Source organism: Eleutherodactylus coqui, chromosome 9 (genome assembly GCF_035609145.1).
Source record: "Eleutherodactylus coqui strain aEleCoq1 chromosome 9, aEleCoq1.hap1, whole genome shotgun sequence".
In the NCBI taxonomy this organism is placed as follows: Eukaryota; Metazoa; Chordata; class Amphibia; order Anura; family Eleutherodactylidae; genus Eleutherodactylus; species Eleutherodactylus coqui.
The window spans coordinates 126,699,580-126,843,758 of record NC_089845.1 but is presented as its reverse complement, the minus strand read 5'-3'; the positions used below and the strand labels follow the sequence as shown (position 1 = coordinate 126,843,758).

Genomic DNA, 144,179 nt, shown 5'->3' with positions numbered 1-144,179 from the left:
TGTTAGCCATTAAAAGGTATCATATCTACAAGATTACTTGGTTTTTCTTACTGAGAACAATCACACTTTGCTCTACTGGCTAACACGGTACCAAACTTTTATCGTTTGGATTTCCTGGTTGTTTCTGTCTGCTTGTAGTTCAGCTTGTTTGCTTCTTGCCTAGGTCCTAGTGCCTTCTTGTTCTCAGGGACAGTGTTAGGCAACTCGGGGCTACTCAGGGACAGTGGGGTCTGGTGTTCAGGGACAGAATCAGGAAAAATGTTAGGGAAAGATGTAAGGATGACTAGCATTGGGGATAGTATTTGTTTGGTGGTTAATTTGGTTCCACTCAGTTTACTTCAGTCTCTACTGCCAGTTTTAGCATATTCATCATCATCATCTTCATTCTTATCATCCGGTTACCATCACTCTCTGCTACTATCATCTGATAGTGAGTCCCTAGTATATTTTGTGCGTTTCTGTATTGATATGTGCTTCATACCAATATTTCTTGTGATATCCAGTTATTACACTATTTGGCTCTACAGTTGGTCCCAAGGCTAACTGAATACTGAGAGACATGGTTAGCATTCAGGAAATTGTTAAAGGTGAAGTCAAGTTCTGCCATTTAGCATCCAGCAATTTCATGACAGATATCTGTACATGCAGGCAGTGTATAATCCATGGCTTTAAAATACTAAATTGTGAATTCTAGTGGAAAGGCAGGTTGACTTGGAAGTCAACCATTTGGAATCTGCATACAAAATCTGTTTTTGGTTAAAAGTCACTAAGGTTTATAAAAATGACAGGTAGTATTCTGAGGTCCAAATAAAGGAGCAAGGCAATCACCTTCAGGAATAGTCAATAGAGGCAGAGGATTAACTTTTTGAACACTTTACTGTAATTGTGTATGGGACATAAATCGACTACACTGGGAAATTCTATAGTCTCTGTTATGTTATAGGGCTGTGGCCACCGACTTCCATCATCTCTTCCCACCAGTGGTCATGATCCTCGTTCTCCTATACTTGCCATCGGTGGCAGATGCCGCATCCTCCTCCGTCCCAGGCTGACTATCTCTGCCCCCATTTGATATGTGCATGACCCACCTCTTACAGATCCTGCATACCCTATGGGGAACTCATATACCCCACAGCACCTACACCAAGCTTTACAGTACCTGCCAATCCTGACAGGTCTTTGCCTATTTAGAGCCAACCCTCCAACTAGAGGATGCCTGAGCAATCAGTCTCTATTGTGTGCAAAGGTGTCTACTTTTCTGATAGTTATCCTGGTTTTGATTTATGCCTGTTCCACTCAGCTTTTCCTGTCTTCTCCACTGTTGACCTTGGCTTGTTTATTGACCACTTTACTCTGTATGCTGTCTGCCCTGGCCCTTTCGACTGTTTCTCCATTGTGCAAAAATGTTACCTATTCTCACCAAGTTGGCTCAGCTGCCTCTCAACGAAGACTATTTTGATGTTAACAGTCTGGGGTCCCTTACAGCAAAGACCATATCTCAATTGGTGGGACTAAACTGTGAAAAAGGTAAGTTAAAAAAGTGCAAAGATAAAGAAAGCAAATTTTTTTGTATGGGTTAAGGTTTCTTCACATTAAGCATCTATAACTAGAGATGAGCGAGCGTACTCGTCCGAGCTTGATACTCGTTCGAGTATTAGGGTGTTTGAGATGCTCGTTACTCGAAACGAGCACCACGCGATGTTCGAGTTACTTTCACTTTCATCTCTGAGATGTTAGCGCGCTTTTCTGGCCAATAGAAAGACAGGGAAAGCATTACAACTTCCCCCTGCGACGTTCAAGCCCTATACCACCCCCCTGCAGTGAGTGGCTGGCGAGATCAGGTGTCACCCGAGTATTAAAATCTGCCCGCCCGCGGCTCGCCACAGATGCATTCTGACATAGTTCAGGGAAAGTGCTGTTGATGCAGGAGCTGCTATAGGGAGAGCGTTAGGAGTGATTTTAGGCTTCAAGAACCCCAACGGTCCTTCTCAGGCCATAGAAATCGCAGATCGCACCTATCTGCGATTCCTGTTCTCTATATGCGCTCAATGGGGCCGGCGGCAGCAGCGCCGACCCCATTGAGAACATATAGAAGACACATCATTCTTCTCTGCCACAGCTGTAACAGCTGTGGCAGAGAAGAACGATGTTTGCCCATTGAATTCAATGGAGCCGGCAATACAGCAGGTTCCACTGAAAGCAATGGGCTGCCGGCGTGCGTGGGATGAATTGTCGGGAAAGGCTTAAATATATAAGCCCTTCCCTGCAATTCATCCAGAAATGTGTTAAAATAAAAATATACATATATATATATACTATTACTTACCTTGTCCCGGCAGACAGAGTTCAGCCGCGGCGGTCGGCAGTGGGTGTGAAGGGGGTGTGAGTCAGACTCAGCGCTGAGCCAATCAGGGGGCAGGTCTGACTCACACCCCCTTCACACCCACTGTAGGCCGGCCGCGCTGAACTCCGTCGTCCGGGACAAGGTAAGTATATACTGTATATACTGGCGTATAAGACGACTTTTGAACCCCGAAAAATCTGCTCTGAAGTCGGGGGTCGTCTGCCGGGGACCAGGAGGGAGCGACATCCTGCAGCAGTGCCGCAGAACGCCGGAGGAAGTGAGTAATGATTTTTATTTTTTGCTCCGCTGTATTCCCGGCGTATAAGGTGACAGTTGGGGGGTCGTCTTATACGCCCCGTCGCCTTATACGCCGGTATATACGGTATATTTTTTTTATTTTTACACATTTCTGGATGAATTGCAGGGAAGGGCTTCTATATTTAAGCCCTTCCCAACAATTCATCCCGCACACGCCGGCAGCCCATTGCTTTCAGTGGAACCTGCTGTATTGCCGGCTCCATTGAATTCAATGGGCTAACATCGTTCTTCTCTGCCACAGCTGTTACAGCTATGGCAGAGGAGAACGATCTTTACGCTAACAGTGCGGGGGGGGGGCACTCTTGCCGCTGTTGTGGCTTAATAGTGGGACCTGGGAACTTGAGATGCAGCCCAACATGTAGCCCCTCGCCTGCCCTATCCGTTGCTGTGTCGTTCCCATCACTTTCTTGAATTGCTCCGATTTTCACAAATGAAAATCTTAGCGAGCATCGGCGATATACAAAAATGCTCGGGTCGCCCATTGACTTCAATGGGGTTCGTTACTCGAAACAAACCCTCGAGCATCGCGAAAATTTCGTCCCGAGTAACGAGCACCCGAGCATTTTGGTGCTCGCTCATCTCTATCTATAACCTATGATAAAAAGGTGTGGGCAAGAGGAATCAGTGGACTAGACAGATCATGACACTACTTAATGCATGTGCTAAGATTGCCACGATCAGGAAAACGTAGACACTTCAGGTAAACCCCAAACTTTTAGCATGGTGGGACCCCAGGGGAGATGAGATTTCTAGACACTTAGCCAGTAAAAAACTGAATTTCATGACTTTAATATCAAAGCATGTATTCTCTTCTGAAAACAATTTTAAAGTTTATATTTAGAATATATTTAACCCCCTTTTGACATCTCATTGAGATAACTCCAATCCCAGCTGTTTAACAATTTAACCAGTGCTGACAGCGGCATTTAAATTGCTGGACGGAAAGAGGGGTCTCCCTTTGTTTCCTGATTACCCACCCCCAGCAACGACATTGCGGAGTGCAGTTTGGTTGTAATGGCAACCTGGAGCCTAACGAAGGCTTCCAGGCCTGCTATAGATTTCTTCCTACTAAGCCCTGACTTTTGGGCTTAATTAATTTCAATGGGATAATGTTACAGTACTGAGTATAAAAAGTATGGTATTCTGAGAGTAAGACTCACAGAGGAAGAGGAATACCGGGAATGACAAGTCTTTTTTTGGAAATATTCACTGAACGTATTCCTAAAACGTAACTTTTATTAAATAATATTTAAAACAACTCAGGGTGCCTCACTGACACGACGTGACATAGACAAACATACATATACAAAAACAGCTCTATATTGAGCTAATGATAAAAAATGTTAGGAGAGAAACCCCATATGAGTGAATAGCTCATATAACAGGAGGAAGGCACCGACACATAAAAATAGTATATGCTGGTGCCAACCAACAATAGTATGGGGCTACTGACCGGAACTGCGATGGAGCAATTCCTAGATATAACAAGTCCCAAAAGAGAAAATCTTGGACCCGTGCCAAAACTAAACTGGATTAGTTGATTCACGATCATAATTTAATTTGTATTTGGTTCTCGGTTCAACGCGTTTCTGTCAGAGAACTGACTTCATCAGGAACCTACTATCGTGGACAAGTTACACTAAGAATGGGTACAATAACCCTAACTGATATGAGAGAACGAAGCTGCCGTGACTTGGCGTCAGGCGGATGAAACGATACCACAAGGCCCGATGATGGAACAAAGCGGACCGTGCACCCCGCTCTCACACTCCTAGAGAGTGGACAGTTACCACAAAGACCAGTCGCCTGAAAGCACAGACAGTGCAGACAGACGGTGACCCAGAATAAGTGGTACGCAGCTAATGTAAAAGAACAAAGCTGCCGTAATTTGGCGTGAAAACCATGCAAAGATACCACAAGGCCTGATGACAGTACTATACGGGCCCTTGGATCGTGCACCCCTCATAAAAAATAGAAAATAGAGGGTGGGCAATAACCACCGTTAATGCTCGCCTTAAAGCGCCAAAAGTGCAAACAGATGGTCGCCCAAAAATAGTGGTTTGCCAGAGAGCCTTAAATAAAGCTGAGAAGTAGATACTTAAAACCAATCTATTCTGGATTAGCAAGATTCTATGCTGTTAATAGTAGGGCAACAAATAGAGTAGGAGCGAGAGAGCAATGCAGCAGCACCTCCAGTCTGGATGGTAGACTACTTCTCGGCTTTATTTAAGGCTCTCAAGTTCCTTTTCCCAGTCTTGAGGGCACTGCAATGCTTGAACTTTACAATAAACAACCACTATTAATAATATATCTAAACTATAGACCATCCTGATCACCTCCTTAAATGGGTCTCAGAGGTGGATATATCGGTACTGTTGTATCTTGCCTCCACCAGAACTGTGGATGGAGGCAAGGGGTTGTGCGGCTGGAGTAAAATGGTATGCCCTCAGCTGACTATTGGTCTCCAACTCCAAGGTAATTTCCACACCAACATCCCCACTGCTGTCAGGGTCCCTGCCGCTTGGATTTTATCTGCTCCCCACTTGGGACAACCACTCTTTCCCAGTAATCTCACATCCTCACTGCTGTCACTGCCGCTTGGAGTTATCGACTGTCCACTTCGGTGCTGTCCGCAGTGACTCTCACCAGCAGCCTGCCATCAGTGCTGCAATATGTCTGGCGCTTTTAGGCTCCCCATCGCATCACACCTTTTTGCTCAGCCGCTCTCTGGTCCCCTCTGTCATTCTCCATGCCAAACTCACATCAGTGCTCCCAGCATCTTGCAGTGCTGATGGCAGGACACCAGGGACTATCACAACAGACAGTGCAGGAGCAGAGAGGCAATAACTCCAAGTGGCACGGACAGTGACAGCAGTGGGGTGGTGAGATTACTGGGTGTGAGTGTGCTTGTCCGGAGCAGGACGCACATAAATCCAAGCAGCAGGGACAGTGACAACAGCCGGGAGGTAAAATGAGGGGGAGACGGGGCCGGGGGGAATCAGCTGGGAGTCGGGGACCAATAGCCAGCTGTGGGCGTTCCAAGTCACTCCAGCAACACAATCCCTTGTCTCTACCCACAGTTCCGGTGGAGACAAGATACAACAGTACTGGATATATTCTATGGATTTGTCATTGAAGTCTCAGATAGGAATGCCTCTCTTTGATCACAGCTCAATAGGAATCAATTGGTCAGTGGTGATGATCATCCGCACCAAATAACTGTCCCATTCATTTAAATGGGAGTCCATGCAGTATGGTTTGAATTTTTTCTGTGTGCAGATTTCAAATCTAACCATGAAATAAATAGAAGTGATGTGTCACTACTTGACATGGAAACCTTGTCCGGAATTGCACAAACAGTTTAGCCCATTGACAAGGACTAAAAACGCATGTGGGTCCACAGCAAACAGAATGGCAAATCCACGGCAGAAATACGTGGTCTAGCAGCAAATTTCTGCTGTGGATTTAGAAGCAGAATCTGCATGGAACACTCCGACGTGGAGTCCGCTTTGTGAACATACCCTTATATTTCATTTTGAAATTAAATTCACAAGTTACACAACACAATGCTTTTTGCAAAACTGGAATCGCCAAGCAAATTATTCTCATTGTTCTCTAGATATTCATTTTGATGAATGTAAAATCTTTATTCTCATTTATTGCTTATGTGTTTTGTCATTTGCGTTCTCTCCTTTCATGGTGAATGAGCAAGCTGAGTGGCATCAAAGCTCGCTGTATCTATATTTACATTCACCTGGGGAAATTAAAAGCCAGTGCTATCAACGACGGAAAGTGACTATTAATATTCTAGAAAAATGAAAGCCGACAGCTCAATTAAAATGACAGAACTATGCAATCAAGTTGCACTTTTAATTTAATATAAAAAGCCACTACTCAGCATAATGAGGTTTCATTGGAGCGGAAGACAGTGATTGTTGATATTGTTTAGTCTATTAAAATGGCATTTTCTTAAAGTGTAAGCTGTATTTCAAGCAAACCACTCAACAATAGGGAAATGATATTGTCCATTTACTGTCCTTGGCATTCAATGTTCATAGCTATAAAGGGAATGTATTAGCCCTATTTTTCTTTCAACAAATTAATAAGATCTACTGAAAAATATCCATCTTGTCTTTTTTCATTTTCTGACTGTAATTTTCTAAAATTATATGTCCTGAGCATAATTATGTGTATGCAATGAGGCTTAGAGAAAGTCAACCTAGCATAGTCAGGGCATGCTATACTTGCTAGAGATTACCATATTTTTTGAACCACAAAACGCCCAGAATTTACACAGGAGAAAATGGGAAAAATATTTCATGCTAAATAAAACTTCCCTGGTGGTCTAAAGTAGTGGAGGGGTTAATGTAACTTTGGTGGTCTAGGGTATTGTTCACTAGGTGATGTTTTTCCTACAATTTTTTACTTTACTTTTCTTTATCTTTATGCGGCTAAAAATGATCTCTTCAACTAATAGTCGGTTTCCTCAATAACTTGTACAGCACCAGTGGCCATAGCAACAGCCACTTTGCCCACTTGCCCCAAGTATGTCACAGTCTATACATTCCAACATACTAGCTATTTTCCTGAGCTACAAAAGGGGTCGGACTGTGCCAATTTACAGTTTTGCTTGTTTTGCTTTCTTTCCTATCTCTCTTCCTTCTCGCAGGTAGCATGTCATACTTTTTTTACTCCAATTCTCAAAATGAAGCCTCTTTCGCACGAGCATTGCGATTTTTGTCTGCCTGCATTGTGGCCAAAATTGCATGCACGAGTAAAAGCCAAGACCAAGTTTTCTCACTCGTTCACACGGCTGGGTGCGGCGCATATATACCGCAGCCCAGAATTCCTTTGGTCAGCATAAGTACTTTAAATGACTCAATAGAGCCAACTGACATAGTATAGCAGTGCTAGCTGCTGCTAAACTCCCTCCCCCTGCCTTTGCCGCCAGCCCCCATAGAAGCCTATGGGAGGCGTCAGTTGATCGCGGCCAAAAGATAGGGCAAGACCTATCTTTCCCATCCGTGTCAGAACATCCGCCGGCATATTTGGATGCCGTTGTCCTATCTTTGCCGGACGGATGTGTTTACGTGGCTGATAATCGGCCATATAAATGAATGCGTTGGAATCCAGTGCTTCACATGGTCACAATTGTTTAGCGTGGCTAAATTAGCTGTGTAAAAACGCTTGAGTGAATAAGGCCTGAGGATGTCATGACACCTGACTCCCTTCATTCCACCCTTGTTTCCAGCAAGAAAACCACCCTACAGCTATCTCTCCGCAGTGCCTCCAGCCATCATCCCTGCTTAAATGGATGAATAAAGTCATGCATTCCATCCAATTACTGCAGTACTCCGCCTCCCTCTCTTCCTCACTGCCCCTCTATGTGATTTTGGAGCAGACCATGCATGCTGGGACCGGCAGCTGCTTGTTAGCAGAGAGAATGGCTATAGAAGACAGAAACTTGCATCATTCACTCAAGAAATCTGGAACTGTACTAGCATTATAGTTGGCAAGACATTAGCGGAACTCCCATGGTACACGCTCTCCGCCTACCCAGGTCTAACAACTTTGGGGAAACCTAAATGGAGAGAGTAAAAATGGCTACTACAGGCGGTGTTCCCAAAAACGGAGCTGATAAATTTATTGTCAAGATGCTTGCAATAAAATATAAGTGTATTAAATTATAAAAACAAAAAACAGAACTATGCGTTTCAACTCCGGAATGAAGTCTTCCTCAGGCATCCCTGGGGAAATGGCTGTGAGTGCAGGAGGTACCTCTGGTATCCTTCCAGCCATGATTTGATGTGTATGTCCTTGATGATCACACAGGTGCTGTATAAGGGCTCTGCATGATCCTTAATGAGACCATCAGGGAGGTTTGGCATTGTTGGATCCCCTTACTGCGCTGTATAAGATACAGGGAATTTTTTGAAAGTTTTTTGCTTGCTTTTTACTTGCTAAAAAGTGTGTCTTAGATGCTGAAAAATATAATATTTTGAGAAAGTGATATAAATGCTAATATCTTATGGAAATGCGATAGTAACTGATGTTTATTGCACAAATGCTAAAGTTTATTATATGAAAATGCTGTAGAGATTGGTGTTTATTATTCAAAGTATTAGCGTTTAATTAGAGAAATGATATGGTTAGTGATGATTATTACATAGCTGCTGAGATATAGTGGGTATTGCAAATGTGCAATAACTCTCATAACTCCCAGATAGCACACCCGCTGCCTTGGGGTCATATGCGACTCCGATCTCTCCTTCACCCCCTACATCCAATCTCTTGACCGAACCTGTCAGCTGCACCTCAAGAACATCGCTAGAATACGCCTTTTTCTCACCATGGACATGCTAAAAACACTCACTGTTGCCCTCATCCACTCTCGGCTCATTTATTAAAATTCGCTGCTGATTGGCCTCCCCTGCACCAGACTCCACCCTCTCCAATCCATCCTGAATGCGGCAGCCAGGCTCATCTTCCTGTCCAGCCACTACTCAGATGCCTCTGCTATGTGCCGGTCACTGCACTGGCTGCCCGTTAAATACAGAATTCAATTTAAACTCACTACCCTCATCCACAAAGCTCTCCACAGCACCGCACCGCCCTACATTGCTTCCCTCATCTAAATTCACCACCCAGCCCATGCTCTCCGCTCTGCTAATGAAATCAGACTGAGTGCCCCTTTAATTTGAACCTCTCATTCCTGCCTCCAAGATTTCTCCAGAGCAGCACCAGTCCTCTGGAACGCGCTACCAAAAAACTTCCGGGGAATCACTGACACACTAAACTTCAGGCGTGCTCTAAAAACGCACCTCTTCAGGGAGGCATACCATATCCCCTAAATCAAACCCCTCGGTACTCCGCCTGATAACATGCTTCCTGTCCTACCGACTGCAGCACCTGCTAGCCGTAATCAACCGGCAGCTGCAGTAATCCCGATTCCACCACTATACGGCCTGACCATTGTCTATGTGTATAGCATCCCTCACTCTCCACCTCGCCATACCGCGCACATCTCCAGTCCCTTTACCTTCTGTATCAGCCCATTATTTGTAGTATATAAGCTCGTTGGAGCAGGACCCTAACCCCTACTGTTTTCATCAATTAATTACTTCATGTGACCCTTGTCTTGTGTTATTTTCCCTGTATTGTAAGCGCTGCGGAATATGTTGGCGCTATATAAATAAAGATTATTATTATTATTATGTGCATTATGCAATAGTATTTTGTAATAGTCTCTATTGTTTTCCTGTGTGCACATTTTGTGGGTGATCTTCTCCCCAGACATGGTGGATATTACAGGGTGCTCATCACCAGGTCTCCATGCTTGTTTTGATAGGTGCGTATAATGGACAAATGGTAGGACATGTTTTGCCTCATAGGGCAGTGACTGTTTAGGTATAAAAGGTGTGGTGTGCCACACATGTTGTTGTGTTAGCAGCAGGGGAGAAGTGCACAAGCAAGTATGCGTTCGAACAAGGTTGGGTTTGACCTGAGTCGTGCACCACGAGAGGAACAATGGAAGCCTGCTGAAAGATTGGGTGCTGCCTGAGTGTGCTGTGATAGAGTTACTTGAACCCATAGTTAAGCTGTAGCTGATGGGTGCAGTTTTAGTTTTTTCACCTATGTATTCACTCAGGAACATTAAATGAGAGGTGGAATTCAGAGTGATAAAGTAAACTCTCAGGATACACCTACGACCTCGCCAATTGTGGCCAGCTCTCCCCAGGGCTTCGAAGCAAAAGCTTTATATGAGAACATCAGCCAGCTATTTAAAAAGGAACTCCACCTAGCGGTATCTGAAGTTTCTAAGCAATTACAAGACCTATCCCAAAGGGTTGATGAGATCGAGACCAATACAGAAGAGGTCATTACAACCCTGGATGCAGATCAAGCCCATATAGATGATAACCATTTCAAAATAGAACTATTGGAATTAAAGCTGGAAGACTTAGAGAATTGGTCCAGGAGAGCCAACCTAAGAATTAGAGGTTTAGCCAAAAATTTCACTGACTAAAATAAGCAGCACTAAATATCTTTCAAGCCCTCCTTCGGCTGAACGAAACAAATCTATTTAGGATGGATCGCATACACAGAGCTCTAACTAAACCTCACAATACAAACTTACCCAGGGACATTATCCTTAAGCTACACTATCCGGAAGCTCGGGATCTGATACTTTTAGCTGCCAGAAATTTCTCCCCCATCCCAGGGACTGAACCAGGGGTTCAACTCTTTGCTGACCTAGCCCCATCTACTCTGGAAAGAAGACGCCAACTTCGCCCATCACCCTAGCGCTCCAAAGAGCACAAATCTGCTACAGATGGGGCTTTCCATTTATGCTCTAATTCTAAATTGAAGGCCGAGAGCATACCATTAGATCGCTAAGTGAAGGACAGGGGGCCTTGAGATCATCTAATATTGCGATTGATATACCTCTTGAACAAAGACCCTAGACTCCCCGATCTCAGAGGCCATCAAGAATCTGGGAGACACGAAGACAAAGAACCCGCCCTTCGGGGACCAGTGCGAGACGGCCTGTCTAAGACAAGATATGCTCATTCTACTTTGTCTAGGACTGAGTTTACATGTTATAGTCGGGCTGTATAGTGCCCTCATGTGTTAAAGAAATTTCTAAATATGTTTTGTTAAGGATCACGATCACCAACATGGACACCATGTTGTTTTTCTAACAAGTGCGATTTAAAATGACTTATTATATGGGTCAACTTTGCACACTATTTACCTATTGGTTTTCTACTCCCACAACTGCTTTATACTCACCCCTCCTAGTCAAATACGACCTTTTGAAAAGTCGGTGTTGGATTAGCCCATAAGAGTATATAATCTTTGCATCTCTCCATGTAGCTGGGGTTGGTGTTTCAAACCCATCTGGCGAAAAAGTTAGATTAGCACACATATATATTTCCCATGTGTAGAATTATAAGTCATAATGTAAGGGGATTTAACTCCCCGATCAAGCTTAGGAAGGCCTTCCTCGACTACGAAAAGCACAGACCTGACGTCATATGCATACAAGAGTCTCACTTCTCGAAAGATTCCCATCCAAAACATTTTAATGCTCGATACCAATCCCACTATCATTCCCTTTTTGCCACAATGAAGAGGGGAGTGTCGATTTTCGTTCGAAACTCCCTGCCATTTAACGTAACAAAGATCATAACAGACGAACAAGGCCGATACTTAAAGGGGTTGTCCCGCGCCGAAACGGTTTTTTTTTTTTTCAACAGCCCCCCCCGTTCGGCGCGAGACAACCCCGATGCAGGGGTTAAACAAGAAAACCGGACAGCGCTTACCTGAATCCCCGCGCTCTGGTGACTTCTTACTTACCTGCTGAAGATGGCCGCCGGGATCTTCTCCCTCGGTGGACCGCAGGGCTTCTGTGCGGTCCATTGCCGATTCCAGCCTCCTGATTGGCTGGAATCGGCACGTGACGGGGCGGAGCTACAAGGAGTCGCTCTCCGGCACGAGCGGCCCCATTGAGAAAAGAAGAAGACCCGGACTGCGCAAGCGCGTCTAATCTAGCGATTAGACGCTGAAAATTAGACGGCTCCATGGAAACGAGGACGCTAGCAACGGAACAGGTAAGTGAAAAATTTCTGATAACTTCTGTATGGCTCATAATTAATGCACAATGTACATTACAAAGTGCATTAATATGGCCATACAGAAGTGTATAGACCCACTTTGTTTCGTGGGACAACCCCTTTAATACTAATAGGAGACCTATATAATGAAAAACTGTGTATAGTCAATACGTATGCCCTCAACACATCAGCTATTGAATTCTTCCTGGCCATATGTGACAAACTATTACAACTAGAATATTTCAGGCTGGTCTTGTGTGAAGATTTTAATTTTACTATCGATTCCACTTTCACTACCTCCCTGACAAGAACCAAAACCCAAACTTTAGAATTGGATCAGAATTTCAGACGCTCACATTGGTCAACACCTGGTGAGAGTTCAAAACTCAGAATAAAGGATTTATGTATCATTCCCCAGTTCATAGGCACCACTCCAGGTTGGATTGGATTCTTTCCAATTCCATATAAATTCCTCTCCTATCCTTCTCGTGCCATATAATTTGTGCATGATCTGACCACGATGCAGTGCTGTCAGAATTCCTTTTTTCACCTCGTACCAGCATTCCATATAGTTGGAGACTTAACGAATCCCTTCTAACCAACCCAGAACTGGCTAACGCCATTTAACAGGAAATAGAAAAATATTTCCAGTTTAACAGCCCTGAAACTACCTCTACGGACATTCATTGGCTAGCACACAAAACAGTAATTCGGGGTACTCTGATATCCATGGCCTCCCGCATAAAGAAAGAAAGATCCTGGGCACAGCAAAACTTAGAACATAAAATTACTAAACTAGAACAAGCTTATGTGCAACATCCTTCGCTATATCTATTGAAGGCCATCAAAGATTCCAGACTGGAACTAAATGCCATACTAATCCATAAAACTGAAAAGGCACTAGCCTGGACACAAACCACGTACTACCAATACGCTAATAAGCCTGATCGCTTGCTAGCACGAAAACGTAGGGAGAGACAAACTCAATGCTATACATAAAATTCAAACCCGACCAGATAGTTTTACCTCTAATCCAGACAAAATATATTCCACCTTACACCAATATTATCAAAAGCTCTATACAGCACCCCAGCCAAATTTCAATGCCCAAATAAACTCCTTTCTTTCTCAACTTGATCTCCCTAGAACATCTGACTCCGCCCTTTCAGGCCCTAATCTGGATGTCATTTTAGAAGATGTTGAATGGGCGATTAAACATCTTAAGAAAGGTAAAGCCCCTGGACCAGATGGTTACACTAGCCTGTACTATAAGAAATTTGCCTCGATACTAATACTAATGCCACACCTGGTTGAATTATATAACCATATCCTTCAAAAAGGCCAAATTCACCCTGACTTCCTACAAGCCCTCATAACGACCATACTGAAGCCTAGAAGGGATCCTACAATCCTTTCTAACTATGGGCCCATATCCCTCCTAAATAGTGACCTCAAAATCCTCACGTTTATCATGGCCTCTAGACTCAATAAACTTCTCCCATCTTTGGTACACCAAGACCAAGTGGGATTCATCCCAGGCAGGCAGGCACCTGATAATATCCACAAAATAATAAATCTGAGCTTGAGAAGGTACAAAGACAGGCAACTAATTAAATAAATTGAACGGGTGCATTACAGTACCCCAAGAGGTTATCAAAATTGGGATTATTTAGTTTAGGGGGAAAAAAAGCTGTGAAAAACTATGAAGAAATATCTCATTGGACAATACAGAGAACTTTGCCAGGATCTATTTATACCCAGGACTGTGACTGTAACAAGGGGGCGCTCTCTACATCTAGAGGAGAGAAGGTTTCTACACCAACATAGAAGGGTGTTCTTTACTGTAAGAGCAGTGAGACTGTGGAACTCTCTGCCTGAGGACTTGGTGATGGCAATCTCACTAAAGGAGTACAAGAGGGGCCTGGATGCCTTTCTTGAGTTTAACAATATTACATGTTAGTTTCACTGATTACTTCAGAAGGGTCGGTGATCCAAGGATTATTTTGATTACCAGATTGGAGTCTGGATGGAATTTTTCCCCCTTAAAATGAGTAAAATTGTCTTCTACCTCATGTTTTTTTTTTGCCTTCTTTTGGATCAACATTAGGGGGTAATAGTCTGAACTAAATGGACATGCGTCCTTGTTCAGCCTTACATACTATGTTACTATGTAATTAATTAATATATCACACTATCAATCCTACGTGGTGAAAAGTTGAATAAAAAGCAATCACTAAACCATATATACCCCCAAATAGTATCAATAAAAACTTTAGATCACTTACAAAAAAACGAGCCCTCACACAGCTGCATCAATGAAAAAATAGAAAAGCTCTGGGGGACAACATTTGGTAAAAGAAAGCTAATTTTTTTTTTTTTTTTTAAAAAGGTACTACAGATAGTCCCCTACTTGGGAACATTCGACTTACGAATTTCGCAAGATACGAACTATCTGTCCTGCACAGTATGATGTCATGCTATGGCATGACATCATACTGTGCAGGGACCGGGCAGGCTTCTATCAAGCCTGATAGAAGCCTGTCTGGTCAGATCGCGGTTGCTAGGCAGCCGGGGGCCTTCTGAAAGGCCCTAGGGCTGTCTATGCAGAGCGCCTATCAAGCCGTGCGCTTGATGGGCACTCTGCATAGGCAGCCCTGGGGCCTTTCAGGAGGTCCCCGGCTGCCTAGCAACCACACAGCGTCCCGCGATCTCATCGTGGGACGCTATACGGGCCCCCTGAACGTCGGGTGCAGGCTGTTTCTTACAGCGGGCACCCGGCGGCAGCAGTTCTGACGAGCCGCGCCGCTCGTCAGAACTTTTAACACTCTAAATACCGCTGTCAGAGCGGTATTTAAAGTGTTAACAGTTCCGACGAGCGGCGCGGCTCGTCGGAACTGCTGCCGCCGGGTGCCCGCTGTAAGAACAGCCGGCACCCGACGTTCTATGTAGCGGGATCCACCCGCGATCCCGCTCCATACAAGCATTTGTTCGGCTTGCGAACAAATCGACTTGCGAACAGGTTCCTGGAACGGAACCTGTTTGCAAGTAGGGGACTAACTGTACTACATAATTAAACTATATACTAAATATATACTTGATATCACCATAATCGTACTGACTGATAGAATTAAAATTGCATTTCATTTTTGCAGCACTGAACAACGTAATTAAAAAAATACCACTATTTGTTGTTTTTTTTAGAAATTTTTTAGTTTTACAATACATGATATGGTACTTTAAATAGTACCATGGAAAAATACAGTTTGTACTGCAAAAAAAGCTGCCATGTAGCTTCGTCACCATAAAAATAGTTATGATTTTTTTGAAAGTGGAAAGGAAAAAGTGAACATGGAAAAAAAAGGGCTACAGCGGGAAGGAGTTAAAATATAATTGAACTTTTTCTAACCGCTTACAACTTTTTTAACTGTAGTCCGATTAAATTTTTTTTTTTTAGGTTTTCATTGGTGTGTAAAGCATTTACAATCTTACCAGAGTGGCTGTCCACATCATCTATCATATCATTTACTCCGACAAGGTTATATATTATGAAGTGATGTAATTATTACATATAACAGAAATTTCCGGAAACAATTCATCATGCCCTACAGCTTCAAAGACGTCTTCTGTCCTAAACAAGCGCTTTGCAAATAGTATTTAGAGTGTCTTAATAATTTATCACCCGATGACATTTACCGAGCGATGATGTAGAAGTGACTTGAAGATGCCAAAAAGATTCTGATGAAATAAAATCACAGACTCAATGACTCCGAGCTTTATAAAGCGATATATGAAGTTCTATTACAGATATTATCTGTATCTTCATCCATTTTTCTACGCTCTCCAGCAAATGGATATCGTGTAAGCTTCTAAAATAACAGATCAATCACGCAGAATGAGTTGTCAGTTTTAAATTAATCAAACAATCCTCCGCTGCTCCGGGCGGTTTTCTCATCTATGGAGACAATGGGAATTGATGATGATTCTGCCAACATGGTAATAGCCATTTTGTCACAAATCCAACAACTGTCTCCAATAAATACGTCAATCATTAATGATCAACGCTGTAACTGTTTCCCATTTCTGGATTTAGTCTGAGATATGTTTGAAGTAAGGAACTAAATCATATAAGTGGCATGCAATTTTCCACACCGCTCTTGAAGGAACATGTCATCGAAAGTCATTTGAAAGGAAGAAACTGGAGATGTAGAACGCTGCTCAGGAAAGTATGACATTCATCCTTATGGGCGCACAAAATGTAATTACCCAAAAACCCTAAAGAGATGTTCCAGGATGCTCAGTTGGTTTGGTACTTAGCGGTGCGATTATTTTTTGGAATTTTCATCTCCGCTTTTCAAAAGCCATAACTTTTTTATTTTTCCGTTGACCTAGCCGTATGAGGGCTCGTTAATTGCGGGGAGAGTTGTAGTTTTTCTTAGTACTATTTTGGGGCACATATAATGTATTGTAGAACTTTATTAATTTGGGAGAGAAAGGGAAAGTGATGGAACATATCAATTCTGCCACAGTTTTTTTTAAACGACGCTCACTATGTGGTATTAATGACATAATTACTTTTTTTCTGTAGGTCAGTATGATTATGACAGTAGTAAAATTGTATATTTTTTAGGCTTTTTCACTTTTGCACAATAGAACACCCTTTTTCTGGAAAATATTTTTTGGGGAATTGCTGTCAACCCCACCCCCCCTTTTTGCTGTCAACCCCCCCCCCCTCCCGCTGTGTAAGGGCTTGATTTTTGCGTAACGAGCTGTAGTTGTTATTGGTGTCATTTTGGGGTACATTTGACTTTTTTGAGCAATTTTTTTTCTGCATTTGAGTGGCGAAATGAAAAAAAAGCAATCTATCTCAGTTTTTATGTTGCCTGCCTCTGTTAGCTCCATACGTACAGCAATCAACATTGACTGCAGCATGTAAAGCCTTAACAGTGGGGATCAGTGTTCTCTCCAGTCATCCAGTGTTATCTCAAGTGATTGCCCCCAGCCTAGCTGTATGCTGTGGCCTGGGATGGTCAAGAATTATGGAAACACCCGAGCGCGCTAAGCTCTTCTATAGAAACAGTATAGCACATCAAGCTACATTGCTTTTGCAGCTCCTGAGTTATGGAAACAGCATAGCTCACTGTGCTACTCAGTTTCCATAACTCCCACTGATTACTATTGGAGTTACGGAAACAGCATAGCAAAGCCCATTCCATTTATTAACTTAGTTGCCTATCTTTAGATTCGCTTAAAGGGGTTGTCCCGCGGCAGCAAGTGGGTCTATACACTTCTGTATGGCCATATTAATGCACTTTGTAATGTACATTGTGCATTAATTATGAGCCATACAGAAGTTATCAAAAGTTATTCACTTACCTGTTCTGTTGCTGGCGTCCTCGTCTCCATGGTTGCCGTCTAATTTTCGCCGTCTAATGGCCAAATTAGACGCGCATGCGCAGTCCGGGTCTTCTGCTTTTCTCAATGGGGCTCTGTGTAGCTCCGCCCCATCACGTGCCGATTCCAGCCAATCAGGAGGCTGGAATCGGCAATGGACCGCACAGAAGCCCTGCGGTCCACCGAGGGAGAAGATGCCGGCGGCCATCTTCACCGGGTAAGTAAGAAGTCACCGGAGCGCGGGGATTCAGGTAAGCGCTGTCCGGTGTTCTTTTTTAACCCCTGCATCGCGCCGAACGGGGGGGGGGTTGAAAAAAAAAAAAAAACGTTTCGGCGCGGGACAACCCCTTTAAGCTCTGATATTTCCCTCTTGAGTACCGGAGCCCAAAACTGTTCACAATATTCCATGTGTGGTCTAACCATTGACTTGTAAAGAGGAAGAAAAATGTTCTCGTCATGTGTCCCTAGACCTTGTCATGTGCCCCTATGTCTTATCATGATGTTATTTTCCTTGTCAGCAGCTGCCTGACACTGGTTGCTCCAGTTGAATTTACAGTTAATTAAAATCCCCAAGTCCTTTACCATGTCTGTGTTACCCAGTATTATTATGCAACGGTGACATATCTTTTCCTTGCCATGTGCATAATCTTACATTTATCAATCTTAAATTAATTTGCCACTTTTCTTTGCCCAAATCCCTAATTTATCCAGATCCAACCGCACTCTGTCCTTTCTTGTGTTAATTTCTTTTCATAGTTTTGTATCATCTTCAAATATTGATATTTTACTGTACAATTCTTCCACAATGTCATTAATAAATATGTTAAAAAGAATAGGCCCCAGTACCGCCCCCTATGGTACCCCACTAGTAACGGGTACCCAATTAGAGTATGTACCATTAATAACCACCCTCTGCTTCCTAACAGTGAGCCAGTTACTTACCCACTTACACACGTTCTCACCCAGACCAAGCATTCTCATTTTATATACCAACCTTTTATGTGGCACAGTATCAAACGCTTTGAAAAAGTTCAGGTACACAAGATCTAGTGACTCTCCACGGTCCAGCCTAGAACTTGCCTCCTCATTATATAGCTATTTCCATTGAGGTCCTACAAGATAGCATCTCTTAGAAACCCTTCAAACATTTTATGCACAATAGAAGTAAGACTTACTGGCCTGTAGTTTGCAGGTTCCCTTTTTGACCACTTTTGAATATCGACGCCACATTAGCTATGCACCAATCCAGTGCAATAGATCCCCTAACTATAGAGTCTTTACATATAAGAAACAAACACAATTAATAAATACAAATAAGAAGAAATTCCACCTGATTTCAAGTCACCCACTTAAAACAACCACACTTTACATCAAGCACACGTCACCACACTCCAACATTCGCTCTGTTGTTTGGTTTAAATAGCTATCAGCAGCAGTAACTCCTGCAAGGAATCCTCTGTTTGGAGTATCTAATGTCATTAGGGGCAAAGAAGGCCCCACTAAGTATTTACATATGTAAAGAAATACTACTTTTGACTTTTGCTCAGATGTCCATTTATTTTGTAGGACATTGTATGCAGGAGATTTGGAACACTATCAAAAAAATGATGTTTTGATTGTTCTAAAGATATATTATAGTATGAACAGATGCACATTTCTTATTGTGGATTTGATTACAATATTGTTTTTATTATTCATTACAGGATAATTACAAATAGAATGGTTCATAAAGAGGAAGCTGTCCTCATCACTGGCATGCAACAGCTTCACCTGCCAGGATATATATTAGAGGACAGATGGATAATACTTCTTCTGTAATTCACCAAACTATATTTATTTGTCATGATGTGATCCACGGGGGCTCTTAAATCTATTTTCGGCAGCAGCTTCTCTGTCTCCAGGCTGAAACTCTGAGTTATTATTTCATTGTGAAGATCTGACAGACATTGGAAGATAAAAAGTTGTCCTGTCCTGACGTCCAGCAGATTGGACGAATAACTCAATGAGTTGGAACATCAAAATATATGTTTGATGGCAAAGACTACCTGAGTGCTGGTAATTTATGTCTGGGGGGTAAGTTTTGTAAGTGTCTTGTTTATGGCAAATGCTAATAAATCTCACATCAAGCAAAAAAGAGTATGCTGTGATTACGTTCTATACTTGAATTCGGACCAGCAGCCCTTCACTAGCATCTCATCTTCTCTCCAAAGTGCTTTTACCACAGCTTTAGAAAATTTTGGAAAGTTCTTTTCACTGTTGTGTTATGATATGAAGTCCAGATGAAGCAATGATAAATTAATTGGGCGTGTTACTGATAAAACTGAGGTTTGGAGATGAGTAAGGCCCAATGTCCACAGGGAAAATAGAATTAGTAAATCCGGTGGGTCTCCCGCACGCATGATGCGCACCCATAGGGAATCATTGGACACCTGCAGGTGATTAAATACCTGCGGAAGTCATTTTTCCCTAGAGCGCAGGTCGCATGCGTGGGAAAACACCCGCAACATGCTCCATTTTGTGCGTTTTTTCTGTATGGATGTCTCATGCAGCTTCCATTGAAGCCAATGGAAGCTGTCTGGTCCGGCGACACACCAACAGCTGTTATTGGGCTGTGTCGCGGGAAAGCAGGAGTTAAATAAGCCAAGCACATCCGCTGAGCAGAAGAAACAAGATCCAGCCAAGACGGAGGGGAGACCTGCAGCATCCCGACAAGTAAGTATAATCTATTTCTTGGCCTCATGTCTGCGGGGCTGCAGGATTCTGCACGGGAAATCTGTGCAGGTACGAATTTCCCACTGGACATGAGTCCCAAGACCCAATGTCCATCTGCAGATATTATTTGCAGAATCCGCTTGGATTTAAGCTGCGGAAATCCGCACGGATCACCACCCATAGAAGTGAATGGGGCTTCCGCAGCTGATTTTAGATCTGCGGATTTGATTTTATTGTATTTATTTAGTATCCGCGCAGATTTAAAATCGCAGCATGCTCTATTTCATCGTAGATTGCGTGTGTATTTGGCTCCATTCATCTCTATGGGAGCTTAGGATCCGCAGCGATCCGCAAATACATTTAAATGCATTTGGAGACCTGCTGTGGATTTGAAGGTTAGAAGCAATTAGGGAGATAAGGAAAAGGCTTGGAGGTGGGGTTATGGATTTTTTTTGCGTGGATGATCCGCAGTACATCCGCATACATCCATGCGGAAAACCTGCCAATCCACGATCACCTGCAAGAATTTAAAAATCATTTTTAAGCATTTTATAGATGATCCGCAGTGCGTCCGCTGCGGATATCTACGTCTGCATCGACAGCAGATGCAGTGCGTGCCGTGGACATTAGGCCTTAGGATTTGAAGAGGTTGTCTGGGACTTTGAGCATTTTTTTATTGATGACCTATCCTCGGGCCCAAAGAGAGATGTCTTTTGAGTTACGTACCCATCCAATAAGGATAAGGCAGGTGGGCTCCCCTTGTTTGGATTAAATATGAGCTAAGACCCTTGCATTTTTATGCAGTTAGTATAAACAACAGTTGTGCAATATTATTCAGATATTAAATGTGTATGAGTGCTGAGGCATGTTTCTCTGTTATAAAAGTTAATGTGCTTGCGTTGCACCCCCAAGTTGCCATGACTGTGACATGACACTCACAAAAAATCCAAAGCTGCTTTGTGACAGCATGTCACCCACTCTCTGTCATGCACTCAATCCATTCTTTATGCTGTCACACAGCTGTTCATTTTTGCTAGAGCTATGTGACAGCATGTCAACCTCTCAGTCTCTGTCATGCATCCAATTCTTCTATCACGCTGCAACACAATTATTGAACCGCTCATCGAGAACAGCATTTTTTAGAACTTTATTGACCTTTTTAACTTACAGTATATCCCATAAAATTGTAACCTTTGCAGTTATTTAATGGAACGGTGAAACCTGCTGTATGATTTTTTTTACATTTTTTCTTTTAGTAAAGGTGGATATAATTACATTTCTTTATAATTAAGTCAAATATTCAATTCAATAAAAATGTATGTGATTTACAGCATTGAAGCACATATGAGACCTTTGTTGCATCATCCTCCAACTATAAAGTGTGAAAAAGTCAGCATGATCAAATGGCATATATACAGTAAATGTAATTTTAACCCTTCCCTCCAAAAAAATATGTAATTTATTATAGCACAGGATTGCCATTTTAAGATTACGGTATAATGCCATCCTGTATGATACCTGAATTTGCTAATACATGGAATTCAAAAGAGGCTAATATAATACATGTTCCCAAGAGAAACGGAAATCATACGAACTGAACTATGCAGTTTCCACACTTTGCACCTCAGTGATTTTAATCTAGTTACTTGTGAGATAGTGTAGGTTCTGATGGGTGTGTGGTGGTCTTGCCGTGGCCCGTCAGCTTATGCGTTGGTTTATATAGCACCCGCATTTATCAGTAGTTTTTGCATGCAGTTTGCTATAGATTCTGGGGAAGCCCAGGACGTCAACCTGTGTGACCCACTGTGGTGATACAGGGTGATCCACTGCTTTGCCAGTAGGGGTTGCAATCCTAAATGGTGTGGCAAACCTATCTGTGGCTGGCATCCTTGGTATCAGATGTGCAGACTATATTTGTTTGCAGTCACACCTCCCCCAATCTGAACTGGGTTGAGTTAAGTGACTGCACATTAATCTGCACAGAACAATTAGCTTCTCCATATTGAAGTCTAGTTCGCTGCATTCTACTAGGGTTTATGGCAATTGAGCCTGCCCAGCAGTCTATCAAGTGGTGCATTATTGGCTCTTTTTTCAGTGAGTAATGTATTTGTGTTTTTTCACTCACCTCAGGGATTTTAATCTAGTTAATAGTGAGATAGCATAGGTTCTGATGAACGCATGGTCACCTTGCTGTGGCCCATCAGCATATGTGTCTTGGCCAAAATGCAAACTCTTCCATATTGAAATCTGTCTCTCTGCATGAGGGTCTATGGTGCCTGGCAGTCTATCAGGCGGTGTATTATTGGCTCCTTTTTCAGTGAGTAATGTTTTTGTGTTTTTTCTTTCACCTCAGTGATTTTACACTTTACAAATGTGGATGAACTTATGGAGATGATCCATGCAGCAAAAATAATTGACTACTATTGACTTTGCTCAAAACACTTTGATTTTGATGCTTACTTCCATGAGAGATCTTGTAGGCAACTGAGGTCAAATGCAAATACAATATGATTTTTCAACCTGTTGCATCTCCAATATCCACAATGGACATTCCAGCTGTTCAACCAAAAAGAAAAATGGATGATGATAATCCTCCTCAAGTTGGAGCATCAAAAGATACAATTGCTGCTACACATGTAAAGTCAGCTGATGTAACAAGGCAAAACTTTACATATATATACTCATATTGAAATATGTGCACAAATCTCATTATCCAATTCCAAGAAGTACAGTGTAAAAGGTTAATCAAGGGATCTGTTGTGACGCACTGACCGCGGTCAGGCTAGTGGATCCCAGGTAATATCACATTGTCATTCCTGACCTATGTGACTGTGGCATCGGCACATGTGCTTTGTCAGTTGGCACTGGGTGCTGACATGAATACATCACTCCATAGTGTAGGGGTTGGTTCTCTGACAGGGAGGTGGCTTTCCCAGCCAACCAATCAGCCATTATGAAACTGTATTTATTCCAGCCCCTCCTATCCATGGGCGCCAGTTATTAACCTGCCAGTTGGTATCTTGAGTGGCGATGGTCTCCTGTCAGATAAGTCACTGTGGTTTTTCTAGTTTATCCTGAAGTTTTATATCATGACCTGGTTTTGCCTCAGTTATTGCTCTTTCTATCAATTTAACACTGGTTCTCTATTATCCTTCTAGGGTCAGACTAGGTGCTCCAGGTTCCTGATGCTTCTAGGCTCGGTCTGTCCCACCACTTTGATTAAGGTTATCGTTCCCATATTTTTATTATCATAATTGACCTGTTTTGTGTATCAAGCGTCACTGTTAAAAATATATATCTAAACTAGTCCCTCTAGTCCCTTGGGGACTATAGTAAACATCTGGGTCGGATATACAAGTGGAATTAAGGAGCAGTGCCGTAATTGTAATCTGCATGAACGTAACAAGGTTAATATGGATTTTTTTTATTGGTTTGCGGTGCTCTATAGTTGCAATAAGCCCTAATTTTTGGAAAAACAATTGGCTACTCAAGCAAAAAAAGTGGCATATCAAAATCTAATAGTGTGTGTTTGCTAATCCTAGACAAGACAGGAATTGGGTTTTCTACAAAATATACATGTGATGTTTCTCATCAAAAGGTATCCCAGAAAGACATTTCACCATTGACCAATGTCTTCAGAAAAAAATAAACATGAGGAGAATAAGAATTATTTTTTTTTACAACCAATGAAATGTCCAATGTATACCCACAGCAGCATTAATGTCGTTGTCCAACCAATAGAAGTTATATACTATCCACAAGATAGGAATAACTTGCAACTTGGTGGGGTCCAACCTCACAGACTTGCACTGGTCCTAAACGCAGGGGGCATAGAATGGTAGAATTGGACGGGACCTCCTGGATCATTGGGTCCAACCCTCTGCTAATGCAGGATTCACTAAATCATCCCAGACAGATGTCTGTCCAGCCTCTATTTGAAGACTTTGATTGAAGGAGAACTCACCATATCCTGTGGCAACCTGTTCTACTCAACTGGAAAAAAAGGGCTGCAAGTAAGTAACACTAGCACTCTAGAGAATATAGATAATCATCATATGCAAAAGTTTACTGAAATGAATACCAAAAGAAACCAAACTTATTAAAACCATTTAAAAAACACAAAAAGACATGTGACTACTGTAGCCGGGAAAGACCACACAAAAATAATACATCAATGGTATCTGCACATGTATCAAGATAGTAAATATAATAATTAAGCACTCATACATAAATAGTTGCTCAGAGTCCTGGATTCTGTTCAAAGAGAAGTATATTAGAATGATTTGTTAAGTAAACTTCTTACATGAACTACAAAGACTGCAAAACGGACTCCATCCACACAGACAGACATATACCAATGACTGGCAAACGATCAAAACACTTACCTGCATACCTGCACACATAGCCATATGCAATAACTACAGGGTGTACGAGGTATTCGTTCTTATTTTGGCCAAGATACTTAATCCCGCAAGCCCACTTCAAGAGTCCTCGTTGTCTTGTGGGTCCCTACTCTGATGAGACAACTAACCCCAGGAAACCTGCCTGCATGTAGTAGGGACAGCCCCACAATGGAACCTAAGGACCTAACTCACCCTTGATGGTAAATGATCCAAGCAGCACAGGGCAGTTCACATCAACACAGCATGGAACACATACACAACTGATCAGAACTGTGCATACCACCTGTCTGGTAACCAACTCAGACACACAGAACACATTACAGTTCACACCCAAAGAGCAACAAGCATGAATGCAAACATAAGGGGGAATGAAGAACACCAGCTCCCTCCAGCCAGAGGGCTGATATTTATATACACCCAGCCAGCTCAATCATGCCACGCCTATGGAAATATGCTCCTGGAAACCCATAGTACTACAGGTCCCAGAAAAACAACCTAACACAACTGCTAAGGAAGCACCACAAGAATGAAAAGTGAAGCAAGGGTTTCCCTAAAGAGAAGAGTGATGACCCTCACAGTCAAAAACTTTTTTCTAATATCTAATCTGTGTCTCCTCCCATTTATTTTCATCCAATTGCTTCTTGTCTTTCCTTGTGCAGATGAGAATAGGGCTGATCCCTCTGCAGTGTGACAACCCTTCAGATATTTGTAGACAGCTATTTAGTCTCCTCTCAGCCTTTTGCAAGCCAAACATTCCCATATCCTTTAACCATTCCTCATAAGAAATCGTTTTCAGACCTCTCACCGTCTTGGTAACTCTAATCTGAACTTGCTGAACTATGCAATTTTAAATTGTAGTGCCCAGAACTGGACACAGTATTCCAGATGAGGTCTGACCAAGGAAAAGAAGAGGGGGATAATGACCTCACGTGATCTTGACTGTATGCTTCTCTTAATATATCCCACAATTGTGTTTGCCTTTTTTACTGCTGCATTACATTGTTGACTCATGTTCAGTCTATGATCTATTAGTATACCCAAGTCTTTTTCACATGTGCTGCTGCTTAGCCCAATTCCTCCCATTCTGTATGTGCTTTCTTCATTTTTCTTGCCCAGATGTAGGACTTTGCATTTCTCCTTGTTAAATACCATTCTGTTAGTCGCTGCCCACTATGCAAGCTTTTCTAGATCTTTTTGAATACTCTCTCTCTCTCTACCCTAGTGTTAGCTATCCCTCCTAGCTTTGTGTCATCAGCAAATATGATCAGTTTCCCCTCAATGCCCTCCTCCTCATCATTTATAAAAATGTTGAACAACACTGGGCTCAGTACAGAGTCTTGTGGTAATCTACTTGAGACATTCTTACAATTGGATGTAAACTAATAGGCGATTAAACATGCACGCTGTCACTCTATTCATTTCAATGGACTGCAAGAGATAGCTGAGATCAACAAAGTTCCTGTGGATAAGGGAAAACTTCTATTGGTGAGACAAACTCTTTTATCTCCTTTGAAGTCCAAACAATTCCAAATGTCTCTAATACCCATAAGGAAAATGACCGAAGAAGAATAATGAACTATGATGACATTCGTGGTAACAATGGTTGTATGACTTAACACCAAAATCAATTTATAGGTATGTCAGGAAAAGCTTCCTAACAAGCATTAATACTACAATGACAGACACTAACGCAATATGAGAAACCGGTGATGATGACACTTTTCAACACAATGGCTGTGAAAATATAAGTGACAATGAAGAACTAGAGCATAGCAAGATCAAAGACATGTCTGAGACCGAAGCATTTAAAAAGAGGAAACGATGCCGCCAAAGAACCTGTTCGTCCAAGTTGACTCTTGTACGCTTTAGAAAAGTGGGTTCCATTTTGGACAAAGAATGTAATAATGGTCATCAATACATAATTTGGTGTAGTCAACCAAACTTACATAAAAAATCCTATCGGGAAGCATTCTACCTTCCTCATGTGTATTACTCATTGGAAATAGTTTCTTGAAAATCCCAAACTTTTTTTACCCTTGTGAGCATTGCAATAATTTTGAAGATCACCTATTATATATTTCAAAAATGTAGTTGTCCACCAATGCACCATCACTGCAACACAAAATTTAGCAACAAAATCTGTATGTTTGGCAGGCAATGGTCAGGCAGATAGCCCAGAGTTTCTGCAAAGTACTGTCCATACAAAGTATTGATGGAGGTAACATCCAACAAGATTGTGTCTTTCAGTGTGCAACAACCTCTACTATCTTTCACATCAGTGTGGTTGGAGAAAAAAGGGTTTCAGACAACCGCTGTAAAATGAAAAAGGTTTGGTACCGTGTTAGCCAGTAGAGCAAAATATGATTGTTCTCAGTAGGAGAAACAAAGTAATCTTGTAGATATGATACCTTTTAATGGCTAACAAAAATACATTATGTTATAGCGAGCTTTCGAAGCTACTCAGGATTCTTCCTCAGGCATAATGAAATAGATCCGAAGAGGCATGCATATACATACACACATACATGTGACAAGGCACAGACATGACATGATTAATTTGCACTTAAAAAATAATTTTTACCAGAACAGGATGAGTAGAGAAATAAACAAATACTTAAATAGTCCACTGATAAAGATGTGAAAGTTTTATGGTCTCCTAACTAGTATTAAGGGGGTCACCAGGGCAGAGTGTTATCTGTGCTATAGATTTCTCATACTTCCCAGTCACGCATGAATCCTCTTGAAGAATTTAGGCCTCTGTTGAAAGTGTCAAAAGTTGTTATAAGCTTGTACTACCAAATTCTTCTATGGCTTTGTGACTTAAATTGCCTTTTATTAAGGTGACTTTCATGTGTCTATGTTGTGTTCATGACTAAAAAAATGCTCTGTCACAAGTAATTTTGTCTTTCTTTCTTTAATTGTGTGGCAGTGACACCTCATCCTCGCTTTCAGTTTTTGATCTCTTTCTCCAACATTAAGGGCCCTAACAAGACATTTACTGCACATAATCAGGTACACAACATTGGACGTGGAACATGTGAATGTCCAAGGGATCTTATAGTCCTGCTGTGTGTTGGGGATCTGTATCTTGTCCGCAGTCAGTACATGTGAGCAGGTCTTACAGCTCCTTACCAGGAAAAAGTTCATTTTTTTGTGTCAGAGGGTAATGCACTCCTGATTATAAAGTTCCTCAAATTTGGAGGTTGTCTGTAACACAGAAGGGGAGGGTCGGTCCAGGAATATGGTTTTCAGACGGTCATTCTTGTGTAGGGTATGATGTAGGTTCTTTGTGGTTTGCCTTAGTACCTGTGAATTGCAGGTCACTACTAGAGGCACACAATCGTTTCTCTCCTTCTCCTTGTATTGGAGTAGTTAATTTCTGGGTATCCTGGTGGCTCTGGTGATTTGGTCATCAATTGTGGTGGGATGGTAGCCCTGATTTAAAAATGTCCTTTTAAGATGGTATAGATGTTCCTCTCTGTCTGTTGGGTTGGTGCAGATCCGGTTGTATCTGGTGGCTTGGCTGTAGACGATGGACTTTTTTTAATGGGTTTAGGATGGAAATTCTCCCATCAGAGGTATGTGGGCCGAACAATCGGTTTCCAGTATAGGGATGTCTGTATTGAGTTGTTTGAAATTTCTATGGTGGTTTCCAAAAAATTGATTTCTGTATATGAGTAGCTTAGTGTCAGGTTTATAGTGAGGTGGAATGCAATGAATCTCTCATGAAATTTTATTAGTTCTTCTTCGGTGTTGGTCCAGATGATTATGATGTCATCAATGTAGCGGAATAAGGCCAATGGTTTGCTAGGGCAGGAGGCCAGAAAGTTACTCTCCAGTTTTGTCATGAAAAGGTTGGCATATTGCAGTGCCATCTTACTGCCCATAGTGGTTCCGGTGAATTGCAGGAATATCTATTTGCTAAGGGAGAAATAATTGTGTGTGAGGATGAATCTCGTGGGTTGTAACACCGAGTCAGAGGCAACCCCATTGGCCTCAAGGTGTGCCTGGCAGGCAGTCAGTCCATCTTTGTGTAGAATGTCGGAATATAAGCATTCCACATCCATGGTGGCCAGGATGGCGCCATCGGAGAGGGGACCTACGATTGATAGTTTGTTCAGTAGGTCCGTGGTGTCCTGCAAGTAGCTGGTTGTGTTTCTCACTAGTCGTTTGAAGACACTTTCTACTCATCTTGAGATTTCTTCAGTGAGGGTTCACATGTAGAGTGTTCCAACCCTGGGGTTCTCTGGTATCAAGTCCAGAAGGTGGACTGGAGCCAGAAGGCATGTACTTTCCTTTAAGGGGAAGGATAGTAGCGCTCGCCTTCTAAGCAGGATTCCATGAGCGAGCAGAGACTGCCGAGAAGCTTGCACTATGTAGAAAGTGGTAGCGCCTAACCGTGCATCCCGGAACAGGTGAATGTGTGATGACGTAACCGTCTGAAATCTAAAGAGGAAAACCAATAACTGCTGAGAGACATCTACCAATTGTCTTCTTTTTTTGTCTTATCGAAGCACTGGAAGTTCTTCACAACAGCCCACTTAAAGAGGTTTTCCTGGCAAAAACTATTGATGACCTCTCCCCAGCATTTAACTATTGAAGAGCTATTTTGAGGATAGGTCATCAATACTTTTTTGCCTGGAAAACTTCTTTAACCCCTTCCCATGCCATGATGCACATGTAGGTAATGAGAGGGAAGGGGTTCTCATGAAATACTGTACAATGGGAGCCAGCTGCTGTGGCAGTGACGCTGCAAAGGTTGGGATCGCAGAGGATCCCTATCCCTTCCTTAACCACTTACATGCTACAATGTTGATCGCTGCATTCACGGAGATAACAGAGCGAGGGCGTTACTTCTGTGATGTCATTGGCCCTTCACCATGAAATCACAGTGTGCCAATTGTTTACCATAGAGACTACAGACCTAAGGCCACTCTAACACAGCCCGTTTTTTTACAGTGTTTAGTGTGACATTTCAATGGGGCTTCTCAGATGAGTGTTCACGCGTACTTTTTCTAACGCTGTGATTCTCGAATGCGGTTTGCTGAATTTTAGTGCGTTTCGGCAATTTTTAACTCACTCCATCACCCATTGCAATGATGGGGTGCGTTAAAAAACACTGCTGAACGCATTTGAAAAGGCTGCGTTTTACAGGTGGTCTGTGTGAGAGAGGGGCCTAACAGTGACCTGCTGTAAAAAAAAAAAATATTGCACGATTTTTCCGTGGGGCAGCAGTGCGATATTATTCTAAGGAAAAAGCATCGCTGACACTCAAAAATCGCAGGAACAAAGATTACAATATATAAAAGATTATACTGATTACAATTATAGTCCTCTGTATATTTATGCAAAAGTATTGATCTTCATAGTGGCCCCAGTAGAAAAAGTGATCCCCATAGTGACTTCAGAACTAATAATAATGACCCCCATAGTGGTCCCAGTAGTAATGGTGCCCCCCCCCCCCATAGTGGCTCCAGAAGTATACGTGTCCCCTGTATAGGCCCCATTAATAATAGCAATAGTGACCCCTCCCCCCCTATTGGCCTTTGGCCAGGCAGTATACCAACAGGCATTCCACCCCCCAGCTTGCAGCTCCGGGTTACCTCAATGTAACCTTTTGGCCCTCCTATCTTGTTGCTTGAAAAAAAAAGCCTTGTGACAGCTGAAATGTCGCTTTGATGTGAGTGAAAAAACACACACCTATATCTATCTATCTATCTATATATATAAAATATATATTTTGTATGCAAAAAATGTAAAATAAGAATTAAAGGGGTTGTCCAATTGTAAACGTTTGTTGATTATTGTTTGTATATTTATTCACAGAATAGCTCATCAATAGTAGATCAGCGGGGGTCCGCCACCCAGGACCGCTGCCGATCAGCTGTTTGTCGGGCTGATGATCTTGTGTACTGGCATGATTTCTCCAGGAAGCAGACAGCTCTGTTCTCACTACAGTGGTCAGACTTGGTATTGCAGGCTAAGTTCCTATTGAAGTTACCACCAGGCAAATAGCTGATCTGATTACTTCTATTACATGATAAAAGGATTATACCAAGATTTATAATTATTACCTAAGCAGGTGATAACTAGTTTCCATAGGATCCACCGATTACTAGAATGGGGGATCCAAGCAGCCCATTCATCTGCACTGCTAGGCATGATCTAATAGAGACAACCAAGTACAGTTAGTCCCCGACTTGCGAACAGGTTCCGTTCCAGGATCCTGTTCGCAAGTCGATTTGTTCGCAAGTCGAACAAATGGTTATATGGAGCGGGATCGCGGGTGGATCCCGCTCCATACAACGTCGGGTGCAGGCTGTTCTTACAGCGGACACCCGCTGGCAGCAGTTCTGACGAGCCGCGCCGCTCGTCAGAACTGTTAACACTTTAAATACTGCTCTGACAGCGGTATTTAAAGTGTTAACAGTTCTGACGAGCGGCGCGGCTCGTCGGAACTGCTGCTGCCGGGTGCCCGCTGTAAGAAACAGCCTGCACCCGACGTTTAGGGGGCCCATACAGCGTCCCACGATGGGATCGCGGGACTCTGTGTGGTTGCTAGGCAGCCGGGGACCTCCTGAAAGGCCCCAGGGCTGCCTATGCAGAGTGCCCATCAAGCGCACGGCTTGATAGGCGCTCTGCATAGACAGCCCTAGGGCCTTTTAGAAGGCCCCGGCTGCCCAGCAACCGCGATGTGACCGGACAGGCTTCTATCAGGCTTGATAGAAGCCTGCCCGGTCCCTGCACAGTATGTTGTAATGCCATAGCATTACATCATAATGTGCAGGACAGATAGTTCGTATCTTGCGAAATTCGTAAGTCGAATGTTCGCAAGTCGGGGACTATCTGTACAGTGCTTGGCTGTCTCGGTCCCATAGAGTGGGAGCGCTCATGCTCAACTTCCACCACTCCATTCAAGTTCCTTCACACTGCAGTTGAGCTGTGAGGAGGAACAGGGCACTTGGTACCCTGTTCTAGTGATCGGTCATTCCTGTTGATCCTAGTGATCCTGTGAACAGCAGAGGCTGATTCTTGACATTCCCCTCAGACCCCTTTCGTGGATAAATTATTTCCATTCACAGGATCCACTTTCACAGGATGTTTTTTCCCAATCACACCATTCTCTGTATACTCTCCACATCGCTGCATAAGACAACAAGGTTGGCAGTGTATGAAATTCTGGCCCTGACTAGTCTAGCACAGACGACCAGGCCTTGTTGGAAATCAATCAGATTGCTGGATTTTCCCATTCAATGTGGATTCACACTGAAGCCGATCCACATAAAACTTGTCACGTGATTTTATACTGCACGCTGGGGTCTCTAATAAAATGGCCATTTAGTGTATAGTATATACCACTCTTATAAAGAAACTGTAACATTTAATACAGGATTGTCCTGCAATCGCCTGTAGATGATGAATGCAGTACAATCCAGGGATTAATATTATCCCACTCTATTTACACCTTTTTTTGATAAATTAATCCCAAAACATCCATTTATCACTTGATAAATGTGGAGATTACAAAGCGTCTCCACCGGGAGATCTCATTTCTTTAATTTGTAGCAAATAAATAATTGCCCTTCATAGATTTTACATGAAAAGTGTTCCACCGCTGAATCAAAAATTGAAGTAATGATCGTTCCCATTTCTGCATTATTTAGAATGTGCTTCCAGGCAAATTACAGCCTCCTGCTCTCATACATTAAACAAGGACCTATCAGGGCTCGTGATTTACACTCTCTATTCATAATGATACTGCCATGAATATGCATTTTAGTTATGTGTAATTTATATATTTTTGGCCTTTTTTTCAAATAACTTTTTTGTATTCTTTGTGCCCTCTGTGGTTTCCAGATAGATGTGCAATTATTTCATGTTTCTAGTCTCTTTTTCATTTACAGAGAGTAGAGCCCCACTAAGTAACATAGAAAAGGTTCTCCCACAAGTAAATATTTCTGTTAGATCAGACAAAAGCTAATGATTTTTCATTTTGAATCATATAAAAAAATGTTCCTGTGAACAGATATTGCTGTTATAAGCTTGTTATGGCGCCCCCTGCTGTTCTTTTGATTCCCTTTCAGAGCGTCTTCCTAAAATGTCCAGTGCTGGTGAGATGAAGCAGCTTCCAGCGCAGTGATTCTAACCCGTTGGCCTGTACAACCAAGGCCACTTTGACCATTGGGAACCCAGGTAGCCACTGGTACCACTGCTAGAGGACCCTGGCGTCACTAGTGCTGCTGCTAAACGACCCTGGTAACACTAGTGCTACTGCTAGAGGACCTTGGCATCACTGGTGCAGCTGCTAAAGGAACCTGGTAACACTAGTGCTGCTGCTAGAGGACCTTGGCATCACTGGTGCAGCTGCTAGAGGACCCTGGTAACACTAGTGCTGCTGCTAGAGGACCCTGGTAACACTAGTGCTGCTGCTAGAGGACCCTGGCATCACTGGTGCCACAGCTAGAGGAACCTGGTAACACTGGTGCCGCTGCTAGAGGACCCTGGTAACCCAGGTCTCCTAGCAATGGCACCAATTTCAACTCTATCTGCGTATGCAGGGTGAGGTTACAGTTGAAAAGTATTGAGGCCATTAAAGTGGTATTTCGGTTATGCAAATTTGTTGTCAAATAAACAATTAATAAAAAGTTAATAAAAAGTAACTAAAATTTACAATGTGGTTCTGCTTTGGATTTTGTGTCTGTGGCTCTATAAACAATCGCCTTCTCCTGCTACTTCAGAAGTGTTTATTCCCAGGTTGCCCTGGAAACGTCCTGTAAGCATTCCAGTGTTACAGGTCAGGCATGCTCAGTAGGAACAACCAGTGACGTTTTTTTCAATAGCAAGGACGCACACAGAGAGGAAGTAGAGAGCAGGGAATTGTGAGGAATGTAGTTTCATAACCCGCTGTACATAAATATAGCGCAAACACCTTTTATTTCTGGAAGTTTTGAAAATTTGTTTCACACCCGAAATACCCCTTAAAAAAAAATAATAAAAAGCTGTACTCTCCACCAGTCCGGTCTTCACTCACTTCCCATCCAGCAGTCAGGTATGCATTAAAGTGTGTGACTGCTGTAGCCAATCACTGGTCCCAACAGCTGTTGCAGCCATGGATTGGCTGCAGTGGTCACATGCTGAGATGGGCGTATGACTGCTCTACCGGGAGGTGACCGGAGACAGCGGGAAGGCTTGCAGGCTGCTGTGCCTGGCTTAGGTGAGTATAAGTTTTTTTATTTGTGACAGAAAATGTTGGTGGTTGCAGCAACAGTGGATGGGGCGTGACATCAGTGAAGGGGGGCAACAGTTGTGGGGGACCCATTTTAATACCCATGCACTAGGTATTAAAATGACCCTGTGTACAATAGCAAGAATTATTCCACTAGCTGTACACAAGTGGGTCCAAGTGGAGGAACTGAGCTATTGAGCATGAGTGACAGCAAGCACTGGACACAAAGGGTGGGTTGTCCGAGGGGGAATTAAAAAGTACCAGAGAGCTTCGATAGGCATCCATTGGCAAAGTAGACGTAATATTTCAGTTTCCCAGAGTATTGAAGAGGCTGCGGCCGCTGTATAAGCTGTGATTCTGGATAATGACTCATGTGACAGCGGTGTAATTACATTAATGCATATATTTATGGCTCTGTAGATTGTTTCTCGGGAGCTTCTTGTTAGTTACAGATGCAGCAGTTGATGACAGCACAGAGAGAGGAAGAAAAGGACTCAGATAAATGACGGCATCCCGTACTTCAGCCTGGCGCTTCCCCCATTGTTCTACTTAAAGGGGTTTTGTGACCGGTAATATTTTTTTAAAGGCTCCCTGCAGTTCCGTACACCCCAGAAACTCTACTTCCATTTTTGTTGTCCGCTGTAAACAGAGCTGCCACTATTTCTTTTCCCACTCCAGCTGATTGAATCGTGCTGTCATGGTGCTGCGGGCTGTGCAGGTGTCGTTGGTAGAGATGAGCAAGCATACTCGCTAAGGACAATTACTTGATCGAGCATTGTCCTTAGCGGGTACCTGCCCGCTCGGAAGAAAAGGTTCGGCTGCCAGCGCGGGTGAGAGGTGAGTTGCGGGGAGGAGAGAGGGAGAGAGAGATCTCCCCTCCGTTCCTCCCCGCTCTCCCCTGCCACTCCCTGCCCACTGCTGGCAGCCGAATCTTTTCTTCCGAGCGGGCAGGTACTCGCTATGGGCAATGCTCGATCGAGTAATTGCCCTTAGCGAGTATGGTCGCTCACCTCTAGTTGTTGGGGATAGGGTCCATGTGCGGGTCCAGTGTGACGTCACGGCGTCAGTGTCGAACCATGGGTAGTGGTATTCAGCGCTGGACTCATCTCCCTTCTGTTGTGCGACTGATAGGCTACTTGAGCCGTCTATCGTCTCAGTCAGCTTATCAGCGGCTTTCTTAGGGTATTTATTCCAGCTCCTCTTTGCAGAGGATGCCAGTAAGACATTTTTCATACTGGTCTTTCTCAGTTGTGATGTGTTCTTGCCTTAGTACTTCTTTCAGTGTTTCTTTGGTGCTTCATTTTGTGTTTTTTGGACTTTAGATTGTGATTGTGTGTTGCCTTCTTTGTTTTGACTATTGCCACTCTCAAGCTCAGACCTCGGCTTGTTGATTTGTCTGTTCTGTCCTGCTTTGTCTTGATATATTTACACTCTTCCTCATTACACTAAGGGTTTGTATAGGGAAGCAATTCAGGTTTCAGACATGGGGTTGTCCTTTTCAGGGTGGGTGCTCTACTTTTATTGGCAGGTCCTGTCAGGACAGACTAGAGAAAGAACTTTAGCCTTTTCTTTGCATCTACCACTGTCTGTCGCATTATCCCATACATCTACATACTCCAAGACCCCCTGTGTTCTACAAGTCATTAACTTGTCCCTGTGTTCTGTTTCTGTTGGTGAGTTTCCTTGACAGGCCTGGACATACATAACATGCGCACCTAGGAATAGCTAGCATCTAGTGCCATCCCGTGTAGCTGATGTAAACTCAAAATGGGGCAGGGTTGGAACAATATCTCTGCAGTGCCACCTATTGGAAGGAAGCATTCATGTAAGTCAATGTCAGACTTTTTAAACAAGCCTTGTAACAATGACTGGGAATTGTTCCATCTACCCATTTGCATATTTCCTAGAGGAGCATGGATGGTTTTATAAGTCTCTTCACACCTTCTAGGGGCTCTCCCTAAGGAGCAACAATAACCTTTCTGACACACGTCTATAGGCATTTCACTAGCCAAGGCAGAAAAGCCTATAGATGTATCTGCAGCTGATTTCATGCTATGCGGCGCTCCCCCTCACCTCCTCTAAAGACCTCCCTCCTTCAGCGCTCCCCGGCTTCTGGTTGCCAGCGGCCTGTGGTGACCTCCCCTAACCAGCAGCACCGCACCTGACCAGGCCGCTGGAAACCTGACAGCGAGAAGGCTTCGAAGGAGGTGAAGGGGAGCGCCACATAGTATAAAATCAGCTGTGGATGCGCAGCTGATTTCCAGTCAAACTCCTCACCAATGGTGCAGAATTTGACTGTTTTTTGGATGTGGAAATGCTGTGGAATTTGTCATGGAAATTTCCATTGCAGACATTCCGCAGCATTTCCACCACATGTAAACATACCCTAAGGCCTCAGGGCGGGGCTCAGAAGGAAAAGAGAGCAGATTTTGTTGGAATAATCCTTAGGCCGCCTGCAGACGAGCGGGTCGGATCCGGCAGCGAGAATTCTCGCCGCGCGATCCGACCCGAGCGCCTGCAGGGACGAGCGCGTACTCACCCGCGCCTGGCGGCCCCGGCTCTTTCATGTGCCGGCTGCCGCGCAGCTGGCGCATGCGCAGACCGGAGCCGGCGGCGGGTGAGTGCGTGCCCCGCAGAAAATTAGGACATGCCGCGGTTTGTTTGCCGCGCGAGATTTCGCGCGGCCAAACCGCGGCCGTCTGCATAGGAGTGCGTATTTTAATGCACTCCTATGCAAACTTTCAGCGGCGGAAATCCCGCGGGAAATCCCGCGGCGGGATTTCCGCTCGTCTGCAGGCGGCCTTAGATGTCATGACGCATTTGCAGAGCCCCTGGCACGCAGCACAGTGGAATCCCCCCAAAGTGACCCAAATTTGGAAACTACACCTTTTCCCCAAAAATAAGATCCTGTCTTACATTAATTTTCCCCCAAGAGGCACTAGGACTTATTTTCGAGGATGTCTTCTTTTACTTACCTAGCTGGCTCGGTCCAGGTCCCCTAACACAGTTCCTGCAGTCCTTGGCCGCCCACACAGTATCACTTCTTAGGTAACAGGATTCATAAATCCCACCTCCACGAAGTGATGGCTGTGATCAGTTCTTCAAGCGCTGCATTGATTAATTCTTCGAGAGCCGTGGCTCAGCCAATCACAGCCATCACATTGTATAGGCAGGACTTATGAATTGGCTTAGCCGTGGCTCAGCCAATTCATAAATCCCGCCTCCACGATGTGATGGCTGTGATTGGTTCTTCGAGCACTGCTCAGCCAATCAATGCAGTGCTCAATGAACCAATGGGGTGGCTGCGATTGGTTCTTCGAGTGCTGCAGCTCAGCCAATCAATGCAGTGCTTGACGTACCAATTAAAGCCATTGCTTCCTGGAGGCAAAATGTATGATTTCTGTAACCAAAAAGTGATCTTGTGTGGGCGGCCGAAGACTGTGGGAAGAACCTGGACCGGGCCTGCTAAGTAATGTATTCCTATTTTTTTTTAAATGTAATGTAACTAGGGCTTATTTTCTGGGAAACACTGTATTTGCTGCATTTTCACATGACCTCATAGACTTTAAGTGGTGGATTTTGGTCTGTAAATATGGACAAAAATAGGACATGCTGCGTTTTTTTTAAATTCGAGTGGTCCATTGAAAAAAACGCTCATCTGAATACGCCAATGCAAATCAATGGTGTCGCATGCTGACTGTAAAAAATATGGTGGCAATACACCCCAGAAAATATGTTTGTGAGCGCGGGCTCTTAGGTTGGGCTTCTACACGAATGTAACCACACATGGCTGAAACCCCACCAACCTACGGTGGCCAATATACGGGGGGTATTTTTGTAAAAGGGCAATATTAAATGAAGTCTGTCACCTACAAGCTGACTATACTCTACAACGTACGCGGCTATGTGGAATCCACGGATATTTTTTTTCCAATGCGGTGTGGCTCCACTGCCTACAGATATCAGTCTTTAGATTTATCACACGCCATTTTTAAATGAGCTTTGGACCGTATGCGTCCCATTGTCCCTGCGCTTGCACCGCACTGAATAAGCAGGTGCACAAGCTGGGGGGTACTTCTTGGCTCGTACTGATGCCACATGCGATGACATATCCAGAGATGTCACTAAGCATGGAATCGGGCGGTTTTTCAAACAATGGGGAGGATGCCGATCGGGCAGTCTAAAGCTAATTTGCATATGGCACGGGATAAATCTCAAGGCTCAACCCCTAAACCCTACAGGACATAAGTTTACATACTAGCTGGGGAGCATTTAACGCGACAGGATGTAAACTTATGCACTGTGCATGGCATGGGGTCAGAAGTAAGCTGCCTTCCTCCCACAGCAGGAGCTGGCAGCAACAGCAGGGATCGATGATCACATCGATCCCCACTCTAAGCCCCTTAGGGCTCCCTCACACCCGTGATATTGCCACAAGAAAATCGCGACTTCTTTACCTCGATTTTTGAGCGTCAGTGCTGCTTTTTCTCACAAAAACATCACTGCCACGTGCGATTTTCTTGTGCATTTTTTCGCACGAACATTAATGGGGCTTTCTAACGTTAAAAACGCATCACTAAAAAACAAAACAAAAAAATGCAAGTTCCTGCTTTTCAATGTGATAAAAAGGAGGCTCCATAGGGAAACAGGGGAGGTAAAAAAAATAAATAAAAATCGCGCATCGCAGAAAGATAGGGCACGCCGCGATTCTTTTTTTCTCACAACATCGCATCAGTGAAAACATCGCAGATGTGAAGGAAATCATTGAGAATCATTGGTTTCATAATTCTGCGTTCCTACTCACTCTCGCATTGTGCGATTTTTCTTACCAGTGAGGAGGCGCCCTTGCATGCCACAATCAATGTACATGACTGGATGTAAAAGGATTCACAGAGGGAAGCCAATGGGTTGCCATGACATTCATATCCCACATACTAGTGTCCGCGCCTGCCATAGCTGTGGAGAGCGAGAATGGTACTGCATTGCATTATGAGAGTTTTTAGGCCTCATGTCCACGGGGAAAATCAGGCCCATTATGGATTCTCCATGGAGAATCCATAGCGGGTCCCTCCTGCCCCACGGACATGAGGGCTGAAAATCAGAATAAACTTACCCGCAGCGGACCGTGCAGGTCTTCTCTTCTTCACGGCCGGATCTTCTTTCTTCGCCTGGCGGATGTGATTGGCACGGCGGCTGCATGCCGCGCGCATGTGCCGGGCACATCCGCCAGGCCGAAGAAAGAAGATCCGGCCGCGAAGGAAGGAAGCTCTGCATCGCCCGGAGCAGGTGAGTTTAATTCAGGCTCCATATTTTTTTTTATTTACTTTTATTGACCATCCGCGGGTATTTATCTACCCGCGGGTGGTCAATGCATCCCTATGGGGTGCGGATCCGCATGCGGGTGATCCGCTGCAGATTTAAATTCTTCTTTTAAGGCCTCATGTCCACGGGGAAAATCAGATCCGCTGCGGATATGTAACACGGATTTCTGCTGCGGATGCAGTGCGGATGAGCTTAAATTCCTTTTGTTTTTTTTTTCACGGGGAGATCAATTGAGCTATGGGCTCCATGAGCTCCCGCACTTAGGCCTCCTTCCCACGAACGGATTTCCGCGGCAGAAATCCGTTGCGTTGCCCGCAGCTATTAGGTTCTATTGAACCTAATAGCTCAGTGCTCACGGTGCGAAATTCCACCGCGGAATTCCGCACCGTGAATTCACCCATCCTCACCTGCGGCATGCTCTATTTGCCGCGGGTGTACGCGCTGACGGCTTCCATTGCAGTCAATGGAAGCCGTCCATTCACGCTATCTTCCGCTGTAGCACAGCGGAAGATAGCGTGGAAACGCTTCCCCGCCCACCGCTGCCGCGCATATGACACGGCCAGCCGCGTCATGTGATGCGGTGGGCGTGTCACATGACGCGGCGGTGGGCGGGGAAGCGTCTTGCGGGAGCGAGGACGCCGGATCCGCACGTAAGTATGGGGTCTCCTGGGGGGCGCCGTGACGGGCTCCGCCACGGAATTTCGCAGCGGAGCCCGTCACAGCCGTATGCAGCCGGCCTTAAAGGAGATGTCCCGAGGCAGCAAGTGGGTCTATACACTTCTGCATGGCCATAATAATGCACTTTGTAATGTACATTGTGCATTAATTATGAGCCATACAGAAGTTATAAAAAGTTTTATACTTACCTGCTCCGTTGCTGGCGTCCTCGTCTCCATGGTGCCGACTAATTTTCGCCCTCCGATGGCCAAATTAGCCGCGCTTGCGCAGTCCGGGTCTTCTCCTCTTCTCTATGGGGCTCCGTGTAGCTCCGCCCCGTCACGTGCCGATTCCAGCCAATCAGGAGGCTGGAATCGGCAATGGACCGCACAGAAGCCCTGCGGTCCATGAAGACAGAGGATCCCGGCGGCCATCTTCAGCAGGTGAGTATGAAGACGCCGGACCGCCGGGATTCAGGTAAGCGCTGTGCGGGTGGGTTTTTTAACCCCTGCATCGGGGTTGTCTCGCGCCGAACGGGGGGGGGGGTTTAAAAAAAAAAAAAAACCCGTTTCGGCGCGGGACATCTCCTTTAAATGGGGCATGTTGCGTTTTTTTTCACGCGCATGAGATTTTTAAATCACTTTAAAATACCATCCAGGCTATTTCTCTACCCGCGGGTGGTCAGTGCATTCCAATGGGAACTTTTAGGTGCAGATCACGCACGCGGATGATCCACTGCAGATTTTAAATTCTATTTTCCCAGTGGACATGAGGCCTAAGGTTCAAGTTCTCTACAGGGACATTTAAAAACAAAAAAAAAACTTTTTGCGCACTTTCCCATTTGTATAAAAAAACTAGCCCGGACAGAGCTTCGTCCGTGGAAATATACAAAGTTATAGAATTTCAAATGCAACGACGTAAAAAAAAAATGTCCAAAAAAGTTTTTATTGTGCAAAAAACGTTAACTCTATCATGTCAGTCCTGCTGCACGATTAACGCTGCTAAAACAACGGCAGAAGTGCGGTTTTCTCTCCCTGCTCTTAAAAGAAAATGAACAGAAGTTTTGCAATATATTATAGGTACCCCAAAAAAACTCCCAATTGCCGCGTTTAAAACATGACGGCCGGGGGCGGAAACAGAAGAAGTTACGGCTTTTGAAAAGGGGGGATAAAGAGCCCCAAAAAATCTTCTCATCCTTATGGCCGAAATAGGCCGTGCCATTATACGACTGCTGGTGCCCCCCGGCGGTGAGGTTGAGGCCCGTGGGGTCTCTGCAGTGTGGACCCCCAGCCTCAGCTTCACCCTTTCTAATGGGTTTTGTATCCTCCCGCCCGCCTCACTTTCATACTAATCTCAGTTTGGAAACAAACAACGACGTCATTCCTGTAGTCCCGTGATTGGCTGCGAGGCCGGAGCTGGGCGGGGCTATGTGTGGCCGCGTATGGTTGCCATGGTGCTAGCAGCTTCCGGTGTGTAGTATGCCGCCTTCATACAGCGGGACGGGAGAGCCGGGTGAGCGCCGTGTTGTGTGTGCTGTTATGTGTGGGGCGGTCTCCCTGCAGGTTGTCCTGGGACTTGTAGTCCTCCAGCTGGTACAATATACTGTAGCCGCATGGCCGGTGCGCTTCCTTCATACGTAGGGTCATGTTCACATGGGGCGGACGGCTGCGGGTCCGCAGCTGAAAGTCTGTATGAAAGTTCCCACCTTTTGGTTCAGTCTTACTGACCCCCCTAAAGACGCCTGCACATGACATGCGCGGAATCCGCCCGCTGCTGGCGACCTGCGTACGTCACTTCTGCACTGTGGCTGTGCCGGCGGCGCGCATGTGCAGTACAGCTTTACCTGCGCCATCGCTAGATGATGACGCCGACCCCGTGACCCTCTGCAGCGCTCATTGCGGATGCGCTGCCTCCATTGACTTCAACGGAAGCCGTCGCTGCGTATCACGCTCTAACATAGAGCGTGCTCCAATTTTATTTTTCGCACGTAGCGGCTGCAAATAAAATCCGTGCGTGGAGAGAGGAACTCGCAATGCACATCTATGGGCACATTGCGCAGCGGATCGCCCGCATCGGGGAGAAGTCCAGGATCCACAACTCAATTTGCCCGATGCACGCAAAAAATGTACGCAATACCCCGAAAATGGAGCACATTGATTGCAGTAGGTTCGTTCACAGGCGCATCTCATGTGCGCAATTCGGTTCGAGAAGAAAGTACGCAGCACGCGCCGGAAAGAACTCGTCCTGAACTCAGTAAATTAATTGGCCGTTTCAGCGGTTGGGAGCGGCGGTGTGGGTTTCTTTTCTTTAAATTTGCAATTTTGCGCAATGTAACGAAAACTACAGTAAGATGACATAAATGCTTTGCTTGCATTTATACAACAGCCCGTGGCTAAAAATCCGGGACAAATACGCTCGCGCGACACAGGCCTGAAAGGTTTTGGGCCGATTTCACAAAAAATTGCGCAATTTTCCTGCAATGTGACAGCGCTACAAATCACATGTATGTGAAGCCCAGGCTTTCCAATGGGGTCCTTCACTTTAGCAATGTTTTGTAGCATGGTGCATTGCTAGATAAAACTTGCGGATTGCTGAATATTGCCGTTATTTGTGATGTTTTGTAGCCCGTGTTTCCCTACGGAGCCTTCCTTTGTGTTGCATCAAAAACAAAGTCCTGTAAAAGCCCTAAAATAACCCAAGGCTGCATTAAAATAAATAAGTACATCATCCAACAGCCGCCGTCCGCTCCGTCGCACTTCTCCTCGCAGCTCCCTGATGCTTGTTTGAAATCTTCTATCAGCACTTCCTGGATTGCATTGAATGGCTTTGATTGGCTGAGCCACGGCGCTTGAGAACCAATCACAGCCATCGCTTCCTGGAGGCGGGGATTTTGAACCTCCAATCCAGGAATTGCTGACAGAAGACTACAAACAAATGCCAAGGATCTGTGAGGAGAAGTGCGGCGGAGCAGATGGCGGCTGTTAACCCCTTTACTGGCACGCCCGGAAAATCTCCATGGCTTGCTGCTCTGACCATGCAGTTGAACTCTGGAAGATTTCTGTGGACAGCTCTAGTGCTGAAATGTGCAGAGTACTGAGCTGTTATCTGAAATCTTCCGGGGTTTTTACTGCATACTCAGCGCAGCAAGCCCAGGAGATTTCGCTGCCATAATACCAACTGTCAAAGTAGTACAGTACTTTCTAATACTTGTGGGATTAAATTGTATAGTTGACTCATTTAAAAAACCTGCCCTGTGAGGCGTGACCTGGTAATAACAAACCTGACACTGAAGGGGTTAGGCGGTGCATTGTGTTTTTTTTCTTTTTTTTTTTTTAATGCAGCTAAGGCTTATTTTCGGGGTAGGGCTTATATTTCAACCCCCCACCCAAAAAAAAAAAAAACAGAAAAAAAATTCCCAGTAAAAGAGCGCTACAAAGCGACACAAAATTGCGATTTCGCTGTGAGAAAACCCAGTGCTATAGCACAGAACACTGATGGGATATTGCCGCGATTTGAGGCCTTAAACTTACACATACATCTTTTTAGGGTGGTGGATTGGTGGACTACTGACAGCCAGGCTTCTGCTCCAACCGCCAGGAGTGGAGAAATCTCAGAGCCTGGCCGTTTAACCCTTTAGATCCATACCAACTGCATGCCAGGAGGAGGCTCCTCTTGTCAGCCGTCAGCACCCCGTAATGCGATTGCAAGATACCAATGGGTTTCCATGACAGCTGGAAGCCTGACAGAGGCCGTTACGTAACTCCGCCTATGAGGCCCCGTCTAATGGGCTGCTGGCATAGGTGTAGTAGAATGCACTACAGAAGTAATGCGGTGTACTATCCTACCGCTCAAACAATCACATCTTCATGTTCCCTTCAGGAACTAAAAAGTGGTGCTTACAAAAAGTTTAAGAGTTTAACTTAGGCCAGTTTCACACGGGCGATTCTGATTTTTGAAAACGAAAAAAAGCGCGCCAAAAATCGTGTCAGCGATGCCTTTCCTTGAGAATAATCTCGCAGCGCTGCCGCCGGCAGTAAAGTCGCGCAAGTCAATAGAGGTTACTAATGTTAAAATCACATTGCACGCATCAACGAGGAGGCTCCATAGGAACATGGAAGATAAAAAAAATCGCGCATCGCAGAAAGAGCACACCACAATATTTTTTCCCCCGCAGCATCACATGAGTAAAAACATTGCTAATGTGAAGGAAACCATTGAAAAGCACGGGCCTCACAAACAATAAAATCTAATTTAAAAAAAAGGCATATTTTTTCTCACAAAAACCTATTTAAATAGATAATATACAAAGAGGAATTGGAAAGGCGGCACAGAATGATATTACTGCCTTTGTAACGACCCAAACAATGAAAAGGTTTTGTTACTTATCATGTACGGCGAACGACGTAAGCGTAATTTTAAAGAGTAGCGCCAGAACTGCCATTTTTCTTTTGGTTGCCTGCGCCAAATAAACACAATAAAAAGCAATCCAAAAGCCACGCGTGCCTCAAACTGGTGCAGTACAAACTACAACTCTGCCCACAAGGAACAAGATGTCTCACAGCTCCGCTGCGGGAAATATGGAGATGTTCTGGGACTTGGAATGCGGACAGGCAATGTGTTTTTATAGTAGAAAAGGTGTAAAAATAAATAATAATAATAATAAAACCTCTACATAAAGCAGGTATGGCAGTAATAATCCTGCTGATCCAGATAACAGACTCCTGAACGCTGTAAAACAGAACCCCAAAACAATGGCAGAATTTCTGGTGGATATACAAAAAAAACAAGCCTCACACAGCCCACCAGGAAAAAAAGCTTCCTGTACAGTCTTCATAGCAGCAACAGCCGACCTTAGAATCACCGCTGAAGAGGGGCGCGGCAAGTATGGCAGCACTGCTAGTGAGATAGGGTGTAGTCTCTGTTCCCCTGAATTAGGTTATGGCACTAAACTCGCTTACAAGGCAAACAATAGCCTTGTGCCTCCCCGATATAAGGGGACTGTGTCCCTATTGTTTCCGGGGAGGTTGAGGGAGGTGGGAGAGAATACTCACCTCTCTGCAGGTTGGACACTTACCCTTTCGACAAGGACGAAGTGGACTCTATAATTCCAGCAGTGTACACCCCTGTACTCGCCTGCCTTTAGCGAGGAAGGGAGTGTTCTGATAAAAGGGGAACGCTATAACTGATTAGCTTGATACCTGCAGGAGGGGTATAGCTAGTAGGAGGAGCTAACACTTTTCTACTTAGTTTCCGCCACCTAGTGGCAGCAGCTATAGGCCCCCTGTCCACAGGCATGACTTCGCCGGCAGTTTACTGTGTTGCTATGGAAAGCGCCGGCCCCATGTCATTGCAATTCTCCGCTCGCGGCCGGCAATTCGCAGCATTCTGCAAATTGCCCTGATTCTCCGCGGTCAGCCGATCTATCAGATTAGGCTGACTGGCGAAAATTGGTCTGCAGCCCCTGCTCCCGCAGCTGAGCTCCGCCCTGGGATACCACACCGCCCATGGACAGGGGGCCATACCCACGGTCTTCAGCTGTATTCCACAGTGAATGAGACGAGAAAGAGATTTTACGGAAAGTACACAAATCTTGTTATACCGCAAAAAAATGGATCTCAGACAGCTTTGTCGATGGAAAAATAAGACTAAGGATTTTTTTTTTCAAAAGTGGGGAGAAACCAAAAATTGAATAGAAAAATAGAGCCGCATCCTTGAGGCTAAATGGGTTAATTTACTTGAGCGTTTTTTGTTTTTTACCCTCAGAAGCAGTAGTGCAAGATAGGAAAGTACCAGCACATCCTGTCACCTGTGGGATCCAAAACAATATTATTGTTCTCACCTGTAAATGCAATGTTCATTGGAGTGGGATGCGGTTTTTATTTTAACTATTGGAAGTACAGGCAATTTGTTTTTGTTTTTTTGCAATACAAGTCAATGGCAACAGGCTGCTATAGGGTCCGCTTCCTGTTTCAGGTCTGTGTTCAATTTTTTTTATTTTATATCTGATAAAAAAGGTAATTTTAATAAGATACAAAGGGTACGTTGTTCACATGGCAGAATCTAATTCAGATTTTTTTCTGCCTCTAAAAACCACGGCAGAAATCCACAGCTGATCTGCGCTGCTGCTATGCCTTCTATACATTACACATGAAGAATACGTCAGATTCTGCACCCTGTCTGTAGTACACAGAGAAATAACATGATCATGGAGGACAAGAGAAGCACTGAGCAGTGTAGATGTGAATTTAGTAGCTGTAAGACAATAAATCACTACTAGCTGCAACAGCAATGTCTCTCTTCCTCTCTCCATAGACCTCTATGGGCAATATGAGTTATCGGCCTCATCCACTTCCTGTTATCTCTGTTGGTAGAGACAGATTTCACTTGACAGCAGGCAGCGGACAGCAAATTATAAGAAAGGGAGACCCCTGATGGCCAGCAGCTTAGAGAGATTTTTAAGCACAAAAATATCATTTTAGGTAAATAAGGTGATTTGTACTTTTGCTAGTTATCACCTAAGCACAAGTTGTTTGAAAAGTTAGTGAACACTAAAAAAAAAAGAGTTTTCCACCATTTTTCCGTAGAGGCATCCTCTTCAGTGCCGGCGTGTGACACAGCATCCTATATTTATAAATGTTTGTTAATGAAATGCTTTGTGCGTAGGATCTGGTCATCGCTCTGAGTAAAGATGGCAGACGGCGATCATGAATTGAGCTTGATGGATAATCAGATCACCAGGTAAGAGCTCCTCGCCTGCATCTTAACGAAGATGTCACTTAGGGCTTACTCAGACGAGCGTATATCGGTCGGGTTTCACGCCCGGCTGATATACGCTGACCCTCTCTGCAAGGGGAGGAGGTGGAACAGGCTGGGAGCTAATGCACTGAGCTCCCGCCCCCTCTCTGCCCTCGCTCCACCCCTCGCCACTGTTTGCAATGTTAGGGGGCGGGGCGGGCCCTGTCCCAACCCTCCCATTGCAATCAGTGAAGAGGGGGCGGGAACTCAGTACACTAGCTCCCGTCCCGCCTCCTACCCTTGCAGAGAGGGGCAGGGTATATCAGCCGGGCGTGAAAACCCAACCGATATACGCCCGTCTGAATAAGCCCTCACGCAGTATTCACACGGGTGATTTCCTTTGTGGGTTCTGTCCGATTCTGAGATGGAAGGGAAAGACCCCCGTTGTTTCAATGAGTTAATTCACACAAGCGTGTTTTCTCTGTGGCCGCTAGTCCAAGTTATACAAATCGCAGCATGTCTGAATTTTGTGCAATTCTTCTACAAGAATCATCCCCCCCATTATTTTCTGTTGGGGTGTAAAAAAACCATCGCAATTGTATGCTATGCAATTTGAATGTGATGCCTTTTACCGCATGTTACTATGGCGACCGCCTGACAAAAAGAACAAGGACGCACAGAGCTGAGAAAATTGCACAGAAAACAGTCCGTTTTTCACTGACCAAACTCGCACTCGCCCGTGTGAATATAGCCTTAAGGCCCATTTACATGTAACGATTATCACTCAAAATTCGTTCAAATGACCAAATTTGAGGGATAGTCGTTACATGTAAACACAGGCATCATTCACTTTTCATTTGAACGATGATTTTAAGGTTAACTGGAGATAAAGCAGTTTGCATTTATCTCCAGTAGACTGCATGCTGTCTTCTCTGCGGGGAGCCAGCTAATTACATTGTATTCTGCAGGCAGCCTGGACAAGAACAGTGCAGCTGCTCACACAGCTGGGCATGTGACTAATCACATGGGCTCTGCAGACAACTCCTGGGGAAGCTCATTTACATGCAAATGAAGATGATAAAGTGTTAATGGCAATTACTGGCCATTAACACTTTATGCAAATAGATCACAAAATCTTTAAATCATTCAGTCTTTTAAAGATTATCTTTTGCGTGTAAATGAGCCTTTAGACTTGCAATGAAGTCTAGTAAATCTGATTAACCATTTACTGATGTTACTTTTCATTCTCTTAGTTTGCTGGACATCACTTTGAGTGCTCACCTCCTGTCAGTCAATCTGCACTGCAATCGGATCTCCAGGATTGAAGGACTCTCCTACCTCCACAGATTACAGCACTTGGACTTGTCGTCCAATCTTATCTCCAAAATTGAAGGCCTGGACTCTCTAATAAGTCTGCAGAGCTTGAATCTGTCCTGTAATAGGCTCACAGCAGTAGAAGGTTAGTGCTTATAGCAGCTCTGTAGGGCTGTGTAAGATCTCTTAATGGGTGTGCTCACACATCGCTGATTTCCTGCTGGTTTTGGTGCAGATCTGCTGCAGATTTTACTCTTTCAATAGCATTAAAATGATGAAATCTGCTGCAGATCTGCAGCAAATCAACAATGTGAACGCACTCTATAGGGGTATTCCCATCTGAGACTTTCGTGGCACATCCACAGGATAGCAAACATACACATGATGTAGCAGCTCACTATCAGCGCCGTGAAATGTGTCTATATTGAATAAATTAAAAGTAAACTACAATACTGCTAAATGTACTATGAATGATTAGGAGGTCCTAGCACACATTTTAATTAAATTGTGAGTGCCCATCTACTGCCGATAAGGTGACTTCATCAGATGGGACCCTAACATTCAGACTGGCCACTCCCTGGGCACAAGGCCTACAAATTAACTAGGGCATGTAGGATCCAGGATAACTAAAATGCCTTGGACAAACGGGAGGGTGGGTGGGGGGTGAAGTGCACATTCAATATGGAGGCAGCTACACCTGCAAGTGTTTAATGCAAAGGAAATTAGACGGTACATCCAAAATAAAATATATAGGTGCTTGTTACATTAAAAGGCCACTCTGGTGATTTTTTTTTCTTCATTCATTATGTAGCTATTCCCCCAGTTTATATACGTTGACTAGTGTTACCTCTGTTAGTTATTCCTTTCCAACTGAAACTCCTGGCCTCTTTATCCTCAGATATCATGTGATCTCGAATCTGACCAGCTCAGATCTACTTGGGGTTATGTTGTCTGAAACTAGTCAGTTTCTCAGTCTGTGTCATGCTATTACATGATCCCTACCACAGAAACTGCCTACTTGGCGATACAGACACTCCTGTCACAGTTACTGATTATGATCACACAGCTCCTGTCACACAGTTATAATAGAGGAGATCACAGCTCCTCCTCCTGATTGTATAGTTATGGTCTGAAGCTTATTTAGGTGAATATAGAAGGTAATGACCATTAAACTGCCCCTTCCCCCAGAAGACAGAAATATTACAGCCTCTAGCTAAATCTGATGCACCATGGGATTGATATGAAAATGAAAACAAAAATCTCACCATCAAGATGGTGCATGATAAGCAATAGACAGGGGTCTGCACTGCATGGAAGTGGCTGCACACAGAGGAGACCTCCAGAGTGTGACAGGCAATCAAGTGAGGGGAGCAGGGATGGAAAAATGTGTTTCCGCTGCAGTGGCCCTTTAATGTGGCTGAAGGCAAATAACAGACATATAAATGATGTAAAACTAATAGCTGCCTTTTAGCTTTCTTCATAAAAGGGTTGGTTACAACTAAGAAAAGGTGAACTAATTGGTATGGGTCTTTTAATTGTCCAGCCAAAGTTTGGTGAAGTTGCTGTTATTTTTTTGTCCATTGCATTGGGGGGAAGGTGGGGGGCAGGTAGCCTAGCACCACAGGTATTGCTAATGCCAATAGGAGATAGACACGAAGTGAAAAGGGGATTAGCTCCTCCTACTAGCTATACCCTTCCTGCAGGCACCAAGCTAGCCAGGTTTAGTTAAGTATCTATAGGAGGCAGACTTCTCCTTCCATTGTTCTTCAGTTTTCTTTCTGACTATGGGAATGCAGGGCTGGCATCAGACTCTACCGCTTACCCCACCAAGGAGGGCGAGCAGACTGGTGTTAACCACTCTGTTGCCGGCCGGACCTCAGATGACAAGGAGGCAGGTCAATTTTTGTTTGGTCTGACCCACCAGACATGGTGCCCCTCACGTTGGAGCACTCCCTACCTTTCCAAAGGCAAGCAAGCATTGGGCGCACAATACTGTACACCTGGACATATATCCTTTGGGGCAGATAGGTTAGTATTTCGCCGCCATAGTAAGTGTCCCTACATTTTTCCTCTCCTTCCATTCATCACTACTATCCCCACCCTAGTTTTGCATCTTTGCAGATCAACCTAACTTTTTCAGTTATGCAGCTGGACTCCATCGCCGTTTTCCTCTTTTCTCCGGACCTTTTTTTTCACCATTTGCGGCACTTCAAATTTCCGCTCAGGAGTGGGTTTCATGGCATTTGTGGTGGCCACAATTCTACTAGAGATACAGTCGGGGGACAGCCATAAATGACTGCAGCGCTTACCAGGCCTCAGGCCTGACTCTAGGCCCCAGCTTCGGCCTAATATCTGGAACTTCTGGGAGGGTGGTCATTGAGAGAGGCAGGCTTCCTGCCCTGCCCAACAATCTGAGCTTACTGTGGCCTTGGGTGGGCTTCCAGTTCTTAGATTCTCCTCGGTCATTCCCCTTCTTAGCTCCAGAACTTTGTCCTCTGATTGGTTGCTGCCCTCCTCTCTTCACAAAACCTGCCCTCAAATCCTGTTGTTTTCTCATCTCTGCATCCACTTTCTTGCCGCGGTGTGCTGGGACCTGACTCATCAGCATTCAAGCTCTGCTCCCACACCAGCTCAGGACTGGGTAAGCACTGCCTGGCTGCTTGCTCAAGTTTACTCAACCAAATTGGATTTGGTTTGAGATTTGAGGGTATACCTCTTCCAAACATCGCCTTTCAGGCACTCTAATCTTTTTTTGTGATTCCAGATAGCCCGTGACATGGTCTGACGGCTTCTCTGCACACCCTTCTTTAAATTCTATTGAGTGCACACTTTTGCATCTGCTGATGCCTCTCTCGGTCAAAGAATCTTGCAGATGGCCATAAACTCACCACATGTATCCGATTCTTCTCTTCCCTACCCCTGAGGAACTGCTCTGGAAAGTCCAATGGTTCTAGGCATTGTTCCCTAATGAAACGGGCAGGAAAATAAGATTTTTCTCAGCTTTCATTGGGGACATGGCATCCACCCGAAACATTGTTAAAAATTGTCTACCTTTTTCCCATGTTCACGTTCTTTGCTGGAGGATTCTCTTTGGTGTTGCACAGGGTTCTGAGTTCTGTTACATTGTTTAAGGTTTATGGTTTTCACTTTAACTGTTGTTTAACCTTTTTTCATCCTCCTGCTTGTATACAAACTGGCTAGCTTGGTGCCTGCAGGAGGGGTATAGCTGGTAGGAGGAGCTCACCCTTTTTCTGCTTAGTGTCCACCTCCTAGTGCCAGCAGCTATACCCCTGGTCCTAGGCTGTGTCTCCCAATGAACGAGATGAGAAAGAGATTTTACGGGGATGTACAAAAACCTAATTTATGCAGCGTTTTCCTTGTTTTTAGTTATTTGCTAATAAAATCCTATTCTGATTCTTACAATCTGCTTTCTTCAGGGCTGCAGAACTTGTTAAATCTGAAGAAAGTGAACTTCTCCTATAATCGTATACATGACCTGAGCGGTAAGTGGATGTATAACCCCTGTTTCCTCATTTCCACAGTTAGACAATGAATTGCTAGTGAAGAGGTTTTATTAATGACCAGACATTTAGAGTGAGACATCATAATGCAGCCGATGGCTTTCTTGTCTCAGTTTGTGTAATGGATTGTGACAGTAACATCTTTATGATAATATCACTTTGTACACAATGAAGAACCGCAGATTGTTTTTTAAATTGGTTAACATATTAACATTTTGATTTATCGGCCTATGAAATCCGAGGCCGTCTGAACAGGAGTGGATGGATAAAGTCATATTCTGTTGTGTCAGTTCTCAATGTGAGATTTAGTTCTTGGTACGGATCGCCTCCTGAAAAAGGGGCCTGCATTTCTAGTAAAAAGAATCTGTCATAAAGAAAGCTCCCTTTATAGGCAACTCCATTCTCCTGTGATCCAGTAGTATTCATGAGGACAAGTTGTTCTCCTGCGACAAGAGCCTCTTTAGTGGCTAATGCATTGCAGATGTTCGGTAAAGTAGTATACTCTGAATGGCCCCTTTATTAGAGATACCCATCTACTAGTGCGATGGACCTCTTTTAGAACTGCAGCAGTTCGTTGTGGCATCCATCCACAGACTTGGGGGCATTCCTAGAAAACATTCCCCACACTATTACTCCAGCTCCACCAGCCTGAGCTGTTCATACCTGACAGGAAGGGGTCATCAATTCATGCTGCTTGTCCTAAATTCTAAATCTCCCATTAGCATGGTGCAAAAGAAATTTGTCCAGGCACCATTTTTTTCACTACTCAGTCATCCAATTTTTGTACTCTTTTGCCTACTGGAGTCTTGCTGTCTTTTTCTCTTAAACAGCAATGTTGGTGGAACTGTCTGCTGTTAGAGTACCCCTTTAAGCTTAGATTTGGTTAAAAGGTTATATTGATCTGAGTTCTGTCATGTGTCCAAATTAATGGTGATCATTCGAGAAAGAACAAGAGGCATCAGCTGCGTGACATCACCACTGTGCTCTTTCTAAAGAGCTCAGCCCAGTTTTTATAGTGCGAGCAAACAGAGTGTAGTGACCTATCGTGGTGGACCACCTTCCTGAACACACCATCCTAGTATAGGGATGAGGACGTAATGCCCAAACATGGTCTCTAGGGAATGTCCCGATCTCCCACTTCCAAAAATGGCTCAGTCAAGTCCATGCTGCTTTAAAAATGTTTAAAGTTGCATTAACCCATGATTGATAAGTGTAACAATCATCTTAATACTTTCACATAGCTCATCCATGCTATGGAACATTAAGTTGTGCATTCGGGTGCAGTTTGTTTAACTCTGCACCGCTTGTTCATCAGATCAATGCTTGACATCCTCCTCTGACCCCTTTTTTTGTTGACAAGCTGTTTATGTCCACAGGATCCCCTTTTGCTGGAAGTGTTTCATGAATCACGCCATCCTCTGTATACTCTCCACACCACCGGGGTCACTGGTCTAATTTCCATACAGGGAAGCTGTGATAGTAAAAGTGCTGGTCTCTAACAAAGGAGTCATTTAGTGTCGTTTACAACTAACATAGATCCATTGCAAATTACTGACAATTTTAACATATTGTAATATACCAGGTTATGTCTGGGTCACAAAGCATGTCTCCAAAGTCATGAGTATAGAAGTAGTTCCAAGTCTTAAAGGGGTATTTCCATCTTTGCTGAGATGGAAATCCACTGCTATGGTTACCCGCCACACGACTGGTAACTACGAAAACAGCCGAGTGCTTCAACGCAGCGCTGTTTGCGTAGCTTCTATTGAGATGAATTGGAGCTATGGAAACAGCGTAGCACAGCACACTACGCTGTTTCCGTAGCTTTTACTTTAATAAGAGCTATGCAAACAGCACTGCAATGAAGCACTCAACTGTTTCCGACAGGTGGTCGCAAACAGAGGACCGGATTTTTCCATCTTGGCCATGAAAAGGTGAGATGTGGGCAGCCATTTTCTATAGAAATTAATAGTATTTCCCAGGGAAACCCCATTGAATGACATATCTTCAGGATAGACCATCAATAGTTGATCCGTTGTGGTCCACTGCTCAGGACTCTGGTTAATTAGCTGATTTGGCACTCGTCAGTGCCACAATACACAGGGTACGGAGCGGAAGCTGCTGCTCCTTCCCCTGTGTAGTGAACGGCACTTGTAACTGCAGGTGCAGCTCCCATTAATTTTAATGATAGTAATACCTGCAATTACATGCACTGACCACTACTCAGAGGTCAGAGCAGCAGCTTCCGCTCCGTACCCTGTGTATTGTCCTGAGTGGCTGATAATAATGTAACAGTTTTCCAATGTGCTTTCTATATCAAATCCTTACCATTTTCAAGATCTCTGCTTGCAATCATTGACTGGGGGCTATCATTATTTACATCCCGGAAATAAAAATATACCCTAGTCATGTGATGGACACACAGGTAGAAGACTGAGTACAGTTATAGTACCAGGATAGATTTTTATCCACAGGGAGAAAGCAATAAAGGTCTCCACTGAATGATGGCAAGCAGAAATCTTAATCAACCCTTTAGGGACCAAGGTTTTTTGGTCCTAAAGAACCAGACCCTTTTTAGGGATTTTACCCATTACCCTTTTTATAATTTTCCAATATCGTTTTCACTGACTTTTCTTCTGTCTTTCAGTTTTATTGGGGGTAAAAAGCTAAAAAATGGTTTTTTTTATCATTGTTTATTTTTAAAATTAGTATATTTACACTAAAATAAAGTATAAGACTTGGTTCCTCATTTTCTTTCAGAAATTTTGATACATAATTTGTAAAGTTTGGGATTACAGGGCACGTATGGCGACGGTTTTGGTTGGAATCGGCAGTGGGTCATTTTTTTTATATAGTTTTATTTTATTCTATAATTTCTTTTTCTACTTATTTTTGTAACTCTTTTTATTTTATCCTCCATAACGTTATAAAAGACCTCTGGGGTCGTCCACATTATATTTCTCTTTTTATTTCATACTTTTTCACTGTAGCTGGGACATCCATAGGAGCCCCGTTACACGGAAAAACATCCCCTTGTAGTGACCATGGTCACTAACAGAGCTGATCAGGGTCTTGTAGGACCCTACAGCTCTGCTCTAACAGGGAGCATTCGGTGGTCACATGATTGCCGGGTCACATAGTGGAAGTAATACTTCTACTTTCATTCTTTTTAGTACACAGCGCTCATTGAGAGCTACGTACCCGAGAAAGGAGAAGGCAGAAGCGGTTAAAAACCACTTCTTCCTTCCCCTCCGGTTCCTCAGCTCCTGCTTGATTGTAAGAGCAAAGACATTAATCTCACACCATTCTTCTGTTATCGGCCCGGGATTAAAACCCAGAACCAAACGCAATATATTTACTGCACTTTGTCTTCAAGGGGTTAAATATAAGAAATTGAAGCAAAATATATTTAAGAACTGCGTAATGTTTCCTTATACAAATGAGACATTTGTTGAACCTGAAGTATCCCTTAAAGATTACATTCATTTTTCCATGTCAGTATTACATATGAGGACCATGTATTTCTTGGGAACACAGGAGCTACTCCCAGTCCAGCAGAGCAAGGCATTACCAATAGCGGAGTGCCATTACACAGGTGTCGGTGCAGCCTCCGAGATTTAATGTAGTGCCAATGAATATGCAGAATGTAATCAACAGTATAATCAAAAGCATTTGGAGCATTTGTTAAAGGGCTTTTCCAGCTCTAAGACATTTAATGGCCTATCCTCAGGGTAGTATAAGGAGAAAAGTTGGGGAGGGCATAGAGATGAGAGCAGAGTACGAAATACAAGTTGTGGGAGTGGAGTGGCTTGGATAGGGAAGCCAATTATAGGTGTTACCGGCCTACTACTGCTGGTTGACGTTAGTATGACCTTTGGTCCAAGTATGGTGCAGTGAAAGCGGATATAAACACTATGGGTCTGGCGCAACCTGTCGGCCAGATAGTCACAGAAAGTGAAAAAATGTTGTAGTTGAATCGAAACTCTGCTCTTTTATAAAATAGTTATTCAAAGTGACACATTTTGAGGCAGAAACTTCATCAGACAGCTAGATACAATTTTATGGCTGTGACTCTTTTTCTCATACCAGTGCTCCAGATGGTGACCCAAATGGTCGCCAATGCAACCAACATTTTGCAAATGGCGACAACATTTTTCAGTTTTGTTGTCTTTTGCCACCAGCACTGACTAAAGAAGAGTCACACTCACAGACTGAGCACCGTCTCCCACCAATGACAACAGCGCAGAAAGGGAGAGTCGGGTAAATATAAAAAGTTAATTCCTGGACTCCTCCTTCCCTGTCCTATAAATACCATAAATTAGTTTATAGTGCTTATACATAGTAACATAGTAACATAGTATGTAAGGCCGAATGAAGACATTGTCCATCTAGTCCAGCCTGTCTATCCTACTGTGTTGATCCAGAGGAAGGCAAAAAACCCCAAGGCCAGAAGCCAATTAGCCCTTTTGGGGGAAAAATTCCTTCCTGACTCCCTAATGGCAATCAGACTGTTCCCTGGATCAACCCCTAATAGTTCCTACCTGCCTGTATACCAGGATTGACCCTTAACCTAATATTTATATCCTGTAATATCCTTCTTCTCCAGAAAGACATCAAGTCCCCTTTTAAACTCCTCTATCGATTTTGCCATCACCACTTCCTCCGGTAGAGAGTTCCACAGTCTAACTGCTCTTACAGTAAAGAACCCCTTTCTATGTTGGTGATGAAACCTACTTTCCTCTAATCGTAGCGGATGTCCTCTTGTTACCTTTGTGGTCCTGGGTGTAAACAGATCACGGGAGAGATCCATGTGTTGTCCCCTCATGTACTTATACATGGTTATTTGGTCACCTCTTAACCTTCTTTTTTCTAGAGTAAATAGTCCCAATTTGGATAGCCTCTCTGGGTATTCCAGTCCCGTCATTCCATGTATTAGTTTAGTTGCCCTTCTTTGAACCCCTTCAAGCACTGTAACATCTTTCCTGAGCACCGGTGTCCAGAATTGTACGCAGTATTCCATGTGAGGCCTGACATGTGCCTTATATAATGGAAGGATAATGTTCTCGTCCATCGCCCCTATACCTCTTTTAATGCACCCCAAGACTTTATTTGCCTTTGCAGCAGCTGACTGGCATTGGTTACTCCAGTTTAGTCTATTATCCACTAATACCCCCAGATCCTTTTCCATATCACTTTTCCCTAGCAATACCCCATTCAGTGTATATTGGTGACATCCGTTTCTCCTGCCCATGTGCATAGTCTTACATTTTTCAACATTGAACTTCATTTGCCATTTTTCTGCCCAAGCCCCCAGCTTATCCAGGTCCGTTTGTAGCCGCACATTGTCCTCCGTTGCATTAATTATATTGTATAATTTTGTGTCATCTGCAAATATTGATATTTTGCTGTGCAGCCCCTCTATCAGGTCATTGATAAATATGTTGAACAGAGTGGGGCCTAATACTGAACCCTGTGGCACCCCGCTAGCGACTGTGGTCCAATCAGAGTACGAACCATTTATTACCACCCTCTGCTTTCTATCGTTTAGCCAATTTTTTACCCACTTACACACGTTTTCGCCCAGTCCGAGCTGCCTCATTTTGTATATTAGCCTATTATGTGGCACGGTGTCAAAGGCTTTAGAGAAGTCCAGATATACAAGATCAATAGATTCTCCCTGGTCCAGCTTAGAGCTTACTTCATCGTAGAAACTGATCAGATTTGTCTGACATGAGCGACCCTTCATGAATCCATGCTGGTGAGGAGTTATTCCTTTAATCTCCTTGAGGTACTCATCGATGGCGTCTCTCAGAATCCCCTCGAAAATTTTTCCCGTTACTGAAGTGAGACTTACTGGCCTGTAGTTACCAGGCTCACTTTTGCTCCCTTTTTTGTAAATTGGAACCACGTTGGCAATGCGCCAGTCCAATGGTACTACTCCGGTCTTGATAGTGTCTAGAAATATTAGGTATAGCGGCCTAGCTATCTCGTCACTTAGTTCCTTTAGTATCCTTGGGTGTAATCCATCTGGGCCCGGTGATTTATCAATTTTAGTTTTCTTTAGATGCTTCCGCACCTCCTCCTGCGTTAGGTATGAGATATTTTGTGAGGGGTTCATTTTATTCCCCTGCATCTCGTGTGGCATTTCCTTTTCTTTGGTGAACACACTTGAGAAGAAGCTGTTTAGTAGATTTGCTTTCCCTTCGTCATCATCAATGATTTCTCCTGCATTGTTTTTTAAAGGGCCAGCGCTCTCCCTGCAAATCCTTTTGCTGTTTATGTAGTTGAAAAATAGCTTCGGGTTGTTTCTGCTCTCTTTTGCGATCCGTCTTTCTGCTTCCTCCTTGGCAGTTTTTTTTAACTTTATTTTCTTTATTAAGGAAAATTTGAACAGTACATAATAAAATCATATGGTAAACAAACTCGGTATTACAAATAGTACATGCTGTGTTGTAACTTGCTTGAACGTAATAACATAACATTTTCCTTGTACATTTTTTCTTTTGGGTTGCGATAAACTTAAACAATTAAACTCGAACCGTCTATGCCTATTGGATGAGTTCTTTATGAGATGGAACTCTGCGTTTGCTATTTGCTTAGTAAATGGGGGCACAGGAGAGCGAATGGGGGGGGGATGGAAAGAGGGAACATGAGTCTGGGAGTTCATTCTACAGATAAAGTGGAATTGGCATCCAGCCAGATATCCCATATTTTTTGAAATTTGTTTGGGCAGCCTCTGTTTTGGTAAATAATTTTTTCGTAGGAGATTACTGTGTTCACCGACCGAACCCAACATGAGATCGTAGGGATTCCCGCAGCCATCCAATAAGTAGCTATTGTTTTACGCGCCAAGAATAAGGTCTTCTGTAGGAAGGTGCGGGTGTGGTATGGCCATTCCTCTTCCTCCAATAGGCCAAATAGGATCGTCTTAGGGTCCATCTCAATATTAAGAGGGGATGGTAGTAGTGAGTGTATGAAGGATACAATCTCAGACCAGAATCCATTTACCAGGGGGCAGTCCCAAATCAAATGCCAGAAATTAGCTTCTGGCTGACGGCATCTATGGCAGGAGTTTGAGGAAGAGTTGCCCATTTTATATAGACGGCTGGGTGTGAGGTATGCTTGGTGGATAATATATAGCTGGATCAGTTTATTGTTGACTGCAGGGGAAACTGAGAGATGGGATTCGGATATATCTGTCCAGTCCTCCGGCGTTAAGGACGGAATGGCTGTCTTCCATCTATCGTAGGCTGAGGGCGGGTTATGGTCGGTTTTGGCTGAAAGGAGGTGCGTGTAGAGCACCGAGATTAGGCCCTTGGGTCCCTGGGATCTGAGGATACCAATTGTGGGGTATTTGGATATGTTTGTGGAGGTAGGTGGGAATTGGGAGTTCAGGGCGTGCCGCAACTGAAAGTATCTAAATAGCTGAAGTTGTGGGGACTGTGTTTTTTCCCGCAATTGGTTAAATGTGAGGAGACTCCCGTCTGTATATACGTCTCCCACCGACACCACTCCAAAAGACCTCCAATATTGAGGGTCTGGGACTGACTGGAGGGCTTTAAGGCCGGGGTTGTTCCATAAGGGAAGTTCGCACATTACTCCTTTGTACTGTTGGATGGCCTTAGCCTCCCTCCACACCTTTAAAGCTAGTTTGTGAAGTGGCAGTATATCGGGAGGGTTGGTATGTTCTGGGAATTCCAGGAAATTTAAAAGGTTGTTAACCTTTACTTGTTTTGCCAGGTATTGGTCAGCGATGGGCATTTCCCGCTCTAGGAACCAGCTCCGGACGTTGCGTAGCTGTCCGGCTAGGTAATATACGTGCAGGTCTGGGAGCGCCATTCCAGCCCGCTCCTTCGGTCTTTGTAGGGTCGAAAGACTAAGCTTGGATCGTGTGGAGTTCCAAATGAAAGATGTAGTGAAGGAATTGAGGGCTTGAAAGATGCGTTTGGGTACAACTATTGGCATATGTTGTAGTATATACAGGCATTTAGGTTGAATCGCCATCTTTATCAGGTTTATACGGCCAGCTACCGAAAGCGGTAATTTGGCCCATCGCTCTAGTTTATTTTTGACATTCCCGAGCAGTGGGTCGATATTATCTTTTATGGCGTTGTTTGGATTTCGGGACATATATATTCCTAAGTATTTGAAAGTGGAAACCACGGCTAGGTTATATCTGGCGACACAAGGGTCTATTATTGGGTCGAGATTTGTATATAGAATTGTGGACTTGGGCCAGTTGACATGTAGACCCGATAAGTAGGAAAATTTGTCAATTTGGGTCATAGCGTGGGAGAAGGAGGTTATAGGGTCTGACAAAAATAGGATTGTATCATCCGCATATAAGCCCACTTTACTTTCAAGGCCCGCCCATTTAATGCCAGTTACTTCAGGGGTGCTTCTCAACCGGATTGCCATGGCTTCAATGGCTATGGCAAATAGTGCCGGGGACAGCGGGCAGCCCTGACGGGTGCCTCTTGCGAGGCGGAACTCGGTGGATGGAATGCCGTTTATTATTACATTGGCGCTTGGCGATTTGTAAATGGTTTTAACCCATTGTAAGAATTTGGGGCCAAACCCGAAGCGAACCAGGCAGGCCTCGAGGAAAGTCCACTCCAGCGAATCGAAGGCCTTCATTATGTCTAATGAGACCAATGCCCAGGGCATGTTAAACTGTTTGCCCAGTTGAATTGCTGTCTGTACTCTCCGTATGTTGATTGTTGTGGACTTTCCTGGCATAAAGCCGGTCTGGTCAGGGTGTATAATAGATAGGATTACTTGATTTAGTCTTGTGGCCAGGAGTTTTGTTAGGATTTTGTAATCGACATTTACCAGGGATATGGGTCGGTATGAGCTACAGTCTGTGGGATCTTTGTCTGGTTTCAAAATGACTATAATAGATGCTCCGTAGAACGAGGGCGGAAGGGATTGGTCTAATTGGGCCTGTTGTAATGTTTCTAGTAGCAGCGGGGCCAGTTGTTCGTCATATTTCCGGTACATTTCAATCGGGAGGCCGTCCGGGCCTGGAGCTTTATTAGGTGCCATGTCTCGGATTGTCTGCCGTATTTCGTCTAGGGTGATTGGGGCCTCCAGGAACTCCACCTGTTCTTCGGACAATGTTGGAAAGGTTAGGTCACTCAGATAGTCTAGGATATCTGCCTTTGTAAAATTTGTGGGTGAGCTATATAGGTTAGCGTAGTATTCTTTAAAACGATTTGTAATGGCTGGGGCGTCAGTCAGCTCCGCACCATTTTGATCTTTTATCTTAAGGATTGTGTTTAGGTGTTTCTCGTGTTTAATCAGATTGGCTAACAAATGGCTGGATTGGTTGCCTAGTTCGAAGTAATATTGCTTCGCAAAGAATAATTTACGTTTGGCCTTAACGTGAACTTGGTGTTTGTAGAGGCGGGAACAACTGAGCCATGCTTCTTTGTTAGAGTCCGTGGGGTTATCAGTATAGGTCTTTTCTGCCTCGAGTGTCTTGCTTTCTATCTCTCTGTCCGCCTGGGCTGTCGTTTGTTTGATATATGTAATGGCTGATTTAAGGAACCCCCGAAGGTATGCTTTAAGGGTATCCCATCTCAGGGCCGGGTGGGTATTGTTATTATGGATATCTAAGAAGAGGGATATATGGAACGGAGTTTGGTCGTCTGGGCCCAACAATTTAAGCCAAAACGGGTGTAGTTTCCAGGTAGGCAAAATTTTGAGTTGGGGAAATTTCAGTGTTAGAAGTATCGGACTGTGGTCCGATATTCCCCGCGGACAATATGTTACATCTGAAAGATACACCGCCACTTCCGCGGAACTGAATATATAGTCAATTCTCGAGAGGGAGTTCTGGCCAGGGGAGTGGCAGGTATACTCCAGGGTGTCGGGATGATGTAGCCGCCAGAGGTCGACCCAACCCACGCTCTCGGTTATCTGCCGGAGGGAGGAGTTAGTGCTTGTATTTGTGTTAGCTAGGGCATAGAATTTGTCTTTGGTCGGGTCCATTACTAGATTAAAGTCTCCCATACAAAGTACTCCTACTGAGGGGTATTGGTGTGCGAAGGACACAGCCGTCTGAAGGAGGGAGAGGTTATTGTGTGGTGGATTATAAATACATAAGATGACATATGGTTTGGAATCTATTTCTGCATACACAAATATTGATCTACCCTCCGGGTCTTTACGGACATTAATAGGGTTCCATCTTATGGATCTGTGTATAAGCAATGTAACGCCTCTGGAAGAGGGGGTGTGAAAGGAGTGGGCCGCCCACTGTACCCACGGCTTCTTAAGGGTGTCGGCTCTGTCCCTGGTGAGGTGGGTCTCCTGCAAACACACGATATGGGGGTTTGTTTGTTTAATAAAGGAGAAGACTTTCCTGCGCTTAAGGGCTGTGCCGAGACCACGTACATTCCAGCTAAGATATTTTAAAGACATTGGTATCGGTGTAAATATAGGTCTCAATCGGCGCCCCTATAATTGGGGGAGGACGGGGGGAAGGGCTTTGCGAGTACAGAGCAGTGGGGGTCATTGGCATAGACAGTTCAAAACATATAACAACAATTGTCTCATAACAGTTTAAACCATTGGTTATTAGCATCCTGTCTGAATATAAACGTAGGAACCCTAAATTAGGGTTCCGGTAAATCTAAAGACAGGAGTCGATGAAAACCTTAAGCTACAAACTATCTGTAGGTAGCTGATCTTACTGGGGGGGAAAGGGTCCCAGTGGCCTATGGGTGGCTGGCTTTGTCTGGTGGACTTGGATTATTAAATTAAAGTAACGTTGAGACACGGGAGGTCCCGGGCTACAGGTCCGCGGCATGGACGGCCGGCACACCACCAGTAGGTCAGGGGAATAGTAAGCTTCTCAGCCACATTTCAACTCAGTATACATATTTATACATGTTATGAATTGGCGCCTCTTGGTGATGCCGGATGCATTTCGAGCCACTCCAGAGCTTCAGTAGGAGAGTGTAAAAAAATTACTTTTCCCTCTGCGGCAATGCGCAGACGGGCTGGGTATGCCATTGAATAGGGGATATTTCTGTCCCTAAATTTCTTTTTAACCTCCATAAAGGTAGCTCTTTGTTTTTGCAAGTCCGCAGAAAAGTCAGGAAAGATAGATATCACTGAGTTGTTGTGCTTGAGTGGGCCTTTTATTCTGGCTTGACGTAGGGCAGCGTCACGATCCCTGCAGTTAAGAATTCTTGCTAGAAACGGACGTGGGGGTGCGCCCGGCTGTGGTGGTTTCGCCGGGACGCGATGAGCCCTCTCCACGGCAAAGTGGGCAGAAAAGGTGTCTTCACCCAACAATGATTTTAGCCAATTTTCCGCAAAGAGTTCTGGTTGTGAGCCTTCTGTCTTCTCAGGTAGGCCGATTATGCGTAAATTATTGCGGCGCGCCCTATTTTCAAGATCATCGGTTTTTGCTTGACAATATTCCGCTGTTCTCATGGCTTTCTTGACTGTTGCGGGGATTGGACGCAGGGAGTCCTCCACATTCGAAATGCGGTCCTCCATCTCCCTCACCCTGCCGCGCATATTTTGTAGATCTTGTCTCAGGAGGACTACGTCTGATTTGACCTCTTCTATCTTATCTGTAAGGGCGGACTTGCAGGTGTTAATTGCCTCCAGGAGTTGACGCATTGTAGGTTCCAGTGGCTGCCCAGATGCATCTTCGGTTTCTTTTGTTTGAGCGGGTCGCGTCACTCGAGGGGTATGCTCCGGAGTTTCGGTGCGTGAAAATTCTTTCAGTCTCTCTGCCGCAGGGCCGCTTTTTGCGCGCGTGCCCATGTTCACAGGCAGTTATTTAACGTGTTTGACTGAAAGCGTAAGCGGTTTCTTTGGTGATGTGAACGTGTGAGTATTTCTAAAGAAGATTACTTGCTTATGGGGCTGGTTAGTCGATCCAGTAGCTTGTGAGGGTTCTAATAGAGAGTTTAGATTGTTATTATCTCCGGGGGCCTCACCGTCACAGAGTCTCGATCGTCTTCCGGAGTTTAGCGTACTGGTGAGATGAGTTATCAATATAGGGAGATATTATTTTATTTTGGGCTCCGGTCAGTTCAGGTAGCTCAGCCGGATAGTCGTCGGGTCTTAGCGGCCTCCTCTGTAGCGGTTAGGGGGTCTCAACAGAGCCGCAGAGGGGAGAGTCAGAGTGAGGAGGTACTTTATGGTTTGCTGGCTCAAGTCCAAATTAGTTCGGAGGGGATGGGGTTTCCCCGTCCGGGCTTCTCCTCTCCAGGCGCTTGGCGTCTAGCTCGGCGGCGTGCCGCTGCTAGGTGTTGTCCCCCGACCTTTGTCCTCACTTACGATTTTGTCGCCGGCTCCGCTGGGCCGGATAACGGTCGGCAGGTCGTCTTGCCCCCGGCGTCCAGCCGGGTGTGGTGAGTTGCGTTCACTGCGGTGGTGAAAGTGCCGGGCGGTTAGACGAGTCTCGGCTCTCGACAGCTCCGCGGCAGACGAACCGCGGCAGGGGAATCGAGAATTCTGTCTCTCCGCGGCAGCAAGGGGGCTCTGTTTCGCCGAACAGCCGGGAGCAGCGCGCCCCCAGGGATCGTCAAGCCCAGTAACAGGCGCCGGGACCGCCCAGACGGCTGTTCCACCAGGCCCAGTGCGTTGTGTCTTCGCGGCAGCGGAGGAGAAGGCGCCAGCCGGTCAGTCAGGTCGTTCAAACCGTCAGCCCACGGCCCTCCGTGGATTCCGTGACGGCCGGGTTGACTCAGGTGGCAAGTAGGTGACGCAGTCGGGTGCTGGAGATCTCAGTCCCTCGGGAGGTGTCCGGTCTCCGGGCCGCCGGCCGCTCAGGAGCGCAGGGGTTAATGTTCATTCAGTCCCCAGCAGTGCGTACCGGGAGGCAAGGAAGCCGCTCGCGCCCCCCCCCCCCCCCCCCCCCCCCCCCCCCCGCGTTCGGGCTTAGGTTTTCAGCGGAGGTACTCTCCGCGGCGGCAGGGAGGGGGCACGGGAGGAAGCTCGGAGGCAGCTGCTCCCCAAGACACAGCAGCGCCTGTCTCCCTGCAGCGCCCAGCCGGGGCGGCGAGCGCCCGACCCGCGGGGAAGGAGGGGAGGGGGATTTGCAGCAGGAGAAGGAGATCGCTTGTGTCTCCTCCGCGGTCGGGCTGAGGCACCCCGGCGGCGGCGCCCACAGCGGCGGCAGGAGGGGCAAATCCGGGAGGAGATTCGGAGGTGGCTGCTCTGCAAAGCGAAGGATCGCTCGTCCTCTTGCGGCGCCCAGTCGGGACGGTAAGTGTGTTCGCCCCGCGGGAGGGGGGGAGGGGGGCTCCAGGCGGCCGCCCGGACGGCCGGGGCCGACGGTTCAGTTCCGCAAGTGTCGGCTTGTTTTTCGGAGGGAGAGGAGGAGGGCAGCTCTGTTTTTCAGAACGGTGCTCGGCGGGGTAAGTCTCCGGCGCTGCCACTTTGGACGTCGGCAGCGGCGGGAAGCAGACAGGGCGTTGGCGCGGTCTCACCTCCGGGCCGGTCCACGCCGCTCCACAGCACGCTCGGCGGGTCTAATTGGTCCCGGTTCCGTCCCAGCCTCTTGCGGCAGGTTTTAGAGGACTTTTTTTGTCCTATTACGGCACCCTAAGGTCAGGATTCTGCAGGATTAGCTTTTCCCCTGGGGAGCACCTCTCAAGTGCGACTTGCCATGTTGGTCGCTGGCCACGCCCCCCCTCCTTGGCAGTTTTGATCGTATCTTTGCATATTTTGTTTTTTTCCCTGTATGATTTTAGGGTTTCTTCGCTGCCTTCTTGCTTTAGTAGTTTGAACGCTTTCTTCTTTTCGTTTATTGCCCCTCGTACCGTCTTGTCGAGCCACATTGGTTTCCTTTTAGCTGAGTTTCTTTTATTTTTAAAGGGAATGAACTGCTCACATGAGGCGATTAGGATCCTTTTGAACTTTTCCCATTTTTCCTCCGTACTGATATTTTTGAGGATGTTGTCCCAATTAATGTTACCGATAGTAGTTCTAAGCTCATCAAATTTTGCTTTACTAAAGTTTAGTTTCTTTGTCGCTCCCTGATGTGGCTTCCTATTGATTGACAGCTGGAAGTTGATTATATTGTGGTCGCTGTTCCCCAAGTGCCCCTCAACCTGCACCCCCTTTATACGTTCCGGTTTGTTAGTTAGTACTAGGTCCAGAATGGCCCTCCCTCTTGTTGGTTCCTGCACAAGTTGGTTCAGGTAATTGTCTTTAATTACTCTCAAGAACTTATCACCCCTGTGAGATTTGCAGGTTTCGTTCTCCCATGTTATATCTGGGTAATTAAAGTCCCCCATGATAATTACTTCGTTTCGTTTTGACACCTCTTCTATCTGCCTTAGTAGTAAGTCTTCAGTTTCTTCTGTTGCTTTTGGTGGTCGATAGAAGACCCCTATCAGGATTTTGTTATTTTTTCCTCCCTGTATTTCTACCCACAGAGATTCCACCTGTTCGTCTCCTACCCCTATATCCTCCCGTAGCCTCGGCTTCAAGTTCGATTTGACGTACAGACATACCCCTCCCCCTTTCTGGTTCCTTCGGTCTCTTCTGAAGAGATTGTACCCCTGCAAATTCACCGCCCAATCGCACTTATCATCAAGCCATGTTTCAGTAATTCCGACTATGTCATAACTTTCATCAGTCATTCTTGCTTCAAGCTCGCCCACTTTAGGACAGTATGACATCAGGGCCCGTCCATTTGTCTATTTTAATCATTTTAAGACTGCTCTGCACGTCTTCCTGGGTTAGACTGGTGATATTTAATGGAGAGTTTACTTTATCACTCTGCAATTCACCTGTCCTTTCATTTTCCTGAGTGAAAAAACCTAAAAGTGTACCCATCAGTTGCAGCTTAAGCATGGGTCTACAATACAAGGTGGGCCATGGAAAAGTAGCCTGCCTCCAAGCTTGGCACCACTCTCTTTGGAGGAGGAAGTAGCCCTTTCAAAAGTTTATATAAAGAAAAAAATAGCTGCACTATGATTGGTTGCTATTGGCAACAAAGACAGATTTTCTTTTAGCTTTCATAAATCTGTCCCATGTTGTTCTTCCTGCAGCAATGAATAGTAATTGTGGAAGGCTGTGTGCGAAGTGGATCCGATATAAAAATGCAATAGGACAAGTATCCAGCAGGTGGTTTGGGACCTAAATTTTGTATTCAGAGCTCGGCAGAAATGGCGCCAAACTACGTCTTTTGCAAACATGAAGAAGCTAAGGTGTCCATCAGTCTGGACATCTGAAGTCGTCCATGACATTCAGCAACGGATTGCAAGTAAACCTCAAAAATCAACTCGGAGACTGCCCCCAGCAAGTCAGTGCATCACGAGCAACAAGTCGGCGAGTGTTGACATCTCTGAACTTGAAGCCATGCCGAATAATGTGCATGCAGGAACGGAAAGAGCTAGACCAAGCTAAAGACATAAATGACTGTACTTGGTGGCTGACTAGGATTGCTAGAGGACTTTTGGGACCATTGTGTACTTTATGACGGACAAGCATGGCTTCATCTATCAGCTCTCGTGAATTCACAGACTAGGAGGTACGGGCTACTGAGAATCTTCACCGGCCTCATGAAACTCCACTGCACAACCAGATAATTGCAGTTTGGTGTGCAGTGCCATGGGCAGCACTAGTTGGTCCTATTTTTCTTCCAATCGTCTGTGGAAGCCGCGGTTTATCTGGACAGGTTTGAACAGTTTTATGACAAACTAACATCATAAGATTGAATGTGCTGCTTTTCCAACCAGATAAAGCAACATGCCTCACTGGCAGAGAACTGTTTATGGAAGAGTGAACTTTGAGCAAAGGGGCATGGCCACCTCATTCCCTGAACTTGTCCACATGCAATTGTTGTCTTATCTGTGGGGAAATTTAAGCAGAAGGTGTACGCCAATAATCCGCATACCCTGGTGGAACCCAAGGAAAACCTCATGAACACTACCCGCAGCATCAGCCAACACTCCCAAGGTGCACAGAAGTAAACCGGATCCACTTCCAGCATCTGTTGTAACATGGGGAAATAAACAAGGCTTTGGGGAAAAAAACTAATTATTTGCTCGTTCTGTCGCAGTATTGTCGGACCTGGACTACTTTTCCTTGGCCCACCCTGTATTCTATATATTTCTTCTCAATTTACATTGGAAATGCAAACCATTTTCAAACGACAGGTAGATTGTCTCTAAACTGTAATTGAATTTGTAAGACATCTGGCCCTCTTGTGATGAGCCTACGGGTGAATGCCCTGGAACGGATTTGTACTGCTTTTCCCGCGGAGGAAATCCATTCATGAATTCCACAGCTATCAGGTTTTCTATTGAAACTAATAGCTTTCTGCCTATCAATGCTCACATGTGGAATTCTACCCCAGTTTTCCACAAGTGGGAAAAAGACGCAGCATGTTCTATTTTCTGCGAATTTACGCCATGGGAGGTCCCCATTAATGGAGACCGCAGAAATCCACATCGCTCGCAGCCACATTTTTGTTTTTAATTGTGGTATTGCTGCGGCCTTAATCCGCTGGCGTATCCCGTGTCACACATTGGCATGAGCCCTAAAAAAGAAAACAAAGCTGATCATAAACATACTGTAGCAATTCTTATGTTCAGCAATGCCAGTTGTGTGTGTGTGTGTGTGTGTATATATATATATATATATATATATAATCTGTTCACGGTTCACTCTCCTCATTGCTACTGCGGTGTAGCCATTATCATGCTATCTTTATCTTCTTTTTCAGGATTATTTCCTCTTCACGGATGGAATCACAAACTCAGTCACCTGTATCTCCATAGCAACTGCATTAGCAGCGTAGACCAAGTATTGCGCAGCATGATGGGATTGCACTCTTTAGTTCACTTGACATTACAGCAAGATGGCAAAGACAACCCCGTTTGTGATACCCAAGGTATTTTTATGTAATTGATCGGCTGTTGTAGTAATGAAAACCTTCTACTGCTTGTATTACACTATGAATGGCCACTTTATTACCGTCACCCATCTAGTAGCGTATTGGACCTCTTTTGAAACTACAGCCGTTCGTTCTGGCATAGATCCTACTAGGTGATGGAATGCTTCATATGCCTATGGACACTGGACTATGTGGCTGGGCATACACAGCATTAACATTAGACTTCAACACACTTTGCTAACCATTTAATGCTACTTCGTCTGCTTTAGTGTCCGTGTGTCATTAACTATAACGGCATCTGTATGAGTGGCTGAGCAAAAGGCCAATCAAGCAAACGTGAAGGCTTTGTTCACAAGTATTGGATTAGATAGAGATGCAGCACCTCTGGACAATGACCACACCAAAGTTTGTTCATACACCGCCACAGTCTTCATGAGACAACCACTTTAATGCAATTCTATAGCGTGCCCAATTAACAGTCGCTATATGAAAACACGTGTATTAGTAAAGGATTTGTGTAGTCAGTTATTCACATTTCTGGTATACTGCTCAAAAAAAATTAGTGAAATTTTGCTATTGCAGGCAGCATAACATTCAGCACGGTGTCTCCAGGCTTTTACGTCTGTCACTTGTTCTCATTGTGAACCTGTTCTCACCTGTGAAGACAACAGAGTCAAAGGACTTACCAATTCTTCTGTGCACTGGTGACTACCAGTTGAGCTACATGGTGCTGGACTATGAGCACAGGTCTAAGTACAGGACGTTGGGTTCTCATGGAGCATTTATGACAGTTTGGTCAGAAACATACAGACCAGTAGTCGGTTGGAGGTCCTTTTGTAAGACTGTGGTAGTGCTCCTCCTGTACCTCCTCAAACAAAGGAGCAGATACCGGTTCTGATGTTGGGTTGATGCCCTTCTGCGGCCCTGTACAGCACTCCTTGTGGGTCCATTGGAGGTCTTTATGTATGGCTGTGGTAGTGCTCCTCCAGTACCTCCTCACATGAAGGAGCAGATACTGGTCCCAATGTCGGGTTGATGCCCTTCTGCGGCCCTTTTCAGCTCATCTTGTGAGTCTATTGGAGGTCTTTATGTATGGCTGTGGTAGTGCTCCTACAGTACCTCCTCACATGAAGGAGCAGATACCGGTCCTGATGTTGGGTTGATGTTCTTCTGCGGCCATGTTCAGCTCATTTTGTGAGTCTATTGGAAGTCTTAGTGTAGGGCTGTGGTAGTCCTCTTCCCGTACCTCCTCACACAAAGGAGCAGATACCGGTCCTGATATTGGATTGATGCCCTTCTGCGGCCCTGTACAGCTCTCCTTCTGAGTCCATTGGAGGTGTTTATGTAGGGCTGTGGTAGTGCTCCGCCTGTACCTCCTAACACGAAGGAGCAGATACCAGCCCTGATGTTGGGTTGATGCCCTTCTGCGGCCCTTTTCAGCTCATCTTGTGAGTCCATTGGAGGTCTTTATGTAGGGCTGTGTTAGTGCTCTTCCCGTACCTCCTCACACAAAGGAGCAGATACCGGTTCTGATGTTGGGTTTATGCCCTTCTGCGGCTCTGTCCAGTTTTCCTTGTGAGTCCATTGGAGGTCTTTATGTAGGGCTGTGGTAGTGCTCTTCCCATACCTCCTAACACGAAGGAGCAGATACCAGCCCTGATGTTGGGTTGATGCCCTTTTGCGGCCCTGTTCAGCTCATCTTGTGAGTCCATTGGAGGTCTTTGTGTAGGGCTGTGGTAGTGCTCCTCCTGTACCTCCTCACATGAAGGAGCAGATACCGGTCCTGATGCTGAGTTGCTATCTTTCTGTGGCCCTGTTCGCTCATCTTGTGCATCGCCCTGTATCCTGGTATCTGCTCCATGCTCTTTAGACTGTGCTGGGAGACATGACATATCTTCTTCATATGGATGTGTCATCCTGGAGGAGCAAGACTACCTGTGCAACCTGATTTGGCTGGAGGTACCAACTCATATACCAATATGGACAAGGACACTAGCTAAACTATAGAAGAATCAGTCAGGAAGGATAAGGAGAGAGAAATTGTCCCCTTTCCCTCTTTGGGGTGTTTGCTGTTACCTCTCCAGTTGGCACTTTCATTTGTACCAAAGCATGTGACCTTGATTAACATTAGCTTCTGTTTCTTAACTGGACTGATTGATATCCCTGAAGTGAATTTGAGGTTGTACTGCGATGCTTAAGTGTTCTCTTAACTTTTTTGAGCAGTGTACTCTGCCAGTGGATGGAAACGAGGACCCTTTTTTCATCACTGTGGGTATGCTTCTCCCACCTGCAGTGACTTGAGTGACCACACATGCACAGCCGCCACTCCAGTTATTTCAATGGGCTGACAGAAATAACCTAGTACAAGCCTTTGGCTTTCTCCCATCAGTCCCATTTAAAGTGAATGGAGCAACACTGTGTATTTGCAGCTATCGCTCAATGTAATCTCCTCCTCACTGTGGGGTCTCGCTACACCCCCCGCAGTGAGGAGGACTGAGAAAATGGGTCCCCCATTCTTGGGATCAGTGTGGGTCTCAGTGGTGAGACCCCCACTGATAAGACTTATCACCTAATTCTGGTTCAACACCTTTAAAAGTGGTTTTTCCACCAGTTTGTTCTTCCAGGGTGCCGCGGACCTGTGGCTGCGGCAGCCGATTACTGTCCACAGCAGTGAGCTTCTATAACCAGTGATTGGCTGCAGCAGTCACAGATCCTGGCTAGCAGCAACCAGAAAGGACAGAGTGGATGAATCGTGACTAAACCCACTGATCGAACACGCTCCTTACAGTTTAGCTGAGCTCTAAAGCAGTAGAACAATTAGATCTCCCTGCTTCACATTTTTGCACTGTTCCTGTTGTAGAGATTACTATTACCAGAATGGCAATCGCTCAAGCAAGTTTTGCACAATCCTTGAGCCAACAATGAATTCTGGAAGATTTAAGCTCTGAAGACTACATAATTGTGAATGGAGTTTATAATACAGGCTGTAACTCAGGCTTGTAGCTTTTTCGTCTCCATTGAAGAACCTATCATATTCTGCTTAGGTTACAGAGACTTGATTCTTGGAAATTTGCCCCAGTTAAAAGCCCTGGATGGTACGAGCCGATCAGGAGAATCGGTGATTGGATTTGATATAGACTCGGTAGATCTGCCTAATCTGGAGTTCCTGGAATATCTGGTTTCCTGTGACAGTGACACAGCCGACAAAGACCAAAAGGTAACTATTCTGAATTCTACCACACACCGTATACCTCCTAATCCTTTACACGTCCTGTTATATAAATATATGTAGAGCATAATAAACTTTGTAATATATCTTCTTATAGAAAAGTGTCTTTCTCCACTTATCAGACATTTTTATTCCAAATCCAATCCCTTGTCACTTTCCCATTTGCTACTGTATTGATTTTGATCCCTATAAAAAAGACACCACTCATGGTAGGTGTTCACACATGGAAACTAAATGTCCTTGCGAAATGTTCCACAAGTGCACGGATATAGCAAACACGTTCCGGCTATCATGGAGCCTTACTTATGCTATGAGTAAGGCTGCATAATAGCCGAAACACGTAAGCTTTTTTTTCTATGCATGCAGGAATTTTTAATGTATTTTCAATAAAGGAGTGATTTTTTTTTTCTTTTAAGAGTGCCGGATTGACTCTTCATATTTCTCAAGTCTTTAAATGCGCAAGTTTATCAGAGTGGTTCATGCTGGATGAAAAATCTGTAGAATTTCTAGACTGTCTAACTTTGTACTACTTTTTAGTTGGGGCAGTTTATGCCAAAATTTGGAGTAATTTGACACATTTAGTACACACCCTATTTATCCTTATTATTATTAATAATAATAATAATAATACAGTACAGGTTTTCACAAAATGACAGGAAGATTCAACAAATGCTTATAATAACTGCACCACTTCAGAATTGAGAATAACAATGGCTAACCAATTAGAATACTTCCCAATATATTGCAGAATCAACAAACTGATGTTTTACACGTCATTCATGCATTTTTCCTTTGCCCATTGGGGCAGTGAACTTTAACCCTTTCCAATCCAATTTCCCTGACACTTGCCCACTCCCCAGCTCTCACTCCAGGTGGGAAAGCGCATCGTGGATTCCTTGCAATTACTCAACAGAAACACGTAAGAATGATCTGTCATAATGACTTTATTAGCAACTTTTTGAAAATTACACGAGTTATGAGCGTTTCATATCAGGAAGATCATTTTGTAATAATCCTGTAAGTAAATTATATATAAGATACATTTATATAATAAGACTCTATACATTTTCTCTATTAATTATCTGTTTCTGTAATACAGGGCCATACAGATGCATCCTAGAACTGCATACAATGTGTATAGCACATGTTTCTAACACTCCGGCGTCTGAGCTTTTTCTGCATAGTGTTAGAAATGTGCCGGACCTCGCTCGACATGGAAGCTATGCAGAAGAATCTCAATGTTGGATGAGGTCCAACACTGGATTGGAAAGGGTTAAAAGGAACAAAAACTGGTAGAAGCCATACAAAATATTCACAGATGAAATTAAACAGAAGAAGCATACTAAGGGTCCCTTTACACAAAATGATGATTGTTGAGTTAATTGCTGGATCATGTAGTGTAAACACGGCCAGTGCGGAACGATAATGCGTTATCATTCGTAATTCACTTTATACAGGCATAAAAACCTGCTGATAATCGACCCATGTAAACAGGCAGTCCTTCATATATGAATATCTGCCTGTTTACTCTAAATGGAGGTAGGTCGAAGGAGATCTCCGGCGCGCTTTGCCTCCATTTAGTGAGTGATTTTCTCTTGAGTGTGAAACCACAGAAAAGATGATTGTTGAGATGACTTGTCGGGTGCTTCATCTACTGATGTCGGGAAGGCAAGATGTTGTCAAATCCTTCCAGTTTTTGTCTGATATCTTCAAATACTTTCAGCAGCTACGTTAGGAATTTCCGTTACCTCCTCATTGCTTTTCCCAATATCTACAAGCCAGACATTTAGAGGATGCCTAAAGTTGAGTTGGGAGTCTGACTATCGGACGTGAATGCAGTGCTTAGTATTATAGTGTCGGCAAGGCACGCAGCAGGACAAATCTTTCTCCTTGTGTAAAATTTCTGTTTTGCAGATATTTTTAGTAAACTGTCCTTTAATTCAATATACGTAAATGGGAACAAGATTGTAAGTGTGATGATCAGCGGTTGAGCATTCTAGAATCCACTTTAGAAAAAGTGATGGACTCTTGCAGATATATATCCTTCATATAGTGTACAAGACGCTCCTATATTTTAATCATGTAGGAATTAGAAACAATTCTAAATGTCATAGACAGCCTGCAAATATCTACCGTATGTTGAATTGTCATCATTTAAATCGTATCCGCACATTCAGGTGACTTTTCAGAATTAGGTTCCGTATGTGTACATGAGGAATAACACTATCTTACCATTATATGACTTGTGTCTTGCATTTATCACCACTTTTTTTCTTTGCAGGCTGTAAACTGCTTTTATGATGCCTTTCATATACTCCCCACATAGAGGAGCAGAGTTTCATCTCTATTTCTCTGTAGCCACCATCATAAGTAACATCAGCATAGAGGACATTGTACAGCAGTACTGAGCCACGAGTTACTGCACCCTGTCCTTGATTCACAGCCCCTTCCTCACCTTGGCCGCTTCTACCCCCCTACCGATATCCGCACAAGTTGCGTCATGGCCCTCAGCCACAGACGGAAACATAACCTGTCTGTTAGCACTGTGGTGACAGCTCGTACTGCAGAATTCTCATGAAAGAATCCCTTTAATATAGGCCGCCACCTTTTTTTTCATGTGGATTTCAAATTCAAATGAACGGAATGCGTATCTGATGCAGTATTAACGCAGCTTCTTCATCAAATTTGCCTCATTTTCCACTCTATGAACAAGAGCTAATAACACTCTGCTAGATTACCTTTCATCGTATTCACTTGTTTCATTTGTATCATTAGGGTTCTACCGCTGTTCAGGTGGTAACATCCCGAATTGATCAGGTGTTATCTCAGTACCGAAAACAACCTGTTACCTTTGGCTCAGGATATAAAAGTAGCTGTACGGATGTTACTCTGTCCTCCGAGCAAGAATTTATTAAAAATCAGGATGCCAACAACATGCTGCGCGAGATGAGGATTAAGAAGTTAGAAGAGCAGATATCAGAACTTCTGAAGAAGGTTTGGAAGTAGAACTTATTATGCTCCACAGCACCCACTTCTTTCTTTTCTTCCTATTTTAAAGCTGTAAATTAGATTTTTTTTTTTTGCGTATTCACTTTTGTATTACAGGCTTCTAAATCAGATCGGGAAGGAATAATACTGAAACCAAAGAGGGACACTGACCTGACAACAGAGAGTGACTGTGAGAGCAGCAAAGAAAATGTGAAGACTTCGATAAAATCAAAGAGCAAAATCCCTAGCTCCCGCAAGAGCGGCCATAGTCTTCAAAAAACCAAGACGAAATCTTCAAGCAGGTACACCAGTAGTTTTATATAGTTTTCTGATCATTTGGAGTTTGTTTTTTTCCAGTCTCACAGCACAGCCCGTGAGACCAAGATGTATTCTGTTTTAGTGTACAATGAATATTCACTCACCTCAGTCCTTTCCCCAGTGAGGCTCACAAACACATGTGATGGGGCAGATTTATTCATCCTGCCTAATCCTTTGATAGTCCGGTGGATTTACAATTTGGTTAAAAGATAGATATCAGAGTGTTGATGTTAATGGGGTGTATTCTGAAAAGGGATTAGTTACAATTAGTGACCACAAGGGTCTGCTAAGGGGTTTTATTCTTTTCATGTATGTTCATAAGTGACCTAGGAGAAGGTTTAACAGGTAGGGACTGTCTATTTGCTGATGATACAAAAGTGCAATAAGGTTGATACTCCTGGTGGTGTCTTGAAGATGGAGAAAGATGAAGCCTCACTGGATAAATGGTCAAAACCTTCTCAGATCAAACTGTGAAAAAGGAGCCTCAAGCTAGACCCTTTCAAAGTGCGCCAAATTTATCACAATGCCTCACATGGTCAATTAAATTTGGCATATCTAGAAACATTTGTCTAACTTAACACTTTCTATCAGTTGGCTTAGTTTACACCAAAATTTGTGTGTACAAAGTCATGTTTTAAGCCACGCCCCAATTTCTGTTTAAGCCACGCCCCCTTGTTGAATGAGTTGCAAAACTTGTCTAAGACCCCTGATAAATTAGGTGCACAGCATTCGCACCAGTTTGGGTTTTTTTTTGCTGCAGATTGAGTCAGAATTCTGCCTCATTTAGGCTTACATCTCCCCAATATGGCTTATGCCATAAGAAGACAATTGACCTTTTAAGATTTTTGGGGGGCTATGAAGTAACCAGATTACTTGAAAAAATCTCATGCAAGCACACGGAGAGCATATAAACTGCAGGCAGAAATAATAACCCCTCTGCCTCCCTGATATATGTATCTTCAAATGCAAATAGGGCATTGAAAAGCATCGACACAGCACCACTTGTTGGAAGGTGACCTCTCTATTAGTCAGTGTGCAACCTTTCAACAAGCCTTGCAATATGACTAATGATACACAATCCTACCAAAACTATTTGGATGTGCCAATCAGTAGAATGTATTGTGCCATATTAACATGTCACGTGTCCTAAATCATGCTACATAAGAGGCAGACCCTTGGAGGTGTCAGCCGTAGTTTGTGATGGGAACTGCATGCTATTGGATATATGGGTTAGGCTGCTGCCCACAGGCCGTGTATAGTGCAATGCTTCGGCCCGTTTACAATGGTGCAAAGAACATTGTCATTCGACAGTTGAGCAATTGAAGAACGTTCTATGGCGTGACGGATCATGCTACTCTATCTTCAAATCATATGGAGGTATCTGGCTGGGGAGGGTGATGGGGAACATTGTTTGCCTGAGTGTTTTGTGCCAACAGTAAAGTGCAGCGGACTTTCTGTTATGGTCTGGGGATGTTTTTTGTGGCATGGTCTCAGTCCATTGGTTGTAGCGGCAAGAACCATGAACACTGAGGTGTACATTGACATCCTATACAATAATTTGATGCTGGCAATGTGGCAATACTCTGGAAACGGCCAGCACTGCTTCCAACAAGTGCTTTGTCACAAGTCCAGCACTGTTTTATGTTGGTTTGAGGATATGGATGTAACATGATTAGACTGGCTGCACAGAATCCTGACCTGAACCCTACTGAACACCTTTGGGATGAACTGGAATGTTGAGTCAAGAAATATGAACAGCATCCATCTTCTGTGAAAGGACTCGCCGGGTGTTTGCAGGATGGATAAGGGGAAATACCAGTTGAAGTGTATCAGATGTAGAAAATATACCACAAAGAGTATCCAATGTCATTAGGGCCAAAGGAGCCCCACTAAGTATTAACATATGGAAATAAATACTACTTTTGATTCTTGCTCAGGTTTGATTTGGTAGGATAATTTATAAGCCAAACCAGAGTCTTCTTCATAAGAAAAAGGCACCCAACTACAGCCAGTTGTCTCAGGGCAGTAGACTTTCATCAGTGCAGAGCAGGGTGCTGGTTGGCGCCCTCCACAAGGAGAAACCTCCATAAGCAAAATAATGCGACTATGTTTCTTTGGTGTGAACTATTCAGATGTATAGCCACAATTAGTGATATCGTTTGTCTTGTACGTTTATGGTCATTTGCTGTCCCTGCTAGACTTTTTTTTATCAGAAATTACCCTAAGTAACGGTATTTTTCTGTTTTGTAGTGTTGTGAGGCAAAGCACAGCAAGGAAAGAGAAAAGTCCCAGTCCACATGGGAAAGCCGAAAGTTCAAGCAGCTTGTCTTTAGATAGAGTAGACGGCACCCAACGCGTCAGGACTAAACTTAGAGGAGCTTCAAGATCTCCAGTAAGAACTAAAGATATGGCGGCATCCAGTACCCAGCCAGGAGAGGAATCTACATACAGGGTAAGAGGCTGTCCCATATGTCCTATCTGCCAAGGGACAAGAAGCGTTAACACACATTTACTCTCCTACAGGCGCTTGTTCAGGAATTGGATCACGAGCGAGAACGAAGGTGGAAAGCTGAACAACTTGTGGAGAAGTTAACGGAAAATATCAAAGACTTACAAAGCCAGGCAAAGGAAGAGAAAGACATTAACAGCATGGCCGTGTACACTACTGACCGGTGAGTAGCCCTCACGGTCTTCTGGGCGGTAGAGTATGGAAGGAGCAGGTGGTATGGGTTTTCCTTTGCCACAATAAAACTTTCTGAGTTTGTCAACATATTGACTGCCTTGCATTGCTTTCAACCCAGAGCAACTGGATTCAATATGTAAAGCAAGGCTACACGAATGCTGTAAAAAAACGAATTTTAGGATGACTTTTAATTGGTACCATTTTGGGGGATGCAAAACTTTTTAATTTTTTATGTAAATTCTTTCCTGGATACAGGGAACCGAAAAAACCCAACGCTCTGAATTTTGCTTCCTTTTTGTGTGTTTTTTTTTTATGGATTTTTGCCTGACCATGTTTACTATGTGGGATATATAATGTAGTATTCTAATAGAGTGCGTGCAGCAATACCAAATAGGTTTACTTTTTTATTATAAACATGGAAAACGAGTTGTTTTTAACTTTTAATATTTTAAAGGTGGTCGTGAACTTGTTTGTTCAGTCACTTTTACAGTATACCACAATAACATAAAATTGAATTACGATGTATTTTATGCAATACCATAGTATTGCTTTATACAGTACATTGACACATCTTAATAGGCAAACATTCATGGTATACCTGGGAGCAAAGGCCGGCACAGCCATGAAGCCCCAACGGCATCCAACAATCTCATTATAGGAGGCATTTCTAGACACTGATTGGGCCATTTAAGTGTTGCTGTTGGCACTGACACCCACCATGTATGGATAGGTCATCAATAGTTGATCGGCAGAGGTTGATCGTTCAGGATCCCCCGCTGATCAGCAGATTGAGGTGGCAGCGACACTCGCATGACTACAAACATTATCAGGCACAGCACCACTACATTGTATATTGACTGTACCTAGTATTGCAGACGAGTCCTATTTGCTTGAATGGGACTGAGCTGCTCTCAGGCCATATCACTGATAAACGTGATGTCACATGTCTGAGAAGAAGCTATGGTCTCTTCAGTCAGCTGATTTGTGGGGATATCGAGCAGAGGACCCTCATGCCAATCAACTATTGATGACCTATCCTGAGGATAGGTAGTCAAAAGTTTAGAGCCAGAAAACCCTTTTAAAGTAGTTATCCAAGATTTCAGAATTAGTGGTCTTTCCCTAGTATAGGTCGTCAATATTAGATCGATGGGGGACCAACTCTTGCCACCCCTACCGACTGATCCACTGGTTGCAGGGACTTTACACGCATAGCTTCCACTAAAAGTCCAGAGCGGTGTATCACTGCCCCATCAATCCCCTGAACATCAGAGGTACTAAGTGTTGGACCCCCAACCATTCTCATTTTGATAGCCTGTGCAAAGACAAGGCCAACAGTTTTTGGACTTCTTGCATCGTCTGGTTGTGGCAACATGCAAGCTGTAACATATTTGCATTTAACTGCCATTGGTGTGTGATATTGTAGGGATATACTGCAATCCTTAGCCGTGGGACCCGTATGGCAGCCAAAGTCGCCATGCATTCATGTCCTACATCTGTTTAGTTACTGCAGGAACCACCTCCACTTTTTGTCTATACTTTTTAGCAATGAGTCCCAGGGTCTTTATGAGTTACATAATTTTTCCTTTTCTTCCAAAGAGGGAAGATCAAGTGAAATGTAAGGTAATTTAACCTTCATGGTACCGACCTCCTGTGCAAAACCCATTTTTTTATTTCAGATTTTAACTTTTTTCTATTCTTTTTGTCCAGCAAATATCAATAAAACAATAAACCTTATTCTTGTATTGCGCTGTCAGACGTCTTCTAGGTTCCTTTGTGCCTTGACCCTGCTGCCCTATTTTCTCTCCCACACACTATAGCTTTCTGCCTCAATCTACCTGCTTTATAGTGGAGACGAGAGGGATTTTAGTTTAAATAAACAAAGGGTATAAGATCCTCTTATGTAAGCGAACAAAGAATAATGGGAGTATTGCATAAGCTTTTCTGAATGCCCTTCTCCGTAGAGTTCTCTCTTTCCAGCCATTAGAGAAATCTTAAGGGGAAGTGAAAACTTGGATTACAGCATCTAACGCTGCAAGCAGAGAAGATAATTGGACCTTATTATTCTGATCACACTTTTTTTTTTTTTTTTTACTTTTTTTTGCAGGATTAAAGAATTACTTTTAAAGGAGAGAAACGCTAAAACTACACTGCGAGCGCTGGTGCACCAATTAAGCAAGGAAAACGAAAAGCTGTCAAACGAGAGAAAACAATTTACTAGTAGAGAAGACGACCACCAGAGAACCCTCAAACAATTGGAAGATGCAGTGTGCAAACTAGAGGCTCAAAGAATCCAGCAAGAAGCAGTGGAGGTAGGGAATGTGCTGGAATGACAGAGCGCTGGAGGCGCCAATGCCAAAAGTCAAGAATACTGAACCTCAGAAATGAAAGGGGTTTTCCGAGTTTTAAAAAAAATTCGCAGTGTTAAGATTATATAAAAGAAAATAAACGTACATACTCTGTTTACAAAAAGTGAAAAGGACTATGAGGCCAAACAATTACTTTATTAAAGGCATACATAAATACGTATCACAAACACAAGGAGACTAAGATAAAACCAAGGATGTATTGGATGAGGATTTAAAGTGCATAACAAATATATAGGTCCCAAGGACACAGGCTAATTGTACACATACATATGATGAGAGTCATACTACACATCATACATCACAGAAGGGGAAATATAAAAACAATCACAGAAAATGGCCATATACTTACTGATTAAGGAGCGCAGATTGCTGCATCCTCTCACCATGCAGGTAGCAAACTACCAAATGGAGCTAATTACACCTGTGGGGGACACCGATGAGACAGACACTCACACAGCCTCTTAATATAGAGGGGGGTAGCTGCTTGGTGTATACTCCCACACAGAGTGGATAAAAAGTGCCAGACTATTCTGATATATGTAATTCACCATGCAGACCAGCAACCTATTAATGACGCCATAATAATTCGGCGGGCTGCCCTGCACTTCCATCGGTGAACCACATTGGTACTGCCACCCTGGGCTCCCCCTGGAGTCTTAAAGCCACGCTGCATGTGAATAATAGATAATAAATGCAAGGCATTAGTTGGATTTTCGCCAAGATGCATCAGCTCACTATTGCGTCAAGGTTCCTTGCCTGTAGTGAGTCCCTATACTACTATAAATACGTCACAGACGGGGAAATATAAAAGCAATCAGAGAAAATGGCCATATGCTTACTGACTAAGGAGTGCATATAGATGCATCCTCTCATCAAGCAGGTAGCAGATTACCAAATGGAGGAGCAAATAACACCTGTGAGGGACACCGATGAGACAGCCACTCACACTGCCTCTTGATATAGAGGGGGGTAGCTGCTTGGTGTATACTCCCACAGGTGCAATTAGATGGACATTTTGTCCTCAGATTTTCAGTTCACTTATTGCATTTATTGTTTGGCTGCGTCACCTTCGCTCACTTTTTTCATGTTATTTCTTATTAATGCTGTTTACTCTTACTTATTTCATGTATATTTGACATGGATTTGATTAGGATTAGAATTGTAATTTTCTCTATCAGTGAATTTTCACTGGACACTGGCTGTATGACAGTGCGGTGCGCTGGATGGCGACCATTTGTGCGCTTGTTTTCCTGCCTCAGTTATCACTCAGCGTGTGAGTGGAACCTCACGCAGTCTGCGTCTGCTCCTATCGCTGAGTGTCGGGTAATCGGGGACACTCGCATCGGTTTGTCACATGATCCTTTAGAGGGGTATAACAGGAGGCGTGGAAGTATTTGTCATCCCTTGAGAAAGAGAACAAACCGAGCATTGGGGGTGCCTTATGGCTCTATTGGTGGGTACTTTTTCAGTTTGTGACTTTGTTGTACTTTGTTACTATTGATGTGTCGTATGACTTTCCTCATCTGTATGTGTACAATTAGTCGGTGTCTTTGGGACGTTTATATTTTTTGTTATACTGAGATTTGTCATGCACTTTAAATCCCCATCCCATGCATCCTTGGATTTATCTTAGTCTCCTTGTGTTTGTGTTATACATATTTATGCATGTCTTTGATAACTAATCATTTGGCCGCCTCCTCCTTTTTTTATTTTTGTGTGTATACTGAGTGTTGGAGTGGCCTCATTGATCATTATTATGGGGGCATTGAGTTATAGTGGTAAATATGCCTGGACCCTTTATGGGAAAGCCCTGCATGCTTTTGTATGAGCTCATGCTCTCGGTTTCAGTGGCTCTGCATGCAGCCCTGGAACCCAGAAGAAACCGGTAGACCATTACAAGCAGCAATGGAGGAATCACCGCGGAAGCCTGTGATTGGCTGAGCAGTCGCGTGCATAATGAATGGCATGGGGCTTTGTTGAGGTTTGGAGCAGTAGGCACAGGGGCTCCACCGGTGAATGGGGTGCTGCTGAAGTACAGTGGGGAAAAAAGTATTTAGTTAGATACCAATTGTACAAGTTCTCCCACTTAAAAGATGAGAGAGGCCTGTAATTGACATCATAGGTAGACCTCAACTATGAGAGACAACATGAGAAAACACATCCAGAAAATCACATTGTCTGATCTTTAACAAATTTATTTGCAAATTATGGTGGAAAATAAGTATTTGGTCAATTACAAAAGTTCATCTCAATACTTTGTTATATATCCTTTATTGGCGATGACAGAGGTCAAACGTTTTCTGTAAGTCCTCACAAGGTTGGCACACACTGTTGCTGGTATGTTGGCCCATTTCTCTATGCAGATCTCCTCAAGAGCAGTGATGTTTGGGGCTGTCGCTGGGCTACACAGACTTTCAACTCCCTCCAAAGGTTTTCTATAGGGTTGAGATCTGGAGACTGGCTAGGCCACTCCAGGACCTTGAAATGCTTCTTACGAAGCCACTCCTTCGTTGCCTCGGTGGTGTGCTTGGGATCATTGTCATGCTGAAAGACCCAGCCACGTTTCATCTTCAGTGCCCTTGCTGATGGAAGGAGGTTTGCACTCAAAATCTCACAATACATGGCCCCATTCATTCTTTCATGTATACGGATCAGTAGTCCTTGTTCCTTTGCAGAGAAACAGCCCTAAAGCATGATGTTGGCACCACCATACTTCACAGTAGGTATGGTGCTCTTTCGATGCAACTCAGCATTCTTTCTCCTCCAAACACAACGAGCTGTGTTTCTGCCAAACAGTGCTACTTTGGTTTCATCTGACCATATGACATTCTCCCAATACTCTTCTGGATCATCCAAATGCTCTCTAGAAAACCTCATTCGGCCCCGCACATGTACTGGCTTAATCAGGGGGACATGTCTGGCACTGCAGGATCTGAGTCTCTGGCGGCGTAGTGTGTTACTGATGGTAGCCTTTGTTACGTTGGTCCCAGCTCTCTGCAGGTCATTCACTAGGTTCCCCCGTGTGCTTCTGGGATTTTTGCTCACCGTTCTTGTGATCATTTTGACCCCACAGGGTGAGATCTTGCGTGGAGCCCCAGATCGGGGGAGATTATCAGTGGTCTTGTATCTCTTCCATTTTCTAATTATTGCTCCCACAGTTGATTTCTTCACACCAAGCTGCTTGCCTATTGCAGATTCAGTCTTCCCAGTCTGGTGCAGGGCTACAATTTTGTTTCTGGTGCCCTTCGACAGCTCTTTGGTCTTCACCATAGCGGAGTTTGGAGTGTGACTGCTTGAGGTTGTGGACAGGTGTCTTTTATACTGACAACAAGTTCTAACAGGTGCCATTACTACAGGTAATGAGTGGAGGACAGAGGAGCCTCTTAAAGAAGTTGTTATAGGTCTGTGAGACCCAGAAATCCTGCTTGTTTGTAGGTGACCAAATACTTATTTTCCACCATAATTTGCAAATAAATTTGTTAAAAATCAGACAATGTGATTTTCTGGATGTGTTTTCTCATGTTGTCTCTCATAGTTGAGGTCTACCTATGATGTCAATTACAGGCCTCTCTCATCTTTTAAGTGGGAGGATTTGTACAATTGGTATCTGACTAAATACTTTTTTTCCCCACTGTAGGTGGGTATGCATTTTTTTTTCTCTATTTAACAAAAAAAATCCCTTAAAATTGCGCAAAGTGTTAGAAAAAACTTTTCAAGGACCTTAAAAAGCTTTGTGTGTAGGTCCTTATGCCTTGCAGCCTTTAGTTACTTGTACATTGATGGCCAACGCAGTCCTTCCAAAGCATTTGCTCCTGCTAGGCATATAAGCCCAGCATGTAATCCGGAGTGTGACACTACATGGTGTTAGCGTCTTCATTTTATGGCTGTTTTTCATCTAATTTAGAAACATGTAGGGTGAAACACAGCAGTGTTTGGCACTTAATGTGCTCTAAAATCCATACCAAATCTGCATCCCATTCATTTGAACAGAATCCGTGTACGCAGATCTTTTCACTGCGGATTTGAAATCCACATTTCAGAAAAAAAAGAGGCGTCGTGACTTTTTAATGCGCATCTGTTTCAGAGACCCCACGCGTAGATTTTGCCCATTCATAAGGACTTTACCCACACACAGATCTGCGGCAAGTACTTGGCTCAGTCATGGATTTCTTCCACGGTTTTAGAGGGCAAATCTGTGCTGAAAAATGTGTTGGATTCTGCTGTGTGTACACTGAATTGTCACTTTATTAGAAACACCCATCTAGTACCCCATTGTACTTTCTTCGGCTTTAACAACCACAGCAGTTTGTAGGAAATCACTGTGACAATTAAGGCTCTTAAAGCAAATATAACCTTATCACTGAAAAGGCCTTGAGACTAAAAGAAATGTTATTGATATTATAAATTATAAAAAAAAACACTTCCATATTGGGGGTGGTTGAAGTAAACAGACACACGACTACAGACAAAAACACACATTATCCATCATCTATCAGTGAGATGGACTAGGGGTAGGCAATTATTAAGGAGAAGGACAATAATATATATACCCCGAGATGTTTAAAGAATATGCAGTATCCAAATTATAGCGACAATAAAGTTGACGCTACCAGTAAGCGTAATATATGTGCCGTGTGGATACTAAGCTGGTAATTGGTAAGCAGTGGTGTTGGACCACTCATTTGATTCATCCAAACGTTATGCTAATAGGATCATTCTGATACCATGTGGATATATTCCTGTGCTTATATTTATTGCCTCCTGCTAATGTTGTTGCCCCCTACAGAAGTGATAATCATGGTCTATCCAGACTCTACTAGTTCATATATGGGTCAGATGGTGACCTGACAACATTAATTGTAATTGTATGATCGCATAAAAGTTGCAAAAAGTGCAAAAAAGGTTAAAGATTCAGCTGTCCTGATGGATCGGATCCATCAGGGCAGCTGAAATTACTCACCCGTGTCCGCCGCGCTGCTCCCCGCTCTCCTGGTCCTCCGGGCCCCGAAGCCGGCGTTCTGCGCATGCGCGCCAGGCGGCATTACGTCAGCTGCATGCGCAGAAGACCTGGCGGCCTGGGAAATTTAAAATCTCCTGGCTCCCGGCTCCTGTAAGGAGGCAGGAGATGTCAGCGGGGACCGCGGTGATCGGTCCCCGGTACCGCGATCGCCGTTATCCTATGGATAACGGCGATCGCGGAAAAGTGAAGAAAAAAGTAAAAAAAAGAAAAGCTTCACCTCCCCTCATGGATCGGATCCATGAGGGAAGGTGAAAATACTCACCCCCCTTCCTCCATGTCCTCCGGCCAGTGTCGGGACCCTCCTCTGGCTTCTGCGCATGCGCCGATGTGGCGCGCATGCGCAGAAGGCCGGCGAGCCCGGCAAATTCAAAATCTCCCTGCACCCGGCTGTCACAGATAGCCGAGTGCAGGGGGATATGACTGGGGACCGCTGTATGCGGTTTCCAGTCATATGATCACCGTTATCCATCGGATAACGGTGATCATATAAAGTTAAAAAGTAGAAGAAAAAAAAAAAGTTAAAAAAAGTTTAAAAAGTTAAAGTTTCATCTCCCCTTACGGATCGTATCCGTAAGGGGGGATGAAATTACGTACCCAAGGTCCCGGATTTGTTCCCTGGTGGGATGTTGATCCGTGGACCTTTCCCCAGCTTCAGCGCATGCGCAAAAGTGAAAGATTGCCCAAGAAATTTAAAATCTCCCTGCTGCTGGCTACCAAAGGTAGCGAAGAGCCTGGAGATATCACGGGGAGCCGCGGTATGCGGTTACTGGTCACGTGATCGCCATTATCCAATGCATAATGGCGATCACGTAAAAGTTCTTAAAAAAGTGGAAGTTTCATCTCCCCTCACCGATGCGATCGGTGGGGGGAGATGAAACATCTTCTCAGAGGCTTCCGCATTTGAATCCAGATGCGATTATCCTCCATGGACCCTTCCGGCTTCTGCGCATGCACCCGCCGGCAAAATACCGGACACATTCGCAGGAGCCGGGGAGCCCAGGAAATTTTAAATCTCCTTGCTCCCAGCGACCCTTGGAGCAGTGACCGGCGGCCTCGTTGAGCGGTCCACGGTCACGTGATAAATTAGCGATCTAACATTAGGCCGGTCACGCATGACCGGAGAGGAATTATGGGTTCTGCATGCGCTTGATCAGCGGTAATCCACGGATCAATCGCATGCATTGGAGTACACAATTCCCCCCAATTAGCGGGTCGGAATTACGGAATCCACTCGCAGAAAACAGAACACAGCATGTTATATTTTACCGCAGATATCCGCGACCTAGAGCCCATTGTGCTCTATGACCGCGGATATACTCGCAGCCCATATGCAAACACATTGTGTACGGGCTGCGGGTACCCGGGTCATCTCTAAGCGACGGCGCGGGAAATATAAACAAAAAAACGGTGTACTGCGCATGACCGCCTGTGTGAGTAGGCAGTTATGCGCAGTACATTACGCGGCCGTACGCAGGGTCACAGCTGGGATCTGCTGCGGGCCTCCGTAAGCGGATTCTGCATACGGCCCTGAGAGCCCGGCGTTATTTAGATCGCTACCTGTAATCCGTAATTTACAAGAAGCCCCGGGAACGCTCGCCTTCATGCAGTTCCAGGAGCAGCTTGTTGAGTGCCTTCTGTGTGAGACCGCTGCAGTGCAGCAAGATTACGAAGCCTCACAGCGCGCCACTTTTTACACCCCATCCTCGCCGCTGAGGTTACGAAATACCCCCAAAAAAGTGAGAGGGGGGGGGGGGATACCCGGTTTTCTTGCCCCATGTGCCCATCCCAACCAGCCTCCATAATTACCCCTGTCTTCGGACATAAAACGCAGTTTATATTATTACTTTTATCTAATATTTAGGGAATGCCAAAAAATGGGGATGGCAGGGGGGGGGGGTGTATTTTTAGGAAGTCAATTTTTTTCCGTATAAGTGGGCAATGGGGCCTGGAATTTATTCAGTTCTGCCCTGAAATCCAGCGGGCATTCCCTCCATTATGGGCCTAGCCATGTGTCCTGTAAGCAGATTAGGGCCACAATGGGTATGTTTCTGAACACGGGACAAACGGGGGTATCCATTTTGGGTGAAAGTCTTCATTCCTATGTACACTGTACAAAAAAAACTGTTTTTAAATTGACAAAATTGACAAAAAAATGAAAATCGTAATTTTTTCCTTCTGCTTTGCTTAGATTCATTCAAATACTGTGGGGTCAAAATACGCAGTACACCCCTAGATGAATTTGTTAAGGGGTCTAGTTTTCAAAATGGGATCATTTGTGGGGGTTCTCTATCGTTTTGGGCGCTCAATGGCTCTACAAGTGGGCAATGGGGCCTGGAATTTATTCTGTTGTACCCTGAAATCCAACGGGTGCTCCTTCCATTATAGGCCTAGCCATGTTTTCTTTAAGTAGATTAGGGCCACAATGGGTATGTTTCTGAACACGGGACAAACAGGGGTATCTATTTTGGGGTGAACGTCTTCATTCCTCTGTACACCGTACAAAAAAAAAATGTTTTAAATTGACATAATTGCCAAAAAAATGAAAATCATAATTTTTTCCTTCTGCTTGGCTTAGGTTAATTCAAAAACTGTGAAGTCAAAAAAGTCATCGTACCCCTAGATAAATTCGTTAAGGGGTCTACTTTTCAAAATGGGGTCACTTGTGGGGGTTCTCCATCGTTTTAGTCACTCAATGGCTCTACAAGTGGGCAATGGGGCCTAAATCTCCTTCAAGCAAAATTTCTGTTCCGAAAGCCACTTGTTGCTCCTTTCATTTTGGGCCCCATTGTGCATCCAGACGTAATACTAGGGCCACAATGGGTATGTTTCTGAACAGAGGACAAACAGGGGTATCCATTCTGGGGTGCAAATCCTCATTTTCATGTGTATTATAGAAAAAAGTCCTGTCTTTAAAATGACATATTTGCAAAAATATGAAATTTTAGTTTTTCTTTTCTAAATTGCATTGACTCCTGAAAAAAACCTGTGGGATTAAAATACTCATGACACCCCGCAGTGAATACGTTAAGGGGTGTAGTTTTTAAAATGGGGTCATTTGTGGGGGTATCTATCATTTTGACTCCTATGAGCCTTTCCAATCTTGGCTTGGTGTAGGAAAACAAAGTGTTCCTCAAAATGCTGAAAAGTAATGTTACATTTGTACGTCTCCTAAATGGTTAAAAAAAAAACTTTTTCCAATGTGCGCCCAAAATAAAGTAAACGGATGGAAATATAAATCTTAGTAAAAATTTCTATATTATGTTGGCACATATTTAAGATATTGCAGTTGGAAATGTGAAAAAATGACGATTTTTTCAAAATGTTCCCAATTTTGGCGCTTTTAATAAATAAACACAAATTCTATCGGTCTTTTTTTTCCGCCTAAATGAAGTACTACATGTGGCGAAAAAACAATGTCAGAATCACTTGGATATGCAAAATCTTTCTGGTGTTTTTCCATGTTAAAGTGACACATGTCAGATTTGCAAAATTTGGCCTGGTCATTAAGGCGCAAACAGGCTTGGTCACTAAGGGGTTAAAATACTTTACTCATTTAATACCAATGCCCCCCACCCTGATGGAGTTAGCGTGTGCACCTTCCATTTTTATGGCAGTACGCATGCACAACCTTCTGAAAAAAGTCAAACTGGTGTACGCATGCTGATCGTGCCGAGGCACACCGCAGGAACCGGGGGCTGGGTGAGTGAACAGAGGTTCTCCAGACTCCACGTTTCCTGAACTATATGGCCTCCTTCACACAGGCAACATGGCATTGCTGCGAAAAAAATCGCAGCAATGTCGCATCGCTGGTCCATGCAATATCGCTGCGTCTTCTTGCGGCAATACCTCGATTTTATAGCGCGACTTTGTAGCACCACATGCAAGGATTTTCGGAGGGGCGGGGGGGGGGGTAGGGGGTGGCTTGAAATATAAGCCCTACCCTAAAAATAAACCCTAACTGCAGAAAAAAAAGGATACTTCACCTAGAAGCGCTGTCTGGGGCTCCGCTGCATCTTCTTTCTGGTCCTCGGCACTGGTCTTCTTTATCTCTTTTGGCCGGGGATTAAAAAATCCCCGGCTCCTCTAAGTGCTGGCTGTGATTGGCTGATGCTTAGCCAATCAGAGCCAGTGCTCGGTGAATGGCTGTGATTGGTTTATCGAGCGCTGGCTATGGTTGGCTAAGCATCAGCCAATCAGAGGCAGTGTTTCCAGGAGGTGGAGATTTTTCATCCCCTGCCAGAAGAGATGAAAGAGAATAGTGCCAGGTATCCGGGGAAAAGATGCGGCCGGGTTGACAGTGCTTCTAAGTTGATGTATACTTTTTTTAACATTTTTTCCTGCAGTTAGTGCTATGATAATAGGATTTCCTACAGTCAAAGTTGCATTGCACTGCACAAAAATCGTGTTTTTCTGCGATGTGATGCAACAGAGAGGAAGGCTCCATAGGCAAACAGGGGCTACAAAACCTCATGAGTCGCCGGACCCGCAAGGTTTTTGTGTTAGAATGTCGCATGCTACAAAACATCACATGTGTGAAGGTACCCATAGGAAAACATGGGCTTCACATACATGCGATTTGTAGTATTGTAGCAACGCACCCGTGTGAAAGAGGCCTAAGCTGCATAAATTAGTTTATGGTGCTTGTAGTTCATGACAGGCTCCCTTTAAAGATCTCTCCAGAGCTCCCATCTGTCATTGCAGAATCAAATAAGCTGATGGGCTCCCTCTAATTTGTAATGCCGTATTTTTCTGAGAGCTCTTTGCTAACTGCCAGTAATCGCAGCATGAGACGTGGCTGCACCGCGCTTTTTTTTTCTTCATCGCAAATAAAAGTTTATATGTGTGGTTTTTTTTTTCTTTTGAGCACAGATGAAACGGGTGCAGGAAGCCGAACGAAAAGTATCCACCTCCCAAAGAGAGAACGAGTTGCTTCGAGCGTCTGTACGCCAGCACAAAGAGAAGGTCCAGCAGCTCCATGAACTGCTAACTTCAAAAGAGCAAGCACACAGGTACCGGCCACTGTCAGCAGCATGGTGATGTATAAATGCCTGAGAGCGGGCAGACGCGACCTGCGATGCGTACGCTGCGCTCACTTTTGTCAGTTTTAGCTCTTGCTGAGAGAAATAACTAATATGAGCTGCCGTAGCCATCAGAAGGTTTGAGCACACAGGCTGTATACTGTCCTGCAGAGCTGAGAGAAAGGAAAGCGGTGCATGTGGAAAACTAATTGCTTTCCATCTCCCTTTTAGCAAAAGTGACATTTTATGTATCTTTATAACCAGGGTTTAGTCGGCTCTAGATCCCCTCTCAGTAGGGAGAGAAGCCCACCATGCAGTTTTCTGTTTACTCCTCACACAGGAGTTTGCAAAAACGCTGTGTTTACTGCGATTTCAGCAGCGCTGACATGCGTTTTGTCAGAGTTTTGGCTGCGTTTTCAGCATAGCTGAAAATGCAGCCAAGGAAGCTGAATGCCAGAACTGCGTGAGGGAGGCCTTATACTCACGTAACAGGTCCCTAACGCTGTTCTCCTGCGTTCCTGCAGGCTTCCGGAAACTTGTCATCACCAACAGAGCATTTCTTGATGGTACTGAGTTTGAAGACTCCACCTGTAGCAAGAGATTGTTCTGATTGGCTAAACAGCGGGCTCAGCGGGGGGCGTGGCCAAGCAGCCGTTCTGACCGGCCACATGTAAGGAGGGCTCCTGCTCAAACCGACCAAATAACGATCCTGCATTAATCCTGAGGACTCCCAAACCTGCCATAACACCACCGGAGAGGAGGGGAGAGAGACTGGACCCCAAGACACTTACCCCTGACAGGAGAGGCGCAGGAGGACCGAAGCTAGAGGGGAGGCCTGTGAAACTGGGAACGCCGCCATTGCAGAACCTGTGCCATCAGCCGGCTGGCGGGCTCCGGACCCAGCAATACACACAGCGGGGAGCGAGGAGAGAGTAGCCTAGACCGCCGGTGAGTCCGTGAAGCGCTGCGGCACCTGCCTGGAACCACAGCAATAAACCCCTGAGAGAGCGCGGGAAACCGCGGCCGCCATCTTGAGGAGAGGACTCCCGGCCAGCGGGCGGCTGTCCGGACCTGTTGCCCCCCTTACCGACGCAGAGAGGGGGAGGACTGAGTGCTTGGCGGGACGTCTGTGGCGCCGGCAGCCATCGCAACGCCGGCGGCAAACCTGCGGTGCCGCGACTGACACGGCCGCTACCTCGAGCACGGGGCAGGCGGCCCAGCGGCAAAAGACCACGTAAAGAGGCCGCACAGAGGGAGGCGGAGGGCCGGAGCGGTCGGCGGTGCCGCGGAGCACTGAGGCATCCGTAAAGCACCCCCCTGACAGGAGAGACATCGGGGACGAGTACGCGGTGCCGCAGCTGCCGCCGCCATCTTGCGGGACGGGGCCAGCCGCCCGGCAATAGCTGGGGCCTGGGGCGCCTCTCTCCACATAAAGAGGGGACCGGGCAAAGTAGCTGGAACACCGGCAGCTACAGCAATACAGGTGGCAGACCCACATTATAACTATCACCTGGTCAATTGGACCTGACGGTGAGGGATCAGAGACCCCCTGCCTGGAGGAAAAAAGTGACGCCAGCGGCAGCAATCAGATAAGTGCATTGAGAGGGAAGGGGAATAAGGGAACAGTAACTGCTATACCCTATATAAACAGGGCGCTGAAGAGTGGGACCCCCCTCCCCCCGCAATAACTAAGGGAAAAGGCCAGAGAAGCAACCCCAGAGCACTCCCCCAAATAAAGGAGGAAGAGGTGCGTAAGGCCTGCAAGAGACCACCATTACTGGCCACAAAGAACAGGGCAGACACCACATACAGAAGCCCTGCACTGAGTACATTGGTGAATTCAACACTATAAAACATAGGTGAACAACCTAATACGTCCCTAAACACCTCCGACAGAACAACATGGGGCCTACTAGACAGAATGCTGCAGCGGATAAATTAAAGGCATTTGTCAGGAGCGAAAACCGTAGAGATGCAGGCTCTGACTCTGCGTCGTCGGCTCCGGGGGGCTCATCCCCTCCGACAAAGAACACCAATCCAAACCTAACAGAAGGGACAGTACAAACCCTACAGCAATTATCCGAACAGCTACTGACAGCAATCCAGACATCCACGACTACTCTCACTAGTAAAATTGATGAAGTTAAAATGGATGTCAGTCTCCTTAGACAAGACCTTCAAAATTTGAGAGGAAGAGTTACAGCTACAGAAGATAGAATATCTACATTAGACGACACTGTCCCCCCAATGTCAGCCGCAATAAGAGATCTTACGCAGAAAGCTGACTTCTGGAGACAGAAAGCGGACGACCTTGAAAATCGTTCACGACGCAATAATTTGCGCATAGTTGGCCTCCCGGAAAGAACCGAGGGACAGAGACCGGAAGAATTCTTAGAGAAATGGCTCCGTGAACGTCTTCCCAATGCAGAACTATCACAGGTCTTCGTTATTGAACGGGCTCACCGAGTACCAATGAAGCCACCCATACCCGGTGCCCCACCCAGACCGCTACTGGCAAAGTTACTTAATTCCCGTGATAGGGATAATATTCTGCAAGCCGCCAGAAAAGGAGGACCCTTACGCCATGATAATGCCACAGTGTCCATCTTTCCGGACTTCTCGGCAGACCTCCAAAAGCAAAGAGCCTCGTTCTTCAACATCAAAAGGCAACTTAGAGAATTGCAGCTCCCGTACTCTATGATGTACCCAGCGCGACTACGAGTGATCGACGGAGATCGCACCCGCTTCTTCTCATCACCATCCGAGGCAGAAGAATGGTTGATCGCCAGACGACGGCCAGAGAGACTGTAATGTATACAAAACCTAACCATTATTTCTGCCCTCCCTTTAGGTGACGGGACTCTCATGCAAATATAAAGGGCTCATCAAGGCCGCTTAATTGTGCTGCAGGCTGTTAGCCTGGGGGGGAACAACCCCCTCCAGGGTACCCCTGGCAATAACCGCCCGTTGTTCACCTCTCTCCCCCCCCCCCCCTTCCGCCCCCCTTCCCCCCCCCCCTTTTTTCTCCCCCCCCCCTCCCCCTCCCCAGACTTACTTCCCCCCTTCCGCCTCTTCGGAAGGGAGTCCACCTAACCGAAACGCAATATGACATGGTCGGTTTACACCACTGTATCAATAACCAAACAAAACCACAAGTATAGCGACGATGGAGCTATGCTAAGTTGGTTACCCCGAGTTAAAGTTAGCCACGAACACTAGCACAACGAGGTTATAGTCAGTATTCAAAATCTGTTTAGTTACAAGTTGTTGTAAGAGTTATAAATTGGTAGTACGCTACCATAATGTTTCTAGAATGCATACATCGGATGTTCAATGTGTTTTATATAAATGTACTAAAGTGCGATTGCATGACAGGTAATGAAGATGTAGTGGGGCGTGGTGGGGGGTCTCCTGGCGGGCGAAATGGCATAAACAATTCATCCGGACCCAATTGCACCATCATTACTGATGGCTGAGATAACTTTTGTGTCCTGGAACGTCAGAGGCATGGGATCCCCCAGGAAGCGAGTCATGATAAATTCTTTAATACGCTCCTGGCGACCACATGTGTTGTGCCTCCAGGAGACCCACCTCACGCCCGAAACTTTTAAATGCCTGCTAAAGCCATGGGTTCAGTGGTCAGCACACTCACACCACACATCATATTCCAGGGGGGTGTCCCTATTGATAGAAAGATCCATCAGATGGGAGGTAGAACAACTAAAAAAAGACCCAGAGGGTAGATACATCTTCGTAAGAGCCAAAATAAACAACGATCCATATGTACTCCTATGCTACTATAACCCACCAACAACGTCAACAGCCCTCCTGGCAGAGGGTATACAATTTGCCTCATTTACACCAGATGTAACAACTATTTGTATGGGAGACATGAATATGGTTATGGACCCACACCTGGACAGATTTGGGGGTGGTGCTCGGGGAGCGGGGGACGGGGGCCTGACCCGTCTGGCCTCTATGATCTCGGTGGCGGGATGGCTGGACCTATGGCGAACATTCCATCCCCGCCAACAGGAGTTTTCTTGTCATGCAGCGCATAATCATGCACTGAGCCGAATAGACTATATATTTGGATCCCCCTTGTTGTTTACAAAAATAGAGTCCATAGAATTCCTCCCAAGAGGGGTCTCAGACCACTCACCGATCTGCATGGTTCTTAAAAAACCAGGCCCCCCTGCGGTTGGGAGGCAACGGATACACCCGTTCTGGCTTTCACTGCTTGGCCCAAATGACCGAATAATAGACCAAATTCAGATATACTACGAAGCGCATGAGGAGAACCGAGATAGGACGCTGGTGTGGGAAGCCTTTAAGCCATACCTCAGAGGCTGCTTTAAATCCTCAATCTCCTTTATTAAAAAAACCGCAGCTAAAGAGGAGGAACAGTTGGCGCAACAATGCCAACAACTAGAAAAAGAATTTATAGCCCATCCCTCAAACGATAAAAGAGATAAATGGCTACAAGTAGGTAGGGAGTATCTGTTACACTTGAAAGAGAAGGCTCAGAGGAGGCTATTCTTCACCCGCCAGTCCTTTTTTGAGCTAGGTAATCAGTCCAGTAAATTGCTGGCATATATGGCCCGACAAGAGACCACTTCCCCGGCTATATTAAGGATCAAATCAGTTGAGGGCACAGTACTCACAGACCCCCAAGAAATACTAGAAAGATTTCAACAATTCTACCAAGACTTATATCAGTCCCAGATTAATTACACACCAGCAGAGCTAGAGAACTACCTAACTAACATAACATTCCCAGTAATACAGCAAACACACAAAGCTTTGTTAGACGGCCCTGTCACAATAGAAGAAATAGGGGAGGCAATGGAGGGCATGGCAAAGAATAAGACCCCGGGTACGGACGGTATACCAGTGGAAGTCTATCTACAGTACAGAGAGGAAATAACACCACAATTACTCTCATTGTATGAAGATATACTTGAGAAAGGACGCCTCCCAGAGTCGATGCTGGAGGCTAATATAGTCCTTATACTAAAGCCTGAAAAGAATCCGGAGGAGTGTGGGTCGTACAGACCTATCTCTCTCTTAAATACAGACTATAAAATTCTCGCCAAAATACTAGCTTTCAGGCTGAATCAAGCAATTAAAGATATTATACACCCAGACCAATCCGGATTTATCCCAGGCATGTCCACGTCAGACAACATTAGAAGGGCGCAGGTGATCACGCAGGTGGGACGGAGATGGAGAGAAAGTTGGGCCCTGGCCTCATTGGATGCTGCCAAAGCCTTTGACTCAGTGGAGTGGCCATATCTGATGGAGGTCCTGCGAAAATTTGGATTCGGGGAGCCATTCATCAGGTGGGTCTCTATCCTGTATACTGCGCCGACGGCGAGAGTGGTGGCGAACGGCATGATCTCCGCCTCCCTCCCACTTTGCAGGGGGACCCGACAAGGCTGCCCACTTTCCCCCCTTTTATTTGCTATTGCTATAGAACCCCTAGCACTAAAAATTAGACAACACACACAATACAGGGGGATCCGGATTGGCCCCAGAGAAGACAAGATAGGATTATATGCGGACGATATAATACTCTACATGTCGGAACCCCATAGTACCCTGCCCCTGGCCGTCTCCCAGATAGACGAATTCGGGAATTTTTCAGGCCTACGTATTAACTGGCAGAAATCCACCCTCATGCCGCTGAGAGAAGAGGAGTGGAGAGTGGGAGAGATGTACCACAATCTGCAAATTGTCCCCCAATTTAAATACTTGGGGGTCCACATCACCCGGGACCATACTCAAAGCTTTAATCTAAACATCGCGCCCCTAACAGCAACCCTACAACAAAAACTAAAAGCCTGGAGCTCCCTGCCGCTTTCTGTGGCAGGAAGAATAAATCTTATTAAAATGATAATTCTTCCCAAATATCTATACCGACTAGAACATGCAGAAATAACTGTCACACAAAAATTCTTTAAGACAACTAACTCATTGATAGCTTCGTTTGTTTGGGGGAAGGCCAGAGCCAAACTCCGCATGGAAACCCTGCAAAAGCCCAAGGAGCTGGCGGGGATGGCGCTGCCGGACTTCAAAATATACTACCTGGCAGGGCAGGTCAGATATATACGTTACTGGCTGTCGGGCGCCCCTCTCCCGAACTCCGAGCACCACCTGATGTACTTCCTCTCGGAGGCATCCCTCTGGATCATCCTGGAAAAACCAGGGCTGTTGACGAAACCAATGCTCCCTATACACAGGCTCGCGGTAAGCGTCTGGAGAGCATGTAGGAAACTGGCGGGACAGGAGGACACCCCCCTGGAGACCCCCCTATGGAACAACAGAGCATTGCCGCATCTATTGAACCTCCCAGACAGACAATTTTGGCTAAATGTGGGAATCACCACACTGGAACACCTATACATCGACGGAGTACTAGTCTCCTTTGAGCAAATGCAGCAAATATACCAGGTACCTCGAACAGGTTTTTTTAGATACCTGCAACTCAGGCACGCACTGACAGCGCAATTCCCATAACCCAGGAGACCCTTCTCCACATACCCATTAATAGGTATACTGCGCACACAGGGCCCTAAGGGCCTAATTTCAAAGTTATATACCCACCTGTTATACTCCAAGATCCCCAGTGCACAAACGGTCGTACTAGAGAAATGGAGGGAACTCATTCCAGCACTGACTGACGAGGACTGGGAGACCGCAATGGCCATTTATACCAGGGTCTCACCAGCCGCGAACAACAAACGGACCCAGTCGTATATCCTGCACCAATGTTACCTAACACCAACTAGACTACATAAAATGAACAGATCAGTGACTAGTCAGTGTCACCGATGTCGCGCAGCGAACGCAAACTTTAACCATCTAATATGGGGGTGCCCGATAGTATACAAATATTGGGAGGAGGTCACAGAATTCCTGACCCAACTGATGGGAATACCAATACCGCTGGATCCGGCGATGTGTCTGCTGGGGATTATGGATGAGGAACAATGGCAACATTATGACAAAATATTCCTTACTAAAGTATTATTCTACGCCCGCAAAGTCATAGCGCTAAGATGGATGGACAGGCGCCCTCCGACTGTTACAAAATGGCAGAGTATTATCAATACCATCCTACCGTACGAAAAAATAGTGTATAAAAACAGGAAATACCCTGAAAAGTTCGACAGAGTATGGGGGATTTGGTGCGGGACAACAAACACGAACCTCACGCAAGAAATGTTCCAAAATTTATTGAGACAGAGCACACCCAGGCTTGGCAGGTAAAATGAGTAATACCAATACGAACACTACAGACGTATGTACTGAGATATGCTGAATAAACATAAAAGAAATGTAACGTACTTGTGTACCGAACACCGATACCAAAGAACTCTCTGATGTATGTAAAGTTACTTTTAATCGTTAGTGTATGTAATGCACACTGTTTTAACAATTGTTTATTCATGTAATGTACAAAACAAAATATGCTGTTTAATAAAACGAGTTTAAAAAAAAACAGCGGGCTCAGCCAATCAGAGCCACTGTTCAATGCACCAATCACAGCCATTCATTGAATAGCTGCGATTGGTTCAACATGCGCTGGCTCTGATTGGCTGAGCCAGCACTTGATGAACCAATCAGAGCAATATCTTGCTGGAGGCAGGGACTTCAAACCCCGTTACCATCAAGAGATACTCTGTCGGTGATGACAAGTAGCCAGAAGTAAAGATGAGTCCAGCGCTTCACATATTAAGAGTGTCAGATTTTGGCTTATGGTATAACAATAGATAGCTCTAGTTAAAGGTGTTGTCCCAGAAAAAAAATCAAAAATATGTATATTTGTATAAAGGTAACTGGGACCCCCACTGATCATGAGAATGGGGGTTCTGAGGGCCTACTAGTTGGCGCACACAGATAATGCAGACAGGGGCTAGTCTTCTCATTATGTACATGCGCTGAAGTAGTCTGAAGGAGGCAGCCTGGTGGGGGAACAGGGAGACAGGTGATTATAAAAGTGACACTTTGGGATTCAGGAATGAACACCTACAAAAACACATATATACAAACCTTCAGATATACTTTTATTGATATAATAATAATTTAAAAAGGACATACAAATAGACCTACTTATATGTGTGGGTTGATGATTTTACGGACTGCATGGGGATTCCCTTTTATCCCATGATCTCGCAGATGAAGCATACTCTCGTGTGCTGAGTATTTCCAGCATCCACTAGTAATGATTTTGCCAGGAAAAATAAAATTGCAATGATGCAGATTCAGTTGTTTTTATTTAAAAACGTGTGTTTATCGTGCTAAAGTACTAAAAAATGTATATTATCTTGATATCGCAATGATCACGCTTATCCAGATAAGAAAACGTATCATGGTTAATACTGTAAAAACAAATCCAAAAAACAATGTTGAAACTTCTGGGTCTACACCCTCCACCCCACCAAAAAATGAGTAAGTAATACAATATAATATATATATACTTCTGAATGGTGCCATTATAAAATAGAACTCCTACGACTATGTCAATGAGTAATGACTCTTACAATGTGACTGGAAATCTCTTGGTCCTTATGGCACGATTGTAGGCCGCTCCCCAAGAAGTACATTTTTTTCGAGAACTTGAATCCTTGCATAAATGATTATTTTTTGGATAACACAACAAGTGTTCTTCATCTCTAGAAAGGAGCTTGATACAAGAGTGACATTAAATGGGCCCGAATTCCAAGAAGCCGTGGCTAAGGAGGTCTCCAAAACAGAACGTCTCCATAATCAGCAGATAAAGGAGTTTCAGGAGAAAATGAAGGCGCTGTCACAACAATATACAGATCTAGAAGACGAATTTCGTGCCGCTCTCATTATCGAATCGGGAAGATTTAAAGAGGTACTGCTGTGTGACGAATGTGGAGGTATCCTAATGGGAAGTTGGCATCTCCTTGGGTGGGGAAGAACAGAAAATTGTAAACCTCGTAGATTTCTGTACACAAGGTGCATGTCTTCCATGAAAGGTGCCCTAGAGATACATTCACCTTATACGAGGGTCGCTCTGAAGCTAATCTTATTATCTTGGCACACAACCTCAGAAGCAGATGGTGGTGGTAAGGCAGTAGAGTTTAAACCTCTCCACCGATATCCATTAAATTTTGTTTTCGTGCGACTGATGGCAGAAGGGCAGTAAGACAAGACGGTCTCTGACATGAAAAATGTGCATAAAGCAGAGCGGTACAATTGAATTCTTTCATACGGAAAAAAATTGCATCCATTGACATTCATCTCTTTCGGAATATTCACGGAGACCCAACAGTTGATGCCAACTTAGTAAGGTGGTGATGGCACATTTCCACAGAAATGTTGATCACAAATCATGTTCTGGACGGCCATGCACAGCTGTCACACCATAAAATGAAGAGCATCTCAATCGGCTCATCTGCGCAAATCAGCAGATTACGACCAAGGAACTGTCTTAAGTAGCTGATTATTGGCTTCAATGCATTGTAAGTAATGATAAACGCAGGACGCTCTTCGTGTCATAGTGTGACAGCTGTGCATGGCCGTCCAAAACGTGGATTGTCTTACATGTCGCTGCCAGCACTGCATACATTTTCCTATGGAATAATTTAAATATACGCCTTTGCTTTATACGCACTGTCATGTCAGGCGCCATTTTGGCAGACTGCCCCTCTGCCGCCATCCATCACTCAGCAACAAAATGTGACGGATATTATTTAGGAAGGTTCAAACTCTACTGTCATATCGCCAACATCCAGTTCTGGCATCATGTGGCAACATAGTAAGTTTCAGAGCGACCCCCGTATATTGTTATGGGCGCCTTTGTGATATCCATGGAAACAATTTCCAAAGGGAAGAGTCGTCAGCAGTGACCGACCGCGTCCGCTAGAATGGTGTATGTTTCTGATTAGTTGTTGTTAGAGATGAGCGATTCTACTCGGTTCGGGTGTTTTTGAACTCGAGCACAGCTTTTTCCAAGTAACTCACTACTCGAGCGAAAAGATTCGGGGCGGCGTGGTGGAGCGGGGGGTAGCAGTGGGGAACAGGGGGGAGCTCTCCCTCCCCGTCTCCCCCACTCCCCTCTGCAACCCCCCGCTCACCCCCCCCCCCCCCCCGAATCTTTTCGTCCGAGTAGTGAGTTACTCGGAAAAAGCTGTGCTCGAGTTCAAAAACACCCGAACCAAGTAGAATCGCTCATCTTTAGTCATCATATATAAAGTGGTGGTTAAACTCGTTCTCTATTCCGTAGGTTAAAGACGGCTTTGATACCATCACAGAGGAGCTGGCAGAACATAAAGCGGCGCTCGCTCAGAGCCGCCTCAAGGAGAAGAAATCGGCAAATTTAATTCAGGAGCTCACCGGCATGGTGAAAGAACAGAAGAGCAGAATCGCCGACATCACTAAAGCGAAGCAAGAAGCCACGAGTTCTCTAAAAGTAGGTTATTCCTATTTCATCTTCTCAAGGACCAAAGTGTTTCGGTCCTAAGGGACCAGAGACCTTTTAGTGATTTTTACACATTTGCTAGTTTTTTGGCCCTGATTTTTTTTTTTAATCTTCATCTGCCAATTCTACAGGAATTGCTTCCCTATTTTGCTTCAGATTGTTTTGGATATATAACTTGTATAGTCCCAGGGCGGATACGGCGACAGTTTAGGTTGGCATGGGCGTTGTTTTTGTTTTTTTTTGCTTTTTCAATGTTTGTATTTGTTCTGTAGCTTCTTTTCCCACTTTTATTGGAAATACCGTATATTTTTTCAACATTCAGGTTACTATGACATCATATTAGACCTCTAGGGAACATTCACAATGCCCTTTTATTTTTTCCCTTCTTATTTCACAGTTTTCCCACTATAGCTGGGGCATTCTATCCAAACACCCCTATAGTGGCAGCAGTTATAGCTAGAGCTGCGCTTAGGTGTACTAAGACTCAGCAGCTCTGGCATGCTGGCAGTCACTGAGATAACCTGCTCTGTGTTCTCCTCCAGATCCTCGACTATTTCTGACAACCAAGCACACGACCTGCTCCAATAAATCAGTGCCAAATATTTAAGATGGTGCGGGATTAAAGGGGTTGTCCCGCGGCAGCAAGTGGGGTTATACACTTCTGTATGGCCATATTAATGCACTTTGTAATATACATTGTGCATTAAATATGAGCCATACAGAAGTTATCAAAAGTTATTCACTTACCTGTTCCGTTGCTGACGTCCTCGTCTCCATGGTTGCCGTCTAATTTTCGCTGTCTAATGGCCAAATTAGACGCGCTTGCGCAGTCCGGGTCTTCTGCTCTTCTCAATGGGGCTCCGTGTAGCTCCGCCCCGTGCCGATTCCAGCCAATCAGGAGGCTGGAATCGGCAATGGACCGCACAGAAGCCCTGCGGTCCACCGAGGGAGAAGATGCCGGCGGCCATCTTCACCGGGTAAGTAAGAAGTCACCGGAGCGCGGGGATTCAGGTAAGCGCTGTCCGGTGTTCTTTTTTAACCCCTGCATCGGGGTTGTCTCGTGCCGAACGGGGGGGGGGGGGGTTTGAAAAAAAAAAAAACCCCGTTTCGGCGCGGGACAACCCCTTTAAAGCCAAGGACCAAGCACCGTGTATATATATATTTATATATATATATATATATATATATATATATAGTGCTTGGTCTTTAACCTCCACAGTATTTCAGGTTTTGGTCTCTTCTTCATGGCATAGCAAATTAGTCACAGCAGATCCTGGAAGGACTTTTGATCAGGCAGACACGTTATCGCTCTTCTTTTCCATTCGGGCTTTCTCTGGTGTTCCCCAGGCCTCAGCAACGGTAAATACTGTATGTCAGCATGAGTGCAGCGGAGGAGTGAGACAGCAGGGGCCAGGCTGGCTGGCGGTGGTGACTGTCAGAGTGTAGTAGCGCCCCCTGGAGGAGGATGGGGTTGGATTGTGAAACATTGAAAGATGATGATGGAGGTGGATGGTGCGAAGAATGGAATTATATATTTTGGTGTAGGGGAAAAAATGGAGTACCCCAAAGGGGAAGGGGGAAGTCCTGTTCACTGCTGGCTGGAGTATTTTATACTTTGATGGTTTGCCCTTTGGTATTATATAGAATGCCTGGGAAATGTGTGAAATATTCGTCGTTTCATACTTTGGTGTCCCATTTTTGGCATTCTATAAAATGACTCGTTTCACATATATTGCCTATAACACATACAAACTCTTGTACAGCTGATTAATATGATTGATTCTTCAATACATAACTGTTGTTTTAGATGACTTTTCGGAATACTCTGTCTATACATGAGGAGTAACAGATCTGACCATTATATGACTTGTAGCCTTAATTTATCTGCAGTTTTCCCCTCTGCAGACTCCATCTCTATTTGTCCCTGAGTTGCTGGGAGTAGATAGAAGCTGCTGTATAATGTCTCCCATACACTACACACATATAGAGAGGAGTAGATCCCGATCCCCTCTCTATGGGGATAGCATACGCTCTATTGAGATAGCCGTGCCTGCTCTGCACTGGCCATGCTCTGGAAACACACTCTGTCTGGTCAAACTATAGCCCCATTTGCTGTCTGTCAAGATATTCCTGACATTGCCTGTTAAGCATTAAACAGTGGTCAACACTAATCGTACTATTACTACAGAGCAAAATACGCAACATGGAAATGGTGGTGGAAGAAGAAAAACGGAAAACTATTCAGATTGAGCTACTGAAGCAAGAGAAATCCAAACTTATATCACAGCTCACGGCCCAAGAATCCCTGATCGATGGATTGAAAGCTGAAAGGAAAATCTGGGGACAAGAGCTAACGCAGCAAGGTGAACGCTTTGAATCCTTCTGTTCAGCTTAAGGCTGCCTGTCCACGGCCGTGACGGAGTGTCGCTAGCGATATTCTGCCACGAGGGAGGGGGGGGGGTGAGCACTGCCAGGTCTCCGCGATGAGCCGATCTAATAGATGGGCTCACTGCGGAGAATTGCGGCATGCCGCGATTTGAATCCCGCGAGCGGAGAATCACTATGATTCTCCACTCGTGGACGTTGGGTTGCGCTTTTCCTAGTTAGCCTTCGGAAAGCGTGTCATGCGAGGTCCATGGGCGATTTATCGCAGCGGATCTCGCAATGACAGCTCGCCCGTGGACAGGCAGCCTTACTGAAGTTTTATAATACTACTTTGTTCTTAAAGGGGTATCACAAAGAAAGCCCCCTTTTTTAACCCCTTAAGGACACGGCCTATTTTGACCATAAGGATGCATTGATTTTTCATTTTTCATCTCCACTTTTCAAAAGCCATAACCTTTTTTTATTTTTTCATCAAAATCTCTTTTTTTGGGGAAATTAGTATTATTTTTACATCATTGCATTACAAGTCCCATAACTTTATTTTTCCATGGATGGAGCTGTAGTTTTTATTGGTACCATTTTGGGGTGCATATGGCTTTTTTAATTTTATTGCATTTTTTTGGGAGGCAAAACAAACAAAATAAGCATTTTGCCTTTTAAATTTTTTTTCTAGGGCTTTTGATGTACAGGATAAATAGTGTATTCAATTCATTTAACAGGTCATTTTCGGATACGATGATATTAAACGTAGGATTTAAAAAAAAAATGTATACAAATAGGGGAATATGTGCAAAAAATGTTTTTTTCTTGTCTTTTTTTTGGGGGTTGGGGGTTACCCTAATTTTTACTTTTTTTTTTATGCCCCCGTAAGGCACTTGAACCATATCAGCTATGATAATGCATCACAGGACTTCTGTGCTGCAATACCTTATCGCTTACAATAGCGGTCACAGGCAGTGGCAAGTAGGACGCCAGTATCTGGCGGCCTGTTGCCATGGTATCCCATTGACCCTCCACAATGACCTTGCAGGAGTCCGATGATGTCAGAGGGAACACACTCCCTCAGTGATCCCTGTACACATCATCTACATAGATCGTGGCATGTAGGGGATTAACAGCAGGGATCACTGTTCTTATGTATCCCCGCTGTTGCAGAGGTAGGACAGCTATCTGTAACAGCTGGCTGTCACTGCTAGATGGCGTGTGCTCAGCTTCTGATCCCATGCCATCCAGAAGACATAAGTTTACATTCTATTGCATTAGGTACCCCACAGCCAGGGCATAACCATATGTCCTGTGGCAATAAGGCAGTGTTTCCCAACTCCAGTCCTCAGGGACTCCCAACAGGTCATGTTTTCAGGATCTCCTCAGTGTTGCACAGGGGATATAATTATTGTCAGTGCCTCAGACATTGCCACTGGTGTTATTACTATAGGATATCCTGAAAACATGACCTGTTGGGGTGCCTTGACGACCGGAGTTGGGAAGCACTGCATTAAGGGGTTAAAGGGAATCTGTCAGACCCTATGAGTGCCATAAACTAAGCTTATGGGCTCATAGGAGCTGAAACCCTGAATCCAGGAATGCATTATACTTGCCCTCTTCTAGTCCTCTTATTTTATGTGTGCGCCTAAGTAGTCCATCGCAACACCGAGGTCAAGTTTAACACATCGCTGTTCTCCCTTAGTGTTCTGTCAAAGCCACCGCTGCATGCATCCGAGGGACTACTTAGGCACGCACATAGGTTGAGAGGACCAGAAGTAGAATACATCCCTGTATTCCAGCTCCTCTGAGCCCAGAAGTTTAGATTATGGAGTTCATAGAAGCTGACAGACACCTCAGGGGTGCACAAGTCCAGTCCTCAAGGCATCCCAACAGGTCACATCTCATAGTAAGACCACCTGTGGCAATGTCTGAGGCCCCGACAATAATTACATCACCTGTGCAATACTAAGGAAATCCTAAAGACCTTACCTGTTGGGAGTCCCTGAGAACTGGAGTTGTGCACCCCTGACCTAGCTGATGGCCGCACATCTGGCTTTAAGGGTGTATTCCCACATTGCTGATCTGCTGTAGGTTTTGTCCGGGTTCTTAGTGCAGATCTGCAGCAGATTTCAAATGAATTCAAATTAAAAGGGTGAAATCTGCTGCAAATCTACAACCAAGTCAGCAGCAATCTACTTTTCCTAGGTGTTGCGTTGGCCCAGGACAGGGGAAGGCTCGAAGCAAAAATTGAAGTCCTTTCGACCGAGATAGAAACATTGAAAAAGCAAAATGAACGCGACAATGATGCACTAAGAATCAAAAGCAAAATGGTGGATGATCAAACCGAAACCATCCGGAAGCTGAAAGAGGTGAGTGCATTTGTATCTATGGATTGCAGATTGCATCGGGCTTGCCCTGTCCTGTTAGACATTGGGCTTGTGTTATGAAGCTCCATTAGTCCATCGTTTAATTTAGTTCTACCAAATTTACAGGAGACTGAATTCAGTCCTTTGCTGCAAATCAGGACAATACGTGGCTTACAGCAACCCTCCTGACCTGGGCAAACTAAGACAACCGCACCGCTTCTCTGACTGCCTGATGCACACTGTACACTAGTATGCTGCTAGTCTAAGACACTACATTCTGCTCTGACTGGCCAGTGAAAGCAGCATGCAGTGTCTTAGTCTAATGCATCAGGTAGTTGGAGAAAGGTACAGTCGTCTTGGTTTGTCCAGGACCAGAGGGTCACTTTATAAGGTGCCCAGTCACCTTGAGTAGCTGTCGGCCGAATGCTTGACCCTTCCTCATACATGAACCCTTAGTTCGGCTGAGAGTTCCTGTGTTTTACATAGGGAGAGAGAGGTAAGCTGCCACTAAAAAGCTCTGGCTTTGGCTTATCTCCAAGAGGAACAAAAAGATAGTGTTGAAATTTAACACACCTGATCCTATTTTCCCTTAACCTGATCTGTTGAGAGAAAGTTTTTCGAGGCCCCCATGTACATGCAGGAATCAGACAGCCTTGTCAAAATTGGCCTAAGCTTATAAACATTACCGTATACGAGGGCCTTAAGGGTTACTACAGATAAACTTTAATTCTGTAAGGCCTGCAGAGCTCTGGGACCGCTTGCTTACCTAAACCCCGCCTCAACACGATTTATAACTTAAAGGAACCGCAAACGTAGAAACAAAAATCCTTACAAGTTTTCTCCAAGAATCGTCAGTTTCCTCTGTGGGAGTTGGCAAGGAGTGCAGAAGAGACATTTGGCTAGTGTATGCAATAAGGGAAGCTATACATCGAATAGTCGTAAGTTAATGCCCCATATTGTGTAATTGCCCTTAGTGTTGCTTAAACAAGACCTCCTAAGGTGTCCTTTGATATCTGAGCCAAGATGAGAGCAGCACATCCTTTAAGTTCTGTAAGTTGTGAACCTCAACCTTCATAGATCGGATGTGTTTTTCCAGCACATCACGCAGATGCTTGATTGGATTTACATCTGGGCAGTTTGGAGGCCAAGTCATCATCACTTTGAGCTTTTTGTTCAGGAATGGTCTATGGAACATGGCAAATTTTGCAGTGTGGCAGGGCATGTTATTCTGCTGAGAGAGTGCACTTCCAGTAGTTAATATGGCTGCCATGAAGGGATACTTATCTGTATAATGATTAGATAGTTTGGATGTGTCATATCCACATGAATTTCAGGAGCCAATGATCCCCCAGAAGCTCATTGTCCAGAGAATCGCTCTTCCTCCGCCAGCTTGCCTTCTTCCCATAGTGCATTCTGGTACCATCTCTTCCTCAGGTAAGCAGCGCATCCAGCCATCCGCAGGAAAAGAAAACTTGATTCATTGGACCAGGACGACTCTTTCCATTGCTCCATGGTCCGGATCTGATGCTCATGTGTCTATTGTATTTTCAGCAGTAGACTGGGGGATCAAGACGGGCTCTCTGACCGCTTTCTATTATAGCCAGTATTAACTCTTTCATCAATCTGTGCTACACTAGTTCCTCTGTGAGATTGGACCAGACAGGCCAGACTTGGCTCCTAACACACTTCAGTGAGACTTGGGTCCCTGTGATCCTTTTCACGGTTCACCAGTTGTCCATCCTTGGACCACTTGTGGCAAGTACTAACCACTACATACCGGGAACACCCCACAAGACCTGCCATTTTGGAGATTCTCTGGCCCATTCATCTAGAAGTCATAATTTGGCCTTTGTGAAAGTCGCTGAGATCCTTACAGTTATCTATTTTCCAACTTCTAGCAGATCAATGTCAAGAACTGGCTGTTCAATTGTTGCACACAAAAAACATAAAAATGACTAATACCATTGCCTTACTCATTAGTATTGCTCCAACTTTGATGGTTACGTCAGCAACTATCTGAGTTTTGGAAGGCCATCCTTTCATTCGCATCTACTGCACATGCGCCAATGTAGACTAAAGAACCCTGGTGCATGCGCAGTATATGCAAATGAAAGGCTCCTGTTGCCACCAACACACAGTCACTAGTGCACCCTTACACTGAGCTGCAAAGGCTCATGGGGGTCAGTGTACATCACATGACCATAGTGTGAATCATTAAATTGGGACCTTTTTTGCAAAAATTGAGTAAATTGCAAATTTGTCCAATGTAACTTAAAGGGGTTGTCCCGCGGCGAAATCAAAAATTTTTTTTTTCTACATACCCCCACATTGTGCCCCGTTAAAAACAATCCCTTTGTTATTTAAAAAAAATTCGCTTACCTGCATCCCCGTTCGGGCAGTTTCTTCTTTTCTTCTTTTAAAGATGGCCGCCGGTCCTTTCCCAAGGATACACCGCGGTTTTCTCCCATGGTGCACCGCGGATCTTCTCCCATGGCGCACCGTGGATTATCTTCTCCTGTCTTGCGTTCCACTGCCGATTACAGCCACCTAATTGGCTGATTGGCACCACGTGATGGAGGCGGAGCTACGATGACGATGCGCAGACCAGCTCTCCGGCGCGAGTACGCCGGAGCGGCCCCATTCAACAGAGCAGAAGACCAGACAGCGCAAGCACGTCTAAAGAAGCCAGAAGATGCAGAAATTAGTCGGAGCCATGGAGACGGGGACGCCAGCAACGGAGTGGGTAAGTGTATAACTTCTGTATGGCTCATATTTAATGCACGATGTATATTACAAAGTGCATTAGTATGGCCATACAGAAGTGTATGACCCCACTTGATTTCACGGGACAACCCCTTTAAGGGGGGAAATAAATGGTTTGGGTCTCTGACAGCCCCCCTAATATGGATTGCTACATGCTCCCTACTTTCTGTTGTCAGGGATTGCTGGAAAGGGATGAACGCATCCGAAAATTACGTGCAGAAAATCTGGAGATGGAGAAGACCTCAAGAGAGCAAACCGATGTTAGTGCGACACGTTTGCAGGAGCTGGAGGAGAAGCTAGAAAGGCAAACGGAGAGGAAGGAGGAACTCAAGCTCCAGCTGGAAGAAAAGGAGGGCGAGCTGCTGGATGTGAAGAAGGCTTACAGGTGATTAGGCGGCCGCCGGAGCAGAGGTTTTACTAAATGGAGCTTGTGCTGTTTGATGTCGAATCTGGGCTCATTTCAGGCATTTGCTCTTTCTATTCATAGTGCAATGAATAAGAAGTGGCAGGATAAAGCAGAATTACTAAGCCAGCTTGAAACACAAGTCAGGCAGATGAAAGAGAATTTTGATGCCAAGGAAAGGAAGCTGATTGAAGAGAGAGACAAAAGCCTTCAGAACCACAAGTAAGTAGAGCGCGATTTCACTGTAAAGAAACTTTCTAAGGAGGGAGCGAAGTGAAGCCCACCTTTTTATCTAAATGGTTAGTAACCGTGTTTGATGTTTAATGACTGTCTATCATGTACACATATCATTCATGCTCCCAAAGAGGGCTATGACAAAATGGTGACGCAGGGTGCCAGAAAGATAATATCACTATGTTTGTAGACAATTGAATCTTTCTGATGGTACCGGCAACCTGAAGGTTTTGTGCAGGCTTTTTTTGATAACGTTTTTGAAGCCAAAATCGTTGTGAATCATAAAAGGAGGAAAGTATCAAGGATAGATACAGATTCTGCTCTTTTTTTTAAGCCACTCCTGGATTTGGATTCCAAACTTGCAGATGGTAAAACACCCTTAGGCGGTTTCACATGGCAGAGAAAATTGTTTGAGACTTGTACGTTGCAAGACACACAAATATGAACCCCTATTCTTCTGAATGGGTTCATACACATCGCGGCATGTTCTATCTAGCTGCAAGATCTCGCATCACAGCCTCATTGTTGGAGAACTCCACGATCCTCTGCTGCGGCCGTGACAGCCGCAGTGGGGGATTCCCGCAGTGATGCAAGTCTGGGTTTCACATAGATGGCGACGGCGATATCGGGCTGTGATTCACGGCCTGATATCGCCCGTGTGAAGTTAGCCTTAGGGCTTATTCCTGCAGGCGTATGCAGCTTTCGCTCCATTAATATGTTGCATTCTCATGGACTGCAACAATACATATTCCTTGTATAGCTGGCCCTGCCTGCATTTTTCTTTGTGTGTGCGTAACAGTTTTACACGTGCATGTTTACACATTCCTATTGAGATCAGTAGGATATTTTGGTCCGTAGTATGGATTAAAATAGGACATGCTGCATTTTTTTCACGCATGTAAATATGCAGGGCTGAATATCCCCCCTCCCCCCCTCCGAAAAAAATAAAATAAATAATTAATGGGGTTTCTGCACTGCGTATTACGTTGTGAATGAGGCCAATTTCACATCTACGTCTGTAGCAGAAGAAAAAAACGCTGTATGCAGTGCTTCTTCTACCCTTCAAAACTGGGCAGCTGGGCAGAAAACGGGTAGACGCCATTATAGTCAATAGCGTCTGTCCGGCACTGTTCAGTTTCGTCCAGAGACTGAACCATTTGGCCACTTGGATTCCCCTTTCCTGCTTCCTGAACAGAGTAGGAAAGCAGAATCCCCAGCGCAGATGTGTGAGCACCCTGGGCCCTTTAGGTTTTCCTTCTCTAGTTCAATGTCACAAGATTCAAAGTCACATGAAACAGACTTGCAGAATTTTCTGCTATTGAAAATCGCCTCTTTACATGCCCCATGAGCGGTGATGCCCCTGCCGCCTCTACGTGGATTTCTACACACCAATTCAGATGAAATGGATAGTTGTAGAAATTTCTGCAATTAATCTGCCATGTCTGAACATACCTTAGAGGGGTATTATGGGATTTCTATCCCCTGAATAGGTCCTCAGTAGTGGATGGATAGGGATCCATCAGATGATCGTCCTGCCCGCTGTCACTGCAGCAGAGAGTATGTGTGCCATCAGTGGTCAGGTGAAGCAGGGGCAGTGCTGACTTCACTCCCATTGCTTTTGTGTCATCTGACAGCTGAGCACCTGCATCAGGCTTCTAATGCAATGGCATTTTTTTGACGGCGCTGCAGATTAAAGCCCCCTAACAGCCACTGTCAAACGGTTGTTAAGGGTTTAATATTTCCCTATTGACTTTTGCAACAGTGTTTTTGTTCTTTGTGATGTTTTAATTTCATTTGTCATGCCATTTTTTGAGTTAGCGACGATGTTTGCAGGTTGTTAGTTTGATATTGTTTTTTTTCTTTGTGGGAGGGGGTCATGTTTTTGCTTTTTAACATAGACTTTTCTATAGGGCATGAAAAAAGCTGAAGAAAAACACCTTAAAAAGTTTTAAAAATGCAACCCACAAAAACTTTTGAAAACTGCATAGACTATTTTAAAAAATCACCGCAAGTAAATCTACAATGAAATAAGCAAATGACTTAAAGGAAACTTGTCACCTGTCTAAAGCACCAGAAACTAACTTGTGGTGCTGCCAGGGTAGGTAACAGGAAGCCGGGTACTGTATTTTTTATACTTGCCCGCTTCCTGGATTCCGTGGTGTCCACTTCTAAAGTCGGCAGGTTGTTTGAAAATCTGACTCTTTTTCAGAGTCCTGTGCAGACGCTTCCCCATATGGGAGATCTCTGAAAAGAGTCAGATTTCCGTCTGTCGACTTCAGCAGCGGGCACCGCGGAGACCGGGAAGTGGGCAAGTATAAAAAATACAGAATTCAGCTCCCTTTCACCAAAGTTAGTTTATGCTGTTTAGGCAGGTGACAGGTTCCCTTTGATTACAGATTTTGGTACAGATTGAGCCACATATATCGTTTTTCAGACTTTTTCATAGTATTTCACTAATTACATTGCAATAAAAATCCATGGTGAAAATCCGCCACATTCCCATGCCGGATACAGCATGCCGCGGATTTGAAAATCTAGAACATGACTGGAGGCCACTGTGGGTTTCTTCAGCTGAATAAATGGGGTCTACTAAAACTCCATTCCTAACAATTGTACTGTACTATGTTGCGACATTTCAGTGCGGATTACGTAGACGAAATTCCATAGAAAATCCGCCATGTGTAAATATCTATTGATGCCAACAACTTGCAATCTGCAAAAATGTCCATTTTCTCAGCTTCTTGGCTTAGTCAAACATTTCCTATTGAAACGTAACAGAAATAATTTCCTTGGGCTTGGAGTTCACATCCACACAATTAACCTTTCACCACTGCTGTACATAGGGTTGTTATGGAGAAACTTCATTCCGTGGATGACGCATTTCGGAGACAATTAGAGTCTGTTCTGGCTGCTCATCAGGCAGAGCTTGTAAAGGAGGAAAGTGAGAAGCAAAAGGAAATAGATGCAGCTAAGGAAAAAGTAAGTGAACGCGGTCTGCCCGCTCTACAAGTGCAGAAGAAGCAACTGAGTCAGGTTCTACTTCTAGATCTACACTCCTTGCCAGATCTTGGGAGGAAGCTTAGAGATCGCCAGTATGGCTGCCATTACACCTCCCACAGAGATCGTCCGCTGATTTTCTTAAAAGTCTTCATCTTGTGTGCCTGTGTATACTTGTGTGAGCTTTGTATGCGTGGCATTGTGTTAGAGCGCATATTGTGTATGGATTTATGCATTCAGGTATGTTCAGCACATATATCAGCCCTTTGACGATTGGATCATTTTCAGTGTGAATCCACATTAAAATGGGAAAATCCAGGGATCTCAACGGCTTTCAGCAAAGCCTGGTCATCGGTGCTAGACTAGTCAGGACTTCATACGCTGCCGATCTTGTGGAGTTTTCTCATGCAGTGGCATGGAGAGTGATCCAGAAAAAGGGGATCCTGAGGATGTAAGTAACTCGACCACTAAAGGGGTCAGAGGGGGATGTCAAGAATTGTTCTGATGAACATGCGGTGTGCAGTCAAGGAAACTGCAGCCAAATACATCACCTGCTCAGATGAATTCAAGATCCTGTGGCACCATTCTGATCGGAGGGTCATGCTGCCCTTTCCGTCAAGTTCTACAGTTCAGGCTGGTGGAGTAATAGGGTGTGCACCAAGAAACAATTCCCCACATCAATTCCAACAGTTCAAGATGGTGAAGGTGGAGTAATGGTATTGGGAATATTTTGTTGGCACATCATGGGTCATCTGATACTTGTGGATGGACCCCACACTGAATTACTGTAGTTCTGAAGGAGGTCCAGCACGCTATTAGATGGGGGTCTCTAATAAAGTGCCCTTTCAGTGTAGGCTTGTATGTATTTGTGCCTTCATACACATCATAAGCACATAAGTAGGTGTTGTATACATTAATGTATGTGTATATACAGTATCTGCACTTATGATATGGTTGTTGTTTGTCCCCGAGACCCTTGTGAAGTGTTAAAGGGGTTGTCTCGCGGCAGCAAGTGGGGTTATACACTTCTGTATGGCCATATTAATGCACTTTGTAATATACATCGTGCATTAAATATGAGCCATACAGAAGTTATTCACTTACCTGCACCGTTGCTAGCGTCCCCGTCGCCATGGATCCGTCTAATTTCGCTTTCTTCTGGCGTTTTTAGACGTGCTTGCGCTGTGCGGTCTTCTTCCTGGTGAATGGGGCAGCTCGTGCCGGAGAGCTGGTCATCGTAGCTCCGCCCCGTCACGTGTGCCGATTCCAGCCAATCAGGAGGCTGGAATCGGCAATGGACCGGACAGAGCCCACGGTGCACCATGGGAGAAGACCCGCGGTGCATCGTGGGTGAAGATCCCGGCGGCCATCTTGGTGAAGGAAGAAGTAGGAAGAAGGAAGACGTCGCAGAGCGGGGATTCGGGTAAGTAATATAATTTTTTATTTTTTTTTTAACACATCCATTGGGGTTGTCCTGCGCCGAACGGGGGGCCTATGGAGAAAAAAAAAAAACGTTTCGGCGCGAGACAACCCCTTTAAGTTTTCTGATCTTTACACAACTTTATAAATGGACCTCCTGCATAACAACCAAAACTGTAATATTACCTATCGGTTCTAATCCATCATTACTCTGGCATTGAGCTGAGTGATTTCTATGGCCAGTTTATGAAATGGTAAAGAGGTAAAGTAGCCTCTTTTATCTCGGCAACTCATCGATTCATCTTCTATATGATGCCTGAACATTTAAAAAGTTCCAAAGTCTCAGGCTTGGTCACTGGGGGAAGGGGGGAGCACAGCTGCATTGGGAACACTGGTCCTGCCTAGTACTGCATATACCTGTACTCCTTTCTTCTCTCTAGGGTTTAGGGGAATGGGTCTTTTTTATTAGCTGGTATTTAAAGCGACCCTCCGGTCCTGGAGAAACAGGTATGGCCGAACCGCTTCTCTGACTACTTGATACACACTGTGTATTAGTATGCATTAGACTAAGACACTACATGCTGCTTTGATTGACCAGTGCAGTCAGTATGAGCAGCGCCGGCTGGTCAGAACAGCATGTAGTGTCTTAGACTACCAAGGTATACTAATGCACAGTGTGTATCAAGTAGTCAGAGAAGCAGTTTGGCCATCATTTTTATTCTAAGACCGGAGGGTTGCTTTAACTTTCTGAGCAGCTGAGTTCAGGTGGTTTTAACAGCATTATTGTGTTGGTAAAAATTGCCACTGCACTTAGAGCTAATATCCGTACCAGTCTTTCTTGGGGAAAATCTGTTAATTATTGGCTCGTACATTTCACTGTAGACACATTCCATTGATGATCAGTCTTCATTACTAGAGTGATGGCACTTTGTATTATCATGGGAATAATTCTTCATTGGAAAAATCATGGGTGACAAAAAATGGAAAATGGGCAGAAAAGGGCCCTGAACAGGGGGACTCTTAAGAGCCAATAAATGGGCACTAAAGAGGCGTTGAATTCTGTGCCCATTTGCCGTTTACTGCCCTATTTTCTCTTATTCAGACAATTCTTCTGCTGCCAAAGACAAAACATAACAGTATCTGAATCTATATTATAGAATTTATACCGCGCAAAAAAAATTTCAGGAACACTTCATCGCAGGGTGAGCCAGAGTCACGGACACTTCAGCATCGCAGGGTGAGCCAGAGTCGCGGACACTTCAGCGTCACAGTGTGAGCCCGAGTCGCGGACACTTCAGCGTCGCAGGGTGAGCCCGAGTCGCGGACACTTCAGCGTCGCAGTGTGAGCCCGAGTCGCGGACACTTCAGCGTCGCAGGCTGAGCCAGAGTCGCGGACACTTCAGCGTCGCAGGCTGAGCCCGAGTCGCGGACACTTCAGCGTCGCAGGCTGAGCCCGAGTCGCGGACACTTCAGCGTCGCAGGCTGAGCCCGAGTCGCGGACACTTCAGCGTCGCAGGCTGAGCCCGAGTCGCGGACACTTCAGCGTCGCAGGGTGAGCCCGAGTCGCGGACACTTCAGCGTCGCAGGGTGAGCCCGAGTCGCGGACACTTCAGCGTCGCAGGGTGAGCCCGAGTCGCGGACACTTCAGCGTCGCAGGGTGAGCCCGAGTCGCGGACACTTCAGCGTCGCAGGGTGAGCCCGAGTCGCGGACACTTCAGCGTCGCAGGGTGAGCCCGAGTCGCGGACACTTCAGCGTCGCAGGGTGAGCCCGAGTCGCGGACACTTCAGCGTCGCAGGGTGAGCCCGAGTCGCGGACACTTCAGCGTCGCAGGGTGAGCCCGAGTCGCGGACACTTCAGCGTCGCAGGGTGAGCCCGAGTCGCGGACACTTCAGCGTCGCAGGGTGAGCCCGAGTCGCGGACACTTCAGCGTCGCAGGGTGAGCCCGAGTCGCGGACACTTCAGCGTCGCAGGGTGAGCCCGAGTCGCGGACACTTCAGCGTCGCAGGGTGAGCCCGAGTCGCGGACACTTCAGCGCCGCAGGGTGAGCCCGAGTCGCGGACACTTCAGCGCCGCAGGGTGAGCCCGAGTCGCGGACACTTCAGCGCCGCAGGGTGAGCCCGAGTCGCGGACACTTCAGCGCCGCAGGGTGAGCCCGAGTCGCGGACACTTCAGCGCCGCAGGGTGAGCCCGAGTCGCGGACACTTCAGCGTCGCAGGGTGAGCCCGAGTCGCGGACACTTCAGCATCGCAGGTTGATGTCATCCGTAAACCCCTTTACCACTGAAAGAGAAAGGTACTCTGAACACCTGGGATATTATGCTTTAAACTGCCCAAATAAGTTTGAGATGACTCTCTTCCTAACCAACATCAAGATTACTACCAATCCAGCTTTCCATAAACAGGGCGATGCCGCCAAACAAGCCTTTGCACCCATAATTCAAGATTGTGTGAAAACTCTTCCGCTTCGTTCCTTCATTTTGTCCTCCCCGTAGAGATCCTAATGGAAAGTCAGAGGTCACAGTCCTTGGCAATGTTGGATTCAGGAGCAGTAGAAAACTTCATAGACTTAATATTCAGTCTTGACAAAAACATTACAAGCAGATCTAAGCCCATACCTTTTGATATGGAAACTATGGATGGGTCACCCTTGTCCTCGAGACCAGTCTGACAGAAGACAATTGAACTGGAGCTCCTCATGAAACATTGAGAAACAATCAACTTCTAGCTCATCTCTTCCCCTACATTTCCGGTGATTCTCGGATCCCCTGGTTTTCTACTCAGAATCCCTCTATCAGCTTGGAGTCAAGGACCATTGCCTTCCCTTCAGAGTACTGTGGGGAGACCTGCAAGATGGCACCACCCACGCCCAAATCAGCACAAGACCCCAAGGACTGTCAGCAGAACTTTGAGAAGTTACCGGCTCAGTACCAAATGTTCAGGTATGTCTGCAGCAAGAAGAAAGCTTAACTACCACCTCATTGACCATATGATTGCCCAGTTGAGTTGCCCCCCAGGGCTTCTGTTCCATTCAGGCGGATCTACAGCCTTTTGGAACCAGAATTGAAGGTGCATCTAGAATACCTGGATGAAAACTTGAAAAAGGGGTTCATTCGACCTTCTTCTCCGGCTGGGGCACCCATATTTCTTGTAGAAAAGAGTGACCCCATCCTACAACCATGTATCGATTACAGGGAGTTAAATAATATTATGATTCAAATATTGCTACCCCCTCATACCGGAATTGCTAGGGAGACACTGCTCTGCCAAGATCTTCACCAAACTAGATATCAGAGCGGCTTATAACCTTGTACGAATTCGCCCACAGGATGAGTGGAAGAATGTATTTAGAACAAGGTATTGTCATTTTGAATGCCTGGTAATGCCGTTCGTCCTTTGCAATGCTCCTGTTACCTTGCAGCACTTTATTAGCAACGTATTTCGAGATCTGTTGGACCAATTTGTGATGGCATATCTCAATGACATCCTTATAGTCTCTAATAATTTGGAGGAACATCGCAGGCACGTCTGGGTGGGCTTGGGACGACTCCAAAAGATTCACCTCTACATCAAACTACAGAAGTGTGAATTCGAACAAATCCAGATGCAATTCTTGGGATACATCATCTCTTCAGACGACTTGAGTATGGACCCCAGCAATATTAAAGCCATCATGGATTGACTCATTCCAAGAAATTTAAAGGATGTACAGTGCCTTATCGGTTTTCCTAACTTCTACAGAAGATTTATTTAGGATTTCTCGAAGGTCATCTCTCCTATCACCTCCCTCACAAAGAAAGCACAAATGTTTTTCTGGTCCCTGGGGGCACAGGTTGCTTTTGAGAAACTAAAGACTCTGCTTACTTCAGCACCAGTGCTGATCCACCCAAGATCAGAATTGCTTTTTGTTGTTGAGGTAGACGCCTCCAACTCCACAGTTGGAGCTATCCTGTCACACAGAGTCGGAGATAGGATACAACTACATACTTGTGCATCTCTGTTGTTTACCTTATCATTTGCAGAGAAAAACTATGATATTGGGAACAAAGAGCTTCTGGCCATCAAGGTAGCTTTCACTGAATGGAGACAGCTTCTGGAAGGAGCCCATCATCCAGTAACTGCTCTTACTGACCATAAGAACTTTAAATTTCTCTGTACAGCCAAGACGTTATTGGTGAGACAAGCACGATGGGCCCTGTTTTTCTCCAGGATCAACTTTGTCATGTCCTACCGACGCAGTTCCAGAAATGGTAAGGCGTATGCTTTGTCCAGGACTTTTTAGGAGCCTGATCGAGGGTCAAACACAGACTGCACAATTCTGTCCGCAATAAATGTTTGGGGTATTCTGCACTCAGAAAACCTATTAGCAAGGTTTAAAGAAGGATACGAAAGTCACCCTTTCCTTTGTCATCCCTCTAAGGATGTGGAGCTTGCTTGAAAGAATGGACTGTGATGTGAAAAGAGCAAATATATGTACCTGAGGCTGGTCGACTTAAAGTCCTTAGACTGGTCCATGACTCCAAGCTTGTTGATCACCTTGGGGTCACAAAAACTTTGGAACTCTTGCTTTTTTCCTTCTGGTGGCCCCACTGCAGGAGGGATGTGAAGAGGTATGTTATCTTTTGCAATGCGTGTGCTCGAAATAAGATGCCACAGGCTCGCCCTCAGAGTTTTCTACAGTTCCTTTCCAGTTCTATCCAGGCCATGGGGATCTATATCTATGGACTTCATTTTCGATCTGCCCCTCTCAAAACGAATGACTACTATTCTTGTCATCGTGGACCGACTTACGAAGATGGCCCATTTCATCATCAAAGGAATTTCCACTACTTAGCACACAGTGCAGTTGATGGTTTGGCACATTTTCAGACTACATGGAATTCCTGATGATGTAGTCTCTGACAGAGGGGTTCAGTTCACCTCAAAATTCTAGAAGCACTTCTGTACAGCCCTGGGAACCACCATAAATCTTCTGCCTTTCATCCCCAGTCTAACAACCAGACTGAGAGGACAAACCAAACTTTGGAGCAGTATCTCCGCTGCTTCATTTCCCATCTCCAGGATGTCTTTGTGGATTATTTACCAACCGCGGACTTCACCTACAATAATGCCAACACAGCTCAACCAGCCATAACCCGCTCTACGCTAATTACGGTACATATTCTGTCTTCATTCCTGCCCTTTTTATCAATACGCCTGCCCTGACTGTTAATTAGACTAACAGCATTGTCTCCAGCGCAAAAGAAGTTGATGGAAACCTTACGGCAAGCCCAAGATGCTTATAAGAAAGCAGCACACAGACACCACCAAGCGGCCCCTATCTTCCAGGTGAGTGAAAAGGTATGGTTGTCAACCAAGAATCAAAAGCCTCGCGTACCCTCTCCCAAACTTGGGCAAAGATTCATCAGACCCTTCAAAATCACAGCGAGGATCAGCCAGGTAGCTTTCCGTTTAAAGCTCCTAGGCAGCCTGCGTGTTTATTCTGTGTTCTATGTATCCCTGTTAAAACCTTTTCAGGAGAACACCTTTGTCAGAAGACAGCAACCACTTCCGCTCCAGCTGAAGTGTAAGGTCAAGATGAGTTCGTAGTGGAAAAAATCCTTGATTACAGAAGGCACAGAGGAAACTACAGTCCTGTGAGCCTGACTTCTATACCGGAAAAGATCTTTGAACAAATTATTAAACATCATGTATGCAAGTACTTGGAAGAAAATTGAGTAATTAACCAGAGCCAGCATGGTTTGTAAGAAACAAATCATGCCAGACTAATCTGATTTTCTTCTATGACAGTATCACCGACTGGGTTGATCAGGAAAATGGTAGATATAGTTTATCTTCACCTTAGTTAAGCATTTGACAAAGTATGTCATACCATACTTATTGAAAAAATGACCAAATATGGGATTGACAAGGCAATTGTTAGGTGGATTCAGAACTCACTGAGTGATCATACTCAGAGTGGTCATAAATGGCTGCACATCCAAGTGGAAGAATGTATCACAAGGCTCTGTACTAGGCCCAGTGGTGTTCAACATTTTTATAAATGATCTGGAGGAGGGAATTGATGGAAAACTGATCAAATTTGCTGATGACACAAAGCTAGGAGGGATAGCTAACACTAGGGAAGAGAGATTATTCAAAAAGATCTAGAAAAGCTTGCATAGTGGGCAGTGACTAACAGAATGGTATTTAACAAGGAGAAGTGCAAAGACCTACATCTGGGCAAGACAAATGAAGAAAGCACATACAGAATGGGAGGAATTGAGCTAAGCAGCAGCATATGTGAAAAAGACTTGGATATACAAACAGATCATAGACTGAACATGAGTCAACAATGTGATGCAGCAGCCAAAAAGGCAAACACAACTCTAGGATGTATTAAGAGAAGCATTGAATCTAGATCACGTTAGGTAATTATCCTCTACTCTTCCTTAGTCAGACCTCATCTTGAATACTGAGTCCAGTTCTGGGCACCCCACTTTAAAAAAGACAGACAAACTAGAGCAAGTTCAGAGAAGAGTTACCAAGATGGTAAACGGTCTGCAAATCTTGTCCTATGAGGAACGATTAAAGGATCTGGGAATGTTTAGCTTGGAAAAAAGAAGGCTGAGAGGAGACTTAATTGCTGTCTACAAGTATCTGAAGGGCTGTCACAGTGCAGTGGGATCAGCCCTATTCTCATTTACACAAGGAAAGACTAGAAGCAATGGGATGAAACTGAAAGGGAGGAAATACAAATTAGATATTAGACAGTGAGGGTAATCAATGAGTGGAACAGGTTGCCACGGGAGGAGGTGAGTTCTCCTTCATTGGAAGTGTTCAAACAGAGGCTGGACAGACATCTGTCTGGGATGATTTAGTGAATCCTGCACTGAGAAGGGGGTTGGACCAGATGACCCTGGAGGTCCCTTCCAAATCTACCATTCTATGATTCTAAGACTACAGTATCTAGTGTGGTGACTGGGATACGAACCAGAGGATAACTCATGGGAGCCTGACCAAAATGTGCACACACCAAAGCTCATAGGAAAATTCCACAAGAAGCATCCGGGTAAGCCAGCCCCTGGGATGTCCAACCAGGGGCCATCTTAGAAGGAGGGGACTACTGTTAGGGATCAAATCCAGGACCTCTTGTACTCCAGTCAGTAGCTCTCCCTATTGCTGACTCTTGGCTCTCTCCTGACCATTCTCTGGACCTGCATGGCTACTACACCCGCGTCTCCAACCCGGTGCCTGAAATGCTACAGACTGTTTTGTATGATGGACGTATTGTTGGTGCTGTGGCAGCTTTTCAGTTATTCCGTCCATGTTCCCATATAAGTCAATAAAAAGGAGTGGAACAATCTCGATTGGAGAACCCTGCCAGTCTTAAGATGATATTTCTCGGCTGCATTAAATAAATATCTTTTTACATTGCGATTCTTAATTGCAACTCTGCCCTCCCGCTGTTTGCAAACTTCCTGCTGGTTCAAAGGAAAGCCTTTGAAGTCATATAGGAAAGTGCAATGTAAATTGTTGGAGTGTAAAGGCATTCTGAGCAATTAAATTTAATTTGTGTGAAACGAGGAAGTTATGTTTGTCAACTCTGCAAGTTTCTAAACTTTTTTTATATTTATGGTGATACGATGTAAGTAATGTAGGTAGAAGCAAGCTGATGTGATATCATGCCACGAGTATTGATCCTCTGAAGGTGCTTTTACACCGAACCATTATCCTGCAAAAAACGGATCGTTTGAATTTGAGCAATAACCTTCAGTGTGAACACGGCCAACGATTGAACAACGAAGGATAATGCGTTTGCTTATCGTTCATTTCATGCAAGCATAAAAAAATCATTGTTGGCTCGTTTATTAATTGTTCAGTCATTCTCATTCACTGATATAGCGGGCTGAACGATCCTCTAAAAAAATAAAAATAAACAATTTATCTTACGGGTATGTGTTTAAACTGCCTGAGTGAAGTTTGCCCATTCGCTTGGGTGAATGAGTATCGCTACGTATTGCAATACCCTTACTCCGGTCTGTCAAATTAAAGTTGCTCTCTACACTATAAATTCTTGAAACCACAGATTACTAAAAACACCCCTGATTATTTCACTTCAGCCATTGGCTAAAACTTCCTCACCGACTTCCTGCTTTTCCCGCCTCCTGCATTTATTCTGCACATAGTACTAATAATACCAAATGTTTTGCCCCATTTTTGTAGGTAGGTTCGTTTTGCATTTGGACCAGTGGAGAGCCCTCAGCATTGTCAATGTAAAGTGCTACGTGACATACAATGCATGACTAAAGTGTTGTGCTCCGTTGTTTGTCAGTTGGGTGTGTCTACATTCCTACCAATAACACCATACAGCGCCAGACAGACGATTTTAAATTTTACCCCTTTGTAGAACTGAAAGTTCTCAGATTCTGCCAATATTGCCGTTTGGGCATCCACAGCAAGCTGACCTTTGGAGGAAATGACTGGTATAAATTTCCTCCAATTTATAGTTTTTGCTTCTATCAAGATAGATGTTGCTGTAGCCATCTAGCTCCTCTCTGCATAACCCTAAATGGTCATAAAATTTCATCATGAGCGTCCTCTATAGCTCCGATGTCGGAACAGGTCCGCAACTGCAGTGCAGGAGTGCATCTGTACACGCTCATCAGACCCATCGGGTGCAGACGCACTCCTGAACTGGTCCTCATTGAGGACCCCCGAGGAGAAGGCAGAAAGGGTTTTTAACCCCTTCTGTCTTCTCCTTCACACATTACATAGCATTCAATTAGCGCTATGTAATGCAGAGAGAATGCGGAAGTAACACTGCCGCATTCTGCCCAGCGATCATGTGACCGTCGGGAGCCTCCTGACCTCAGCTGTCACTCACAGCCTAGATCGGAAGGATGAAGAGAGAATACTGCATTCCGCCCAGTGATCATGTGACCGCCAGCACCCTCCTGATCTCGGCAATTAGTCACAGCTGAGATCAGGAGGGTGAAGAGAGAATGCGGAACTATTACTTCTGCATTCATCCCGCGATCATGTGACCGCCAGAACCCTCCTGATCTTGGCTGTCAAAGATCAGGAGGGTAAAGGGAGAATGCTGAATGGGCATTCAAATAAATTGGAGCTGAGAAGAATGGAGAGAGGTAAAAAAAATGAATTGGAAAGGGTTAACTTGCTGTCCACTGCCTATTGTCATGCAAAGTCAGTCTTTAGCAGCAGAAAAACAGACATGGATTACATAAAGTAGGGATGGGGAGAAGACTGTTTTTGCTTGCTGCCGCCTCATTGCTACCCATAGAATTCTATGGAAAAGGGAGACAGAAGAGGGAATTGCTTAGGGCATACAGCCGGAGAGATCCGTATGGAGACTCTACTGACGTTTCTAGTGCGTGTTTTATCTCACCTCAGTATTGTATTCACATCTACACTGTTCAGTACTGCTGTATTATGTCCTCCATGCTGCTGCTTCTTTGGTGCAGAGAAATAGAGTGGCAAGATCTTTTATTATGTGTGCTGTGTATGGATAACCTCATACCAGCTAGTCTCTACCCACCAGCACAGAGAAAACTGCAATTTAGAGATTCAGCTTGCAGAGGGGAAAACTGGTGAAACATTCAAGTTATAAGTCATATTATGGTCAGAAATCTTGCTACTTCTCAAGTGTACATAAGGCAGCTTATTTTGAAAAGCTCTGTATAGTTTAAAGGGATTTTCCCAGAAAATACGCTGATCCACCTTTTGATCAACTTTTGAGTCCCTTTTTAAAGGACACTTGTCATGTCCTCATGCCAGAGGCGTTGGCTGCATAGCTTTGCTGCCACAGCCCTGCTGACTCCAATGATGGTTTTTCCCACTACTCCCTCCCGTTCCCTCTTATGGGCTATTCAGTTTGTGTAATTGTGTCAGATGGGCAATTCCCAATATTCACTGTCAATCAAGTCTGACTTCACCCATTAACAGTGCGGACCGCCCACCTGACACATTCACAGTTCTGGAAATAAACTAAGAAGAACTTTTAAGGGAAGCTAATGGGAGTAGAGAAAAAAAAGGCCTCATTGAAGTCCGCAAATACAAAGATATTAAGCCAGCCCCGCTAACAGGAGGACGTGGCAGGTCCTCTTTAAAGAGCGGAAAGACCGGTCACCACTTTTTTTTCCTATGAAGTGATCCTAGCGGAGAGCACAGGTCCATTAGACCAGTGTTTCTCAACTCCAGTCCTCTGGGGCCCCAGCAGGTCATATTTTCAGGATCTCCTATAGTAAGAACACCTGTGGCAATGTCTGAGGCATTCACAATAATTACATCACCTGTGCAATACTGAGGAAATCCTGGAAACATGACTTCTTATGGGTCCCTGAGGACTGGAGTTGGGGAATACTGCAATAGACAATGCTGTGATTACCACTTTCTATTTTAGAAGTTCCTTAATAGTGGAAATCGGAGCCCCAAAATCTCTGCTTCTCCAATGCAAATTTAGTCCAACTCTACTTATGTTTTGTGTGTTTTTAAGCTAATTATGGGAAATTAGTCACATATTAGCAACCTTATTCTTCACAGAGAGAAAAAAACTAGTAATAAGACTACCTAGCGATATCTAGTGTCTACAGCTACCTTTCAAAGAAGATACTTGTACATAAGGCCTGGATTTCAGGGTCAGTGGCAGATTTATGTTTTTCTTCCTTACTATTGTAGGTTTATCAGGTAGAAGAAGAAATGCGCCAACTACTCCAGGAGACTGCAAACAGTAAGAAAGCCATGGAGGAGAAGATCAAGCGGCTCACCAGTGCACTCTGTGACATTCAACAAGATTTTTAGCTTTTGATCATTGCACTGAACCAAGTATTACATCTTTTTATAGGTGTGTTGTTAACTTAGGTGGCATTCAACTCATTGAAGAGTTCTCATCTAACTAGTGTCATCGCTGTTTTTTTATATTAAAACTTTAGTTTGTTGATATTCTTCTATGTATATTTGTGGAGAATGAGAAATTTATCTCTGGAGCCCAAGGAAAGACTAGAAGCAATGAGAGTTGAGACAGTGAAGGTGATCAATGCGTGGAACAGGTTGCCACGGGAGGTGGTGAGTTCTCCTTCAATGGAAGTGTTCAAACAGAGACTGGACAAATATCTGTCTGGAATGATTTAGTGAATCCTGCACTGAGCAGGGGGTTGGACCCGATGACCCTGGAGGTCCCTTCCAACTCTACCATTCTACGATTCCATATATACTGAACAAATATAATGTATAGGGGCTACAGCAATTGCATGAAAGCCATGGAGAAAGCCATGTTGTGATATTGCCAAAAATTAAAGTGAATCTCTCCACCCCCCTACATTGATATGTTACGGGATTTCATCATGCTTGATTTCCTAACCCATGGTTGCCCACTTTTTTTTTTTTTTTTTTAATGAAACACCTACCAATTAATTTTAAGACCACAAATAGATAATTCAGGCAACAGACCCCTAATTAAAAGGGTTATCCGAGACAGAAAACCACCATTAGGCCTCCTGCACACGACTGGGACGGATCCGGTATGTAGGATCCTGCTACAGGATACGACCCTGTGGCCAGCCGCTGACCCTGCTCACCTGTCCGGATTCTTCTTTTTCTGTACTGCGGGAGCGCCGAAGCATTGGGCGTCCGCACTTCATTTAACACCTGCAGACTTGATTTTAAATGATTTGCGGATGCCACAGGCAAATAATAAATCGCAGCATGCTCCATTTTATTGCGGATCACGCACGGATGTGGCTCCATTCATCTCTATGGGAGCTTAGGATCCGCAGTGCATCCACAAATACATTTACGGATTCAATGTGGATTTGAAGGCTAAAATCAATTAGGGAGGTGGTGTTCTGGATTTTTTTTTTGTGCGGGAAAAAAAACGCAATTTGCGTTTGCCTGCAAGCAATAAAAAATACTTTTAGCGACGACTCGCAGTGAATCCGCTGCGGATATCCGCCTAAAAAATCCATGCGTGCCGTGGACAAGAGGCATTAGGGACTATTTACATGCAAAGCTAATCGTTCAAAAGATTTATTAAGGTTTTGAGCAATTGTTTTGTATAAACTGCTAATGGACACTAATGTACATTAGCAGCTTTTCAGCTTCATTTGCATGTAAATGAGTCTCAGGAGCTGTATGCAGAGAACAGCAGGTGGTCTGTTCTGCGCATTCAGCTCCTTTTGTTCTGCCATGGGCTGCCAAGAGCTTTCTGCTGAATACAATGTAATCAGCAGCTCCTGTGGGGAATATAGCATTGTGGACAGCAAACAAAACATGCGGTCTGTTATCTTCTCTCCGATTGAACGATGGATTTTATTCCCACCTAAAAATCCTTGTTCAGCCGAAGAGTAAAAGATGGGAGCGTTTACACACAACAATTATCACTCAAACGATGGCTTTTGAGCTAATTTTGAGCGATAATCATTGCATGTAAATGGGTCTTTAATTCAATTCTTTGTGTTGGACTGAATACATTTACAACAAGCTTACTTTAGCAAAAGTGTCCAATTTTTCTAATCTGGGTGTGATCTCGTTATGAAATGATCCAGCAAATACCACCCACGTCACTTATGCTGAACCCCTTGAGCTTTTGTGGTTCATTGTACAGGTACATCAGCACCCACACCAGCCTGTATGGGCAGTCTCTTTGAATGTACTGCGTATGGGCTGATGTTCTTCAGCCTACATCGGCACATGTACAGTACATGTGAATGAAAGTACACGCCGCCGAAACTGACATACAGATCCAGCACTTTTAAAATTAATGAAGCTCGCCTATGAAATTCGTGTAGCTTGACAGCAAGTACATCTCAATTGCTACACAAATTGCGTAATACATTGCACGAAAGTTCTTGCGTTAAACAGGTGTAGCATGCCAAACATTAAGACAACATGGACAACAGATAACCGAACCGCTTCTCTGACTACTTGATGCACACTATGCATAGAATGCATCAGTAGCCTAAGACACTACACCTGCTTTTGATCAATGATCCCCAGGTGAGCAGCCCTGGCCGGTCACATCAGCTTGAAGTGTTTTAGACTACCAATGCATACTAATGCACAGTGTGTATTAGGTAGTCAGAGGAACTGTCTGGCCATCTTTGTTTGTCCAGGGCTGGAGGGTTGATTGAAGGGCCAGTTACAGAACCTACACATCCAGTACTCTGCTTTTCTCTGGCAGAGCTTCATTCACCCATTAGAGACATAATTTATCTTTGTCCTTCAGAATTTTGGAGAATCTTGCTCTTGTTACATTAGAGCACGCACAGGGGTGGAAACTGGCAGACAAGCAAGCTGACCTTCACTCAGGCTGAGAAAAGCAGCTTCCAGCATGAAAAGAATTGTAAGACGACTGTGTAGCTGCAGTAATTTATTTAAAGGGGTTGTCTCGCGAAAGCAAGTGGGGTTCAGCACTTCTGTATGGCCATATTAATGCACTTTGTAATATACATCGTGCATTAAATATGAGCCATACAGAAGTTATTCACTTACCTTCCCTGCGCTGGCGTCCCCGTCTCCATGGCTCCGTCTAACTTCAGCGTCTAATCGCCCGATTAGACGCACTTGCGCAGAAGGGTCTTCTGCCTTCGGCTCGCTTCGGCAGCAGCGGCGTTCTGGCTCCGCCCCCTTCTACGCGTCATCGCGTAGCTCCGCCCCATGACGTGTGCCGATTCCAGCCTCCTGAGCCTCCAGCCCCCCCCCCCAAAATCTATCAATTTTCACCTATCCAGTGGATGGGTTAAAACTAGCTTGAAAAAAAACATTGTTTCTGGAATACCTCTTTAAGTGTAGCAACAGAGACTCTGACAAAGATTAGGAGGAGGGCTTTGGGGGAATTGAGGGTGGAGGGCTTTACTTGCTGCTGCCTATAGAAGTTTATTGAGAGGAGAGCAAGTAGGTTGCTGCTGCAGAAAGATTCACACTGATGTGTGCTGCTGCAACTAGTAGTAAGTGATTTATTGCTTCACAGCTTCTGGAATCATATCTACACTGCTCAGGTCTGCTGTACAATGTCCTCCGTGCTGCTGTTATTTCTGTAGGCTACAGTAAGATAGGAAAAGATACTGCTTCCCTATGTGTGCAGTGTATAGAATACCAATAGCAGCTGGCCTACACACACCAGCTCAGGGAAGACTGAGAATTAGAGATACAGTCTGCAAAGGTGAAAACTGGTGATAAATTCAAGATACAAGTCATAATGGCCAAATACATTAATGTTCCTCATATACAGAAAAAAGTGTATTCTGAAAAAGCCCTATGAAACAACAGGTACACTTTGACTTCGGTGAAGAGTAAAAGTTCTTAAAGTAAACTATGGCTGCACTTGTTGTGGTGCGGTGTGTGCAATTTACAGATCCTCACTGCCAAACAATCCAGAATCCTAAAATATGCAAAGAAAGTGCACAGCGCTCTAACGGGAGAGGCGGTATTAAGTAAGATTCCAAAAATCGCTGCCAATGCTAGATATTACCCATAGTGGCATCCTAAACCAATCACTGCATCAAATATACGCTAAGCAAAACACAGTTTATAAATTACGTTTAAAACCCAACTTACCACAAATAAATAAAACTGCTATCTCACCTGCGTTGGGGCAATTCAGGGTTTCCGTGTCTCTACTTCATTTTCGCAGGAGAGACGCAAATAAAACGGATTAGTTTTTTCCCCATTGATGTGAATGGAGGCCGTCCGATCCACAGCCTATATGCAGTTAACATTGCATATGCGCTATGGGTACCCGCGTCATCGCTAAGCGACAGCACGGGACATACAAATAGAAAAAAATCTGTACTGCGCATGACCGCCCGCAAGCCGCTGCGGTCATCTACAGTAAATAGAGGTGCGCAGGGTCACTGGCCGGGCTCAGGTCTTAGTTGGGATGCACAAGAGTGTGCTGCCATCTAGATTTGAAGCCTCTGGGCTACAGCAGAGGGGAAAACACGTTGGGACCAGCTGGGACTTCTATTCATGGGAAGTTTGTCCTGTACTATCGGTTTACAAAGTTCTCCCAATTCAGGACGTATACAGATGTAGGTTATAATAGACTTTCCATGGCGGACAGCCATTGTTGAGTAGGATCGCTCTGCTCAGGGCGATGTCTCTACTGGTTAGGTAGGGGGATATTAGGGTCAGTATAGGGAGAATTACTTCGTTTATGGCATCCAATGTGAAGTGAACTTTGGAAGTGCCTGTTCTTTCAGCACCAAGTGCACCAATCTTGAAATACCCTTTCACCATCTGTGAGTACAGCCCATGTGTAGTGCAGTGATCTGTAAGTAAAACTCCATTGCAGTGATCAGCAGGGGCAGATCTGCTCAGTATGCATATTTAGTGTATATATCAATATATTACCTGTCTACTGTATATACCCATATCCTGCCGCCATGACATCCCAGCCAGCTCATCATTGCAATCACTGTGTAGTAAATGTTATAATTATAACATTAGACCGCCCGTCGCGCTCTGCGGGGCTGTTTAGTAAGTGTGTCAACAGATGCTGCATACAGCAGGTAATATGTATCGCAGGTGATACATCTGGACTCCTGTTGATACACGGCAGTCCAGTGATTGAGGAAGCCAACTAAGCGGCAGATACAGCAGCGCTCTGGAGAGTCCTGCACATAGCAACAGAGTAAACTCCATTTTTTTTCTGCCTGTAGCCATCTGCCAGCAGAGAGAAGCGGATAATTCTTTGGTTTACATAAGAATTAATACAGCTAACACGGAGTTAATTAGAAGCTGCATAAATGCGCTTTATAAATTTGGATGAGCTCCATCTAGTGGTGGCTGCAGAATATATTCACCCTTTGATGTTTTTTGTTTTTTCATGTTTGTTTTCCCACCTGCTTTCGAAAAAAAAATTTTTTTAACTTTTCTGCCGACGGAGCCATCTGAGGGCTTGTTTTTTGCCGGACACATATTTTTCAATGGTACAATTTAATCTACCATAGTTGTCTATGGCCTTTAACCTAACAGGATCGGGCCTAGTTTGGTACTTAAGGCAGCAACAACTCTTATGGCTTTTAAAAGTGGAGATGAAAATCCACAAGTATTTCAGTTTTCCCCCCGACATGGCCGTATGAGGGCTTGTTTGTTGCGTGGATGGCTGAAGTTTTATTGGTACCATTTTGGGTACGTATATATTTTATAACTTTGATCATTTTTGTGGGGGAGGGGGACAATGACTTTGCCTTTTTTTATAGCATTCACTCTTCTTTTTTTGCATTGCCGCATTGCATGGATTTTTCACAAACCGGCTGTAGAGCCAATGCTAATAGGAGCTTATTAGACTTCTTTTCCAGGAGCAAAACTGTTGGCCTATCCTTATGACGGGTCGCCAATAGGTGGTTGGCCGGAGCGCGTCGATCCGCTGCTTCTAGGGACAGACGGGACTGTCAAAGCTTCATTCTACTTAAGTGAATGGGAGCTGCAATACCAAATTGGACCATTATGCTATGACAATTTTTGACAGTTCCATCTGTCCATAGCATCTTGTCACAAGCTAATTAGCGGCGGGGGAGGGGGAGGATCACCAATAGCAGATCGGTGACATAGCATTAGGATAGGTCACCAACAGCAGATCAGTGGGGGACCAAAGCAAAGGACCCCCACCGATCTGCTATTGGTGGCCTATCCTAATGTGTTCTAGCACTCTAAGGTGATTGATATATGTGTGGTATTTTATTGTATTTCAGGTTATTGTCCTGGCATGTCTGGTGTTACATCATCGAACATTCATAAAATATGAAGACGCTGCAGGTTACAGACTAGTCCTTTGGCCGCTTTCACACAGCCATAAAAACTGTGCGAGATTTGTGTTGAAATCTCGCATGGATATCAGCCCCATTCTTTTCAATGGGGTCAGATACATGGGTAATGTTTTCCCTCATCGCAGTGTGGGAAAGAATCATGGCATGTCCTATCTTTGAGCGTTCCCTGCCCATTGTTTCCAATGGGACCATCAAACACATCGCAGGGTGTAAGAGGATTCCCATTGAAAACAATGATGATCACAACTATACCGGAGTAATGGGAGACGTTTTTGACACAAAAACGCCCCGCATCCGTGGGGACATGGCATCCTGCCCCTATAGGGCGCTCCCCACCATGTGAAATCCCCAGGGATACAAGGTGTTTTCATGGGAAAACAGCCTCACATCATTTGGGGATGAAGGGAACCTCCGGCGATGGGGTGTGAAGCGAGATCTCACAGCCAGATAGAACGTGCTGCGATTTGTTTCCCGCATTGTAACATGGGGCCGTGCAGGGAAACATCGCTCATGTGTAGGACCCTATTGGGGTTTATACTTATACGAGATTTGTGCGTCTCGCGATGCACAAATCTCGTGCGATTTTCTTGAGCATGTGAAGCCGGCCTTCTAGTCAGTGTGAACATGGGTCTAACTATAAACCAGCTGTTCTCCATCCCATCCCAATGCTGCAGTAGCTTCAGAATACAATTGGACCCTATTAATCTGGCATCTGGTTGTCAAGAAAAATGTTAATTACCTGAAACCACTTCAATTAAGAAACAGTCATAGCAGCACTTATTATATTGGAGGTTTGGCTGTAAATAGGTTTGATATATTTCTAGGTCCATCTCCGTAGATTGCTAGGAGTGTATTCCATTTGCATTGATTTTATCAGCAAAGGCGTACAGGATTTTTTTTCAAGGGGGCTTTCGAATTCTGAACCACTGTAGCCCAATTAGGTCGTTTTCACATGGCCCAGAAAATTGCGCATGCTATCACTTTGCATCTCCCATTGTTTTCAATAGGGCCAGCGGCAACATTGCACCACGTGCTAGGTGCACACGGCATGAAATCAATGGGAAAAACTCCACTGTCAGCCACGGGGGAGGATCGCTACTTCTTCAAAGCGATGCAAGGCGGTTTTGAGATAAAAATGCCTCACATCCATGGGGAAGTCGCATGTTGGCGAGCGTGATATCAAGCTGTGATTTACGTCCAGATATCACACCCGACTGTGTGAAATTAGCCGTAGGGCTTATTCACACAGCTGTAACAAATCGCGGCACACATCCACCTGTGGGAATGAGCCCCTAAGGACACAAACCCCCAAGACATGTCCTTATTCATAAACGATCACGCTGTCATGTAACTACTGACCACTAGGTGTCACTATGGTATTGCAGCTCAAAAGCAGTTTTTTTCTAAATTCAGTTTTGTGACTATTACACCATTCTAATGATTGTTTTATCTCTAAAATGATACAGATAATTACTTCTATGGTTTTAGGGCTTCTTCACATGGGCAGGAGTGATAATCATGATAATGGGACAAAACGCAAACACAGATCTCAATGGTTTCATTTTCATTAGCAGTATTCTCGGGCATTAATAGTACGGGGAGAAAAGATAGAACTTGTCCAATTTTCCTCGCACGTAGTTCATACTAGAGCAGGACCGATCCTCACTAGCGCAGAGTTTGAAAAGTCTGAGAAGAAAAAACAAACCCCATTCATGCGCACTATGCTCCGTAGCGGCGAGCGTAGTTGCACATACGGCCGCGTGTTTTGCCCTTATACTAACTAAGAAACACCCTTTCTGAGCTTGAGGTTAGTTTTTGTAAGTCATTTCCCAACTCCTACGACCGCTCTGATCATTATTGATTAGTGACTTATTCACACGGGACGGAATTACGCCGCAGGACGCAGCCAAATCCACCGCTGCAGAATTCCACACCAAGATCCGCATTCCTCACTGTGCATTTTGATGCGGAATTAGATTTCAAGCCGTTTTCAATTCTGCATCAAAATGTGCATGTAAGCTGGCTTACGGTCCGTGGTGTGACCTAGTCCGGTCCGTGTGAAAGGTGCCTTAGTAGGGAAAATCTAATTAAAGCAAGCCTCCGGGTGTGAACAAGCAAAGATGGCGGCACCGCTTCTCTCACTACCTGATGCACACTGTATATTAGTGAGCATTAGTCTAAGGCCAGCTTAACACTGACATATTTTAGAACAGAACACATTGATTTAAAAGGGTTCATTCACATTTCCGTATTTTGTGTGCACATTTCGATTGCGAAAAAAAAGTGCATGCTTTATTTTTCTGCGTATTTGCACACCAAAGGTGAATGTGCGCACAATACGGAAGGAGATGCGTGACACACTGTGTAATTGCATAGGAAGAAGTAAACATCTGGTACTCATTAGCCATAAAATCGGTGCGTCTTGACCTGCCGCACGCAAATGAACACGCTTTGCGGGCGCAAAAAGTACAGTAAAATAAGCAATAAATGCGAGAAAAAAAACATAGTTAATTTTGTATATATGTAGCGCTTAAATACGTGCTGCTTTAGTTGATCAGCGCCGCCCATGTGAGCAGCATGTAGGTTATGTTCACACAAAGGGGAATGTTTTTGGATTTTCAACAGCAAAAACTCCAAAAGACATAGTCAAAATCTGCACCACTGGTTTGGATTTTGATTCAAAATCAGCTAAAGACCCGCAGCTGATTTCAGCAGCTAGAGCGCTCCCTCAGACCGCGCCATTCTTCGTGCCAGGGCTGCCAAACCGCATATAACCCAGCTATAGCCATGTCCTCCTCAGCCCTCATGTCCTCGAACTGTGCAAGAATGCTGACCGCCTCCAGCCAATGGACTCTGGAAGGGTGCAGGCTGGAGCACCAGAATCCTGGTATGACTTACCTGACAGCCTTGCCAAAAAAGCGCAGCGATCCTTTTTTTACATTTGCGATTGACCCTGGACACATGGACAACATTGCTATCTCAAAGGAGAGGACCACAGATAGGCCACAGATGTCATTATATAATTTTGTTGTGTCCGCCCACAGTGCAGCAACCGGAGGGCTCTCCCACCATATGTGAAGCATATTGCCCCTGCTACTGGAGCATCTCCAGCACAAGGGGGGATGACTAAGGAAACAGCTTGTGTAACTGCTCCGGGGTTCTGTACCACAGCGCCAAAATCTTGAAATTAAGTTCCTGCAATCTGGAAAAGGCTGTCCCCTTATGCGTTAGGGTAAAAGCCCTCTGCCAGGTCACTGAAGGAAAACCTCTCCCCACTTCCTCCTCCCACACCCTCACAAACCCAGGGGTCATGTTCCCCATCTCCCGCACCAGCAACATCCTATATAGGAGTGAGATTAGATGTCTAGGAGAATCAGGGTACATGCAAAGAACCTCGAAAGGAGTGAGAGTTTTAGTTAGCTCAGGCCTAGGTGTCAGGGAATCCAATGGCTTCAAACCCGACCAACCAATTATGTCTCTCAGGCATGGAAAAGAGATCATGGGTGTAAACAGCAGGGATTTATTCTGTTCAAAGGCTTTAAATTGGGGATTAGCCAATAGCGGAGGGAGAGGGCCTTGAACCGAAACCAATGAGCTTCTCGTAGCAAAGCCCAACCAAGCATCCACCAGTGGGGTTAGTAGAGGAGATAACCCAGGGGAATCCCTGAGCAAACCACCTGGGATCCAGAACGCCCCCTGAGTCAGTCTGGGATCTAAATCATACTCTACTTCAACCCATAGCTTAGAATCTCGATGCTTGAGCAGGTTCAGGACGCAGTTTGCTATATTAGATTTAGTATATAGGGAAAAATCCAGCAGGCCAAGACTTTCTGACTCGTTGGGTCTAGTGAGCATGCTATATTTTAGTCTAGGTCTACGACCTCTCCAAACTTGGTGATTAGGGAACAAATGTGCTTAAGGAAGGGCCTGTGTAATCTAATGGGGAATGCCTGGAAAGATACAGGAATCTTGGGAGGGAGTGCATTTTAATTGAGTTAATTCTGCCGCACAAAGATATGAAAAGTGGGTTCCATTTATTTTAAATCTTTTTCTAGATTTGACAGGAACGGTTTAAAGTATGGCAAACACGTGGGATGGATCAGCCGGAAGTTGAATTTGTTTCAGAAATTTTGATACATAATTTGTATAGTCTGGTTACAGGGCGCATATGACGACGGTTTTGGTTGGTGTCGGCGGTGGGTACTTTTCTTGGTACTTAAGGGGTTAAAAAGGAAAAAATCTGCAAGAAACAGCAGCACTTTTGTCCCTGGTGGGTGTGTTCTGCATCTCCTTAAAGGGGTTTAACCAGAAGAGCAATTTATTCCCCATCCACATGATAGGAGATAACCTGCACATCAGTGGGGGCTCAAAAGGGAAATATGCATCACATAGAATAAAGAGGGAATACGTATGTGCCTGGAGTGTCACCGCTTATAAATATGGTTTTGTTTTATATATTTTATCTATTTAATGTATTTTAAATATTATGCATATATTTATTTTATTCCCTTTTTATTCGACATGTTGCATATTTCCCATTTTGAACATTTGTTATGAGGGGCTGCTGATAAGTCTTTGGCTTTACCCAGATAGAAACGAGATAGGAAGATGAAACTTTACATTTATTCCACATACTCTCCACTGATGCCAACACACTTCTTACATCGGTAATCCAAGTTCTGTAAGCCTTGCAAAAAGAAGGATTTCAGTTGTGCCTCAAACCAGTCATCCATAGCAGGAATGGCATCAGAAATGGTGTAAAATTTGGTACCCTTGAGGTGTTTCTTCAGGTTTGGAAACAGATGATAGTTGGAGGGAGCTAGATCTGGTGAATAAGGTGGGTGGTCAGCCAGCTGGAAGCCTAGCTCCACCAGTTTTGCAGTGGTCGCTTGTGCAGTGTGAGTGGAAGCATTGTCTTGCAGCAACAAGATTCCTTTTGACAGCTTGCCGCGCCTTTTGGCCTTCAGAGCGGCCTTCAATTGGTCCAAAAGTTCAATGTCATACCTTGCATTGATGGTGGAACCATTTTGAAGGTAGTCCACTAGCAGCACGCCCTCATTAGCCCAGAACACAGACGCCATCACCTTAGTGGCTGAACTTCTTTGGGTGAGGAGAACCACTGTGCCTCCACTCTTTTGACTGCTCCTTGGTTTCAGGGTCATACAAATAAATCCAGGTCTCATCCATAGTGACCAGTCGATCCAGGAAGTTCTTATCAGTCCGGAAACACTGACAAATGGACCTTTTCTGATCTGTCGTCAAACATTTGGGGACCCACTTTGCAGATAGCTTCTTCAGGTTCCAATGTTCATGCATAATGACACTAACACGTTCACCAGAAATCCCCATGATGTTGGCTATTCCTTTAGCTGAAATTGGCTGATTCTCCAGTATGAGGTTGTGCACAGCATCGACGATCTCCAGAACAATCTCTCTCGGTCGTTCAGGACGTTCCTCATCATTGGTGCTGAAGTGGCCCGTTTTAAATTTGGCAACCCAGTTCTTAACTGTAGAGTATGAAGGGCATTGATCCCCCAATGTCTGCGACATATCACCATGAATATCCTTCACGGACTTCAAGAATTTTATCACTCCTCTGCTCTCATTTGCTGTGAATATCGCCTTAGACTCCGCCATTTTGTTTTCCCGCGTGCCTAGATCTGTTACCATAAGCTACAAACACAAAATTTTGAAAACCTATATTAGATACATAAGGCTTTCATGTGATTTAACATTCGTTACCATAGAAACAAAAAAAGAACACAAAGCCAAAGACTTATCAGCAGCTCATATACATTTTGGGGCTTTAGTTTAACATTGTATGTCTGTTGGGTCTAACCTAGTAGTACTATTCTCTATATGGATTCCTAATTTTTGTTATATATATATATATATATATATATATATATGTGTGTGTGTGTGTAAGAATTTTTTTTAACATCTATGTCTCCTATACATCATATAGGACCTCTGGGAGTCATTCACATGGTCTCTTTTTTTTTTCTTATTTCATACTTTTCTAGTATAGCTGGGGCATCCATAGGAGCCACAGTTAGGGCCTCTACCCACTAGCATTTTTTTATTGTGTATATATATGCTCTATATCTGTATACAATTACTTATGTAAGTGCTTGAAAATGAAGGCTCCTTGTCCTTCGAAACATGTTGCACCCCTATTTTTATGTGTCCTGAAAAAAACTGCTTTATCAAACTTCTGCAAGTCTGGAACCCGAGACACGGCTTTTACATTGTGTTTTAGGGGGGTTCTTTTACCCTGAGCCCCCTACAAAGCAAATACTTTCTATCTTATATTGCTATTACTGTTGTGATCCCTGGAGTGCTGGGATTTATTTCCTTTAGGCCGCCTGCACACGGCAGAGACGGATTCCGGCCGCGGGATCCCACATGGAATCCGGTTCTGCCCCAGGCCAGTGATCCCGCATACCTCTCTTTTCTTTCTCTGTACTGCGGATGTCCAGGCCATCGCACATCTGCAGTACAAATTTTTTTTTTTGTTTTGCTGTGCCACTTCTATATTATCAATTACAGAAGGTCCGTGGGTCGGCCGGCTTCCAATGACTTCAATGGAAGCTGTCCGCCTGGGATCCAGGCTAAAATAGAGCATGCTGCTATGTTATTTTCGGCTCATTGTGTCCACAAATAAAATCCGCATGTGTGCGTGGAGAGAGGAATCTCCATACACATCTATGGGCAAATTGAGCAGCGGATCGCCCGCCCCGGTGACAGGCGCGGGATCCACAATTCAATTTGCCCCATGTGCAGGCGGCCTTAGGCTGAATGCACATGTGGGCGGATTTAAATCGCAGAATCCGGAGCAGGTGTCCACCTATGGATTTCGCAGCAAATACCACCCATAGCATGCTATGCAAAAGGGATTCTTTATGCACACGACCGGAAAGCAATTGCGGTTTCCACTTGCGGATGAAAACAAAAAACAAAACAAAAAAACGCAGCATGCTCCATTTTCCTGTGGTGCCCGCACGGACAGCTTCCATTGAAGTCAATGGAAGCCGTCCGACCCGCGGCCCATCCGAAGTAGAGAAAGAAGTGTCCAATAGTGAGCCATGCGAACCACCCGCAGTAGAGAAAGAAGACAAAGAAAGAAGGTACACACAGATGCCGCTGCTGCCAGGGTCGGTTTCCTCTATGAGATCTGACCCACCCGTGTGCATGCAGCCTTATCGTTCTGCTTGTCACTTTGAATGGAGCGCTGGCCAAGCATGCACGTTCAGCACTCTAATCATTTCAATGGGAGTGAGAGGAATACATGAGTGGGTGTGCCGTTTGGGTACTCAGCAGTCCCACTGAAAGTGAATGGAGTGCTGCGGCGCTTGCATGACCAGCGCTCCATTCAGTCTCTTCCTCATTGCGGAGGGTGCAGTATCCCTGCAGTGAGAACGACGGGGGACATTTTCATCTTGATTACAGCAATTCATAAGTAATCAGTTCCCTCTCACTAAACTTTCCCCTCTCCAATCTATCCTGAATACAGCTGCCTAGCTCATTTTTCTGTTCTACACCAATGCCTCCACCCTGTGCCTGTCAACCTCAAAGATGCTTGGAGAATACTCTATCCAAAAACAAGAGAGTACACATACTTGTCACATATCTATAAAACCTTTCACATAATTGATTATTTGCTAATATCAGGGAAGTTCCTCCAATTGGTTAGGGCAGTGGAGCCGGGCCCGATCACAATCTCCAACCACGCACCGATATCTATAATGATGACCATCAATAAAAGAGTGGAGTTGGAGTTTAAATCAACCCCTGTTGGGCAGTGAGACTCATTGTACAGAACTCTTAGGGAAACTTTAAGTATTCTTGGAGTTCAACGACAACCAGGAAGCCTCGGCTCCGATGCAATGGGAGCTCACAAGGCTTTTATTAGAAGGGAACTGATAGCCCTGGGTATGCAGCTTATCTGACCCAGATTTCTAGTACGGAAACCCTTCACAAGAGTACACATAATGAGGAACATCAAGAAGAATTAAAAGCACTGAGGGAGAAGCTCAAAAACGTATTTAATATAAAAGCAACAAAAAACTTTTTTCACATCCAAATATTAAATGTATATGCATGGAGACAAAGGATCTAAAGCAATGTCAAGACATCACAAAACAGAGAGAAAAAGCTTTTATCACTCAGATTAAAACCCTGTGTATCTCTGACGTATACCACATAGGCTTACCTGTATCCCAGTGCTGCCAGTACAGGATACCTACACTACCCTTGAAGAAGCCCTTGTCCATTACTTCTGTTGATGGGAGCTCCTGTCTGATGTTATAAGGTTTGCCACTGTTCCTCTGGACTTACAGATGGGAGTCTTGCACACAGTCTTGCTCTATTTTACCGCGTTTAGTACACCTCATCACTCATCACAATGATGGGGTGCGTTAAAACCCGCTGGCGGACGCAGGAACCTGTGTCTGAAAACGAAAGTAACACAGCGATCGAAATGTGGCCTTAGACCTTCGCAGAGCCTTCTCATTAGGATTTGTAAGGGAGATAAATAGAAGACCGCTTTTAATACTTGAGCTGGACACTACAAGTATTTGCTGATGCTATTTGAGCTATGTAATGCTTCAGCACAATTCCAAAATTCGGGAATGACGTGTTTCAAAGTTTTCTCTATTCATCAGTTATGGTCTGCCTGGATAACATCCTGATCTTCTCCCGCAATATCACCTCAGACTGCAACCAGGTAAAGACTGTGCTGCAGTGTTTTTGTGAAAAACCATTTATATGCTAAAATGGAAAAATGCCTCTTTGAGCAGATACATCATCTCTATCCAAGTCCTCACCATGGATAAAGAGAAGTTATCAGCTGTCTTCAATTCGCCAAAACCTCTCCGTCTGAAAGCTATTCAGCATTTTCTGAGATTTGCAAACTACTACTCTGTTTCCCCAAAAATAAGACATATCCTGAAAATAAGCCCTACCCGGATTTTTTGGGGGGAAGCTCAAAATATAAGACCTACCCAAAAATAAGCACTAGCTGCATTGATTGGCCGAGCGGCGGTCAAAGAACCGAGTACAGCTATTGCATTGTGGAGGCGGGATTTATGAATTGGCCAATCAATGCCGCGGCTCAGTGCGTTGGAGCTCCGGAGAGCAGCGGGAGGGACTTGGAAATAGCCTGTTAGGTAAGTATAAGATATCCCCTGAAAATAAGGCCTCTTTTGGGGCAAAAATGAATATGACAGGGTCTTATTTTCGTGGAAACACGGTATCTTTAATTCATTCCCCATTTCTCCAGGATGACCGCCCCATTGTCTGCTATGACTCCTCAAAGTGCCGACCCCAAGAAGTGGTCACCTGAGGCTGAAGAAGCCTTTATTCAACTCAAATGTCTGTTTTCTAGCTCATCTATTCTTCACAACCCGGTTACCTCAAAACCTTTTTATCTTGAGGTTGACACTTCTTCCCTAGGAGCAGAAAGCTCTCTTGTACCAAAAGAATGCGAAAGGAAAAACTCCAAAAGAAAGTATCCCATAGTTGATACAGAATTACTTGCTAGTTGTTATCAAACTCGCCCTGGAAGAATGGAGGCATTTGTTGGAAGGTTACCTTCACCCATTTCCTATTTACACATCATAAAAATGTAACCTGTATTCAGTCCATTCAATGTCTGAACCCCGACAAGCTCTCTGTGTTGGTCTTTACCCGGTTTACCTTCATTACGCATTTTTAGGGCTCAGTCCGCCCATGTTTCTGCACGATAAGACGGCCGCACCGTGTGCGGACGACTCTCTGCATGACCGTCTCCATTGCCAGCCATGTGTTCTTTCTTCCGGCCGGTGAGGAGAGTCATCCGCACCTGCAGTGCAGTGGTCTTATCATGCAGAAACACGGGCGGATCGGCGCCCGTGTGACCGAGCCCTCATACTGCTTGGAAAAATACCAAAGCAGAAGCACTGTTAAGGTCCTTTGATGCCTCTGATGATAATCCGGAGCCCCAATGCATCATTGATTCTGAAAATATTGCCTCTGCAAATACCACTCATTTTCGTGATATACTTCCAGGAAAAATCTCAGTTCCGACTTCCCAAGGGGCACGCATCCTTGCTAGATTCTAAACTGGCAGGTCAGTCATCTTACAGGAGGATAGTTGAGTTCATTCCTCGTCACTATTGGTGGAAGATGTAAAGGACTATGTATCTGCTTGTGAAATTTACACCCCAAATAAACCCTCTCAGCAATGTCCAGCTAGTCTATTATATCCACTGCGTATTCTTCTGTCATCATGAATTTTATTATTGATTTGCTGGATTCCTTTGACAATTCACTGATCTCAGTAGTCATGGACAGATTCTCTAAAATGGCCCACTTCCAGCTCTGCCTTTTGCGGTCCGTATGACTCACTTATTCATATAGTTTCAGATAGAAGAGTACAATTAACTTAATGCTTCTGCAGAGCCCTATGTTGTCTTTTAGATGTCAAGCTTGATTTCTCCTCAGCTTACCACCTACAGTCTAATGGTCAGGTCAAGCATACTAACCAATCACTGGAGCTATAACTTCGCCACTTTGCATCTTCTTAGCAGGACGATTGGACCACTCTCCTTCCTTGAGTTGAATTTGGCCATAACAACTACATCAATCAGTCTACTGTCGCTACACCATTCTACGTCATTTATGCTCTACATCCTCATGTACCTATATCTATTGCCTCCACAGACATGCCTGTTGCTAATTACTGTCATCTACAGTTCTAGAAGATTTGGGCCCAAGCTAGGACTTCACTCTTCCATATCATGAAAAAGGCCACAGATAAGAAAAGAAGGAATCTTCCCAAGTTCTCTCTTGAAAATTATGTATGGCTTTCTTCTGGGAACATCTGACTCAAGATGCCCACATTTAAATTTGCCCCTCACTTGCTCTACCCCTTCAGGAGTATAATACAAATCCACCCAGTCTGCTATAAGATCCATTTACCATCATATCTCTTCTCAAGCCACTAATCCTCAGCCATTATTCCAAGATGCCATTTCTGAAGAAGAGTATGAGTAAAGAAATTTTTGATGTAAAGAAGAAAAGAGGCAAGTTGTTTTTCTTAGTAGACTATGTTCCTGAGAAGAGATTATGGGAGCCACAAGAATAAACAAGACCCCCAAACTATTCAAGAAATTGCCTCTCCTTGGAGGGGGGCTGGGGGGATATATTGTCATGGCACGCTTCCTTCACGGCTCACCTGCTACTGCAGCCGCTGGTGGTTGCCTCTGTACTCCCAGTCCTTCTTGCCCCGCTGCTCGTTTCCTGACCTTTGACTGTAGGGTTCATGAATGGTCCTGCCCACCTTTTTTAAAATGCCAGTTAGCACTCTCTAATTCAGTCCCCTACCAATCACCAGCCATTCCCTACTCTATTAGGCATCCTTCCCTCATGGAGGATCTCTAAGCAATTTGTTCCCAATCACCAAAGCCTTCGTTTATGTATATTCTGGTCCTGACCCTTGCCTGACTCTGACCATTCTAACTTCTTGTTCCCTGACCTCAGCTCTGTACTCAGGACCTCGTTATTGCCTGCCCTTTCTTCCAACGTAGACTTTGTCACTGCACCTATGCTTCCACCCCTAACTCCCGCCTGTTTCTCCACTATGCTCCTGTCCAGACCTCCATGTACCATGCCTTGACCCAGTGCAGTGTCAGCAGCCACATTACCAGGACTATCTGTGTGTGTAATGACTTGGAGTGGTCAAGTGTGAAAACTGGGGTTCCCCAGTTGCAACCTCCTCAGATAGCTCTGAGCAAAACCGCTGTTTGGCCATCTGAATTTAAATTTGTCGCTTGACACCTCCACCCTGTGCCAGTCACTGCATTTGTATTCCATCCACTAAAGAATACAATTTATACTCTTCACTCTCATCCATTAAGGTCTGCACAGTGCTGCACCACCCTATATCTCCTCTCTCATCTCTGTCTTCTACCCTACCCATGCTCTGCCCTGCTGATGACTTTACATCAAGTCCCTCCATAATCTGAAGCTACTGCTCCTGTCTGCAATACTTTTTCCCGAGCTGCATAAGTACTTTAGAATGCCCTAGCCAGGACAATCAGGTTAATCACCAACATCTAGGGATTGCCCGGATAATTTGGGGTAGTGCATTCTAGAGGACTGGTGCTGCTCTGGAGAAGTCTACGAGGCGGGAATGAAATGTTTGAGTTAAAGGGATGCCTAATCTGATTTTGTTAGTGGAGCAGAGGGCACAGGCTTGATGTTGGATTAAGATGAGGGATGTGCAGTGCTATTGAAAGCTTTGTGGATGAGGGTGGTGAGTTTAAATTCAATTCTGTATTTTATAGGCAACCAGTGCAGTGACTGGCACAAAGCTGAGGCATCCAGGTAGCAGCTGGACAGGAAGATGAGCCTGGCTGCCGCATTCAGGATGTATTGGAGAGGGGAGAGTCAGGCGCGAGCGAGGTCGATCAGCAGTGAGTTGCAATAATTGAGCCAAGAGTGGATGAGGACAATGGTGAGCATTTTTAGCGATTTTCTGGAGAGGCAGCTGACATGTTCGGGAAAGAGATTGGATGTAGGGGGTAAAGCAGAGACTGGAGTTGAATATAATCCGAAGACAGCGGGCGTGCTGTCAGGGAGTTATGGTGGTGCCACACACTGAGATGGAGATGTCGGGATGAGGTCTGTTAGCAGAGGGTGGAAACACTAGCAGGTCAGTTTATGAGAGGTTCAGTTTTAGGTAGAGAGAGGACATAGTGTTAGAGACAGCGGACAGTCGGTAGCATTCTGAAAGACTGGTGCTGTGATGTCACGGGAAGAGGTGTATAACTGGATGTCGTCAGCATAGAAATGGCACTGAAAGCCAAATCTCATGATGGTTTGTCCAATAGAGGCTGTGTAGATGGAGAAGAGGAGGGGGCTGAGGACCGAACCCTGGGGGATCCCAACAGCAAGGGGAAGAGAGGGGAAGGTAGTGGCCACAAAGGATACGCTGAATGAGCCGTCAGATAAGTAGGAGGAGAACCAGGAGAGAGCAGTGTCATTTAGGCCAATTGAGCAAAGCATACTGAGGAGGAGTTTGTGGTCAAAAGTGGCAAACGCTGCGGAGAGTTCTACACTATTAATATACAAAATGGCTGGACCATTGTACAGAACAAGCACTTTTATCTCTTATGTCACCCCTATGTCCTCATAGATTGTAAACTCTTGTGAGCAGGGCCCTCTCTCCTATTAATCAGATTGTTTATTAGTGTAATATTATATGGAATGTCTGATTTCGTCTCAGATTTGTAATGTGCTGCAGAATATGTTGGCACTATGGAAATAAAGATTATTATTAATAATTAGAGATGAGCGAGCGTACTCAGCCACGCCCCTTTTCGCCCGAGTACCGCGATTTTCGAGTACTTCCGTACTCGGGAGAAAAGATTCGGGGGGCGCCGTGGGTAAGTTGGGGGTTGCAGCGGGGAGTGGGGGGGAGAGGGAGAGAGAGGGCTCCCCCCTGTTCCCCACTGCTACCCCCCGCGCCGCCACACCTCCCCCCACCCCCCGAATCTTTTCACCCGAGTACTGAAGTACTCGAAAATAGCGGTACTCGATCGAGTAATTACTCGAAACGAGTACGTTCGCTCATCTTTATTAATAATGTCTCTTTCAATTTACTGTCATTGTTATTAAAGACTCGTACTTTGGATTTAAGGGGTTCTGTCATTAAAAAAGAAAAATTCTATACTTGCCTATTCCTCCCCGTCAGTCTACTTACTTACTAGATCTTCACCTTCCCTACCTTCTCCTGTCTCCTGCAGTCTGGTCACTTCACCTCCAGCTGGCTGATTCTTCTTCTTCCTGTGAGGTTACGTACATTCACAGGCAGTCTTCTTCCTACCAGCCAATGTACGTTACATCACAGTTCACAGGCCAGCAGGGGGAGTTCCAATGTACTGCAGAGACTGCTCATGCGAGCTGTCTCTAAAAAAGATTAGAATTCCTTTCTAGGCAGTGAACGCTACAGCACAGGGATATGATCTTCACTGATTCCCCGGAAGGAATGCGAGGAATGCAGCCTTCATAACAAGCCGGCCGTGTTAGGGATATTCCAGGGACCCCAAATGAATTGTTGCCGAGTTCTAAATTATTATTGTATATCCGGCAGGAAGAAATCAATGAAACACAGACAGTTCTCTGTATTCCCAAGGATTCTTAGATTTATTGTAAAAACATAGACCTTTATGGAAGAAGAAGGAATTAATCTAAAAAGGCAAAAAAATTCTTAAAGGAGACACGAGTTAGTTTGTAAAGAGAATTAATTTGAAGCTTATAAGATGGCTGACTGGAGACAAAATGGACAGTTGAAGACCAGATTCCTAACAGCGGC

At 44.7% G+C, this 144,179-nt stretch overlaps 1 protein-coding gene across 2 annotated transcripts; it reads left to right on the top strand.

Moving 5' to 3' along the window:
• The first annotated feature begins 41,452 nt into the window (after positions 1-41,452).
• LRRCC1 (leucine rich repeat and coiled-coil centrosomal protein 1) lies at positions 41,453-123,960 on the top strand. Of its 2 annotated transcripts, XM_066578484.1 has the most exons (20): positions 41,453-41,502; positions 46,654-46,728; positions 47,979-48,184; positions 51,477-51,542; positions 68,263-68,430; positions 71,478-71,650; positions 74,438-74,656; positions 74,768-74,952; positions 77,219-77,420; positions 77,492-77,640; positions 79,756-79,960; positions 89,907-90,046; positions 98,738-98,939; positions 100,314-100,499; positions 102,697-102,871; positions 105,084-105,247; positions 108,184-108,392; positions 108,495-108,632; positions 111,488-111,623; positions 123,735-123,960. In XM_066578484.1, the coding sequence occupies exons 2-20, from the start codon at positions 46,679-46,681 to the stop codon at positions 123,855-123,857; spliced, it is 3,096 nt and encodes a 1,031-aa protein (XP_066434581.1). In that variant the 5' UTR covers positions 41,453-41,502; positions 46,654-46,678; the 3' UTR covers positions 123,858-123,960. The 2 variants fall into 2 exon arrangements, with proteins under 2 accessions (XP_066434581.1, XP_066434582.1); XM_066578485.1 differs by lacking the exon at positions 111,488-111,623.
• Positions 123,961-144,179: the final 20,219 nt, after the last annotated feature.

Excerpts from the sequence above, each read along its gene's own strand:
- LRRCC1 (XM_066578484.1), top strand. The coding sequence starts at position 46,679 with ATGGCAGACGGCGATCATGAATTGAGCTTGATGGATAATCAGATCACC. Across the intron at positions 74,657-74,767 it reads TATCAGAACTTCTGAAGAAG|GCTTCTAAATCAGATCGGGA; the intron begins GTTTGGAAGTAG and ends TTTGTATTACAG. Across the intron at positions 74,953-77,218 it reads AAGACGAAATCTTCAAGCAG|TGTTGTGAGGCAAAGCACAG; the intron begins GTACACCAGTAG and ends TCTGTTTTGTAG.